Genomic DNA, 115601 nt, shown 5'->3' with positions numbered 1-115601 from the left:
TGGCTGTGGGGGTTTTGTGTGCAATCAAGAGGCCGGGCAGCTTTCACACAGCGCCTCAGATAGCCGATGAAAAGGAAACGGCGCTCGACTGATGCGGAGCGAAACCTCTGCTATCAAACTGGGGCCAACAGCAATATTTGCCCACCCTCTACATAACCACCCCCATTATGCATGCAGAGTTGGGAGGGTGGAGCGCTTGATAGCATTGGATAGCCGAGCAGCAGGGTAGATTGTTTTTGTCGGGCTGAGAGTTAGGCCCCACATTCTTTTGTCGCCAGCGGCAAGGTCAGCAGCAAAGTGTCCAACTCTGAAGAGTGAGGCGCAATGGCCAGGTCATATGCAATCCGGTTGACCAGTATAGCGCCATCCCATGACCACACCCAAGAATCCATCAAGACTGTCATTGTATCTGCATCCAGTGGGTTTTTCTACTCGTGCAGCCAACCGTGTGATCAAAATATACCGCGTGTTAAATAGCGCAGGAGCCAGAGGACGTCTCTGTCGCACCCTCAGATGAAGGAGGAATGGCTTTGACTCCCAGCCACGGACCTGAGCTTGCTCACCATCACGAAGGTCCGAATGATCATGAGCCGAGTCTAGGACCATGAAAGCTTTGTAAAAACAACCCAAAGTCCTGGCCTCTCACTGGCGTCGTAGGCCTTATCCAGGCGAGTAAAGCTGTTGAAATTCTCTCCACCTCTCTTATCGCAGCCGGACAGATAATATGGAACTCTACAGAATCACCCTTGTCTTGTTCGATCTTGTCCTGCCCTGAGTAGAGAACTCTCCACCCTCGTGATGACAGCAACTGGAAACAGTTGTATGTTTGTATGTATAACTTATTTCGCGTCGTATGTAGCTAACCGTGCTCATCGGAGGTACGGAGTGGAAGGACAACAAACTAAACACAAAAAGCAGTTCTAAAGAAATTAGTTTTCTATCTATAAAAGACCAGTTCATTGGACCTCCCATATTCCACACATGTCCAGGCACACAGCCAACAGAGCAATGGCAACCTCTCCTCTCGGACACTCTATATATGTGGCCAATCATATAATCTGAATATGTATTCATACTGGAGGAACCCGATGAGCTATAAAGCTCTTTTTCACACGTGTCCAGTAGTATCCATTTTTGAAGGGCAGGTTTCAGTCCCTTGACCCTGCCAAAAGGGATTTCCCGGACGTCAAAGATCTTGGTCCCCTCGGGGGCCTCCGGCACAAGTTCACATTGCTTCTCTTGTTGTGGTTGTCCAGTGACTTATTTTAAGGTGGAGGGCTTTAACCACCTCCTCGCAGCAAACCAGGGCCCCTTTTAGTCACCTAAGTGGATGCAAAAAAGCACAGCACGAGGGGCAATCAGCTGACGAGCATCCTCTCCCACCAGGGCATTGCTCATAACACACCACCGTTACCATCGGGCACTGCAAGGTGGTGGGGGTTGTTTTGTAATCATTCATTTGCATGCGCAAATAGTGGAGAGAGAAGAAAAAAAGCTCACATTCTTGCACACACAGAGACGCACATATGTTGACACCCATATACATGCAGAAGCGCACACACATATGATGATAAGGCTCTAATCTGAGACTTCCGCTGGGCTGATAAGCCACCGGAAGCACAATGTCGTCTATTTAAGCATGACAAGCAGCGTCCCCCATTTCCGATACTTGACAGTGCCCTGCTCAACAAAGGCAAAGATCCCCCGTATAGACTTAACAGACTCCCGGGACAAGTGCTGCAAGCGAGTAACACCGATGAGGGCCGGCATGGCACCACGCCCGGACGCCTTTATCTCTTTAGTGGCGATGTTTACACATCGCACGAGGTACTCGTTTTAGGCTGAATAGACCTAGTGGGGGGGGGGCGGACCGGTTCAGATAATCGTCAGTGGTGTTGACCGTGAGCGGGAATCGAACTGGGGTCGCCGGCAGCGTGCTAACCGCTGCACCACCGCTCCCCCACCCACACCAACTCGCGCTCTCCCGCGACGCACCTCCACTGACAGTGATTACACCATGATAGCACCATGATAGCGGGCACGTGGCGAGACTCGCAGATCGATGGGGCTGCGAGGAACACAGCGACGTCGTCAGAATGCGAGCGATGGGAGCATGGGGTCTGGACCGGTGCCACTGACTCATCTCCCTCTCTCTCTCAGGGACACCAAGAGGGAAGTGGAGTCAGCACATGCTTATGAAATGAATGATAAATGATGGGACTGCATTGCCACTCGTGTACAGGTACATATAATTACATTATCGCCATCATTAATGTTATCTTATATGCATGTATAAATATTCGTTGGGTCTTTCGGTATCGCAACACAAGCATCGAAACGTCGTGAAATTGTTATTTTTAAAAATTATTTTTCTATCTACGTGGCTTTACCGAAAGACCCAAAGAATATGGATTCCTGCAGCCACGAAAGCTTTAAGTCAAGATTTGCATGTATATAATATACGGCTAATTTTCATTTTTAACATGTAGGCTTTTGCGAACAGTATTGTTTCATAATGTATATTTGAGTCAGATAGCCAGTTTACTCTGCAAGGCCAACAGCAGTACGAACTTGTCATTTCCGTGGTCATTTCCACCATTGACTAAGGGCTGCCCATTAAGATAAACACCGCACAAATGTATTCCGAGCAGAGAAACACCGGCTCACTCGACGTCAATTCCAATGCAGCCTGCGTCGCCAGTGTCGCAATCTTACCATCCTGGCAGACCTCGCGAATGTTGGGCCCGGCGTAAATTTGATAAGTTGATGCTTTTTCTCATGTGACACTCGACAAATCTATTTTAGAAATATAACTCTCAGTGGGTCCTCAGCTGGTTATATAAGGGCCACCGACAAGGTAGTTTATTTACACCCGACGGGCAAGATCCAACATTCATTCCAAGGGACGCACTTTAGGCAGACACAAGTTTGGAACTTTGTAGATACACATAAGCAATGTAACGTTGAAGAGAATTTCAATCCGAATAGAGACTATATATAACGGGGGAGGGAAACAGATGTGGAGTGGCGAGCACGCTGCGCCGCGAACCAAAAGACCCGGGTTCAATTCTTCACCATGGCGAACGTCAGTGAGGAGTGCTGCCCCGTCCCCACCCCTGCCACCAACATGTGCCTACCCCGACCGACCATCGTGGTGAAGTATGATCAAATAACGCCCGACACAGCATGGTGATACCCTCATCCGGCAGATTACTCAGGGTGGTAAATGTATCCTTTCATTTGCGGGAACTTAATTTGTATACGACAGAACAAGTGGGGAATTACTAGTACCTATTAGAGGAAATGTCTTGAAAAAAAGAAAACAATCCCTTGCAGCTTGCTCAATTACGTAGTCTTAGCCAGGGTCCATATGAACACACACCCTCTAACTAGACGCTCATTAATTATTCGCATTGAGGATGAAAATAAGCACAATGCTGCCATGCAGTTGGTACCAATTAATGAGCAACATTTCCAACAGCTTAAACAAAATCCCGCACAAAGTCCCACTAATTGGCGAAAACCAAATTTAACACGGCGGTTGGATTTTGGTTTTAACAAGGTCTTAAAAGAATGACAATGTTAAACTTTGCTAAATCCCTCCGTAAACACTTGCCATTTTACTATTCTATCAGTTGCAGTAATTTCCATGATGATAACAATGTTGTGTTTTCATACGGCTTGACTTTTATCACTGGCCGTTTTGATAAAGAGTAGAAGAGAGCAGTAAGTAGTAGGAGTGGAACAGTGACCCCTCTCTTGAACCACCCACTAACCCTCTTCTGGGTTGTGGAGATTCAAGAAATGTGGCTCTTAGTCTTACACTGAATACATCATGGTCTTTGAATTCTAAATGTTCTCTTGCTGAAAGATCCGACAAGATGAACAATCTCACAGTTCAGCCTAACAATAAACGATGAAATATTCCATTTATACAAAGAAAATCACGCAGAGAATTCCATAACAACACAGCGTGGTACAGACCAAGATAATTACGCGAGGGGGCATGACGGCATCTTGTGTAGCTTGTGAACAGCTGTTTGTTGAACTCATAAGTAGCACTGGCAGACATTGTACACGATGGCGTATTCTATGGGTCACAAGCACGCAAACCCGAGCGCCAGCGTGTTCTCCGTTCTTTTACAGTGGTTCGTGGTTCCAAATCCAGCGGCCGCCCTGGTTATCACTGCGTGTGTATTCACCATGTATAATACACTGCACCGGCCGCTTCACAGTGGATGTTAAATACCCCCTGACGTCATTCGCAAGAGAAGGCCATTGTGTGCCAAATTCTAATATTACACCGCAAATTACTGAATTGGGATTAAACATAGCAATCATCGCCCACTCCTGGCAGACGAATGCTCCGGGTCACTCTTAAATATGAGACTTTCCTGGTCTCTTGAGATCTCACCTGGTTAAACAAATTAAACCAAACTGCCATCGCCCATTAAATATGCTATAATTTAAAGACAATTCACAGTGAATACACACAATGTCCTAATCAATCTTGATTAAATCAAGTGCTAAGAACAAAGCCCTACACAGCCAGATTAGTACCTAAGAAACGTGTTTAGGCCAGTACTAGACCAACCCAAATGTGTCCCGAGTGGTAATGTTAATGCTAGACTGCATTTGGTACTATGTATTACTTTCATTTGACCAGGCAAAGCCCACTGAGCTATATAGCTCTTTTTCAGAAGCAAATATACAACGCTGAGGTAAATTCTTCACATTGTGATGTCCTCTTCTCCCCCCCCCACCCCAATGTGTGCACTTACTACTATAGGGTCGGTAGATACTACTATTATAGCCCTTATTACTGTAGAACAGGTGGGGGGATGGTGGAGGGTTAGCAGACCAGCCCCAGCCTGCGACCTCGGCCGGCTGGGCAATCTAGTCGAGGCCGGGGGCTCTGCACGGGACTAGGCCTCAGCACGGCACTATGTGAAGTTAGTAGTTAACTGCTATATAATCCATAGATACTATTATAGAGTTGGTATATACGACTTTAGAGTCGGTAGATACTACTGTAGAGTCGGTAGATACTACTGTAAAGTCAGGAGATATTACTGCAGAGTCGGTAGATGCTACTGTAGAGTCATATATATACTGATATAGAATAAGCAGACACTGCTATAAAGTAAGCAGATACTACTATATAGTTAGTCGTTACGACTATAGTCAGATGATACTACTATAGAGTAAATACATACTACTATAGATTCAGTAGATACTACAGTAGGGTCAGTAGTTACTACTGTAGTTGGTAGATACTACTATAGAGTCGGTATATAATACTACAGTCTGTAGATAATACTATAGTCAGTATATACTGCTGCAGAGTCAGTAGATACGAATATAGAGTCAGTAAACACTGCTGTAATCAGAAGATAATGATAGAGTCAGAAGTTACTACTATAGAGTTAGTTACTACTATCGCCAGTGGATACTACTATAGAGTCAGTATATACTACTATATAGTCAGTAGATACTACAACAGTCAGTATATACTGCTGTAGAGTCGGTAGATACGACTATAGAGTTAGTAGATAGTGCCATAGTCAGCAGATACTACTGTAGTGCAGTAGAACCACGCGGAGACGAGGAATTCGATAAGTGCTGTTGCCGTTTAATAAAAAAACTGTTACACTTGACATCCTACACTCACATCAGTATAGGTGCACTCTATATCGGTCCTTTACCCCGGACACTGAATACAATTTGGGTCCTACCCTCGGCTACCCTTTGGGCTCTCTCACTCGTCTGCCCGGAGCGGGGGTTCAGCCAACACCGCTCCACGACGAGGAAGGAGAAACCCTCTGCAGCCGATCCTTACCCTGGCTACCTACGACGACCACGCCTTCGTCACGGGGCCCCCCTTAAGAACCCTTTAGGCGGCTCCTCCCCCCAGCTCGGCTCCGCCCATGTTCGAGAAGATACTCTCCAAAGCCCCTTATGTAACCCGTGACATTACGTCATTCTTGACTGTCAACCAGCTCGCAACTCCTTTTTCTCGCCCCCTCATTGGTTACTCACAATACTTTAGAATGAATAAATAAATACGACTGTAGATTCAGTAGATATTACTATAGTCATTAGATGCTACTGTAGAGTAAGTATTTACTACTATAGATTTGGTTGATATTACTATAGAGTCGGTAGATACTACTGCAGAGTTAGTAGATACTACTACGGTCAGTAAATACTTCTACAGTCAGTAGACACTACTATAGAGTCGGTAGATACTACTGTAGCATTAGTAGTTACTACTATAGTTAGTGGATACTACTATAGAGTCAGTAGTTACTACTATAGCCGGTAGATACTACTATAGACTCAGTAGCTGCTACTGCAGTCAGTAGATACCACTACAGTCAGTAAATACTGCTACAGTCAGTAGATACTACTATACAGTCAGTAGATACTACTACAGTCAGTAGCTACCACTAAAGAGTCAGTAGATACCACTGCAAAGTTAGTAGATACTACAATGGTCAGTAAATACTTCTACAGTCAGTATATACGACTATAGAGTCAGTAGATACTACTATAGAGTCCATAGCTACTACTATAGAGTCAGTAGATACTACTACTGCAGTCAGTAGATACCACTATAGTCAGTAAATACTGCTAGTCAGTAGATACTACTATATAGTCAGTAGATACTACGACGGTCAGTAGATACTACTATAGAGTCAGTAGATATTACTGTAGCGTTAATAGTTACTACTATAATCAGTGGACACTACTGTAAGGGATCTGCGAGCCATCCTCAAGCACTCGCACCACGCAGACATGAAATCTCCGCACTCGGCAAAAACACGCACGGGAATCCACGAGATGGGGGTCAAAGGTTAAAGGGCACTGATGTCACACGGACCCGGCATGCGAGACGGAGATATGGATTGGGAACGAGGGCGGAGATGGAGGGTTTAAAAGGGGCTGCGAGACGCGTGTTCAGGGTTGGTTTTAGGAACGAATGTGGCTGTGGGTTGAAGAATAAACAAGTGCGTAACCAGTCTCCGACTCCTCTTCACGAGTATAGAGTCATTAGTTACTACTATAGAGTCAGTAGATATGACTATAGAGTCAGCAGGTTCTACTATAGAGTTATTAGTTACTACTATAGTCAGCCCCTCCCAGACAGAAGATGGGAGAGGAGGGGAAGCGGATGTCGGCCGCTCCCTCCCCGTCGGATGGCTTTCCAACGGCATGATGGGCAGTTCCGTAGTCGTCAAGTGCTGAATCCCTGTGGGCAGAGGAACAGAAATCCACTGAGGCACAACCTCGGTGGTCACATGCCTGGGTTCGTTGGGCACATCAGACACCCGGCATCATGGCAGTGGGGATGAAACATCTTGAGAAGGCGGAAAATACGGTTTCAGTCACGACGGGTGCCCGTACCAACATCTGCGACCGACCTGGATCTGAATGCATTGAGGCCTCTTGACCTCTATCAGCTTTCCCACCTGATGATGGACGCTTGTGTTGCGCCTGAAACGTCGTGATTTCTTTTATTTTATACCTATGTGACTTTACCGAAAGAACCAACGAGTATGGATTCCTAGTCACGAAAGCTTCAAATCATCACTACACTACTATAGAGTCAGCAGATACTACCACGGTCAGTAAATACTGCTACAGTCAGTAGATACTACTATAAAGTCAGTAGATACTACTATACAGTCGGTAGATACTACTGTATAGTTAGTAGATACTACTACTCTCAGTAGATACTACTACGGTTAGTAAATACTACTGCAGTCAGTAGATACTACTATGGAGTTAGGAGTTACTACTATAGTCAGTGGATACTACTATTCACTACTATATTTACCAAAGAATAGCAGTGTGTAACGCGCGTGACATCACTCTACGTCCACCAGCCCCCCTCATTAATAATCATGACCAGGTTACGTCCTCTCCATGGACCTGCCCCTCATGAATAATCATGAGCGGGTGATGTCACTCCACATGGAGAACCCCCCTCATTAATAATCATGAGCAGGTGACGTCCTCCAAATAGACACCCCCCCTCCATTAATAATAATTAGCGGGTGACATCACTGCACATGGGGGGGGGGTGAGGTGCCTCCTCCCCCCTCCTCAGCATCAACTTACAACCCCTCACTACAAAGGCAGAACCCTCACGTCACACGATCTCCATAACGCTGTTGAGACATAGAAGTAAAAAGGACGTCATGATTGAACAAGGGATTATAACCTTTAAATGAAATAAGTCTGTGTCACCGCGGCTTTCCAAATTGCACACAAATGGATGCGATGAATATCACGTCAGTCTGCTTTTTGCTTGCAAGTTTCAGATTTACTGCAATACACCCGTCCTTGGATGGGCAAAATGCTAGTAGTCAATAGATACTGATTCAGTAGATACTACTGTAGTGTGGTAAAATACGCGGTGCGCACTGTTGGCCGAGGGCAACCGAGGGCAGGTAGGTACGTGTGTGCAACGTGAGGTTGCACAAGCAAACCTCAACCTCATTAAGGGGAGAATCGGTTACAGACGTGGTTAGCCCGTGATTGCACGCCGACACCGGAGGTGTGGCCAGGGCGATGTGATAAGGGGTGATTGATTGCCTGACAGGCGCCAGCCTGTCTGGCCCTCAAGAGACACAAGGGAGGAGCTGGATAATTGGGAGGAAGATATAAGGAGGCACGTGAGAGCGGAGCGGGAGTTCAGGTTGCTGGGATCAAGGTGAAGACATCTTGCCGCTGCCGCTCAAGCCAGGGATGGACCTCAACCCTCACGAGTCGCCGGGCGGATGATGGCTGATTCACCCGCCCGGATCAGACGAGTGAGTGGGTCTGAGGGAACGTAGGCGAGGGCAGCGGCGCAGAATGAGGGAAGCTGTGTGCAAGCCTCTGTGTGAGCGAAGCTGTGTGCAAGCCTCTGTGTGAGAGCTGCTGTGTACAAGCCTCTGTGTGAGCGAAGCTGTGTGTGAGCCTCTGTGTGAGCACTGATGGGTGCAAGCCTGTGTGTGAGCGCTGCTGTGTGCAAGCTGTGTGAGCGCTGCTGGGTGCGGAGCCTCGAGTGCGGAGCTACCGAGAGCGGGAGCTGCCGTGTGTGGAGCCTCGAGTGCGTAGCTGCTGAGAATGAGAGCTACCGTCTATGTGCGGAGCTGTTGAGAGGAAGCTACCGCAGGCAGGTTAGCGAGGTGTAAAGTAGATAGGGGAAGTTGGTTAACAAAAATGACCGTATAGACAGAGACAAGAGCGCCTACAACTGGTGCAAGAGTAATAAAGTGTAAGCAGGTGATCTGTAACAACATCCGACTGAGTGATTTTACAAGACACTACACTACTATTTTCATTAGATACTACTGTAGAGTCAGTATTTACTACTATAGAGTTGGTTTATACTACTATAGAGTCGGCAGATACTACGAGTCAGTAGATACTACTATAGAGTCAGTAACTACTGCTAGTCAGTCGATACTACTATACAGTCAGTTGATACTACTAGTCAGTAGATACTACTATAGAGTCAGTAGATACTAGTATAGTCAGTAGATACGACTATAGAGTTAGTAGTTACTACTAAAGTTTAACACGTAGGCTTTCGCGACCAGTATTCTTCATAATAAAGGTTTTTGGGTGAGATCGCGTTAATGTGTCGCAACCCTCCACCACCCGACACGGCCAATCATAAAAAAATGTGTCACGTTAACAAAACGCCAATTAGTTACTTCTTCAGCCCACCGGTGTGTTTGAAGAGTGAATCCACAACATTTGATCACTATGTAACACGATTTTTGTTCTTGGGTAGTAAGTCTTATTTTCTAATTGGTTATGCCTCAAAAGTATAGAAAATGGCTATTATTCCCCACAAACTTTGCTTTTGTGACCAGGACTTTACGTGAAGGAATTACACAAATGCACACCACGTTTTCTCATTGAAAATAGGTAAATTTCAAAATATCACTGTCCTGGTCACAAAAACAAAATTTGTGGGGAATAATAGCCATTTTCTGTACTTTTGAGGCATAAGCAATTAGGAAGTAACACTTACTACCCAGGAACAAAAAAAAAATGTGTCACAGTGTTAATGGAGTGAATGATTAACTTTGCTTTTGTGCCATGGTCACAAAACCAAAGTTTGTTGGGAATAGCCATTTTCTGTACTTTTGAGGCATAAGAAAAATTAGGAAATAACACTAGTCATGAACACATTTTTTTTTGTTACACAGTGCGATGTACCAAGGTCTAACATTATTAGTATTAATCTATGCATCGTTACACCCTTAATATGCAGTTATGCTGTCGTGACTCGAGACACCACCATGGCGTTATGTACAAGACCAAACTTTCTGCCAAATTGGGTATCTCCACAGCTGTTCGAAATGCAGCAGTGCGGCTATTCTCCCTTTTGAGAATAGAGCAGTTATATCTGCTGGACGTTGATAAAAAAAAATATGCTGGAAAATCGTGGAAGAATCACTTTTCTAGTTGAGGACACAAAACCTGGATAAAACATGAGTATAAACTAGTGGGCACATCAGCTGGTGCCGATTAATCTCAACTAGGGAATGCAATTGACTTTAGCAGAGTCTAATGTGTATTATATATATTTGTGACGAAGTTTGAAACAATCTTATCCTACGTTTGGGACTGGAGTCGTGTAGAGATAAACAATTGATTGACAAAGAAGTGCAATTCTCCATTAAGAAATGACACGCAGAAGCGGATATCACAAACTTGCTTCCGAGAGCCCTTAAAATGCTGCTATCATATCCTGTCGGAATGGAATAAAGATGGAATGGGCCAAGTTTCCGTCATGTGGCTCATTAAACGGAGCCACTTCTATATTACATCTTTACAGCGCCTGTTCCTCTATATAACTGGGCTCTATGCTGGTTATACTTTTACATGCGATCAAACAATTTACACGAAATTGACCGCGCAAGTTCACTCACTACTAGAGTTGTTAAATGATAACCGAGTAGCCGTTTTCAGAATCGGTTACCGGGCCAAAAAAAAAACAGGAACCGTAACCGATTCTAGCATAGTTTTATAAATTAATGAAACCAATTGGCACGCGCGACCATTTACATCACAGCCATCGCCTCGTAGCTCAAAGGCGCAGCCCCTGAAATGGCTTGCTTACGCCACTGCTAGTATGTAGACCTTTTTTCACACCATACGTGCCCAACCGTGCTAAACCGAAGGTGCGAGTGGAAGGCCCCCCACGAAAGGAAGCAGCAGAGGGTGTTTGTGGTCTCCTCTTCCATACTGGTCAGATGTCTTGGAAGAGGTGGGCAGAACCCACACTCTTTACTCCAATACACGTGACTTGCCAATCGACTGTGGTGACCCCGATGGACAGAGGCGGGGGGTGGGCATATAACAAACTTTCGCCACTGTTCCAACTACCGTGCCACGAGATGGAATCGAACCGTAGGTCCTCTACGTTGCAAGTCCAATGTGTTCACCATAACGCCACGACAGCTCCACCGCATCCCCCAACCCCCCATTTCAAAATGTACAAGTCCAAACGAAATAATGTTTACTGCTCGGCACATACGTCCCCGTACATATGCGTCAAAGCGGTTTACCGGTACATTTTTGGAAACAATTGCAAGAACCCCTACTCGCTTGAACGCACCCTCGGCACCTCTCCCCCCCCACCCCCCCTGGCAAACGCCACGTTACGAACAAAAATGAGGGCACCGCGTCCACTTGCAAAGTTTTTCGAAAGTTTATTTCTCCTGGAGATGACGAATGTCAAAGTACAAAAGTCTGCCTGCGGACCCGCAAGGGCGCAGGCATCGCTTGAGACGAGAGCGAAGGGGGCCGGTTCCCCGTCGCATCGCCTGGGCGGGTTAACATCCTACACGCTACGATGGACGTGAAAGCGCGTGGATCCAAATGGGAATAAATATACAATGAAATAAAACATTCAAAAAAAATATATGAGCCGATAACATGAAACAAATACTGAAAGGGAACCTTCGGAACAGAACCAAAAAAAAGCATCGTACGTATGTGTTAAAGGTCAGGAAGGACGTGACGAGTGTTTCAACAGCAACATGTGGTGGCTGTGACGTTGTAGAGAGCTCTTGTCCTTCCCATGTGCACGTCCCATCACGTAATAAGTGGGATGCAATAACCGCCGGTCGGCTTGACAGGAAAACATATTCTGCGACAAAAAAACACAATACTAAAAGCATCGTCCGTGACTCGATATTTATAACACTTTTTAAAATGTTTTTTTCCTTTCACTGTATCATTTAATTATCTCATATTATACACGATAGAGACGCAATACAAACAAAAATAAACAACACTGCGAAACAAAACGAAAAGAAATACGAAAAAATAAGCTAACGTTGTACTCTAAATACGCTTCGCAAAATTGTACAACTCTGCATCAAAGACTGTACAGGAACCATCATTATTCACCTAAGCTCGCCCATAACGTCTCTGCCCATATCTCCCTGCCTCCTGCATTGGCTCAGCACTCATAGCTCCGCGATCGCAATGGGGAGGGACCCACAATGGGAAGCAAACGCGACCGATTCATGGGTAAACGGGTTCCACATGCCCACCGAGGTGCGTTCCACTGAACGTTGCCACGTTAATTAAAAACAGCTACAAAGATCCTACCCCCCCCCTCCCCCGTATATAGTCCAAACAGACTGTTGGTGCAAGTGCTGGTAGCGAGCACCTACGAAGGCTGGCACGGCACAGCACCACGCCTGGCCGCCTTTGTTTCCCAAGTGACGATGTGTGCACACCGCAACAGGTACTCATTTGAGGCTGGGTAGACCTACGGGAGGCCCATGACCAGTTCAGATAATTGTCACTGGTGTTGGCCGTCGTCAGCGAGAATTGAAATCTGGTCGCCGGGTTCGTAGCGCAGCGCGCTAACCGCTAAACTACCGCTCCCCGTAAAATAGCTGCAAGTGCGTGATGTGACACGCGAGACGCATCGCGATCAACTCACAACTCGGTATGTCAAGTACTCGCGCTTGTCCAGCGCGTGACTAAAGAAGCGACACTCAAAGAGGGGGGTTTCAGCTCAGGCCCGCAAACAACCAAGTGATCATTCCACTACAAATGGATGAAGGCTCCAATGGCTGGGGGTTCCCCTGCGGTGAGACAAACGATCACAAATGGTGTCCCCCATCAGCGACGACAGTTTGATGTAGACTGTCCAATTGACTCGAAGACCCCACCGGCTCGCTGGGGGGGGGGAAAAACAATAGCAGGACAACTAAATATCTGTCGGACCTCAAATGATGATCGGTGGTGTTGTTGATGGCATCAATGGAAGAAGAGCCACGCGCGCACTGGTGCATTTCTTGCAACAAAAACGTCTTGATTGTGAATGCTTGAAATGTGAGAAAGGAGAAGAGCAAGGGGGCATGTGAAATGGGGAAGATGTTGAGCGGGTTTGGTAGGGTGCACTTGAAAGACTCCTCAAGAGGCCTTTAACAGACTGCTGGGACAAGTGCTGTTAGCAAGCACCGATGAAAGCGAGAACAGTACACAGCAGGGATGGTGTGGCTGCCCCCATCTCCCCAGTGCTGGTACTTTACACATGGCACCAGGCACCCCTATAACAGAAGGCCCAGCATGGGTTCAGATATTCGCCACCGATGTTGGCCTCGAATGAAAATTGAACACAGGTTGACAGGTTAGTTGGTGTGGTGCGCTACCACGATGCTACTGCTACAGGGGATACAAAGACAGAGTCAAACCTGAATCTCCAGAAACAACCTACCCTGCGACATTCAGCTTTACAAAATCCAAGGGTTGCTCAACAACGTACTGCAGGACGGCTGTTCTGACGTGGATTCTCAACCAAAAGCAGTTCTCGTGCACTGGGTGTGGTCATACTTGTAGCTGCCACGACTAAAAGGGCATCATTTGTGATGTCTACGTGATCGCACAGGCGTGGTGCGACAGACGTGCAGTGGTTGAGGCCAGGTTTAGGGGGGTGGAGATGGTAGAACAAAAAAGGCAAATTAACATATACAAGGGAGAGCAAAAAAAATTGTTTAGGTTTTTATCTAAAATATCATGAAATACGCATTTAACAAGATAACTAAATTACAACATGTGTGAAAGCAAAATACATTTTACATTGCAATGTAAATATTACAAGCCAAACAAAACGGAGACAGCTTCAAATTACAGCCAGCACTGGTCTGGCAATGCACGTGGCATAATGTTGAGTTTCAAAGCAATTCTTAACAGCATGTGACCAATGTTGTACATCTCATACCAATTCTATTCTGTTAAGATGGAGGCTATTTCATTAAAATAATTCAAAATGTACATGCTCGTCATAAGGATAAATCTGAAGAGGGTTTTTTTCCTGGTAAAAACACACACACACACAACACACTTTAATTTGACACGACTGCAGATTTCTCTCAAATTGTCAGTCATCTCAATGGGGTGTGGAAAAGGAGTTAATATTCATTTTATTTTTTGCATCTTGAAACCACAATTTAGGCAGTATTGTTTCTTTTTTTTACCATGTCCAGATAAACAAATGTAACACTTCATTTCAGCCTCCTTTTGGGATTTGTGAAGTGCCGATATCTGACAATTCAGACATTTGTAACGGGTTTCAGCATCACTACTAAACCCCGTGGGCATCAAAAGATCGGACGAATGATGACGGCACCAGGAGGAGACTGGAGTCGGACGATTTGAAAAAGGTGGCTCCGATTCTAGCATGACAGTATGTGGACTGAACACGCAGGTTGGGCTTTTAGGTGTCACTGCCTGAAGTCATGTTTTCGATCATTAAAAAATCGTACGGCGGGACACATTTGGATGAACAGGAGTTCTAGACCAACTGCTTGAGGAGTTAGAGGTTTTGCAAAGAAGTTAAACTGAGCATCAGCGTTTCTTGTTTTTCATTCACATATACACTAGATTCAAGACAAGCCTTGCTTGCACTGGATGCTTTCTGCAAAAACGACTCCATGTGCCCGATTGCTGGAAGGCCTGTTGCAAAAAACTGGGCACGTTATTAAATACAATCTAGCGTCGGTATGAGACCTAAATTTACGTCCACATCATACAGTCGATTGTTTTTTATGAGTGAACGCCTTTCCAATAAGAATTGTCGACACCTTTAAGCGTGTGGAATCAGTGGGGCAGACCAAGCTGTAGTACAGTATTAACGAGCACACTCGTTTGGCTTTCGCAGCACCCGATGTGCACTTCGCTTATTTTTCAAAGAGTAAAAAAAAATCATTTTTGGACCGGTGTCTTTTTCAAAAAGAGCGAAGAGCAAAAAAGGTATAACTGAGACTAAACACACTTCCGCAATCAACCGTAATGGGCAGGGAGAGTCGAGTGACTGATCGGTCAAGCCACTAGTAACAGCACAATGTATCGACTGCTTGAAAAAAAAACCACGCATACGCTAACCTATAGCACAGGACGCACGAAAAATCGCGTGTCGCGGCGCACACATTTTGATACTCGACGAAATATGTTTCCAATAGGGGCTTGGGGGCGTTGGTTGGAGGAGTGCTCATAACAAAGTGAGGTGCCTCCCTGATCCATTCGAAAGCACACACACACGCGCGCGCACAAAGGTTTGTGTGTGTGCGTGCGAGTGAAACAACTCATTTTAACAGTGGGTGCGGTTGAGTCTTCCACCAGCCGTTCTGTTTTTGTTATCCCCGTACCCCTGAAACGCATTGGGTGTCATTTTTAGAATGACACACACGCTTGTGAATCGCTGCTCTGTTTTGCACTGCCCCACAGATAGAAAGCGCAATCGCTAGCTTATTTCCGCACAAGATGGGAATGGGAGGGGATGGTGAGGAAGGGGAGGGGGTAAAGAGTTCATGTTTAGTTATTTTAAGGTGGGAAACGGGAGGTGGGGAAGGCCAATGGAGGGGAAGCCGAGAAAGATAAGGGGGACACTGTTTTTTTTATTAAAATAAAAAAATTCTACAACACACACATGACTTATGTACAGAGCTCATGGGCTAAGGTACGGTGCAGTTAAAACTACTATGGAGAGAAAAAGTCACTGCAATTAGTGACATGTTTGGAATTTAAGTTGGCTTTGGAAGTCAACTTAGCCATTTTTTTATTTTTATTTTTAAATACAAAATTCAATACAGTCACTGTAATTTTTTCTGCTACTTTCTACTTTTTTATAGCTTTTTTTTAACCCACGGCAAGGTTCCCTATTCTCGTTGCCCATCCCCATTCCAACCGCGGTCACCAGTTGGAGACCCCTCACGAGCTGCTAAAACTCCTGCCGCCATCCCACCTCATCCACCCAACATGCCTAGCATCTGAAGCGGGAGACAGCAGCACCAGGCCTGTCAAACCAAATCAGACAAACTGGCAAGCCTGTCTGCGCACATCTACTGCACGCACGGAAAGCCCGGCTTCTTTCCTTTTAAAGCCGAAATTGTGGTCGCCTGGCCCGTCTTCGTGAAGCCCCCCGTCCTGGAAAACATGAAGGCGGAAATGCGTTATTCAGTATCAATCTCAATCAGGATGCCTGGGTATCGTCATATGCTGGGATGTCCCCATCGCCATGAGGGGCTACCTCTACTTTATGAATGCCACGTCGGGACAACTGGAGGTGGCAGGTCCAGGGAAGGTTATCACTGTATTCTTGCGTGGCAGGACTTGCGTAGGCTAGTGTCTCCGCTCTTGCCGCAGGTTCATTAACAGCCGTCTCTCATTTGATTCACACCAACTCTTGAGGTGCAGTATTCCTTAGCACTGTGTTGGGACGTCAGCCAGATTATGATGCCAAGAAGCAAGTATCCCGATACTGAACATCCGATAGCAACTCACCCATGGAGACCTGACATTTCCAACACGCTAACCAATCCATTTGGTGACCAGGCCTGTCCTTGCTTAGCTTCTGGAGTCTGAGGACTTCTGGCTGCAGGGTGCGGTGGTTGGCAAAGTAGGGTACAACACAGCGACACCAAGCAATGTTCAGTTCAGAAAAGAGGAGAGGAGCTGCCCGAGCGTAAATCAAAGTAGTCCATTGAAGGGTGAAGTCACTGTGATACCCAGGAGAAACTGCTGCTGCTGGTCCTGCTGAAGTCAACACTATTTTGAGGCCGAATTACTACCCAGATGCAATTGGCTTGGTGGTCACGATCGTCTGGCTCAAAGGAGACCATTCTCTATGCCCACAGGTGCCGGTACACTGACGTAGCGTGAAGCTGGGGTAAGGAAAACAAGTGCAATCCACCGTTGGTCAGATAATGCAGGGCTTCGTTTTGCCGATCTAAAAGCTGCGTTGAGAAGCACACGGTTGATTAAAAGGAGTGTCCTTGTCTTGAGCCAGGGCAGCGATAACTAAAGTCCAGCTCTGCAGAGGAAGAGGGAAAGGGCAGCGGGCGTCGCAGGGAAGGAGGCAATCGCAGCAGGAAGAAAAAGCGCAAAGCAGGAATTCCAGATAGGAAAGTTCAAAAAGCACTGCGTGACATCTGCTCGTCACAGCTTGCCGGCACCCCAAGCCTTCACACACTCCACAATCTTCATGCCTGCCGGGGTGGTGCCTCTCTCTACCTGTTGGCCTTGAAACTTTTGAGCTTCTGCACGAAGAATGTCTCGAGGACCTCCGCGCACTTGGCGAAGGTCGATTCACCGGGGTTGTAGTAGCGGCAGTTGTCGAACATCTTGGTCATGTCGCCCACAAACTCGGCCAGCTTTGAGTAGAAGCGCGAGCTGAGCCTCTTCTCGATGGTCGACAAGTCTGTGGGCGTGTGGTGGGGAGGGGAAGAGCGAAGCGGGGGACACGAGGGTTTACTTTTAAAAAGGGACATGGTGAGGATTTAAGTTTAACACAGAGTCCGACAGCAGGATTAACCAAAATAATCCAAACTAAAATGTCTCCCGGCTCAAATGCGCAATGGGAACACCGTTCCATTTTAAGCCCCGAGCCCTCGGTGTAAATTGCACATTCCCATGGCAAGGGCCAATTTCTCACTCTACTCATAACTTGACGAATTATCACAATTGTTGTTTTACACACACATAATGTAGGTGCTCAGTCTCTTTAGCAAGGGAGGTGAAATCAAAATTATACGTCTGAAGTTTGACCAGCACAGCCCAAAGTGAGCCAGCGAGCCCTCGCTGCAATGAAGCAAGCTCACCCATGGGCTCTTTGATGACTTCGTAGTACCCAGGTGCTTCCTCTTCGTCGACTGGCTCGAGGAAAGGCCATGCCATCTTGTGTACCTGAGAAGATATGGAAAGTTGGGATTGGAGAACCATGTATTGTTAAAGCCGTCTTAAATTCCAGGTCTCGTAAAAAACATGTGCCACGTCTTTAGATGGTATATCCTTTATTCACTTGTGAAATATACAATTCATAAAAATGGTTAAAGGCCTGGACTTTTTGGCAGTGGTGCGCGGTAGTATCGAGCTCCATTCACAGTGGGAAGTTTACGAGTTCAAATTTCATTTGGTGGCCGAGTGCTTTTCGTTTATCTTGGTACCGTTACCATCGTCGCAACACACGGCTCTATAATGGCTATGTACACCGCATTTCACTGTTGCCAGATGTATAATTGAAACCCCGTTACTGACAAAAAAACCTCTGGATGCAGCGATAAAGTATTTAAGCGTCGGCAAATAAAAGAAAAAACAATCCCGAACTATGAGCCAACATTGGACTAAGTGGCACTGTGGTCACATTGCGTCACTCATAATTGCATGGTTGAATGGCAACAATTCTGATAATTATACATCTCTACAGCAGGGTGCGTGGGAAAGTTCAATGCCCTGAGTGTGAATTAGAGGTCATTTTCAGAAAGATAGTTTTCTGAAATCGCCTTTAGTGGACCGTTCCCTAAGATGGCGTGGTCCAATGAATGCTCCGCGGGTGTTCAGAATGTGGAGTGAAAAGACAACTCGGTGCGCAACTGGAATAATAAAATTGGGAGACAAAAACACACACAAGTTGTTTGGACACACACACACAACCGCTTGCATGCTCTTATGAGCCGGCCGTGCATACGCGCGCTAGCGAGCGGCGAGTGCCATGTGCATGGCCACATCAGGGGCCTCCCGTTCTTCCCTCCCTCCCCTGAGACTGCTGACGGGTGCAGAACACCGCCGCCGCCGCACCTGCATGGAGCGCAGGATCCTCTTGAGGCCGTCGTAGTCACGCTCCGTTAGCGGGCTGAGCGCCGTCATCACGTCCTCGGCCGACTGGCAGTTGGGGCACACGTACTCGTCGATGAACTCCGCCTCGCTCTGCAGCACGCCCACGCAGCGGCCGTGGAACCAGTTCTGGCAGCGGTCGCAGCCGATGTAGAATCTGTTGCGGTCGCAGTGGCAAAGCGGGGCAGGTGTAAGGACCGGCGCCAATGGTCGCCGTTCGCACTCGCAAAAATTCATTTATAGCCGTCGTAGTCAAAGGTTTTGTTCCGAGGCATTCACCACCATCGACCCTCCCCCCAAAGCACCAGAAACTCTGACAATTTGTGGTCATGATCTGGCTTGAGAAACCACATATATTGCATCGTTTTTACCACCGTGTATGCATTATATCAAGTTTTTCACGTCTCGTTTGTATTTTTACTTGCTCCATTATCCTAAATGTAACAGTAGCATATAATCTGGATAAAAGGTGCAAATATCAGAAGTAATAAATGCTCGTCATGCAAACTTTTATGCGTGTCTCGTGACAACATTGCTACGTGTGTAATTATTAACACCGCGGTCATCATCATCATCTATGATCATTATTGATAGGATTAATTTTGGTTTGAAATGATACGAAGTTTGCCGAGTTAAAAATCTGGCAAGGCCGTTAGCGGCGAGGGTAAAGGCAGTTCTCGTCGCGCGGGCGGGAGGGGGGAAAGGAGCGGGACTCACTGCGACTCGTCGTAGGGAGTCTTGCAGATACAATAAAGCTCCTCGCTGCTGCCCTCCTGTGCGTTGCGGCACTCGTCGCACACGTACTCGTCCATGGTCTCGGCGTCGCGGTCCGTCACGCCCACGCATGCGCCGTGGAACCAGTTGGTGCACAGGTCGCAGCCGATGTAGAACCTGCGGCGCAGGGGCAGAGCAGAGCGGGAGAGGCGAGTGAGCACGCGCCGGGCGTCAGCGGTCGCGAAGTTCAACATGCGTATTTACGTATTACAAAGCGTAATCATTATTGACATTCGAGGCGAGCAAAGCGCGCGGTTACAAAAAACGCGTCCCAGGGTGAACGTTCACGAAGGCCGGCGGCTCACTTGGACGAGTCGTAGGGTGTCTTGCAGACGCAGTAGAGCTTCGTGTCTCTCTTGGCGTCGCCCCGGGAGGAGGTGGTGATCATCTTCTTGCGCTTGGCCTTGGAGCTGGTAGTGTCCGAGTCGCGCTTGCGCTTGCTGGCGGAGGAGGGCGACGTGGCGGGGGAGTGGGCGGCGTGAGAGGGCCCGCTGGCCACCGGGGCGGCCACCGCTGGCCCCAAGCTGGGCGGCCTCTTCTCCTCCCGCTTCAGGCGCTTCAGGTCCTGCTTTAGCTCGTCCTGTCGTGCACGAGACATTGGTGGAGAAGGAGGACGACGTGGAAATGTGGGCAACGAGTTTTACTTATTTTGTTCCTTAGTTATGCAAATTCACCGCCCCCTTACCCCCCTTGAAAATTGATTAATTGTCTATATTAAGAGAAGATGATTGTTATACACATTATGTGATGTACCTTGAGCATAACAACCCATCTCACTCAATTAATTGATACATTTGGTACATGCGCGGTGTTTCTTTTGGAAACAGTGGAGACAAGAGCAGGAGCGGTTAAGAGCAGAAGCCACGGACAAAAATAAGACCAGAAGAAAAAGACACAAGCCACAAGTGACAAAAGAGAACAGACCCAGCACGAGGTAACGATGGGAAGGCAGCAGCAGTAAAGCTCAGCACGAAAACAAAGAATCGTCTGTGGCTTAAAAAACAAAAGCAGATCTCGCTTGTCCTCCATGTGAAACGCCATTGACAATCGCGTCTCGGTCGTATCCCCCCCCCCCCATCAGTCTCACCTGCACTTCTAGGTGCAGCTCTTTCTCCAGGAGACCGCGCTTTTTGAGGATCTCTGCACGGAGCTGCTCCTTGTGCTTGAAGAGCAGGGCCGAGAGGCGGCCGGCGCTCGCCTTGCTGCGCCGCTGCTCCACCGACTCCTCGCGCTTGCGCTTCTTCTGTTCGGTGCGCTCGTCGCGGTCGATGCGGTCGAGGATGGACTTGAGCACCTGGTTGCACACGAGCAGCCTGGCCGCATGCGCGCACACACACAGATGACAAGAACACACGCACAAATATGCTCACATTAAACAGGCCTTAACAGACTGTTGTGGAAAGTGCTGTGAGCGAGCGCCTATGAAGGCCAGCACGGTAGATGAGGGGGTTGTTGGTTAGCACCACACGCCTTTGTCTCACCAGTGGCAATGTTTACGCACCACACCAGGCACTAATTTGAGGCTGATTCGACCTACGGGAGACCCGGGACCGGTTCAAACAATCGTCACTGGTGTTGCCCGATGAACTCGGGTCGCCGAACTCAGGTCGCCGAGTTCATAGGGCAGCACGCTAACAACTGCATTATCACTCCCTACATATGCGAAGGCAAATGTACACGCATGAATGCAAGCGCCATGTACATGTATATACACACACGTGCACGAAATTTTTTACATGCACACACATGGAAAGCTTGAACATAAAGATACAGAAAACGTAGCCAAACGCATGCACACATACAGGCGCGTGCACCTGCACATACACACTTACATATAAGGATACAAAGTGGCACAAAATCACATGCTCATAAGCCACAAAGGCATACCCAAATACAAACAATGTTTAAATGGATGCATAATTTTACGAGTCTTTGGAAAAAGAACAGTGGGATTTTTGTTGCGATATAATCTCAACAGAATGATTAAATAACAAGGGGAACATTTTGTAAATAACTTAAATATGCACATTAAAACTTCAAGTGAATACAAATGTAAGGTTTGATACTTAACATTTCTAATCAGAACCAGAATCTTTACTTATTCTAGAGGAATCCGACAAGCTGTGGAACTGTTTTTCACAGACGTCCATCATGGGCGGGTTAGCAAGTTAAAAAATAAAACAGGAATGCAAAATAGAGAAAAGATCCTAATACTAAGTTATAATAAGTAATGTGCGTACCTCTGGGTGTCTTCTCGTTCGGCTGGTGACATGGTGCGGCTCTTGGCCTTCAGCTGCTCGATCACAGCACTCTGCTTCTGCACAATCTACAGACACAGTACGAGGACCAACAACCCTTACAGGAAATGCCTTGACGCAGAGCTACTGAAAAGAGCTGGTTTTAAGCAGCCTCTTGCCTACATCATAGATAACTAACATGTTGTACTTCTCAAGTGTGGACAACCGATGAGAACTGGCCCATTATGAATATGAGAAAACTGCCACTACGTGTAATTATATGACAAGAGAGTTGAAAAGCTAATCCACTTATCCAAAACGCATCGTCCTTAGCATTACATTTTAATTTAGCGAAGCAAATACATTAGATGGGTGGTCTTTATGAAATAAATACATCTGTTTTAGAACTAAGTTTCAATAGGATAAATAAATGACATGATGGGGAAGAAAACCCATGCGAATGAGGGACAAAATCAACCTCTACTACACAGACATGTCAGAAACCTACTTGTTATATAGCATCTTGCATGCAGGTGGATGAGTTACAATGCAGTTCATGTGTGCCCCATCATACCTGGTTTCATGATGTTACCATAACAATTAACTATATTAAAGAGTAATTCCCTTTCTCCATAAAAGCCCAAGTTTCAATGCTTTTTTTCCTCAGTAGAATTTCACTTAAGAGATGTTTGGCCAATTCCATGAATGTGATTCAAGTATGATACATCATTCCTGTCTACATTATGTACTAATTTCTTTTTATAGTAATATTAATGTCCTTTATTTAGGAAAGCATTACAACCTTGCAGTCTTCTTTATTACAAGAGATTTGCATTGAACTCTTTGGCCAATGCCATTAAATGATTGTTTGGCAAGGTATCATTAACTCGAGTGGAGCAGTTGACCCACATAGCAGCGGCTGGTAGCTTACAGGCCACCGCTCTTCTAATTCGATTTGTCCGAGTGGCTGCACCTGCTTGTGCAGCAAGTTGGCCTGCCCGGCCGCCTGTGCCGCCGGCGTCTCCGAGGCCTTGCGCGCCTGCTGTGCCAGCTTGCGCTGCTGCTGCTGCTGCTGCCGCTGTGCCTGCATCTGCTGGATCTTCTGCAGCTGCTCCTGTACGCTCGCCGCCTGCACGCTCACCACGGTCTGCACGAGCTGCCGCGGAGGGGACTGCGGAGAAGGCGCAGCACACGCACGCACAAAAGAAAACAAGGATTTGCCGTCAGCGTTATGGACGACACAATTTCAGAATTAAAGTATCACAAGCACAGGAACAATACACACAGACATGTGTATGAATGGTGTACAAAAATGTAACACCCTTGTGAACGCTACCGAATAAGCACCGCCGCATGAGCCTAAAGTGGCAGCAGGGTGGTGCAACGTCAAGTCACCGACTCAGTACAATCCTTTCTTTTGCCACTAAAAAGGAGTACCACTTTATGAAAACTCTCCTCAGTGGAAAACGATCCTGGCTCATGGCCGACAATTGATACGAGCGCTCCCCAATGGTGGCTGTTGCTGTTGTGTATAACTGCATGTGCTCAGACACCTGCGGCGTCGAGGTGGCGACTGGCGCGATCTGCACGGTGCCGGTCGCCGGCTGGAAGTGCAGCTGCAGTTTCGGGGGCGACTGCAGGAGCACCTGCCGCGTCGTCACCACGGCCGGCGCTTGGCCCTGCAGCTGCGTCTGCGCTTGCGGCTGCTGCGCCACAGCCACCGCCGCTGGTGTCACCGCAGCCGCCTGCACCACCGCCTGGATCTGCGTCGTCGCCTGCACGGCTGGCGTCTGCGCCTGCAGCCGCGCCTCCACCTGCGCCGGCGCTTGCACGGAGCTCGTAGTTGTCGTGCCGACGGCTGCCGTAGCGGCCGTGGCCAACGGCTGTGGCTGCAGCTGCTGCGGCGGCGGCGGTTGTGTCTGCAACGGCAGCGTCTGGGGCTGTGCTGCCAGCTGGGGCTGAGACACGTGCAGCTGAGTCTGGGGTGCAGCATGCAGGCAGCATAGACAGAGGTGCAGCCCCCCACACAATTAACAAATATTTCCCTGCTGAGATCTTGAATTTTCATCCAGGTTTTAGCCACCCATTATTAAACTGGGTTTCCAAGTTATTAAACTGGGCGGTGCACGATGAGTGTGGTGAGGCACGGTAAGAACAGCTGGAAGTGCCAGTGTGATGACAAATACGTCGTGCATTGAGATTCTGTGTTACCTGTGGCAGAGACAGTGGTGCCGGCTGCGTCGCTGGTGCTGGTACGGGCGGCTGGTGTATCTGCACATGCTGCAGCGCGGGTTTCGTGACCGCTGCTGGCGTCGCAACTTTTGCCACCAGAGCCGCAGTCACGGCTGAACCTGTAGCCGGAGCCAGGGCTGGCGCTGGGGTTTGGGATGACGCCGGGGTTGAGACCGAGGTTGGGGTCAAGGCAGAGGTCGGAGTTGGGGTTGACGCTGGGGCCGGGGATGGTGGTGGCCTCTGCTCTGGTGTGGCGGCTGCAGTCACATAACCATGGCCGTAGTTAAGGCAAAGCCTCTTAGATAGCCCCAACTGTTCTAATAATAAAATATAGTTCTATATTTCTAAAATAAATATATTTTATATTTTATTTCATGAAAAGAAAGTTCTATAAAATATAGTTCTATATTTCTCTGAATATTCTCTTCCAAGTATCTTTTCTCATTTTTAGGAGTGTCCTGATTTGGAAGTTGCACAAATGGTGAAATCATATTTTCATTCATTGTGCTTGAAGAAAATGCCACACTATGTACAAGTTGAGAGAACTTTGAAGCGGCAAACATGCTACCGCTCGGGCTTATCAGTGCCGTATGAGAATAAGAATGGACTTGATGAATTGCTACTTACGTGATTCTCAGACAAAGTCTCTACATGTATGCTAACGTGGTCCCTTATAATGTTTTCGGACACACAGACAGAGGGCTGTAACTCACCAAGATTCTGCGCGGGCGTGAAGAGAAACCTCTGGATGGAGCCATCCGGCATGGCCGCCTGCATGAGCTGCTGCCCTGGGCCTGGTATCAGCACCACCCCTCGAGGGATAAGCTGCAGCTGCCCTTGGGTCTGGCCTTGCCCCTGGACCACCACTCGCAGGCCCTGCCCACCACTCTGAAACACACATCCCACCCCAGCAATTTATCTGAATCGACTTGCTCGCACAAGCATAGTCAGCGAGAGAACCTTAGAATGCAGGTGGCCACTTTACACGTGTTGTGCGGTTTGGATGCTCATACCAATATAATTCCACTCTGCTATTTAGTTTGTAGACTGCTGGGACAAGCAATATGAACAAGTGTCTATGAATGCTGATACGGCATAACAATTATGGGGTGCAGTGGCGAACAGCCAACAATGCCTGGCTGCCTGTCTCCCATTGTTAATGATAGTACCAAATGCTTGTAATTTTGGAAGTCGAGTTAACCTAATAGCGGCCCAGAACAGGTTCACTTAACATCACTAATAGTGCATATGGCCTGGGATAAAAGATGAGTGAATGAAATTGGGAAAAGGTGGAGACTAATCAATTTGCCACCAGACATCCCAACACAAAAAATATCTATTGGCTATCCTGTAAAGGAACATTATTGCATCAACTAGCCTTATAGCCCGTCCAAGGACGGGTGTATTGCAGTAAACCTGAAAATTACAAGCCAAAGGCAGAACGCGACGTGATATTCATTGCATCCATTCGTGTGCAATTTATAAGGGCGAGGTGACACAGACCTATTTCATTTTAAGGTTATGATCCCTTGTTCATCATGACGTCCTTTTTACTTCTATGTCTCAACAGCGTGACGGAGATCGCGTGACGTGAGGGTTCTGCCTTTGTCGGGAGGGTTGTAAGTTGACGCTGAGGAGGGGGGAGGAGGTACCTCTCGCCCCCCATGTAGAGTGATGTCACCCACTAATTAGCTAATTATTTATAATGGAGGGGGGTGTCCATTTGGAGGAAGCCACCTGTTCGTGATTATTAATGAGGGGGGCTATTCAATGTGGAGTGATGTCACCTGATCATGATAATTAATGAGAGGGGGGGTCCATGTGGAGGACGAAACCTGTTCATGATTATTAATGAGGGGGGCTGGTCGACGTGGAGTGACGTCACATGCGGGACACACAGACATTCATTGGCTCATTATAGTATAGAATGAGCCTGTGTGGCTCTCAGGTCTAATTTCAATTAGGACAGCCACCTGGGATTAAACAAGTGACTGACTGTATAAAAAACTTAATTGAATATTTTTTCTTATTTAACATGTATACATATATCGGAAGCGAGGCAACACTTTCACTCAAGTTGCCTCATGCAATAAACAACAGATTCTCAAGTGGAATGCTCATTTATAATAATGCACACAATCATCAATTATGCACTATGTAGTTGTGTTTATGATAAAAAATAAATGAATATGAAAGGATATGTTTCATTGCATACGCAAACATGCTGGAAAGCATTAATTCAGAAGGCCCATTTGTATGATTGACTTGAATATGATTTTAGTTATTCAACAGACAATATACTAACTTGATTTGAATATACTGTAAACAATACACTGTTTATTGTTTATTCAAATACATGTTTAATTGTTGATGTTCAACCACAATTGAAGCCAGTTTGTCCAGGTTATTAATTATAAATGCAACCTTAAAAACCAGAAAGATTGTGGATTTTCTTTCTCCAGAACTCCCATTTTTCCAGTCTTGGTATTGAGCCATCACACATATGGCCCAATTAAAAATTCAACTCGACTCAGCCATAACGATTTAAGCAGGAGCGGGTGTGTGTGAAGTGCCAGTTGCTGGTGTCGCCTGCACAACCCCGACAATCATCCCAAGCGCCGCTCACCTGTCCCTGCGTGAGCTGCGAGATCTGAGCGGCCGTCAGCCGCACCTGGCTATGCGGCGGCCGGGCAACGGGTGTGCCCACCACTGACTGGGGCAGGCGAGGCTGGATGGCCTGCGTGGTGGTGGTGGTGGGAGAGGCTGTGGAAGAGGCCACGGGCGTGCCGGGCATGGAGGCCCCAGCTGCTGCCGCCGCCGCAGTAGACAGGACCTTGTGGAGGCCCGAGCTGCCCGGTGTGGAGATGGCAGTGGAGACTGGCTGGCCGCGGATGATCTGCGTGACGACCTGCTGGGTTTGGCCTTTAGCCACGATTGACAGAATGAGGGAACACGAGTGAATGCTTGCACCCTCACCTCGTTGGCGTCTTGCTTTTCACAGATTCAGGCATCAGTAACGGCCACCTCAAAAGCCTATGTGTCACCCAGCTCAAAAGGAGGGGGTGGCACTCTTTGCTGTTGGCAGCTCTGGGACAACCACTGTATATATTTCACAGGGTGGAAGAGGCCACGATACTTATTGTTTTGATCCTAAAAAGTTAAGCTCCATTGATGCATGACCAGCATTTGAACTTCTGATTATGCATCGAAACCTAAAATCACACTGTTGGGTAACAGAGGCACCGATATTCCAATGCTTGTGGGAAATTATATTTTGAAGTAACTGCAACACCTTACAACTTATAATGCTCATGGAGCCAGCTACTCTTTTGATGTTAACATGGCCACATGGCTAATGTCAATGAAATACAAACACACCACTCCCATTCCTCAGTGTAATCAAAGCCATTGAGAACGAATGTCAATTAAACATTTGATTTTCTTGTAAAATGTAACAACCCTGGAAATACCACGCCATTAAAAGTGTAATTACCATAGGAGTTATTTGTTTGGGATATGGTCTCCTTTTGCACGGAGCACTGTAATTCCCAGAAAGATATATCCTGGAAAAAGGTGATTACAGCATTGAGGTAGTGGCATTTGCTCTAAATCAGTCATTGTGGGTCACAAAGATGAGGCCTAATGTGGCATCCAGATTGATGACATATTAACCCTTCAAATGCTGTGACCTTTTTAAGAATAACATATACAGAAGTATGAGACCCAAGTTCAACGCCTGCAATTTTGAAAGTCAAATAACCTAGGCATCGAGGGAACACAAACTGGGAATATAGATCACCACTGCAGTTTCACACTGAAAACATTTCCGTGGCTAAAATATCCTTTGTAGAAAATAAAGGCATTAATGTCAGTGTTTCTGCTGTGGAATATGTGATGTTTCCACCCCCCACCCCACCCATTTAAACCAATAATTAAATTGAAGTTCAACTTCCGTCCCCATATAAATGCGATGCATTTGAGTCAGTAAGCTCCTCACGTCTGCAAACACTCACTGAGTAAAGAAACAAGGCACGTAAAAAAATCAGGCCGCAGGCATTAAACGGGCTTAGCCACCGCGTGTTGGGCTTCAATCCGGTCAAAGGAGTATTACTGCTGAATTTAAATTACTTAAACATGATCACACACAGTAGGAAGGGGGTGTGAGGCAAATGCCACCTGTCCAAACCTATTAAGTGAAAAGTTTGAAAAATGGTCATAACACTGATGACCCCAACAGAGCGACGATCAGACAGAGGGAGGGTAACAACTGCAAGACGGATAAAACATGACATGTACCATCAATAAAATGTCGGCTTAATTTACTGGTAAAAGTGAACAGTGAATTGCTATAATCGTATCGAAATCACTGTTGTTAAAAAGCTATATTATTAACTTGAGTAATTTACAAGAAATAATAACAATTGCAGCCTTTGATAAATCCCCTGCCGGATAACCATCTCCCCACACTAAGTAGGTTGTGGGGATTGTTTGACGATACTTCAGCACACTGGTCAATATGGGTTGCAGCGGTGTGCCTTGGGCCGGTTTAGATATCAGTCACCATTGATGTTAGCCAAGCCAGGAATAAAACTCAAGTTTTTGGAGTCATCGTCCAGTGCGTGGACCACTGCGCCAATACTCCACCCTAAGCTACAATAATTATGTTTGTTTATTGACAATTTTCAAGCAACAATCGCATTTTTTTTATTAGTCTTCCTAAGGCAGTGTGGTGAAACCACAAACACAAGATTTTCAATCCTGAGTCAGGCTGACTTGGACCACATTGCCACAAGGGTTTAGAAAATGAGTAACACTTAGTGGAAACTTAACAATGGCGATGTTATGGATAATATAGATCAGACCACAGGAATATAGCATTTACAACAATGACTCAAATTGAGGTGAGTACTGCCTTACTGCTCATCTGAGCATGAAGACAATTTATCTTTGACATGAATAAAAATATATAAATTAGGCCAATCTATTGTGCAATGGCTCTTATTGAGAGCAGACAGAATAAATGCAATTGTCTTGTAGAAAAGGTACAGAAACACATGTGCACTCCCCATCAATCAACTTGGAAATTATACAAAGTGCACTGACACACGTAAGCGTGCATGTCTGAGTTAACAAAGGCCGATGCGACCAGCAGCCAGAAAATGAAGTCGAGAGTGAGCGAGTGAGCAGGAGAGAGAGAGAGAGCGAGGTGATTGACAGTAAAAGAGCCACCTACTCAGAGGGAGTATACCTTGCTGCACAATCAGAGGTGTGCGCATCACGGTCTTGCCCAGTGTCGTGCCCGTCTGCTGCAAAGCGCCTCTAATGAGGGTCACCCCAGGTCGGATGGTGGTCGTGCCACCTGCCGACGTGATCAACTGACACCACAAAGACATGAGCACGAATGGTCAGAAAATTATAAACAGCAGTGTTTGGGTACTATACGTTTTTTTTAGATGCCAATAAAATGAGAAGGCACCCACTAAAGGATAGACAATGGCGGATGATTTACATAGCGATGCATTCATCAAACAAAGTTCCATATTTCTGCTCACAATACACACATCTAACCATGTGCATGAGAATGGAGTATTTGCAATTTGTATAAGTTGCATAATTGGTTCACGTGACCGCTGCAGCCACGAGACACAAGATTTACAACGTAAACAAACATAATTGAAATGTGACTGAATATTATTAACAAGTAATTTAATCAAGGGATGGACAAATTGTTACATCTAATGACGATCATGAGGATGATCGAGTATAACCTGAAGGGACCAGATTCACATTGACAAAACTGAAATACAAGGGTGGGGAGATTTTCCCTCTCATAATTACGAGAAAATGGGATGTGTATGCTAAAATATGAAAATGAACATTTACTACGAGTGAATCTAGCTCTAGATTTGCACAAAGTTACGTTTAATTCATTAAAGGGAAGCCCTAAAATAAGTATGCTCATCATAAAATAACCTACAGACATTCATCTCAAGTGTATATGTTGGAGGGTGGCACTCACCTCCATTCAGCTAGTAGTAGAAATTACATATTCCCATGGAAAGGACGAGTCTCCCCATAGGATGCCAACTGATGACTTGCATTCATGATCCATTGGGATTCATGCACAGAAGTGCGTAACCTCATGCATACCCCATATTCGCAGGCGAGATCACAGAACTACTTTTGAAATCCGTTTAAGTTAACCTTTATCTACACACTCGGGGGCACTCTTCCCTATATGCACTGCATGCAGATAAATATGCATCACATGGCAGTTAAACACACATTTGTAACACATACTAAATTAATCAAGCATGTTTGGTCCACTGTGTAGCCATTGTTGACCAGACTGAGACCATCTACTTGCGAGCCTTGAGAACCCAGCTGAATCACAGGTGGCTGAAACCAAAATTCTAACCCCAAATCTTAGCAGTGCCGGCTCCGTGCTCTGAGCCCTAAGCCACCTGGCCAGCTCCGTTTTAGCTACACCAGTGGGACCATGTGCTGCTCAGTGGACAGAACCATTGTTCATCCACTGTAGTGCAAAGGCTTGCATTGGCCCATGTTGGTGCAACTCCGGCTGATCTATCACCTGACTTCACCAAGTGAACTGATTAAGTCAATCTCATCTTCTATTCGGTCACCCTTCACCGTTTCCTCCAAAGCTATCGTTCGGTCATTGCCTTTAACCGCAACTTTTATGGTTATCTTATGTGTTTTTTTTAAATGCCACCAGGGAGCAGGCTTCACGGAGGAACAATTTAACCTCGCGGAAACCTCCATTTCCCAGCACTTATCCCACCTACCTTCTCGAATGGGATGGCCCCAGAGTGAGAAGACGTAAGACTCCTTCCAACACTTAAATTAACTCATTCATCAATGACAGTAGCGGTACCCATGAGCAAAGTCCAATGTAAAAAATGAGCCAGCACTAACATTGCATGCACCACCAAACCCACAAAACGTCTGCAAGCCGAGTACTACCAAGTTCAGCGTCAACGCAGCGTTATTGAAAGAGGCGCTTTACGTGCTGGAGCGATTTCAATGATGTATTCTATAACACACTTTTTAGTTTCAATTGAAACTCACGTAGTTTTGAATCAAGGTTTCAGTCTACACATTTTCCAGACGGTACTGCCTGCACTCCCACTTGCTTCTGGATAAGCCTGAATTCAGAACCTGGGAAGGCACTCATTGTGCGTTTCTGCAGTGAATGGGAAATGAGCTTGCTCGATTCGCAAAAAAAAAACAAGTGGGCTCAGCCCAGATTCCAGGGTTCAATGAGAAAGGCACACGTGCAATCCTCACAATTCTGGCCAAGGTCTACTTTCAGGCGTGTGTTTTTGTTTCAAAAGAAAAACACTGGAAGGAAAATAAAGAAAAAAAGCCTATTTTATCTTGGGATAGCATAACTTAAGGAAAGAAAATGTTGACACTTGTTAAAGATAGCGGTCATGGAAACATAGCATCACCGCAACTAAAACGAACACAGTCGCAGTTCGGTGGCACGGCAATACCTGCTGCGTGGTGCCAGACCCCGGCATGCTCTGCCGGAAGGTGATGGTGGCGGTGCGCGGCTGGTATGTTGCAAATGTCTGTTGCCCGGTCGTGCCCGAAGCGGGCAGAATGCTCAGCACCTTCTGGTGTATGACGCCTGCAAACACCCACGGACACGCTCGCGATGAGTCGTGGCTTGCAACAGTGGAAAGGGTTTGAACCGGTCGACATTTCACTGGGGAAACACAAAAAACTGGCCCAGAATATCTCTAACGCAAGATGCATGCTCCCTTTTTCTTCATACGTCATTCGGGCAATAATAAGCACTTTCTCCAATACTGACGCTTTGCCCCAGACCCCAAACGACATGGTACATGGGGCCCGAGTAGAAATCAATATAACATGAGGTGGCACAACTCTCCTGACTCCCGATTTATTTCTATGGCCAATAAAAGTGAAATATTTGGCAACTCGCTCATTTAGGAAGGTGATTGCATCACTCACATTTATTGGCAATATAAAGTGATTGGCACCATTAAGCACTGCCGCCACTGGTGGTACTGACAAGTGAAATATCTTGCGTGAACTAAGATTCTTATGGACGTGTGTGCAAGGCAATGAAAGATGGTAGCACACGCATGTAATTGAGTGGATTGGAGGCAAGACTGGCGGCTCACGTAGAATTATAAAACTCCCAACCCCTCTCCATAACAAAAATCGGTCAAGAGGTGACAGTGCAGCGAACAGGTTCCTTAAATTGCAAAGACCTCTGAGTGTTATCCTCTCATTATTTATCGGGGTACTACAAAGATAAAGACCCCCCTGTGTAGCCTCAACAGACTTTTGGGGCAAGTGCTGTCCGCAAGCACCTATGAAGGCCGGCAAGGCACACGAGGGGGTGGGTGGCCAGCGTCACATCCGACCGAATTTTTCTCCCGAGTGGCGATGTTTATACACCCCGCCAGGTACTCATTTGAGGCCGAGCCGACCTAGAAGAGGCCTAGGACCAGTTCAGATAATCGTCACTGGTGTTGGTCATGAGCAGGAATTAAACTCGGGTCATTGGGTTCATAGCGCAGTGCGCTAGCCATTGTGCAACTGCTCTGGGTACTATTCCCACATGCAATCAGCCAAACATTATAATATAGGACCATTCTGAAAGTGCCTTGAGGCTCCGTGAAGCTTTCCTGGATAATTAAGTGGCATTGCGTGTGATGGCTAACATGGGTTGGTTGCTGTTACTATCAAAGGATGATTGAAGTTGTTTTTGCTATGTGCAATACATATGTACGTGTAGGCTAATTTGGCTCTTACAGAAAAGAAAAGTGATAATCGTGGAAGGGTACGCGACCATGTGAGATCTACAATGAGCAATGTTCTCAATTTTAGTGTTGCTCTTTTCAGCATGTATGTTGAACTTATTTCGTACCATACGTAGTCACCGGTGCTAATTGGAGCATAGCGAGAGCACACGCAGTAAGTTAATCCGATTACTACCAAGGACGCAGGCACCGAAGATGACGACAGAAAGATGCACGTGAACGCAAACAGATCAACACACACGCCACTCACCGGCTTGGGACGTGGGCACATTAAGCGTGACAATCTTGCTATTCGCCGGAAGAGGCAACTTAGTCATGCCCAGAGAGGAGCTCGAGATCTGGATTGTCTGTGTGCCGCTTACAGGTGTGCCGCCCGCTGAGCTCACCACTGAACAAGCACAAGTGCACAACGGCCCATCAGGTTAGCTCTCCAAAGTGGCTTTGCGATGCACCGCGTGTTGTTCGGTTGTACGTCTGAAGTTTCTCTGCACGTGCTGGGAGCTTCCTTAGGAACGAAGAGCGAAACTTTGCACCGCATGCTGAACGACATGCGGTGCGCAGCCAGAGAACATGTCGCAGAGCTACAAAGCACAACCACGAAAAACCTATGCAGTAGCACTGTCCTCTAGTTCATGCTGTTGACCAGTGCTCATCAAAGCCGGCACGGTACCCACCACAACAATGTAAAAAGAGTGACAATGACGGACAGTATTAGTCATTGTTGTAAAAGTAAGAGGCCATGACGCTGGAACACATTATAAAACTCTTGCCATTAATGTTCCGCAGTATTTATTGTTAATTTTGCAGCAGATGGCCCTTTGGAAAATCACAAGAAAATGACCCATAGCTGCAGGAATTCAACAATCTGACCCACAGTGCCAGGCTGCAGCCACCTCATGCACATCATACTGGAATACATTCCAAAAGATACGGTCCACGCTTGAATTGAAATAAATCATCCAAAACATTCCAGACCAATGAAATTACTGAGACACAGCAATTAAATGGGCACTTTTATGTTTCATACTGTGTGGTGCAAGAACATTGGAAAGTTATAAAATGTCGTGAATATCAGGTTCTGTGGTCTATGCTTTAATTCCATTACAGGGGAAATGACCATATGCACAAAATATCACACGTATGAATTAATATTACGTCCTTGAAAACGCAAATATCTTTCTATGGAGGCTTGCACACTGGACAGGAGTACGAATAGCAAAGCAGCAATTAGGCCAAAAGTGCAGTTGTGTGACATTGTTGTACAAAAACAACCTATGAACACACTGGGGAATGGCGCACACAACTCCTGTGAACTGTGGCATTGACAAAGAAAAAGATATTCCACTCAAGCTGAATCAACCCAAAAGATGCCCTGGACCGGTTTAGATAGTCGCCATTGATGTTAGCCCTGGCCAGGAATATAACTCAGGTGGCTGGTTTCAGAGCACACTCGCGTGAATCACGAGGAGAGGCCGCTCCACCACTATCTACACAAAGATTCCCAAAAGAGCGTTAGAAAGATTGCTGGGGCAAGTGCCGTGAGCGGGCACATATTAAGGCTGGTACAGCACGTAAAGAAATGGATGGCTGACCAGCACCAAGCCTGGCCACCTTTGTCTCCCAGTACTCTTTACACACCGCACCAGGTACTCATTTGAGGCTGAGTCGACCTAGGGGAGGCCCAGGACCGGTCCAGATAATCGTCACTGGTGTTGGCCGTGAGCGGGAATCAAACTCGAGTCGCCGGGTTCGTAGCGCAGCTACGTTACCGCTCTCCATCGACCCCGACACACACTAACCCCTCTACACATACGCCCATGCGCCTCTACAATAAATAAAAAACTCGGCTGCACGCACTGTCTTTAACCTCCCTGTTCACCACTCACAGCTCCCCTCTTCTTCAACAACTTCACTGGTTTCCTATCACCGCTGCCTCTTTAAATTACTCGACTTACTTGTCAAAGATTTGCATGGACTGCCCCACCCCGCCCCCGTCTTCTCTCATTTCCTCATACGTCCAATCACGCCCGCTCTGGTCACAAGCTGCCTATCTTCTTGGTGTCCCTCCTCCACTCTGCGCCCAATCTCGCTTTCGCTCCTTCTCTCTGCTTGCACCCTTACACTGGAATAAACTCCCTCTCCAAATCCGACTCTCCGCCTCGCTTTCGTCTTTTCGCACTGCCCAAAGGTCCTATTTTTTTCTTGCCTTTTCCCTTCTCTTTTCGCAACCCCTACCACCTGAGGCACTTAATGCCTCCACCGCCGCAACCTCCACCTCGCTCTCTCTACCCTAGTTACTACGGGATCCCCATCCTTTATCTTGCCATTTGTACTGTAGTCAGCAAGCACTGTTAAGCATCTTGGTGAAAGGCATTTTATGAATACAAAATAGAATAGAGCACAGTGCTGCATTACCGGTCTGCCCCGTGCCCGCCTTGCCGATCCAGGTGGCAAAGCTCTGCTGGAAGTTCCGTCCGGTCTGGAAGGTGACGGGCGTGCTCCCTCCGCTGACTGGGGAGCCACCGACTTTGCTGATGAGCAGCTTGGTACCAGGACCGATGGTCTGGCCGCCCACAGAGCCGACGACCACCGTCTGCGTGGTCGTGCCTGGTGTGCTCGACGTGCCGCACGTCGTGAGCGTCACGGTCGTTCCCTTCAACTGCTCGCCCGCGCTGAGCCGCTTCTGTGAGAGGCGGAATTAAAACAGGCACGCATTAATGAACTCAATTGCACTGGCGTGGGTGACTTCATACGTTTAGGCACAACAGATTGCAGAACAGAAGCTCAACTTGAATTGGCAACTTTCATTTTCAAATATTCATGTCGGGAGCGAGTGCGTTTGAAGATTGTTTGTGCTTATCGTGTTAGCATAACAAGCGGGACACACTAGTTACACAGAGCTCAATGCAAAGCACAAACCATTCACTAATTTCAAAGTATCGGTGACTAAACAGACAAATTTAACGATCGGGAATGGACTCGATTTGAATATATCAGTCATAGCTACTTGAACACTTTGTTCACATTTATCATGAAAGCTAACATTTGTCACCTAGTGTCAATTTCTGGGATATCCCAAAACGAGCGTAACAAATGTCCTCGTGTATCTTGCATAACATCTTGCCGCAGGGCTGCTGCTGCTGGTTGTTGTTGTTGTTGCGCATGCTACCTGCTGTGCGGCGAGCCTCTGCTGCTTCAGCTGTACCTCCATCTGTGCTTTGAACTCTTCGTTCTTTTTGTGTTCGGCTGCCTTGGCATGCTGCTCCAGTGCAGCCGCTTTCTCCTTCTCAACCCTGTCACAGCGGGTTGGGGAGGACGAGGCAAACAAGAAAGCACACAGACACAACACACTCTCTTGTAGCCGACGTGGCATATGAGGGGATGATGAAGACAGCATTAAGCACGACTGGCCACCTATCTCTATCCAGTGCTATTCATAAAGTGACATCACGGACTCAATTTATGCCGACTTGAAAGCGGAGAGGCCCAGACCAGATTCAGTTTCCAATTGATAATGGTGCTGTATCTGGCTAGAAATCAAACCCAGTTTCTGGAATCATACTGCATTGTGCATATTATTACGCAACCACTCCTCAAGTGTAAAATGAATAGATACACGGATACAAGTAAAATGTACAAACACACACAAGTGCACACATACAGAAAAGGGTCAAGCACTCACAACACACAGGGCGACAGGTGGGTGTGTGTGTGTGTTTGGGAATGAACAGGCTACCTCTCTGAAAAGGCCCTGATCTCCCAGAGTTCAAGCTCCTCCTCGGCCAGCCACGTCTCCATGACAACTGGCTCAGTTTGCCTCGGTCCCTCAGGCTTCTTGGGCCTCAGGGCACTTGAGCGCAGTCCTTTGCGCTGGGGCGTGGGCGTCTCTGTTGTGTGCAAAGACAAGTGTGCGCACAAATACATTGCTAAAGACCCCACCTCATTGCCACCGTTATACAGTTGAGTACAGTGCTATTAGCGGGTATCTATTAAAGCTAAGAGCAGGCCCAGCACATACACAATTGAAAAAGGATTATCATGTACGCATGCACATAAAAGCACAGTCACACAAACACAATTGCACGTGGTGCCAATCAACGTCAGTTTATCCATTACAACCTAAGTTAAGCTCGGGCAAAACTCATAACTGCTTCTGATGCGGCTGTTATTTTATTGCATGGCCATGAACTAAAAACGTGTCAAGAGTTTGCAGTGTGGTCATATAATCATAGCTCTTTAATGAACACGCATGAGCAACAGAGTGCCGATTGTCAATGAGCACGCAGGTGCACACGTAAAACACGCACATGGGATGGCCACGTGCACACCCCAAGGCACTGGAGTCAGAGTACGGGGTGGCGTATAGGTGGATGAAAACGTATATATACAGCTTAGTAGAAAGCCAAGACATTGCTTCAGGTGATGTGTGGTGGATTGCTTCAATGCCTCTATTGTATTTTGGCAATTCACATGGTTTCACTATTTTCTAGTCGATGGTCAGGTCGACACTTCCGCAACCGCATGCCAGGGCTCTCTTTCAATGGTCGACTTGCGAAGGTTGTGGGTGGATGAACCGTGAGACGTGCGCGCTGGGCAAGCGATGAGTGGATGCCTCACCCTTGGTGGTCTCGGGGACATCGATGGGGCAGATGATCTTGCGGATGCAGTACTCGGAGCGAAGACCAAACATTCCCACGTCACGCCGCTTGATGATCTCCGTCGTCGTGATCTCCGTGTCGGTTGTTTCTGCAGCATTGTTTGGGCAAGGGCCGGAAGGGAGGGGGGGGGGTAAGGGTTACCAACACAAACATCTGTACCACAATAAAAACAACACGAAAAATGGAAAGCCTCCCACTCTGAGGACTGTTTAAATGCGGGCTCGTGCTGAAATGAGATGCTTGGCCAATTCTTTTTGAGTAAAGTGTTTCGTTTGTGGGAGGAAACGGGAGTACCTGGGGAAAACACTCCAGTACAAGTGAATAACACCCACAGCTCCACGCAAATAGATTTTAAAACGATTCTGATATCACTGTATATGCAGCAGGAGTTTCAGTGTGGAAGCCAAAACTTCAACTTTCAAATCTGGAACACCTGATCAGAAGGTCATGGGTAATGACCTACGTCTATTTGAATAAAGTAGAAAAATAAACAATGCAGACATGTGGGGCATTCGTAATAGGGTGGGGGAGGTATACCGGTGCGTGTGGAGGAGCCAGACGGCTTGACCAACATCTCATCCCAGCGCAGGCATGCCCACAGTAGCCGTAGCATGAGGCTGGCAGCTGCGAGAGACCGCACCGTCTGCAGCCGGTACCTGCCCAGCAAATACAACACAAAGGCAATGACCCCAGCACATCAGCACTTACTCAGTCACCAAATGGAGAATCGTGGCTGAGTAAGTGATGGATGTAAATTCAAATAAATGTTGCCAGAGGGCCAAGATGACATTTGGTACAAATGTAGCCGAGTCTATGCTTGTGAACAGAAATTTCTGAAAACCAAATTGTTGGAATTTGTGTCGACAAATATTACCGGACAAAGATGAAATGGTTTCATCCACAGAAGTAGGTCGGCAGAATGTTCTCAAATTATTTTAAGTGTCGTGTCATAATCATAACAACATAAGAAACCCGTCATCGGCGAAGCTAGAAAATTTCCTCCTGGAGAGTGTTATGTTAAAGCCAATAGAAAGCGTATGAAGCCCACTACCAGTTACTAGAGCAGTCGGTACATAGTTTACATACAGAGATTAACTTTATAATGAGACAAGAGGCCGGGCAGTGAGACCTGGGGTAGAAAGACTATCTCAGCACAGAAACTAAAAAGAAATCAATCGTAAACATAAAAAAAATAACATCTGCAAATCAAAGGTTCACCAATATCCTTTCAGAGAAACAATTTACATACAAAATATACATGGCATACATTACAATGGTTCAGTGCTCCGAGTTATTGTATAATACTGGACTTTTTAAAAACAATCTAATTATTTTATTTATTGCAATTCTTTACCCAGGAAGGCCTTAACTCTTTTGCAGGAGGGTCCTGCCCAAGTTTTTCAAAAGAAGGGGGTGATGATTGCTATGTAAAATCCCAATTGAGTAATTGGCGGGTAAAAAAAATCATTTGCCAATTTGAATCATGGCGCTGGGGAAAATTAACAAATCTTACACGCGCAATTCGATGCATGTATCTTGTGCATAAGAAACAAATTTTCGCAATATCTTAAATAGAATTACATACCTATTAATATACTTCATTTGACCACAATAGATCATGAACTTTAACCATTTCTCAGAGGGCAAGCTGTGAGAGTCGCATGGCGACAAGGCGCGCTCACCTCCAGGCGATGGCGAACGTGGGCCGGGGCGCAGGGTACGGCCAAACGTCCCAGGCGGGCTTTGCCATGTAGCTAAAGCCCAGCACCTCGCGCACGGCGGCGCGGCGCGCCAGCTTGCGCAGCTCCTCGCTGGGCAGCACGAAAACGCTCTTGCGCCCGCTGCGCGTCACGAACTTGCGGTAGGACGGCAGCGCCGTGGTGGAACGCGCCTTGCGCGGCCTCGCGAACCGCTGCAGCTTCACGCGGTCGCGCGTCGAGTGCTCGGGTGACGCCGCCACCAACGCCGTGCTCAGCACGCTCGTCGTCATAACGGACGACGAAGTAGTCGTGGTCGTCGCCACCGTAAGCGCAGCACCGGTGGTTATTTTCGCCTCGGTGGCGCTACTCAGCGTTTTCAGCGTGGACACAACGGCACTTGTGGCTGTGGAGGTGGTCACCGGTGGAGGGGACGCTCCGTTGCCGGCGGGCGCGACTGCGCCATCCACCATGGTGGTGGTGGTGGTGGTCATGCGGGACTCCATCATGACGGTGGTCGTGGTGGTAACGGTCGTCATGGTGGTGACTGCCAGCGCAGCCGTGGCATTACCATCGGCCTTCCCGACCTCCCGGATGCTCCCATCCATCAAGTCGACCTCCATCTTTCCATCATCAGAATTGGACGACACCACATCCTTACTACCGTTATTGCTGTTACATGCACTCACGTGGTTAAGAGGCGCCGATTTGTCGGTGGCAGGAGGGGCGATGGGCATCTCGGGCTGCGTTTTTCCCAACGTCACAGGCAAGTGCTTTGCCGCCCGCTTCGCCAAAGGCCCTTCCTCCCCATCGTCGCTGTCTTCCCCTGCCACGTCCCCATTCACCACCAGCTGCTGCCCATTCTCCTTGCCAGCTTTCGTAACCAGAGCACCACCCCCTGCAGGTTTCCCAGTGCCTACACCATCGCCGGTGGTCGTGATGGCATCTGCTGGTGCTTTGGTGCCGTTCATCACCTCACTCTTCTTGTCCTTCACTGCAAGCGAGGATGGCACGGCATTCACTGCCTCCATGCACTTCTCATTTTCGGCTGGCGGTGCTGCCCTCTCTGAGCTCAAGTCTCCAGCGGAGCAGGCGTCACCCGGAAGTGCGATCTCTTTGTGGTCGGCTCCGGGGGCATCTGCTTGTTTCGGAGGTGGATTGCTGCACTCAGTCCTGTCAACCAGAGAACCCGGATCCTCCTTCTGTTCCACACAAGCCTTCTCCCCTGTGTCCTTCTCCATAGCGTTTGAACTTTTCGGGAGAGCTCCCTCTCCCGACAAAGGTGGCTCATCACTTGTAGAGACCGGGGTTGGCCCCTCGGTCTGTGCCACCTGCATCGCACTGTCTTTGACCACTGTGTCATCCAACTTAAGATCAGTCCTGTGATCGTTCACGTTGACATTTGCAGCAGCAGAATTTGGGGCAGCCTGCGATGGTGCTGGCAAGGCTGGATCTTTGTTTTCATTGCTGCTGGATTGTTGCTGTGTTACTGTATTTGGTGTTGATTCTGAAGATGCCACAGCAACATCGCTGCCAGCTGACACTGTGGTGGTGGTGGTTGCTGGAGTTGTGGTAGCAGAAGTTGTAGCTGTAGTGGCAGCAGAGGAAGCCGTAGTAGCAGCCGCTGAAGTCATGATGGATGTCGGAAGAGACGCGACGGCTGCGGTGGTAACGGTGGTGGCCGGACTCGTGGTGGTTAATGCAGCTGTGGTGGTGGCCGCAGCGGTAGCAACAATGGCTGCGGTGCCCCCGACACAAGGTGTTGTTGTCACTGCTGCCGACTGCGTGGACCGCTGCCCGGTGGTCTTTATCTGCAGTCGCTGCCGCTCCTCCAACACAAACTGCTTCTGCCGCCGCTCCAGCAGCCCGTCGAGCCGCGACGGCTTAACTTTCCGCCGGTACCACGTGCGCGCCAGGAACCCTGCGCTCACGTTCACCAGGTCCACGGGGGGAAGCGGCGCATCGTCTCCTTCCCCCTCGCTGGCTCCCTCCTTGCGGCCCTCAGACAGTGCCGCAACCCGGCTCTCTGAAGAGCTTCGCTCGGAACCAAGAGACTTCTCCCCGCTGCCCTCCCGCAGCTCCACTTTGGGTTTCGAGTCACTCTCCGTGGGCACGACCGACTCCGATTTCACAGTGCCAGACTCAATCCCTGCTTTGGCACCGGTCGCTTCAGCTTTGCCCTCTTTTCCGTCTGCTTCGTTGTCCACTTTCTCTTCCGTTTTTCTGTCAGTCTCTTCATTTTTCCCATCTGCGCCGGTGTGCGTTTGTTCATCCATTTGGGTGCCCTTACCGTCTCCACTGCTGTTGCTGTGAGTACCTTCGCCTGCCTCCTGTTTGGGCACCTGCTGCTGCTGCTGCTGCTCTGGCTCATCAGTTGGAAGGCAGACATCTACATCCATTGGTTCTTCCTTGACAGGTGATGTCTCTGATCCCTTCGCATCTGCATCATCTGCCAACACAGGAGTGCCGCCACATGCACAGCATCGGTCACTATAATTCATGTTGTTTCTTGGACTCAAGATTGTTTACAAAAACATTTTTAATCATAATTTTAGTTTTTCATGTGAGGCCAGGTTATTCAATAATATATTTTTAAAAAAACTGTTTCAATAGGTCCTTTTCAACGCTTTCCAACGATGGTTGAAAGTACAAATACGTTAGCTCTGTTAGAATACAACATTTATTAAAACTTCCTGAATCAAGTAAAGTGACGTTTGGTCAACTCCATGATGTTCCAGTCGAAAGTCAAAGTGGCTCTCCCCGACCAAAAGAGCATAGGAGTCAATGGTGTAAATTCCACATTCCCATTGTGGGGTCAGGAGCTCCACCAGATGAATACTGAGGATTTCCTCCAAAATGGCATTCATTTATTGAAGCCCTGATGGATGAGCAGAGTCATCACCCAACCAGAACCTGCAATTACCAGCTTCCAAGTTTGAGTTGCATGCTCCAAGCAGTGCCAATTAACTGCATGGTTCATTCGTGAGTATTTTGTAATGATAACAAAACAAAGGGTGGCATTGTTGTGTTGTGATTTGTGAAGTACGCGACGAACAAAGCAACCAGAAACATTTCTGGCCACACTCAACTTCAACAGCGAGTGACATCTGAATCAGTCATGGGCTCTGAGCAGCGTGGTGAAGTACAAACAACTCTAAGGTCTATACATTATAATTATGAAAATAATGAAACACCTTTGTCATTGGGCTGTAGCCGTGCACTGGCGTCTGGTTTTTCCTCCGTCAGGGGAGGCTTTGAATCTTTTGTGCCGGTCTTCGCTGCCTCCTCCCCGGCCTCCACCGCCTCAACCTTGGGAGCCCCGTTGGTCGGCGTCTGTACCCTGTCCTTGGTGGATCGCGTGACCCGGCCTCCCTTCCCGGGAGCCACGGCGCTGTGCCCTGTGCCAACGTTTGTCCCAGCCGCAACCTCTGTGCGCATGGGTGTTTCCGCGGAGGCGACCGCACCTGGTGAGGGGGGCATGGTGTAATTTTTTTCTCAAAGCACGTCATGTGACATCTAGTTATTGATCTAAAGTGATGTTCATGCACAACAAGAATGTAACAATGAATTGTGAATAATAAACAAATAATATGCTCATGTCACATTCACTCTGATGGTGCGGAAAAATGATACAAACGAAATGAGAAACATCACGGCGTCACCCATGAACTTGCTTTGCGATGATGTTTTCATGGCCTCGCGACGTGTCCTGCGTTACTCACTCTCCGCTTGCAGCCGGTAGTTGGGGTTGGTGGTGCCAGGCAGACGCGGGTTGAACCGTGCCACGTGAGTGCGGCTCACCCACATCCAGCCACCATAGCCAGTCACGCGGTACTCCTCACCCTTCTGCTTCCACACCTGTGAGAGCGGCAAATGACACAATGTTTTCGAGGTGGCCACTTCCAAACATAAAGCGACTGTCTCCCCCTTCATAGAGAGTAGAGCTCCATAAAATCAATCCCTGACGCCAAAATAATTTGTAACTTTATTTAGGTGATTTCGAAAAGTTTTTTGGTTTTGCCACATTTGTTTGTTGTAGTACAGAGTTAGACTGATGGCCTTAATCTAAGTTTTTTTTTCTTGGTTCTTTCGGTAAAGTCACGTAGAAGGGAAGTAATAAAATAATAAAAATAAAACATAATAAAACAATTCTCACGACGTTTCGGCCACAACGCAAGCAGCCGTCCTCAGGCGAAGAATGAGAACATTATCAAGCTAGGAGCTTATATAGGTGTAGCGAGGAGGAGCGCCTTAACAAAAGAATGTGCATATGAAGAGGAATTTAGCATACCAATGGGCAATGCATAGGAGGTGGGCGGAGGGGTTTCAAAGTCCCATTATGCCCATGCATTATGCAGGATCAACAGCACCACGGGGGGGCGCAAGGAACAGCGTTAATAAAGGAAAGGAATGTTAGTGATATGTAGCTGCATTTGCCAAACAACCACGTAGAAAACCAAAGTGAAAACTACATAAAAAACTAAAATATAAACTGATACTTACTATACTCTACAATAAGCTGAGTTACTAACAACAAATAATAAATTACAATTCTACGTCGTAAGAAGTATATAATATACTTCCATCTAAACTTTATTCTCTTAGCATATACAGTACTATATACTGCCATAGATAAACCCAACATTAAATTATATACTGTATTGCTGTAAACCACCCTATACTTTATACATTTTAATATAACACTATGTATTATTCAACTCACCCTAATGTGTATCGAAATGGTTTATTACGTCCTTCCAATGATTGCTAAGCCTGAATCCATCTTCTCGGTTAAAATTGTCTCTGTGTTTGTATATGTGGATCGCCTCATGAACGAATCTCTCATGATAGCCAGATGGCTTGCAGAGAACCTCCGTCTTGGAGAAGTCAATGTCATGTGAGCCCACTGAGTTGTAACAGTGGTCTGCCACGGCTGAGGTGTTTGTCCTACCGTGTTTTAGATCAGCTTTATGTTCACGAATGCGGTCTGAGACGTGTCGTTTGGTTTCCCCAATGTAACTGCTACCACAGAGGCAACTTAGTTTGTAGACGCCAGGGTACTGTATGTCTGGAATCACATCTTTTACAGACGGTACCAGATCACGGATTTTATGTACTGTGTTGAATCGGACCTGGATCTTGTGTTTAATCAGGATTTTGGAGATCTTTTTTGTGACCCCAGCAATGTAGGGTAAGGTGATGGTCTTGAAAGGCTCCTCAACAGGATCTTTCTTGATGGTTGGAGTGATGGCTTTGCGGATTGTGTAGTCGGAGTAACCATTAGCTTTAAGAGCTTGGCGTACGTGTTTGAGTTCACTGGAAATGTGTTCATGGTCGGAGATGCATTGGGCTCTATGATATAGAGTCTTGATGAGGGAATTCTTCTGGGATGGATGGTGGTGGGAATCCGGTTTTAGATAAGCATCCGTGTGGGTGGCTTTCCTGTAGACAGAGTGGCTCATTGAACCATCAGGTCTCCTTTTGATTAGGACATCCAAAAAGGATAGCTTGCCATCATTTTCGACTTCCATGGTGAATCTGATGGCTGGGTGTATGGAATTGATGTGGTCGAGAAATTGGTCTAGAGCAGGCCGGCCATGTGGCCAGATGACAAAAGTGTCGTCTACGTATCTCTTCCATAAGGTCGGGCGTAGAGTGGCAGTCTGGATGGCGTCCGTCTCAAATTTCTCCATGAGATGTTGGCTACAACCGGAGATAGGGGGGAGCCCATTGGGGTGCCCTCAATTTGCTTGTAGAAGGTTCCATTCCAGGTGAAGTATGTATTGGTTAAGCAGTGTCTCACCAGGGGGGGTACCCCAGCATTTAGTCCTTGATGAACCAAGTCTTCAATGATTGCGATGGTGTCAGGCACAGGCACCTTGGTGAACAAGGAAACCACATCAAAACTGACAAGCAGGTCGTCTGGGGACAGGGCAATCCCCTTGATTGTCGATACCAGGTCAGTAGAGTTTAGTACTGCAGAGGTGGTTTTTCCAGTGAAAGGCCGTAGGATTTCGGACAAAAAACGAGCCAGTTTGTAAGTGGGGGAGTTGATAGTAGAGACAATGGGACATCGCTGCAGACGTAGCAAGATCTGAAATCTCTGTAACCCTCAAAAACGCTAAGATGCCAGCTAGCAACATCAGCAAAGATGAGCGTTTTGAATTAGCTCAATTAAAAAAGAGGGATGACATTGTCATCATCTCAGCCGACAAAGGCAATGCCACTGTCATCATGGACAAAATAGAATACAACAACAAAATTCAAGAACTACTCAACGATGGCAGCTATACAAAAATAAAAAGAGACCCCACCAACAGCCTCGTCTCCAAAACCAACAACATCATTTCTGCTTCAACCGCATTAATTGATCAGACCAAACAGTTCTCGTTGAAACCTTCTGCAGCCAGGCCACCAAAATTGTACGGCTTGCCAAAGATACATAAAGAAGATACACCTCTTCGTCCCATTGTCTCTACTATCAACTCCCCCACTTACAAACTGGCTCGTTTTTTGTCCGAAATCCTACGGCCTTTCACTGGAAAAACCACCTCTGCAGTACTAAACTCTACTGACCTGGTATCGACAATCAAGGGGATTGCCCTGTCCCCAGACGACCTGCTTGTCAGTTTTGATGTGGTTTCCTTGTTCACCACGGTGCCTGTGCCTGACACCATCGCAATCATTGAAGACTTGGTTCATCAAGGACTAAATGCTGGGGTACCCCCCCTGGTGAGACACTGCTTAACCAATACATACTTCACCTGGAATGGAACCTTCTACAAGAAAATTGAGGGCACCCCAATGGGCTCCCCCCTATCTCCGGTTGTAGCCAACATCTTCATGGAGAAATTTGAGACGGACGCCATCCAGACTGCCACTCTACGCCCGACCTTATGGAAGAGATACGTAGACGACACTTTTGTCATCTGGCCACATGGCCGGCCTGCTCTAGACCAATTTCTCGACCACATCAATTCCATACACCCAGCCATCAGATTCACCATGGAAGTCGAAAATGATGGCAAGCTACCCTTTTTGGATGTCCTAATCAAAAGGAGACCTGATGGTTCAATGAGCCACTCTGTCTACAGGAAAGCCACCCACACGGATGCTTATCTAAAACCGGATTCCCACCACCATCCATCCCAGAAGAATTCCCTCATCAAGACTCTATATCATAGAGCCCAATGCATCTCCGACCATGAACACATTTCCAGTGAACTCAAACACGTACGCCAAGCTCTTAAAGCTAATGGTTACTCCGACTACACAATCCGCAAAGCCATCACTCCAACCATCAAGAAAGATCCTGTTGAGGAGCCTTTCAAGACCATCACCTTACCCTACATTGCTGGGGTCACAAAAAAGATCTCCAAAATCCTGATTAAACACAAGATCCAGGTCCGATTCAACACAGTACATAAAATCCGTGATCTGGTACCGTCTGTAAAAGATGTGATTCCAGACATACAGTACCCTGGCGTCTACAAACTAAGTTGCCTCTGTGGTAGCAGTTACATTGGGGAAACCAAACGACACGTCTCAGACCGCATTCGTGAACATAAAGCTGATCTAAAACACGGTAGGACAAACACCTCAGCCGTGGCAGACCACTGTTACAACTCAGTGGGCTCACATGACATTGACTTCTCCAAGACGGAGGTTCTCTGCAAGCCATCTGGCTATCATGAGAGATTCGTTCATGAGGCGATCCACATATACAAACACAGAGACAATTTTAACCGAGAAGATGGATTCAGGCTTAGCAATCATTGGAAGGACGTAATAAACCATTTCGATACACATTAGGGTGAGTTGAATAATACATAGTGTTATATTAAAATGTATAAAGTATAGGGTGGTTTACAGCAATACAGTATATAATTTAATGTTGGGTTTATCTATGGCAGTATATAGTACTGTATATGCTAAGAGAATAAAGTTTAGATGGAAGTATATTATATACTTCTTACGACGTAGAATTGTAATTTATTATTTGTTGTTAGTAACTCAGCTTATTGTAGAGTATAGTAAGTATCAGTTTATATTTTAGTTTTTTATGTAGTTTTCACTTTGGTTTTCTACGTGGTTGTTTGGCAAATGCAGCTACATATCACTAACATTCCTTTATTTATTAACGCTGTTCCTTGCGCCCCCCCGTGGTGCTGTTGATCCTGCATAATGCATGGGCATAATGGGACTTTGAAACCCCTCCGCCCACCTCCTATGCATTGCCCATTGGTATGATAAATTCCTCTTCATATGCACATTCTTTTGTTAAGGCGCTCCTCCTCGCTACACCTATATAAGCTCCTAGCTTGATAATGTTCTCATTCTTCGCCTGAGGACGGCTGCTTGCGTTGTGGCCGAAACGTCGTGAGAATTGTTTTATTATGTTTTATTTTTATTATTTTATTACTTCCCTTCTACGTGACTTTACCGAAAGAACCAAGAAGATGAATCCCTGCAGTCACGAAAGCTTTAAATCGAAATTTAATCTAAGTTGTCTTGTGGTTGTTGTTGTTTGACTTGCATCCCACTGGGATTTTTGCACACAGCGTCGGTGTACGGTACTTTTTGTGGAATATTTAGCAGTCTTTTCCTGGATTTTCTGTTTGCACTTAGTGACATAGGCACTTTAACATGTTTTCTTGTTCATGTTTTTCTTTCATGTTTTTGTTTTTTGTGTTTTGCTGTTGCACCCGATTCAAGAGCCGAATGGCTCACAGGGCTATACCAAATAAATGAAACTGAAACATTTCCTAATCTTTTTGGCTGGGTGTGGTGGCATACACCTGAGGTCCAGTACTTTGAAGGCAAGGGTTGGTGGATAACATAGGTTTGTGCTAGGTGTACATTAGATGGGAGTATTGCAGAGAAGTGGTGAACCCACTATGCAGACCTTTGAGTGTTATCTTCCTGTACGCAAGGGTTTTCTCTGGGTACTCGGTTTACTTTCCTAACAAAAAACTCAAATCTAAATTTCCAATGACCCCGACAGTAGTAGCCTCCTGAATGTCATGAAACTTAGTCATATTCTCAGGTTTTTTCGGTAAAGTCACGTAGGTAAAACATTAAAAGTAATGAAAGTAAAATAAAACAAAACAAAAATAAAAATAAAATTCACGACGTTTCGGAGGCAACACAAGTCTCCGTCATCAGGTGGGACCGTCACAGCCAGATTAGCTGCATCAAGTGAAGCAATGATTCAAGATGTAATCCCTTATAAGCAAGTTGAAGGGGGGAGGAGAGGGGGGGGGAGTTCATCAGAATGTGGTAGCCAATGAATGGAACGTATCGGGAGGGGGGGGGGGGAGCCAACAAAACATTTGGCGACGGCTTGGACGCGGCTGCTGCGCACGCCAACACAATGGGCAGAAAGGGGGGAGGGGAGGTCTGATACACATGATAGAACAAAGGAACGAAAATGCCCATGTTTATACCAATGCAGGCTGAAAAAATGAAGAGAGTACTGTTAAAAATAATCTGGCTGTGACGGTCCCACCTGTTGACGGAGACTTGTGTTGCCTCCGAAACGTCGTGAATTTTATTTTTATTTTTGTTTTGTTTTATTTTACTTTCATTACTTTTAATGTTTTACCTACGTGACTTTACCGAAAAAACCTGAGAATATGAATCATTGCAGTCACGAAAGCTTCAAATCTAGAATGAAACTTAGTGTTCAATAAATATTTTGTGGGCTATAAATATTATTATCAGGAGTTTATTATCGATATTGAATGATCGTAAATAATTACTGTATAAACTTGAACTTATTTTGCACCATATGTAGCCAACCGTGATAATCAGTCAGAGATGAGCAAAGAAAGTTTGGATTGTTCGTCGACCTCCTCAATAGCTGTACAATATCTATGAATAACACTACTATCAGTATGCAGTGTTATGCGTTAGCAAAACCAACATCACTGGTGTACAAAAAAATTATTGGAAGTGCGAACATCCTGTTAAATATGCCCACCCAGATAGAGAACATGCGACACTAAATTATATTGATGTGCCCAGTTCCTGTGATCAAAACAATTCACGAAACCAACTCAAAGCCAAACCTCACAACGCCTTTCACTTTTAACACTTTCCAACTACGGTTGAAAGTGTTAATGCTTTAAACTCTGTCTGTCTGGGACGGGTGGGGGGTACAATAAACTCTTGCCAACATGATCCAATATACATTTTCACTTCATTATATAGCTGTGTTGCTATATGGGAATTATACTAAAGAAACCTGACCACATTGATTAAAGCATTACCAAAAACTTGAGATGCAAACAAAAGCACAAGAGACTATTTATAAATATGAAAATAAGTTTTGCCCTGATAGCTACCCATTGGCTTCCACACTGCTAATTAAATTCTTCCAAGAACAAACGATTGTTGGAAAGCATTACATAATCGTGATTATCTTATTACTTACTCTTTGGGTATTTCGGTAAAGTCACGTAGATAGAAACAAATATATGAATATCTTATTACTCGTTTCAGGTTAGAATATATGCACTTGGCTAGAATGGGTTGCAGGGAAGGAAATGTTGGATTTACCTGATGCTTGATAGGGATTGTATACTTGACCCATGTCGCCTGCTGCATCACTTCCTCCTCCTCTTGCCGCCTCTCTCTCTTCCGAGACTTCTCTTTTTCCTCCTTCTCGACTGCTGTCATCCGGCGCAGCCTGCACAAGGGAATGATGAACATAAAAATCTGAAATTATCTCATTTTCCATCTCATACAAATATAACGGACATGTTGCTAAAACAAGTGCTTAAGTGAGTACCTATTAAGGATAAAGATACCGTGACGTTATTCGAAAAAGAGTAGGCCGTGAGTAGACGTGAGCGTCAACATACACAAATTACTTCCATAATTATCTAATTGTGTAAAGCCACACTGCACAACGGCCCCATATTGTGAAACTACTGCAGGTGATACACGCCTGTGAAACATGACATTTTCGTGAAAGTCATTTTGCTGGAATAAACGAACGAATACCAAATGTAGGGATTTGCAATGATCTTCCTTTCTGATGGGTGACGAGGAACGAAGCTGTGAACGCAAGCAGTCATCAGTGGACAAACGCAGCCTTCACAGGTAAGAGGATGCAGGTGCGAGCAAGGGCGGCGTACCTCGTGTGTCCCAGTGACTCCTTCCACACGGGCAGCATGACCACAGGCTTGATGGCACACTCCAAGATGGCAAGCGCCAGGGCAAACTCACGCGGTTTGTTGCACATCTGCACCGCCTTGATCCAGTTGTTTCTGTACGCACGTGCACACAAAAATACAAAGATCCCCCATTTAGCCTTAATAAACAGTTGGGGCAAGAGCTGTAAGCGAGCACCTATGAAGGCCGGAACGGTACAAGAGGGGATGGGTGGTCAACATTATGCACACGTGCGCGCACACAAATACACTGGTGCACATGGGGTGTGCTATCGTCTGTATAGTGGTGACGATTGCTAATTTGCTACAATAGGCTATGGGCTTATTATATTGACATTAAAATAATCAAGACTTACAAGCATGCAATCACAACTACATTTAAAACAAATATTTTCTGGAAGTGTACCTTGAATGAGTGTGTAATGTGTTAGAATTAGCTTGTTTATAAGCAATCTCAGGCTTGTTAAGGCCTGGCAATTTAAACTAAATATTTCCATTGCTGCATACTACAAGTAATAAATTACCAACAATGCTGAATAAAAAGATAAGGATGATAAGGATGTAATTTTCTTCATGACAATGAAAATAAAATGACTCAAGAAGAAAGTACTTGAAGCACCCCAGATTAGCACAGTTGGCTACATACTGTATGAAAGAAGTTCAACAAATATGCAAATACATGGCACTCAAACGTAGAGGAAATTAACGACCACCGCAAACGACATTCAGAATGGCAGGTAACAATGTAAAACACCGGGGAAAGTGCGACATCTGCACCACGCCTGGACATCTTTGCGTCCCCAGTGCTGTTTACACATTGCACAAGACGCTCCATTACGGTGGAGTAGGAAGGCCGTGGCTGAGAATCGAACTCGAGTCGCCAGGCTCATAGCGTATTGTACCAGCAACCGCACCCCCGTTCCCGCCAAAGCACACACGCTCGCACGCACGCACACCCACACACAGACTGTCGCAGAGACGCACCTGTGTGCGGCCCAGTTTGGGTGCAGGAATGGCGCGGGAACGTTGTTCTCGAGCTGTATAATGGTGAGGCGCAGTGTGGACACGTTGAGCGTGCGCAGCCCGTGTACCGCGCCGCCCCACTTGAATTCTCCCGGCAAGGAGGTTGAAGAGTTGCTTCCTGCACACGGCAAGGGGAAGTGAGCGACACGCTTTGAACTCTAATGCTCAAAACATAAAACGCACGATGACACCGGGTGGCTCTCGGAGATAATATTGTTATCAGAGAATCTATTTAGCACTGTAGAGATCCTGGTATCAAATCTAGGCAGCCGACCGTGATTAAATTGGCCTCTCGAGTGTAGTCAGATGGTCTCAGATCACTCACCATTGCCTGCATAAAAAGCCCTATTATATTAGATTTGGTTTGTTAATGAAGCGTATTCCATATTTAAGGATAAAAATTATACTTTCATGACAATGTGAAGGACTATTTGCAGGGCATATAAAAGGTACGCCTGTGGTGTGGATAAGAGGTATATTTAAATGGCTTCAGACATAGTTCATCAATACTAACTTCCTGGGGCAGCTCTCTGATACAAGAAGACTATGTTGCATTGCTCACTGTTAAGAGTTCTGCAGGATAATTTCTGAGTCTCTTGATGCAATGCCAAAAAAGCACGATTCCAATTAAAAGCAAAACTGACAAATATGTAAGCATTTTTTAAAGATTGAATGCATACCAAGTGGGTGGTTTGGTGACTCAATGGGGATTGAGACCTCACTTCAAGATAATACTTGATAGTGCTGACAAACCTGGGTTCAACCCCCAGGTTACCGACTGGAGTAATGCACCATCGTGTATGACAGGTGTGACGTTCTAATTCGAGTTATCAATCTGTGCACAAATACCACCACGAATTAAAAATATTTAGGGCATGCGTGAATGTTATAATTGATGGACGTGTTTGATTGAAAACTACTGAAGTTTAACGTGTGTGTGTGTATATGGCCAATGCAAACGCCACCTCGGCTGTTTTGCCCTCTGTTCCGAATGGTAAATATCAAACAAAAATATTTAAAATTGAACCAAGAGGCTCTAATTAATCATTGATCGTAAAATGAAAATAAAAACATCATAATGCAACGGCCAACACAAATGCCATTTCGATGGTTTTTCCCTCTGTTGTGAATTATAAATTTCTAAGAAAAATATTTTAAATTGAACTAATAAGCTCTAATTAAATTACTGATTGTAAAATGAAAAACTACAAGTATGCATTATTATTTGGTTTGAATGAACAATACTGACACCATCCTCCTGATCAATGTAAGGCTCAAGGACTTGATTAAATGCAATAGAGCACCATTGTCTCCATCACAGATCCGCTCTCATCAAGCGCATATTCCAATCCTTTCATTAGTCCCGTTCCACTTGATTTGTCCTGCTCGTGTGTGCTTTATAAATACAAGTTGTATTCCACTACAACTAGACCACTTTATATCAGTTGATGAGCAAGGCACAAAGGCATATTAAACAACACACCCAGCAACACTGAGCACTAGCGGTAATACAGCAGACAAGATTTAACACGTTGTTTGAGTTGAGCAAGGTTATTCATCCTTGAGAAAAGAAACCATGGGAGGAAGAGGGATTTTTAACGTTAGGGAAAATAACAAACAGGGCGCCAATAGTAAAATATCTGGACAAATGGTCCCTTTGGTAGGATGAGTCCTCCACATTGTCTAACCGACTAATCATTCATTAGTCAATTTGTTTTATTAGTTCATTCGTCCATTTAATGGGCCAGTCCCAAGGGCTCACCTGTGGTGGCAATGAGTCCCGCTCCCGAGCTGGCACCGGCGAGACTGAACTTGTGCGCGAGGTGGCGCCGCTTGTCGTTTTCCTCGCGGTGCTGGTGCTTGTTGAGGGCAAGCGGGTTGCTCGTGTACTGGTTCTGGTAAACGCGGTACTTGCCCTCCTGACCCAGCTTGAAAAGCTGGCTCGGCAACGTGCCCCTCATAACCAGCTCGCGGCGCACGCTCAGCCGGGACACCTCGCCTGACGAGTTGATCACCAGCACCTGAAGAGCAGGGGGATGCATGTTTCCGCACGGCTCTTAATTACTCCGTTCTTGTCGGAACTCTGAAGCTAAAGAGGGCTGGGTCTGGTTAGTACTCGGATGGGAGAATGCCTGAGAAGACGAGGCATTGTACGTTTTTCGACTGCGAGGTGGCCATGAGATGGCAGTAATGCAATGGATTTTAGAATCTATTTGCGCAGAGCTCTGAGTGTTACCCTCGTATGAGTGGGTACTCCAGCTTCCTTTATCGTAAATGAAATTGGCCAACCATCCCATGTAGAATCCTTCGTAACAAAAGTGTTAAAAAGACTTTCTTCAGTGTAAAAAAGGGATTTTTTTATCACATACTTTGCCAATCTCACAGTATATTTAATTTCTGGGGAGCTCAAAGGAGGTCACCACCTAACATGGAGAGAACCATAACCAGTGGAATGTGTGAGCAGACCTAGCCGATCAAGGAGATGACTGTATACTTGTGGCAGGGCCTGGAATAAGTGATGTGTGGTAGCAACTATGACATTGTTTATAATGGCATCTTGAACTAGAATGTCTTCCTAGCCCAACTGAGGAGCTGACTCGGAATAGAGGGGTACTCGTGTTGATCAGATGGCACATACCCACAGCAGCACAAGCCTTGAAGCCTTTATTCAGTAAAATAAAAGCTTGTCAAAGGTGAGTAAAGCTTAATCTTTTCCCAAAAATGACTATATTGAACATCCTTTAGTCATCCGCAGATCATCTAAGCGTATATGAAATGAGCTGACCGAAAACTAAACAATACATACGGTGTATAGGCATCACCGGTACGGCAAATATTGAGATAATTCAGGTTAAGAGAGGCAGCGAGAATAAACAAGGACAGGTAGGTAAGTCTTCTTGGTTTTTTCGGTAAAGTCACGTAGAATGGAAATAATAAAATAAAACATTATAAAATAATTCTCACGACGTTTCGGCCACAACGCAAGCAGCCGTCCTCAGGTGAAGATCAGGTCTGTCGGGGAGACAGCGTCAGACGCGTCGGACGGCTGCTTGCGGTGTGGCCGAAACGTCGTGAGAATTATTTTATTATGCTTCATTTTATTATTTCCATTCTACGTGACTTTAACGAAAGAACCAAGAAGGTAGGTAAGTGTTTCAGTGCTGAATCCTTCAGATTTTTGGCATGGTAAAATGGCCTTCACTTGATAAATGGCAGCAAACAAAGAGCAATCTATCCACACTTTAGGCTGGAGCCCACAACAGGGGTAAGTGCTAGTAACAACGGCCCATTCAGAAAGCAGTCGCATACAGCAGCTGCAGTGGGATCATCGCCAATGCCCGTGGCTTGTCATTTTTGGCCAAGTTGACCGGTAGGCGAGGCCAGTGTGAAAAGCAGATTTCCAAGTGGCGTCAGTACAGAAGTAGCTGAAAATACCACGAATAAATTTTTTTACTCAAATTACAAATGGCGCTTCTGCATTATGGGATCAAAACAATATAATTCCAGAGCAATGCAATAAGTCTAATTCTTGGCACCAGGCACCAATACAATGATGTGAATAGAGGTATGAACTATGTAAAAATTAAACTACGTACTTCAACTCAGAACAGAACGTCAAGATAAAGCAGCATTATAGGGCTCCTATGCTGTTAATATAGATGAAGGTACCCCGACATACCACACGGCACTGGGGGGAATACAAATACGGTCGTGCGTCTGGAAGCCACCTGGATGCGAGTTTTCATTATTTTTCTCCAATTAGTGGAGAGTCACATCCTCTTAAGAAACAAATCTATACTCACCGTGTCTAACAGCTTGCGAGTTCAAATAGCGCGCTCAACTCTTATTAGTGAGCTATCACACGGGGAGAGGACGTAGGGTGCACGATCTCATTGGAAGGTGGAAAACCATTCAAATCACATTCGTCATCAGGGTAATTTAAAAGAGCCCAGAAAAACTCAAATAAAAATAAGGGGTCGGTTGGGAGACTGCTTGGAGAAACGAACAGGATTGGTGGAGTGGAAGGGAAAATTCCAGGAAGGATGGGGAAGAGGTTAAAAGGAATGTATAGAATGGGTTTGGAATGCCTGAATTGTACGTGCTGTTCTGAAGATGTTGTGAAGTCCGAGTTCAAGGCTTACCCGGGCTGAGACTCCTGTGCACATGTAATGATCCACCTCTCCCCCACCAGCAAGTCAATACATTTTTTTCATGCAGTGTCATGATTTTGATGAAGAATCAACTATTAATTTTACTATTGTTTTAATTTAAAGCTATTTACTATTGTTGTTCTTCATTTCTCATGTGCACAAACTGGCAACAAAAGCCTAAATGTAAAATTAGCATGCAATATGTATATAGTTTGCAGAAATAATAAGCAATTCTTACGCGTACACAATTTGATAAGTGTATCATCAGCCAAATAATATTTTACTCAACGCATTGTTATATGACGAGTAGATATACCTCGGCAAAAAAAACACATCCAACAGTGTTTTGCGTTGAATCGTTGTCATAGCCGCCGAAGGCCTCACTCACCTCCTTTCCCTCCTTGAAACTCTTGTTGGCTTCATGCACGGCGGCGGCCGCTTGCGCACTCTTCAGCTGGTTCAGCTTGCTCTCGGGGTTGCGCAATCGGGTCACCATGCGCGTGGCAGTGGGCGTGGGCCCCTTGCCCGTCTCCGAGCCTGCCATCGCCGCACGACACGACACAACACACAGCGCGGCACGTCAAGGGGCCGCAACTGTCCCGTTGGGCAGCGCCGTTGTCCTAAAAAAAGCGTGACAAAGCCTGTCGATGCTTGGTTGTTATGACGACGCTAGAGAAATTAGGGATTGTATTTCAATCCCGGCCCAGTTACAAGAGGACAGTGATTAATGCGAGTGCTTTACGAGGTTTAAGAAAATTGCACCATTTTAAATGCGTTGAAAGATTCAGTCTCCCGTGATTTAAGTTAATTGTCTACATTAAGAGTTCAAGAAAACATTATTGCCTCATTTTAACGATTTCATAAATAAATGTTTAATCCGTTTTCCTTTCTTGTATAGTTTTATACAATTGTCTAAATGTAACATTGACCTATGATTTACATATAATATTCATAAAATGTGATAAATTCTCACATGCATAATCGATTTTAATTGAATAATTGATGCATCATTACATGTCTACTGGTTTAGTTTCAACTGATCATGTTTAATAAATGTTTAGGATAACATATTTGTACATTTAATGTATTTGGTCATTTGCAAATCCCAGAAATATTTTGTATTATCCGACTTGTGTACGATAAAATATGGCGAACAACAGGGTATGCAGCATTCCTTCAAGAAGCTCATGAATGTATAACCATGCACACAACTAAATAAAAAACACAAAATGTATGAAGATAAGTGCATCCACTGCAATGCATGGAAATTAAAGGGAAATGGGGCACAGTCGATGGCAGTGTCAAGTGGTTAATTCTCAACAATAGGAAAATCAACCCTTAAAGGGAGTGGAATAATTCAGCATGTCCTGCGAAAAAATAATGCAGGTACAAAGCACACCCTGACAAAGTAAATGAAACATGCCAACAGGTTCTGCGAATGGATGAGGCACATACACAGCACATCCAAATGTCCGAATGGATTAAATGTGCCAAGACGTCCTGCTAAAACGCAACAAAGACACACAGTACAGCCACGCGGTATGAATGGAACATGCAAGGAAATTCTGTTAAAAGCGAAGGCAGACACAGCGTGCATGAACAGATGACTCCAACTGACCCCCTCCCCCTTTGTGGGAATGGAAGATGTCAGCACACATCCCTCCTAATGAACACGAAGGCAGGCAAAAAGCAGTTCCATGAGAGAGTGGGACATGCAGCATTTCTCGTTAAAAGCCAAGGCAAATAGACAATGCACATCATGTGTTAATTAAACATGCAAACCTTTCCTGCACTGTTTCGAAAAAGTAGGCATCTGTTCAAACGGCAATTCGAATATCGTGTTTACCGTTGCCACCGTTTGATGACTCCCCATCAGCTGAGGTCTTGCCAGATTTATTGCTGCTGCATACCGACTCTGGAATGAATACAGCAGGCAACCAAAACAAAACAAAAAACACACACAAAAACACCAGGCCATTAAGCCGCCGGCAACCTGTCTATGGAGAAAACACGCCTCTCTCCAAGCATTGAAATTTTTCTCCCTATTTTTAATCAAAGATTATTATCAACATGTCAACAGTGAAACAACAGTAAGCAGGTTTGAGAGAGCTGAATTTATGTTTCTCCATATGTGGCAGTGCCACGTTTGAGAGCAATTCAATGTTTTGTTTGTTGTTTGAGCAAATTGCAAATGCCCACCATTTTGGCTGGAGGTGTCAGATTTTTGCGACACATTGTCAGGGAAGTCCAGCCCAGCAAGGTCGGAAGTCGTTGATGCCGCTGCATTCTGGGAAGGCTGCTGGGCATCCAGATCTGTGTTGCCGCTGGCAATGGGACTGCATGCACGGCTTGCAGAAGAGCCTGACTTGGAGTCTCCAGATCCTGCAATGTACATATATTAGTGCAGTGTAAATAACACTCTGCCTAATTGCAGCCTGCATTAAAAAAAGTACTGCGAATGCATTCAGTCCACGAAGGCGTGTAAAATAATCACATGACTGAATTTGTGGCTGTTAAACAGAATAGCTAATAACAAGTTATAAAGATGGTTAATACATACTCTTTGGTTCTTTAGGTAAAGTCACGTAGGTAGAAAATAATAATAGACCACTCCCACCTGAAGACGGTTGCTGGTGTGTGGCGATCGAAACGCCGTGATCTATTATTATTTTTTACCTACGTGACTTTACCGAAAGAACCCAAGAGTATGGATTCCTGCGGTCACCAAAGCTTCAAATCAAGAATGATGAATACATCTTTCTTTTGATATCAATTATCCAGTTTAACACGTAGGCTTTCTCGACCAATATTGTTCATAATCAACGATTTTTGGGTTTAGATCGCGTTATTTATAAATGTGTCGTAACCCTCCACCACCCGACACGGCCAATCAGTAAAAAAAGTGTCACGTTGACAAAAGACAAATAGTTCACTGCTTTAGCCCACCGGTGTGTTGAAGCGTGAAACCACAACATTTACAATTTGAGTACGACGTTTCGCTGGTAATTGCATCCAGCATCATCGGGCAATTCGCCAGAATGGTGAGGCTCTGCTGTGTCTCCCGTTCTTATATAGAGCAGCAGCAGGGTGACGTCATCATTAACTCATTAACTCATCAGGTGCAAAGATTTGAAGGGGGGGTTATTGTAATTATATACTTGATTAGTAATAAGGCTATTGTTACGATGCGAGTTGTAGATTAGTAATCATTTGGAATGTGTTCTATTGTGATTATGCTACATTAATAATCAGTTAGTGCTTGTTTCCCTTATAAGGAATTGTAATGCATCTTATTTAATAATACGCTTCCAGGCCGCACTAAGCCTGTAGCTGTCTGAGCGATTAAAGTTATTTCTGTTTCTCTCAATCTCAATGGATTCTCTAATTAGTCTTTGCCAGTAGTAACTAGTTTTACACAACACTTCAACGTTGTCAAAATCAATTGAGTGTCCCTGTTGGCAAGCATGTTCTGCCACTGCCGACAGTTGTGTTTACAGAAAGCAAACGCACACTGATGCCTATCTGAATGCGAAATCGCATCATCACCCAGCTCAGAAATCCTCTCTAATCAAGACGCTCATACATCGGGCTAAAACAGTGTCAGATGATGAAAGTCTAGTGAGAGAGATTAAACATGTTAAAGAAGCACTAAGACAGAATGGCTACAATAATGCTCAAATTAACAGAGCACTAAATGCCAAATCACGATCGCAAAGCAACACTGCTGAAAGCGATCAGATTATTAAAACAATAAAAATACCATTTATCTCAGGAGTAACTGACAAATTAGCCCGTGTTTTGCAAAAGCAAAACATTACAGTAAGATTTGGTACAGTACACAAAATTCAACAACTAGCAACGTGCACTAAAGACGAATTACCTAAATTATCAACAGAAGGTGTATATCGGATTAATTGTGTATGTGGCAGATGCTATATTGGACAGACAGGGCGTAACGTTAGTGTAAGACTAAAAGAACACCAGAGAAATATTAAACTATCGCAAACACAACTGTCGGCAGTGGCAGAACATGCTTGCCAACAGGGACACTCAATTGATTTTGACAACGTTGAAGTGTTGTGTAAAACTAGTTACTACTGGCAAAGACTAATTAGAGAATCCATTGAGATTGAGAGAAACAGAAATAACTTTAATCGCTCAGACAGCTACAGGCTTAGTGCGGCCTGGAAGCGTATTATTAAATAAGATGCATTACAATTCCTTATAAGGGAAACAAGCACTAACTGATTATTAATGTAGCATAATCACAATAGAACACATTCCAAATGATTACTAATCTACAACTCGCATCGTAACAATAGCCTTATTACTAATCAAGTATATAATTACAATAACCCCCCCTCAAATCTTTGCACCTGATGAGTTAATGAGTTAATGATGACGTCACCCTGCTGCTGCTCTATATAAGAACGGGAGACACAGCAGAGCCTCACCATTCTGGCGAATTGCCCGATGATGCTGGATGCAATTACCAGCGAAACGTCGTACTCAAATTGTAAATGTTGTGGTTTCACGCTTCAACACACCGGTGGGCTAAAGCAGTGAACTATTTGTCTTTTGTCAACGTGACACTTTTTTTACTGATTGGCCGTGTCGGGTGGTGGAGGGTTACGACACATTTATAAATAACGCGATCTAAACCCAAAAATCGTTGATTATGATCAATTATCCATAAACAAATGTTTTCATGAATGTGAAACAAATGTCGCATTCAATCGCCAGATGATCTAGTAATTGTCAGCACATCATTTTTGGGAAGCCAAGAGTGGCTGACTCGGAGGAACTGCAAAAGGAGTGTGGACATTCTACCATTGGTGGCATTGAAGCACAGAGACGCTTTCACTTGATTGAACCAAACGAGTTATAAAAAATATTTGATAATAATCTGACCAAAACATCCCAAGCAGGAACCTCCTGAACCTGAGCCCTGATACCCAATGAGGCTATAACTGGTAATTTAAGAAATTTGAACAAATTTTGCACCATCAGCGGCAGGTGGTGGATTGGCGGCCTTTTCGTCCTCTGTGGTTTTGCTGGTCTCGTCGCCCCTGGAGGACTCCCCTGTGCTCTCCGTGCCTTCCTTGGCTCCGTCTTGATCCCCAGATGCCGCCTGCCCAATCCCAGAGGCCTCCTCGTTGTCTTTACTACCTTCCCCTGCACTTCCATTCACAGGTTCTGCGAAAAGAGATCACGTAAAAACTAAATATATTTTAAAACCAAACCGAATACTGTAACTGTGATCGGTCATTATTTCATGAACTACTGTGGAGATTTTTTTGGGGGGAGGGGAGGGGGAAAAACTAAATCGTGGCGTCTATTTTCAATTAAAGCTACTGGCTCCCAATTACTGTGAATGAAAATTTAGATGTCATTGGAAGCAAAAACACATTTACACATGTTAAGAGGCACATTTTTAAAATATATATAAATACACCAATGTCCTGCTTGTCTTGTGGCTGTTGGCAGTATTGTTCTATCCCACACGTTACCTACAACTTAACGAATTCAACTCGCATGACGAGCCGGTTCAGTTATCATTGTATTACACTGCATTTAATAAGGCACCGTGCAGCTCACAATGTAGATTAGACTGCAGAATTTCACTCATAAAATGTGTCTGGAGCTGTATAAACAAGTTAAATCTATCAGAAACAACTTTTGCTCGTTATTTAATTGTATCCTACAATAAAAGCACCATACATTTTTTTGAAATATGTTACTTTACAAATGTAATTGCTGGATTCCGCAGAAACCAGTATATTCATTCCCAATGACAATAACACATCTCTGGAGTAAATGTATTAAAGTATATTGACTTGAGGGAAATGTTTAGAATTTTTGCGGTGCTACTGCTAATATTTGCTGAGGTTAACTGCTTTCCTTCAAGACTTACATAGCACACGGCAATAGAATAAAACACACACGACCTATCCCAGTCAATTATAACCATCTTCACCTGCCTTTGTAGAGGTGCTTTAATGCTGAAAAAAATGGCATTTTTCCCTATTTGCCACTGAAATGTTTTTATTCATTAAAATGTATAACAGAGTTTTTTTTTATTTACTGTTATTGGGTGGAAAGGGTGCACAGCCAGTCTTATATGCGTTAGCTGTGCACCACAATAGAGGTAAGTTTATTCAGCCTTCCAGGCTCTATGACTCATTTAATTTTGGTAATTTAACCGACCCAATTTTGTTAATGCATTTTTTTTTTTATTAACATAGTTACAATTCACTGACACAGTTAGTTCGCTCTTGCCTAAAACAACCAGGAAATCCTGCAGCATTTAACAGGCCACTCCCTGCTGAGGAGACTTACGGAATTTGTAACCGGGCCAAGGTATTATTTGCTTATAGAAATGCTCGAAAAACGCTGGTTCAGTGGCCAATTTGTATGTCTATGTTGAACTTCTTTCGCACCATATGTAGCCAACTGTGCTAATCAGAGGTGTGGTTAATGGTTGTAAATATAATTCTGTCGTGATGAAACTCTTGGCTTAAAATAACAATTTTTTTAAGACAAACTGGACTCTCTGGCTCACCATTGCAGATCTCCTCCCCCTTCTCCTCTGCCTCCTTGCGCGCTCGCTCCGACTCCTCGGCCATCTTGCGTTTCAGCTCTTCCATCTCGACCTCTCGCTTCACCTTCTGCCTCTCCAAGATCTCCTCTGTAAAATGCAAGGCGAGTGTTTGAAATTCCACATTACTATGGCAGGAAGCAGTGTTCTCTACAGGATAATGATAATGACTTTTGGCAAAAGATACATTTATTTGATGACAGATGGATGATGATAATGATGAAAACCCAAGTCAACCCTTAAAAGACTGAACCACTTGACCTTGTGATTATGAGTGGGGTGCACTGTTAGTGTCACAAGAAAGGATTTGATGCTTTATTAGAACTGAAAATGAAATAGAATATCACGAACATTATAATTTCTGTCATAAACATGAGACAAAATAAGACATTTTTCCCTCCTAAGCAATGGTGGAGCCAGGATTTTCAGGTAGGGGGGGCAACGCCTCCAGCAATGAAAAATGATAGGAATTGTTAGTAAGTAAGAACTTGTCCCTTGATTTTTATTCAACGTGTGTGCGGCGATGACGCAGCCATCGATCGAGGGTGGAATTCGAACCGTGTGTGATCGGCATCGCGCTCGCTGAAGGTGAATGCCTTCAGGGAAGTCATGTACTGTATACGCAACTGCGCACAATTCTGCGAGTCACTTACTTATTGCCAATTATGGACTCAAGACTATTGTCCTACCATCTCATAGAGTCCCTGGCACATAATAATATGCTACACAGTGGCAATGAGGGTCGCAAAATGCCAATTTATTACTAATGAACCCCAATGATCCAATCGAAATTAGGAATTTCGATCGAATCATTGGGGGACACGTGCCCCCCCCCCTTCCCCACTGGCTCTGCCAGTGCTCCTATGTGATAAGCCAGCACCTGCAGAGGAAAACCACTTTTCACTTCCCTCAAAGGAATACACATTTTATTAATACTGTAGGAATAAAGAGCTAAGTCAGCAGTCAGCCAAGATGTTAACTTACTATAAAAGGCATGTAAAATTGCATCAAATTTAATGTAATCACTTTTATACACAAGGTATATGCATAGAATGTGTGAGAATTATTTTCAATTTAAGCAAAAAATATGCAATTTAATTGCAATTTATTTTAGACAAAAGAATATTTTACTACGTGTCAAGAAAAAGCTGAATAAAGGCCTTCTCATGCCAAGTCAGTCAAGGGGGTTGCAAGACCATTTTTCACCATGCTGGTCAATGAGGGCTGGTGGCAGTAGGGGTGGTGGGGGGTGTGGACCCAAGACCAGTTCAGATCTCACTCGCCACTGATGTTACCAATGGGCAGGAATCAAACACAGGTCTCCGGGTAAACAGAATGAACAAAACTGAACAAAATGAGAGAAAAAAAATGTAAACAGACACAATAAACACAGTGTGATGAAAATGAGAAAAGGTAACGCTTCTTGAATCCACATCTCAACTCCAAATAATAGCATTTCACCAAATTGGGAAAGTAATTGGTGCATACATACACTCCACCTTATGTCAAGCGCCTGGAGAAAAGGCACTCTATAAATCAAAAATTAGATTACAATTAGATTACAAATACGACCCATACTCTCTGACCACATCGCACAACTCATCCGATAAATACATGAAAACGACACAAGCGCAAAATGAATGGCATCAGGATGAGACTTCGGGCGTGCACCGCCGCCGTCACGCACCGTTCACGCTGGAGAGGAAGGAGCGGGCGATGCCTCGTGCCTTCTCGGTGAGCTCCGATGTGACGTCCATGTGGCGGTGGATCTCTTCTCGGGACTCCTCGAGAGCACGGCACAGCTCGGACTCCCAGCGCTCCGAGTCCAGGCTCTCGAGCAGCTCGGCAAGCTGCGCGCGGCTGCTGTAGTACCACACCGGCTTGCTCGAGCCGTCCACGTTCTCCTCCTCCTCCCTGCCGGACGCGAAATATGACAAAAAGCCGCCATCAAACCCGTCGTCAGTCAAAGATGACGGCAGACACTGACGAGGTTTATACAAATTCAATCAAAAATCACGCATTGAGGTGGCCAGGTGGCTTAGGGGTTAGAGCACTAAGCCAGCAACGCTGAGCTCTGTCTGGGGCTCAAATCTGTTTCACAAACGTGATTAAACTAGGTTCTCCAATGTAATTAGATGATGGGCTCACCCAATAGCTGCAACAATTATACACCAAAACTTATTTCTCTAAGATTTACGAAATTGGCGTTTGGGAAAGTGTGCATAAAAAAATACACGGAAAGGTATTTTACAAGCAGTTCTATGAAATCCCCTTCCATACTATTCTCTAAAACAAGGGATTCCACTGCCTCTGGCAAGTTTTCATTGGCTACTTTGTATTCACATCATGCTGATAGTGAGAATGATACAAATGTAATAAAACGAAAATCATATTTTCTGTACATTATCTTTGGTTTACTCTTAGAAGCTTTGCCAAGTCCTCAAACTGTTTCAGGAGCAGAGCATGACATATTAGTACAATTACTCTTTGAGTGATTTTGTGCAGTGATCCTAAGATATCACATTTTTCAGAAGATGCACTTTAATAATGGCCTGTGATGTTTGAACTTATAAACCACTGTGACATGCCACGAAAGCAGCAATGTCAATTAACAAGACACACTGCTCATACACACATTTTATAAGATAATTGCTAGTGTTACAAAGATGCATGCTACTATGCATCAAATTTTTTTATTGTTGTTTCATATGTAATAAAATTGGGTCATATCACCTATGCAGCAACTAGAGGTGCTGCATTCACCATAATGTTAAATAAAATACATTCTTGAATCTAACTGTGAGATCAAATCGTGACATTTCATCAAATGACAAGTAGGATGATTCATCACATTACATTCTAATATTTACATTTAGTAAGTTAGCACATTATTACTATGTGCTGGTTTTTTTCATTTAGTCCAGGATAATTCAGTCCAGGACATTTTCCACTTTCTGCAAATGACACTTTTATAATGGTCTTCAGAAAACTTCCGAACCCAAGCAATAATATGGCACCACAAAGGCAACCTTAATGATCACTACATAATGCAAATATGGTGGAGCAGTGGCACAGTGCTTCGCTATGAACCTGGTGAACTATATGAAATTCCGAGCCTTGGCGAACACCAATGGTGATATCAGAAGTGGTGCTTTCCCCACCACCTGTCCCCCACATCCACCCCTCTTCACCTGCCTTCCACAACCCGCACTCACCACCAGGGGGTGAAGTATGGTCAAACAACCCCCATGACTGGAACGGCATGGGGAGGCCCGAATCGAACAGTGGACTGTTATGAGAGTATCCTTGCTTTGTGAGAGTATTTTGCCATCACGTTTGTCACATGTGCATTGTATGTCTGTCGCTCGGCTGACTTAAGCTTAAAAACCATGACCTTCGTATACCTTAATGCATATCAGTTTAAACTTATCTTCAACCGAAACCGTAACATTTATAGAGCGTCAGCCCACAACAGCTTCAATTCAATGAAAAGGATAAAGTAAGTAAAATGCTCAATGGTTAAATGCAAATATTAAATTTGATAATCAGCTCATAAAATCAAGTAACAAGGCAGATACAAAGCTAAAATAAGTAAAAAAAAAAGAAAATGTCAAATCAGCTGGGAGCTTACAAACAAAAAGGCTGCAACTTTTGTATATGTCACTGATGAGCAGTGCTAACCTTGATGAATAAAAGCATTTTCAAAACTAGGGTAATTACAGCTAAAATGCATGAAGCATAATGACTCCCAGCCTTTGAATACATGGCACTTTCATTGCCTGAGCTGCGATAATTGCTCCCCAGAGGTCACTCTGAGATGCATCCTAGAAATGGCTTTCTTTAATGTCTGAGTCTGTGGTTCTTGTACACATGGACTGCTTGAAAAACATGCATTCAGAATGCTTTGCAGTGAAAGCTAAGTGGTCCGCTGTGTTTTTGAAAATAATCAGTACAACAAAAAACATCTGCTGTCCGACTCAAAAAAATAATATGATTTCAAGGATGATGCAACCTAAAATACAAACAGCTCGTATTTTGCAGATACATACCTTTAGTCTGTGTTAACCATATCCAGAAGAGATTGAAGCTTTCTTAATGAGAAAAGACTTCCAAAATCAGTCATATGCCTTTATAGCACTCAACTGAAGTCTCTGCATTGGTTTTAGCCAGATGGCAGGAGAGCAACAGATTATTCAATCTATTAGTGTAGATTTTTGAGCGTTAAACCCAGTCTGGGTACCCTAGTTTCCGTTAAGATGCCAAACACTCATTAATGGAATTGGATAAACATTCCATCGTAAAAAAACCCTCCTGAAATAAGTGTCTTGAGGTTCAGTGAGGCTTTCCTGAATAAATAAGGTGCACTAGTGATGAAATTAAATGCCACAGTGGAATCGCTACAGTATTTGATTATAAATATAAAGTACATTTTCTCATTACCGAGCTTCAAATGTATCTGACAGCCTGGGATACAGCCAAGGTAGGTATGTAGAAAAGAAATGAGGTGACATTATTCTTGAAATCATGTGTGCAGCAGTTTCGTTATTTGTCAGAGCTAGGCAGCAGGGGTTTCTTTGTTATGCTGATTATTACAAAAAACACAAAGAGCACTTGACATTCACAGCACAACATTCCTAAACACCTGTTTTTTCTTTTGCAAACCACACACCGATATCATTCATGCAACAGCTATTTGTCCATCAGGCCGCATCTACCTTGAATAATAATCGTGCAGGAGACGAGGTGACTGGGTGGCTCAGAGGTCAGATTCCTGAGTTGGCATCGCCAAGATCCTGGGTTCTAATCCAGATAGTCGACTGTGATTAAAACAGGTTCTAAAGTATGGTGAGTGGATGGTCTTAGCCCAGTCAATAATGAATGCTCCAAATAGCCACCACACTAGATTTTATTCTACAATTCTTTTTTCTATATTCCAGGTCTGAGAATAAGCTTTACTGCCATCCGAAAAACATTAATCTCACACATGAAGCATGTGGCAAAGTGATGACCTGAGGTCACTTGAAGAGATCTCAGACGTAGTTCTGTTAAACCCAATTCTGTGGGCAATTCTCAAAAACATAGGGTTACTTAATCTTCAAGTCATGACACCAACACGACAACCGGGATAAAATTGGGCAAAAATGACAGTGTGGGCAACAAAACACAATGGTAAGAATAAATAGGCACATTGTGCAACCAGGGGGTGCGGCGCAGGTGGGTCTTGACTCACACAATGATGCGGCGAGCGAGGAACCAGTATTTGCGGCGGTGGCGGTCGTAGCCCAGCGGCTCGTGCCGCACGTACGGCACGGCGCCCTCGGCCTCGGGCACGCAACCCGTGACGCCGGGCACGCGGTGCGCGGTGCACACCTCGCACTGCCACTCGTCCTCGGGCACCTCGGCGAGCGGCGGGCGGACGCACTCCAGGTGATAGACGGCTGGGCACGTCTCGCAGCAGAGCAGGTCGCCAAGGCGGTGGCACGCGCGGCAGTGGTCGTCGTACTGGATCGTGCCCTCGGACACGAGCTCTTCACGCGCCGGCGTCGATGTCACAAACTGGTCCGTGAGGAAGCGAAGCACGCGCAGCTTTCCTGTGGGTAGGAAGGACACGGCAGATACAGATCACACGCGGACAGACGCTCGCGCAACATGAACACGAGCACCTGCGACACCCTACGCGGATATGCACACACACACGGGACAATCAGATTAAAGTGGAGCAACTCTCACAGTTCTTGGCCTGGAATCCAATCATTTCTAGCGGGATTGTGGGATCAGAAGAATCATGGAACCATGAGGGGGGGAGGGTGTGCATGCGTTGCTTCCGGCATGGCTTTCAGGTAAAAAGACATGACCCGCGGAACCTTGCTGGCCTAGTAGCATTGCCATTAAAAGTATGGCCAATGCCTTACGTAATACGTTTTGCAATGGCACCGATACATTCCAGAATACCAATTGGCTGGTATCTGGATTGACTGCTGGGACTACCACCAGGACTACTATTAGTTACTACTGAGAACTCCTGGAATACCACTTTGATTACCGAACTAACATAACTACCAATTAGACTACCAGAACTATCACTGGGAAGACCAGGACCATCAGGATTACCTGTCAAAGCACCATGGTTACCACCAAGACCACCAGGACAACCACTAAGACTAACGGACCACCACAACTACTAGTCAACCAGAAATGTAATTCTGGAATCGGAGATGCTTAGTTATTCTTGTTTGTATAAGTTGTATGATATTGGTTTACTTAAACCTTGCAGGCACTCAAGGCTCAACAATCACCACAATACAAAGAAAAATATTCAATTCTGCAAACAAACTCAAATCGTTGAATCGCTGTAGTGAGGATGCAAAGCTTTACGTGCCTATCATACAGATTCTCAGAAGTGGTTTAAAATAAATTAATTAATATTTATGTATGACGAAAATATTATTTGGGTCTTTCGGTAAAGTCACGTAAATAGGTTCAAATGAATAAAAATATCACATTTTATTTTTTAATCTATTTACATCACCGAAAGACCCAAAGAATATGAATTCCTGCAGTCACAAAAGCTTTAAGTCAAGATATTACTCGGAAAGTTCCACTTCGCCAGCGACCAAGCTAGTTTTCAATGGAGATTTGTGGTGCAGCAGCACAGAATAAGAACATGAAAGTGATCAAAATCGAGGAACAGGCAACAACAGAAGAGAACATATCAGAGGTGCAGGCAAAAATGTATTAAAGAACAAAAATAACAATATTAACAAAATAAACAGGCACATTGCACCTGGTAGATACCTTTCACTGGTGAATCATTACACATTGCCTTCACATTTCCATCATTAATTTATTCCCATTACTCACGACCTGAGAATGGAAAACCTGACATGGACTTTGCAGCCTCATCAAACTAGAGCCACTTGTCACAGCCGACATTCCTGTACGGCCATGGCTTGGCCGAGTGGGCACCTGGTATGAGGGGGCCGTAGGGGAAGTCCTCCAGGTCGAGGGTATTCAGCGGGGCGCCCAGCTCCTTGGGGTCACTCTCGCAGTACGAGCGCGTCACCTCGGGCCACGTCATCGCGTCCAGAAGGTACAGCGTCGAGTTGATGGAATCCTTCAGATCAGCCGGGCCAAACGAGGTGCCCGTTGAGTCTTCCTCCTGGCAACACAGGCAATGGAGCAGAACCGCACTGGTAAAGATGCTGTCATCATCAAGACTTAGTATGTTTAACCATGCCTATAATGCAGCACAATCTCAAAGAGACTTGCAGCTGGCAACCCCCAGTGCCAGCTGTCCCTTTGAGGTATGAGGTCAACGCAACACGGGCCAGCAAGTGGACATTAGTCTGCCAGTACATGGCGATGTTGCAATGTGGATTTGACAGCAATTTATCAAACATGGAAAATGTAGATGATGATACTTTCACACAAGGATTACTTGTTTAAATAATGTGATGGGATATTTAACATTCACTGTGGAGCAAATGACAATTATCTTAAAGGAACTCTCTTGTGCATGGCAGGTTCCATTGATTGAACATTCCTTCTGATATCAAGAGGCTCTTTCATTAGGATTCTGCTGCAAGTATCTCAGAGCACTGAGCTGATACTAATGACATCCTGTGTTTGAATCTGATGAGCTACCTGGGATCAAAATGGGTTTTAAATTTGCCAGTTGAACATCTAAACCCAGTTATAAATAACTACACAAAATGAATATAAAATTTTAGAAAAATGCACTACATAAATCGGACTGATTTCAATCCTGAGAATTAAACATTTTTATTTCATTGAAATTAAAGAAAAACGATTTGTCAGGAATATAACAAGCATGCCCCTAATGTAGCTAGGCCTATGATAATGACATCATCTCTTGGACCGTTCTTTCAAACCTAGTGGTCTACTGCTCGCTGTGACAGTTCCAAATGGTAACGTTGTGTCGTTATGCGACACTGGTAGCACAATTGGAATATATATGGGAGGGGGGGAAAAGGACTTTGATAGAAGTAGGGCACAATCAATCAACAGTTGGTCACTCTAAAGCACAGCGGTTCTTTCATTTGGATCCTATGGAAGCACAATGCTGATTTTATCTGCCACTCCTCATTATGAAAGGAAGGACACAAGCCAAAAACAACCAGTTCTAATCTTACAGACACGTACCAAGGCTGTATAACAGTTTGGAACTTTGTTCATGATAAAAAAAAGTCAGGCATGCCATTACAAGACTCAATTGATGTCAATGCAACATTACTCCCAAACATCTTACTATACCACCAATGCAGAATAGTAATGAGAGTGGTACAGTGACAATTATGACAATAATTGAACTTTTTTTAAAGCTGCCAATTAAGGATGCATCTGCAAAAGCAAGTTGTCTTGTAGTTTGTCTTCTTCTAAAATTGCTCATCTGTCAAACATGGGAAACGATGGGAAATTACGGATTGCATTTACACTTCCGAGACTCGTGAATTTTGAGCATAAAGATAGATGTTTATTCTATTAATCATGAGATCCCTCTTCTGTCGCTTTGGGGGAAAACTTGAGGAGAGGATCACAGCTTTTTGTCAGCTCAAACCATTTTTTCTTTGTACGACAAACGGCCTATACTTGCCCCATCATCTGCAAAATATCAACGTGAAAGACAGGTGTTACACGAGGATTTCCCAGAACTCAGTTCCTCCTCATTCAGCATGGTGCATTTTTTTTCAGTTTGGAAACGTTTGAAATAAAAATGAGTTGTTACATGCTGCATGTGCCTGATTATTCCTGGAAAAAATACCATACGCAAGGCAAGATGATAATAACCAGTGCTCTCTAAAAGTGCAATGTGCTGAGAAATCATAAGATGCCTGCAGCACAAAATCACTGAATTTTAATGGATGTAAATTGGTAAAAATAATGTGACAAGTTGAGCAATGCAATCAGCTTGTGTGCAGATGCTCAGTTGATTCCTATATCACAGGACCGTGAGAGATGGCAACGGCTTTGGGAGACCTTCATCCAGCAGTGGATTGATCATGTGCCCATCACTCCTCTTGCATCTCGCTAAAGCCACCGCGCCACTTACCTTGAGGACGGCTCTTAGCAGCGCCAGGTGCGTCTCCGTGAGCAGCGCACACTGCTCCTGGGCAGCGACGGCGGCGCAAAAGTCCTCGAAGCGGAAGGGTGAGAGGCGCAATGGGTTGCGGAACCGCCGCAGGACCTCGTACACGCCCAGTGCCTCCATGATATGCTCGGAGGGTACCAGCAGGTCCTCGGAGGAGCGCGGCAGCGTGAGCGGAGGCACGTCCTTCTCCTCGCATGGTGGGCTCGGGGGCCGTGGTGCGCGGAATGGACGCTTGCGACCTGGCAACGGTAGACACACATGAGTAGAGGCTCAATATCAAACACAATATTAATGTAAAAATCATATAAAATGCAACCTTGCAAATTCTCACTCATGCCTGTGTGGGTGAAAGGGTTTCAACTAGAAGGGGCTTTATAGAGCTCCTCACCAGACATCTTGCAAGAGGTAGGAGTAGCCATACTTTACCCCACCAGACTCTACCTAACAGTCAAATAACTGTGGTGTTTCCATTTAAACTACTAAGTGGACAGGGCAATTTTAGAATTTGCCCATTGGGTCAACTGCCATGCCAGGAGATCAATCGAACTGGCTCCTTCTGAAAGGCATGTCCAGTGGGCTAACCATTAGACTATGAGGTTGCAGTATGTGGAGCAGACGATTGGGCACTGACAACACATACATGTGCGGGGATATTTCTTTAATATGAAACAAGCTAGGGGTGTCGATTAAAATCGATTCTTACGCGCGTGACACATTCAACAAATTGTGCGCATCGGAGTCCATAATGAGTGGTACAATCTCATTTAATAAAAAATAAGAAAATCCAATTTAAAGTTAAGGAAATATAAGTGGGCTTGCAGCGCCAAAAATAACACCGACCATGGAGATAGAGTGATCAGAACGGCTGGTATGCAGGTACTGAGTGAATTGTTGATTCGTTGGAGTTTGAAGTATCGTGGTGACTTGGGGAGGCCTTCATAAAGCAGTGGATTGATTAAGGCTGATGAGTGTGATATGAAATGTTATATTTAGGCTATTGCAGTGAACAGGTTTGTGTTCGTGAGAGACTAAACAAGAAACAATGCAAATACGTCAAAAAAATTACACAAAAGAAAAACTGATTCTTATTAATAAAATTGCAACCCCAAGCAGTATTAATTCATGAAATTGCTAGAAAATTCATTCATTTCATGCCTAAAAAAGCCATGTTTTGTCCCGACTACAAAGTAGTCGCCATTAAAATAATAATAAATAACTACCATACAACTGCAAAGTCCTGCTTAGGATGGCCGGCCAATGCATTGAATATTTTGATGGGTGGGAAAAATGCAGTTGCCTACCAACTGTACTGCCATCAACAGGCACTTTTCTGCCCTGCACATTCCTCAAAACATGCATCCAAAGTTCGGGGAAATAAGCGTGTGCCACCACTCATGGCCAAAATGTTGACACTGCGGCTCTTACATTGAGTGAACACAATGTAAAGTACAAATAATGTATTTTAAATGAATGTTTGAAATATAGTTGCAAATCACTGGGCATGGTTTGCCCAAGTAACCCTTGGGCTCGGTGGATGTGTATTTGCTTTGCCAATGCAAGGTCTTGACAGTCCAGTGCCAAAGAACTCTGATGCAAGAGAGACTGTGTTGTGCTTTATGTACATAAAGGAGAGCTACCTTATTGCCTCCCATGAAAAATTATGAAGTCACAAATTACACGAATCTGTTATTAATGTTACTCTGTAAAGACACATTTTAATTTGATACCACCTACCGGATGTTTTTTTGTTGCATGCAATGCGAGTGAAAAACGATTTGAAACATTTTCTTTTAAAACAAGTGATTGATATTAGTTAATGTTTTAAAAGAAACCAAAGCATGAAAGTAAGAACTAATGAAAATTATTGAGTTTAAATTGGCTCGAACAGCTTATCTCTCTGCCAGTGCACTTTTTTATGCACTGATGCTGATTCCTATTAAGTGCACCCCTGTGGCTCCGAAGCTGTGACAATCAGCAGCACACCACCATCAATTGGCTCTGCTTGTGGGGCCACAGACTCGCAGATAAGTCCGAGTCGTGGCCACAGGGGCTGATGGGCTGATCCCACTAATGTGCAACATAATGAGTTTTTGATCTTCCAAATTGTCCCAATGCCTGTCCATATGACAAAATATGACCAGGTATTCTGCAAGCAAGTGTTATTTTTATGGAGTCTTGCTGTTGAAAATAGCAAAGCCGCGCAACAAATTGCTTGTATCTCTAACCAATCTGCAAACTGTTAAGCCACAGTACAGGTGATAGCCTCCTCATCAGCAAAGTAACGTCAAAAAAAGATTCCCGGCCACATAAGCTAACAAATGTATCTAAAAACAGGGAAAACCTGGCAACTTAAACATTGCTTGATCATATATATATTTTATATATATGCAGTCTGCAGCACTGTGCAAACACAAATGCAGTCCACCGTAATTCACAAACCTTTTCTTAAATCCCCTACAATCCATCCACCAAGCAGGATAAATTTGAACACAGTACGTCAACAGGAAGGTTGCAAGTGGTGGGGTAAAGTATGGTTACGACCCACCACTAACAAAACATCTAACCAGCATAAAAGAAATAGCCAAAATATCCTCGAGAGGCTGTCTGGAACTCCTTCTAGAAAAAGTCCTTCTGCCAGCAGTGCGATTGTCAGGATGCACCTTCGCACGTTTACCTTTACACTTAGCAAAGAGGAATGTGGCTAATTTATGAAAGGTGGAAGTAAAAACATTAATAGCCCGCTTTGAAAGCACACATTTTGATTGAAATAGGTCCATCAATGCCACGTGGCAAATTAAAACCTCAGATGAACACTCGTGATTATTCTTCAACTTGACATGAGCTTTAATTATTTTCCATAATATCGCTGTGATTTCAACACATCGTGGGTGATGATGCGCACATTCACCATTCACCGCACGTGCAACAAATAGCAAACAATAAAGGTGCACGTCATTCCTCACATTTTTTTTTAAGGTTTCACCTTCGCAGGCCTAAATCTTGACTTAAAGCTTTCCTGACTGCAGCTCTTTGAACCTATCTACATGACTTTAGCGAAAGACCCAAAGAATACTTCGCAGGCCTATTCCAACTTTTAAAATCGGAGCCATTCTACAGTAACTTTTTCTTACTTAGACGTCTCTTACATCAATGCTCACGATAACAAATATGGAGAAATGTAAACAGCAATACCTCTGTGCCTTCCATTTATCTAGCTGTAATTTAATGTAGCACGGGACATAAAATTGGTCTGCCGAAACAACTGGCCAATTTCAGACACGTGGCTTACAGAAAACACAAAACTTCACTGCAAGTCAAACACGTCAACAAGCAACCATGCAGCAGCTTGACCTCACGTTCCTGATAACTGAAAAGATAATCATCAGAGCATAGGATTTTTCCATTATTCACTGCATGAAGTTATGCTGTTTATTTACTTTGTTAATAAAAAAACAAATTTCACGCATTGAAACATATAGACAATAATACAGTGGGACAGACCACGCAAATCGGCTTATGTAAACAAGTTGACCAGTTTCTATTGGTTATAACTTAAACTGTGAGCTTTTTGTATGGGTAAAAAAAGGCATCACGTAACCTCCTGCCAAAATGCATGCAACATCCATCTCCCAAATCCTCAGCAACTTAGGTCACGATCAATACATGCAGTCGAACCGTGACTCAAAGCCATTTAAAAGTAAAACTACAACATCGTTTAAAGATACTTGATTGCTCCAACTCAAGCATCTTTGCTTTACTACTACTACTATTATCATTACACTTATTTATCCAAAAAAGGCTCACCGAGTCTCAAGACGTTTTCAGGAGGGACCTACCAATGTTTCGCAATTGGGGGCAGTGTTTCTTTGTGTAATCCAAAATTAGTCAATTGCAGGTAATATTTCAACATTGGGATGTTTGGCCAATGGCTGTTAGATTGTACGTTTTAGCTATAGGAAGACACCAGAAGAAATCTATGCAGAACGGAGGGAGAAGATACAAACTCCACAAAGAGAGGCTCCCGAGACAGGGTTCAAACCCTGAATCGTCTTGCTGTGAGGCACAAGTGTTATCACTGTGCCTCCCTGCCACCCTGCATAATGTGATGTATTACTTTTTTGGCAAGAAAACATACCTGAGCATCGATGTGAAAAGACATATTTTTATCAATGGGTGGCTGTGGGACTTTGTGCAAGTTGGCTCAGCAGTGAGTGGACCATAAGGCTATGTTAGCCACCTGTAATAGCAGTCAAAAATTACAATGCCAAGAAGTGATACATATTCATAGCAACAGCTCATTGTGACGTGTTACCTTTAAACAAAATACATCGTAATTCACTGCAACACCTGAAGAGCAGCAGATGCCACGCATGTGGAGGAATGTAAATGTGTACACATCAGCGGGCCCCCTCTAAATAGGCAATGAAAAACTGTGACAACGACCACCCTCCTTCATATACATTGCAATGCACAGCCAGCTCTTCACATGAACGAATCAAGCTCAGCAACAGAAAATTACGGATGCTACAATGGCCACTTGATTCGGCTACGGCCTTGTTGTGAAGCAAGAGGCAACAGATTGAAATAGAGGATCAAACACCTTCAGGCTCAATCTGAACCCGGTTCAGTGCAGCTCCTTCCACATGACACAAAGCCCACTCGCCGTCTCTTCTAAATACATCCGCTTTACGTAGGCGAGATATTGCATATGGAAGATGAAATAGGGAAGGGGGTGAGGATAGGGACACATGAGACGGGGGGGGGCAGCAATGACACTGCATGGCCCAGGGCCAACGAGGCCAAGTACAGGCGGCCACAGCAACAAGGGCCCTAAGGGTCCCAGTTGCAGCCCCAGGTGGGGAAATAAATGGCCGATCACCTATCCCGGCAAACAGTCAGAGCAGCATCACCGAGTCCCATAAGTAGCAACCCTTGCACAGTGTGTTCTGCCTTTATAGGGACGAGTCAAAAAGAGGGTGAGTTTACAATGTTATATATATAGTTTTTAGAGGCACCCACAGACATGAGGTCTCAAAGTATCATGCAAAACTCAAATATTATATCAGTGTATAAAAACCCCAATCATAAAATTGTATGTGTTCATATTCACGACGCAGCGATGAACAGGAGAGGACTAGAAATGATGTTAATGGTTTTCATCATCACAAATGACGATGACGTGCAGGAGTCTCTGGGATGGGAGAAACATGTTTAAATAATAATTAAAGATCAATGTCGTGTCTTCTGTAGCATAGGGTCAGGGTTAATGTCTAAGTAATGGCCAAGACGAAGGTAAAAAGGATAAGGATTACGGTATATTCCTCATTTGGTAATGCTATGGTTATAGCTTATGTTAAGGCTGTGGACAATGTAGGCTTAGGACCAGGGTTAAGGTCAGAGTTATAACTGGTTAAGTTTGGGATGGACCCAGGGTTATTGATAGAGTGTAAGTCTGAGATTAGGTTTAGTGACAGGTGTATGTTTAGCGATATGGTGAGACCTAGAGTAAGCCACGCAGGAAATAACATAAGCGATAATCTGTAAACGGACAAAAGTCCGTTTCTCTGCATAAAAATGAAATCTAGTCCCGCAGCCCTTGGACCTTATGGACCACAGTTTTTTTGGAAAATTCGTTGGTTTACAAGTCTCAGACTGATGGGCAAAGAGTCTGCAAGTATTTTTTTATTTAAATAATACTAATTAATTAATGACCAATTATCGTCAAAGAGAGCAAGCACATATACGTTTGTTGTTGTAGAAATAACATGGAACCTAAGTTATAACTAGTGATGGGTTATTGTAAGCCATGATCGTGTCTATTGCTGATTCTAAAACTGCACCTGGGTGCATGGCTATGCTAAGGCCTGAGGCTAGATTTACATGAATATAATTGGTTTTGTCCATGCCTGTGGTAGTTTTAACCCCCGGACTTAAAAGATAACTAATTCTAGAGTTAAACCCAAGTTTATGACGATACGGAATTTAGGCTTAGGGGATGAGGATAATGCAATAGGAATGCAACATTTTGCTTTGAGCAATGTTTACAAACATATATATAGAGCATGTAACGCCAGAGCTAATTCTTTCGGTGAAACTTGGATTAAGTTGAGGTTTCCGTGACGAATCGACGACCCTGCACTGCCCAGCGTGTTAGGAGGCACCGTCAAACACCCATCACCGACACGGCGTGGAGAGGCTCTCGTCAAACAGTGGATTGACCGAGGATGACAAGTTTAAGTCTTGTTTAAACCTAGATTTTGGGCTAGATCGGAGTTAATTGTTAGGGCCATGTGTAGAGCGAGTGGCAGACAAAGCCACAGGACTAAAGTTAACGGGGTTTGACGGAGTTTGCACGCAGAGCGAAGTTCATTGCGGCACAAAGGTTGAATCGAGGGCCAAGTCTCCGATTGGACCGGGGGGGTTAGGTCCAGACCTAAGTTTAGGCTTTAGGCCTGGCCTATCCTCACGGTGGAGAGCCGCGGGGATGAAAATAGCCCGAACACTTGCACCTCTAGAGGCTCAGCCTCGCTCCGCATCACTCCCGACGTCACACCGCCCCGCGGGCCTGAAGAGACACGTCTCTCGTGTGTCACCTCGTCCACCTCATCAATGTCATCCACACAGCCGCAACGCCTCACCGGGGGCTCCGCTGTCGCTGCTCTTCTCCGTGCAGAAGCTCAGGTCGTCCTCGTCATCCTCTTCGAGCGCGTCCACCTCATCCTCCTCGCTGGCGCCGCGGTTGTAGTCGGAATCATCATCCATGTAGCTGTCCTCCTCCTCCTCTTCCTCCTCCTCCTCTTCTTCTTCGTCGTCTTCGCTGCTGTCGCGTCCCGCGATTACCTTGGACATGAGCTTCTTCGAGCGCAGTGCCGCCGCACGGCCTCCTCCCCTGCGCCCGGACGCCGCGGAGCCAACGCCGGCTCGGGACGCCGGCATCGCGGGCCCGAGCGGCCCGTGAGCGATGACCGCGGCCACGCCGCCGGCGCGGGCCCGGCCGCCGCGCAGTTTTCCCGCAGGGCCTCCAGGCAACCCCGAGGCTTCGCCTTGGCCTAGCACGATGGCTTTGGGCGGTCTGCCTCGCCTGCCCCTCATTGCTCTCTTGGAAAAAACGACCCGAAAACGAAGGACGACTGTCGTAGTCGCGATGGCACGACGCGAAACAAAAGGAAACGGCCTTCAAATGAGGAGCGAGACGAAGCCGCGCGCCCTATAGGCGTCCATCTCGCCCCGCGAACAAAAAAATCGCCGCCATGTTTTTTTTTAGCTCGCGCCTCTCACGCGCTGCATTTGGTAGCGCGGATAGGCACGGGGGGCTCGGTGCGGCGCTGACGGCGCGGCGACACCTATCCGCGCTACAAAATACAATCTCGCCACCAGCCGGCCCGGTCACGTGACGGCCTCTCCTGCCCAACTACTGCTGAGGAAGGGATCGTGATGGAGACACGTGGGTTTGGTGATGGGGGTAGTGGTGGTGGTAGTAATGGGAGACGTATAGATGTTGGTAGTCATGGGAAAGACGTGGGTTTGGTGATGGGGGTAGTGGTGGTGGTAGTGATGGAGACACGTGGGTTTGGTGGTGGGAGACGTGGAGATGTTGGTGGTAGGGATGGAGACACGTGGATTTGGTGATGGGGGTAGTGGTGGTGGTGGTAGTGATGGGAGACGTGGAGATGTTGGTCGTGATGGGAGAGACGTGCGTTTTGGTGATGGGAGTGGTGGTGGTGGTGGTAGTGATGGGAGACGTGAGTTTGTTGATAGAGGTAGTGGTAATGGGAGACGTGGAGATGTTGGTAGTGATGGGAGACACGTGGGTTTGGTGATGGAAGTACTGTAGTGGTGGTGGTAATGGGAGACACCGTGGGTTTGGAGGTAGTGGTAGTAGTGAGAGACCTGGAGTAGCCGGTGGTAGTGATGGGAGACACAGGTTCGGGGTTGTAGATAGTGGTAGTGTGGGAGCCACGTGGGTTTCTGTATTTCATAAAAGTGCAGTGTTGTTGTAGTTCGCTTTGTTTATTTTGATTAGTCAGTGGTCCCGGCTGGAGGAGGCCTTCATCCAGCAGTAGATTGACCATAGGTGTTGCTGATGATGCCGATTGACGACCCAAAAAAACAGTAGCCACATGGGGTCTGCCCAGTGACCTGCTTGCCAATCACTTTCACGTGGTCAGTGGATCCGGCCTGGCGCACGCGGTGGTGGCTTTTTTTGCATAGTGCTGTAGTTTTGAGTGGTGGAACCGGATTGGGGGAGCTAATCCAACAGAACATTGACCATGGCTGATGAACCGGTAACGATCTGGATCCGTCCAGTGACCTCGTACCTTGCATGGCACAAACGTTGGTGGTGACGTTACAGACGCTTAAATGATAACGGGGTGATTATTTTTAATACATACAAGTGTCGTAAATTTATTTGACGTAATCAGCATAAACCCGTAACCACTCGGGGGCTATCCATTGACCCATCAGCATGGACGTGACCACCTCTAAGCGCACCTAGCCTGGCACAAACGTCACCGCCGCTCAATGCGACGAACAGCGCCTGTCGTCGGTGACGATGGAACACAAAATGTGGTTGACAATTTTTGTATCGTTTTTACTGAAGTTTACGGTAGGAATTGTGTTTGTTTAGCTGCCCCCCCCCCATCTCTCCCTCCATCGCCCGCGTGTCGCTTGTTCCCAACATGGAGCCTCCTGCATTGCCCCCCCCCATTCCTCCTCCTCCCTCGCCGTCTTCACAGCCGCAGCGGTGATCAGAGGCGCTTCGGGAGGGGACACAGAAATCCGACGGCGCTTCCAGAACCCACCTCTCTCCAATCTTTCACTGTCCAATTAAGTTTCATTGTGTTGTTGTTGTTGTGTTCAATTAACGGGGACGATTCGGCGGTTAGATCGATTAAATCTAAAGCGACCGATTCCATTGGAAGTTGCATCAGTCGCCGATGCGACGATTCGGACCCCTAATCGTACGTTACAATCGATTCCTTAAATTGCAAGCGGAACAGACGGCCACGGAAGCAACCGACGCCCGTATAACAACAAAGACGTTTTCGTTCATTAGAGTTTATTCTGCGATTAATCAAAGGCCAAGGGGTTCAATAATCGATAATCGCGGTGAAGCGACTCTCCAAACCTCAAATCGAGCGGGAATCGAATCGCGACGTCGCGAACGGACAGTCCATTTAATAAAACTCGCGTGTCAGGTCGCGACACGTGTTGGGTCGATTTAACAAATTTATCATTTTACGATTGAATGAAATGCTTTGCCGCGGATGTTTAACTTTATAGTTTTATACCGGGAATAGAAGTGCCCCCCCACCCCCCGTCTATTCGCTTCCACAATCCTCACAATGGACTCGTCCAACACAATCGTCATCGCACGTGGGCTGTCCGAAATCGCTTTTTTACGTTCAATTCGTCTTTATAACTTCGCTGAACTAACGCGAAACACACTCGCACGAGTGCCTGCTGCGTCGGGAGAGGTTCTTTACCGACTTGAGATACACGAGATTGTATTTGTATGCGTCTTAGCCGCCACGACGCCTAGGCCGCGCCGAGGCCCCGCGCTGGACTAGCGGCTCTGCCGAGGAAAGTGCGACGGGCTCGGCGAAAGGATGGGCTCAGGGAATTAAGATGTTTACAATTTGACCACTTTTTATAGTTAGAACTTGGTACATTGACTACATATGGTTGAAGGAGTTAATGTTTTGATCCCAATGCACCTTCGAGAACTGTCATTCCCCCCCCCCCCCCACTTCATTTTCAGGAATGCACTTCACATTCATCTCTAGCTTTGCAGCTCTTTGCCATTTAGATATTTCCTACATCAGCCCTTGTTCAGTCCACTGCTGGATGAAGGCCTCGTCACACCATTCTCTGTTGGAAGTTTTGTTTAGAGGTTTGAGCAAACTACACAGATCCGTGATGGCGCAGATGACTTGAGGTTACCAGCCTCACTACCTCTCCAAACCCACCTATTGAAATCTCAATTCGGAATTACACTTTAATTAGTAAATACATGCATTTAAAAAAAAATGTTAGAAGCATTTCATTATCAATGGTGGTGTGCAAAACATTGAAATCAATAGCAACATTTATTTTCCAGCTCAAGTCCTATGATTGGCATCCATTCCCAGTGAATCAGAACCAACGTGGTCTCGAGCCACCTACACTACAGAACATGATTGAACCCCTTTAACAGGGTATTTTGGTCTACTCTTCCGCACTAGCTAGACCGTCTTGGAAGAGGTGGGAATGCCTGATGCATACCATTACATGACTCACCGATCGACTGAACCCATTTATACTGCTGGATGGAGAGGTGGGGGGGGGGATTGTAATAACTTGCCCATTTTTCTCAAAAGAACCCACCGGGAGATTGAACCAGCATCAACCGCTGGAATAAAAGTCCAGTGTGCTAACCATTGTACCACAGCAGCATCACTTTGGAGTAATGTTGAAAAGAAAAAAAGTGATGCACATAATACATATTAAAACACTAATGGATGGAAGTGCATGTCCGTGACTTTCAAAAAGATACATAGTAATTAAATTACAGTAAAATACTACATTTATTACACTTTTATTGCAGCAACAATGCTGTACATAGGGTTTACTTTTAAATATTTGCAGTGAACTTTCACAGATACAAACATTTTCTTACATTATATTCTTGGGTATTTTGGTAGTCATGTAGATAGGTTCAAAGAAAATAACCAAAAATAACAAAAAAACTACGTTTCGATCGCAACACAAGCGGTCGTCTTCAGGAAAAATGCTTACATTATGTATAACTTTTTACAACTATTGTGGGGGTGAATCAGGGATATAAATGTGCATGAATAATGAAGTGAAAACATTGTTCATATTGCCATGAAGTGGATTGAACACTTGATAGGAATTAGACATTAGCCTTTTACCAGTCCACTCCTGAACGAGGGTCTCGCCACACCATGATTTGACCATACTTCCAACTGGTCGCTGCAGGTTGAAGCAGCGGAGAGCAGATGTGCTGATCTGTTCATCCTACAGCCCGAAGGCAACCAGTTTGTGCATTATGCTAACCCATACAAGCACTAGCCAGTCTCGATATTTGCTTAGCTCGTGAGATCGGCTTCATTCCAGATGATTTGGTCATAGGCATTCGGCATGTTACGATGCATTTATTCACCAGCTTCAGAATCATAAATACGCAGTTGTACTGATATTCATGTTGTAATTGGCTCACTGAGAACCTGAAACCCAGGAATCTAATTAATCGATTTGTCTGGAGAGTGTTTAATTGTTACATGCATACTAGGCACAGTACACAATTCTATACACAACGTCATTTTAGCGAGAGCCCTGCGTTTAGTCGCAAGGTACTGCGAAGTATCTCAAAGGCAGAGGACTTCAATAGAGTACAGATCAGACAAATCTCTCGTCCCCCTCTTCTTAAAGCTCTCCAGCACGCCTGCTATCTTGTTCAGCTCCCCACAAAGTCGCACCTGTAAGCAGAAGGGTCAAAACAAGCAACATTGTTAAGTTTGCATTTCAGCTGCCACAGAAAAATGTTGCACAAGGAAATATCAGTAACATGAGGAACTATAATATATCTGACCATGCACACTGGATGTCACCATGAACATTGTTTGATAACCGAATAATAACAAAGCAGTTTTCATACCATGGGGCATGTCCCGCCCTACCCATATGTTAACTACCTCGCCTCATGTAGTACAGGAGCTCATGGGTTCGATTCCAACCCTGTATATTTGGAGTTTGCATGTTCCCTGTGGTCCCGTTGATTTTTCTCCAGGTCCTCCGGTTCACCCCCCGCCCCCCAAAATTTAGAAACATGCATTTCAATTATTTGGCTGCTATAAATTTCCATAATCCACTATGTTGAGCTATCATTTGTGGCCAGGTCGTTCAGTGGTCCTTACCTGGTAAAATAATAGTATATAAAAGGTGCTGACTGTTGTGTTAGCCGACTCTGTGTTGGATTGCATTGTATTTCTAAGTTCACTAGGTTTGTTTTCTACCCGATGACGATTGCTTGTTTCAATCGAAACGTCGTATTCTATTATTGAATTTATTTTCTTTCTACATGACTTCACCGAAAGAACCAAAAAGTAATAGTATATAGTTAAATATCTATTCTGCTCAGTGGCACAATGGCAGCATCTCTTAATTTGATTTTCTATCTCACTGTCAAAATAAAATATTGAATGTCATTGAAGTTGCATATGGTTTATGGACACAGAATTCATCAGTCAGACTGGTGAATCCACAAGGTTGGGTTAGAGAGTGAACATAGGAGCGTGAGAAGCATTAAAATGCATTCCCTCTACTACAAAACGCACATCCATTTCAACTTGATTTCTATAGTGCCTTTGCAGTGTACACAATGACTTGAGATTCTGTCTGCAATCAGCCACATGGCACATTTGACCTGGGTGACAGTGATTGCTGCTTTGAGTTGGCAGCTCGTCTACACGAGGACGTCGAATGTGGGAGCACTCCTTTAGCCGGTCTGTGTGGGTGTCACCGACGGCTACTTACTATGCTCCTCGATTCGCTGTGGGCACAGATATCTAACCACAGGCATAGACTCCCCTGTGGCTATTTTCAGGCTGTGCCAATGGGAGACGACCGGCAAAGAAAAACATTCTAGGATTGACGGTAAGGGTGTAAAATTTCCAAGTGTAATGTCTCTAAGCCTCATTATCAATAATTTTAAACTCACGCCAATTGTCAAATGTGGCTCGTTTACTGCGAGAATGTCATCTCGAAAGCTGTGTCAATCGAGAGATTGATGTTGCATATCTTAAAATAGATTCATTGGCAGTAGTTTCCCATTTTACTTGCAAACTGAATATATAATTAATATAACAATTGCTCAAAAAAATGGTCTTGTTAGATGTGCCAAGTGCTTGAAACCCAAATGTACATTTTATATAATTGCATGAGCCAAGAATGTCTGTGTGTCCCGCACATGACGTCACTCCACATGCCACACCCCCCTCCCACCATCATTAATATTCATGAGCGGGTGGATTTTTATTCACGCAGGTCGAGCGGAAATAACAATTTTTTTCGCAAATTCGCTTTAAGTTTGACGTTTCTTTATTGAAAGTGAATCTAAAAAATAATTCTACGCAGCAACAAAGTGGATTTGGTGTCTTTATTTATTTCTTCAGCTTTTGAGACAAAAGGTTAGTCTAAATTATGCTTAGACATTATGGTAAAATAGACACATCTCGGTGATTTTCCATATATTGTATCGATTTCAAATTTATTTTGACCCCAGCGACCGAAAGCAGAAGATAATAAAGTATCAGAGTAGTGAATTTTAACAAATTGAAGGTCAGTTATATACAATGCTACAGTGAACTGCAGTGAAGTGTTTGATGATGTACTTATGTGCAAGATTCACTGCCATAAATTTTACACTAGATACAATTATACACTGCTCAATTTTTTCGTAAATATTACAGCTTCCATCCTAGGAAGGGCAAAGAAGCTAGTTTTATATAATTGCATAAGATTTCAAGTATCAGTCTTAGCTCATAAGAAGTCAAAATTTTTCCATGCTAAAAATAAGCAACATGCAGCTTTTGACATTCCTGAGAAAGTAATGGAAATTACACAAGCTTTCTTATAAAGTACATTGTTAATTATAAAAGCCATCAAAAAGTGCCGGGCATGTAACATCATTCCGTAGGGTAGTTTAAAAACATAATATCGGCACAAATGACACACAAGGTAACAAAAGCAAGTATCACCACACGGCAATTGCATACGACCGGCTGCTGTGATCCTGTTTACCTGCGTGATTGCGAACTTGTGCATGGTGTAGAGGAGTGGCTTTGCTTGCGGCGTGAGCAGCAGCATGGTGAAGTGAGCGTCCAGCAGCAGTGATATCCACTGGAGGACCTGCATGCAAGAGACAGAAATGTCATCACCCCTCACTCATCCGGCCCATGTTCCAGGCAAACACTGCCGACAATCATTAATTTTGTTCACTTTAACTTGCGACAATAATATTCGTCAGTGTTCTGTTAAGTGACTTGGGAGTGACCGAAAAAAATAAAGCACAACAATGACCACGACTACCCACCAGACACCAAAAGCACGTATGACTACAACAATTTGAAATTAATGAGTCCAAATAAAGATGCAGAGTAAGATCATTTAGTAGCGTTGCTAGAGACTGCAGTGCACCAAGACTAAAATGGTATATAGTGTAACACAGATAGAGATATACTGCGTTCTGAAATGGTGCATGACTCACACCAACCTATCACTAAACATTTTACTGCTTTAGTGGACTTGATTAAGAGTAACTAAACTCAAGTGACAGGACTAATATTTAAATCGAATTCCACAAGTTGTCATTGATTACAATACGACTTGATTATAATAAATAAAAAAGCCTAACTAAACTAATACTGCTGCCGACACACATCCCAAAGAAAAACATAAAATGCAAATACTAAGCATTTCTGAGGAGGCACAAGGTAATCCAAAACTGCCAAATCTTACATGAGAAGATATACACTGACGTCCAAGGCACAATTTATACCATTCGCACTTTTATGGGCCATTAGGAGTAAAAGTATCAAATGAAAGCCCTCTTGCAAGCACATTGGGCTCACTGCCAGGCCTGGGCAGGCCAGGTTGCAAGGTGTCAAGTAAAGAATTGGTAATCTGTCCACGTAGATGCAGGTGCCAATGCATGGTGCAAAGCATTGTTTGTGTGAAAGCGTGGGTTTGGTCCTTTGTTTAATGATTCAACAGGAAGAGCTAAAGACACCCCACAAGCTCTCTGTCGCACGACTCATCCGACTCATCCAACCAGCTCACGGAAAAATTGCTGGCAGATCTACAAGCAGTGCCCATCAATGCCACATCGTTGTTGTGGTTGTCTTCTGAGACTAAGGAAAAAGTCACTTGTGCCAATACCCTAGATAGGCACTTGGAAGTCATTTTCAACCAATCCTTCAGAGCTGGGCTTTTGTAAATAAGGCTTGCAAAGCGGTATCGTTATCAGAGAAGGCAGTGTCTCTCCCAGACCCTGACCCCAATATAGGACACCTCTGGGAGTCACACAGTTAGAGCCAACGACCACATACCTGCTCCATATCTGGATCGGCATTCCCCAGCCTTCCATCCTTGGTCTGTGAGCACTGGTTGAGCAGGAACTGGAGATACTGGAGCAAGCGCTGTGGGCAGGGTAAATGGTGCACGTACAAAAACACACACGTGATCAACAACATTCATGGCCATGTGAAGGGTGCAGCCAATCAAACTTGTCAGTTTTTAAATAAAATATTAATTTTTAAATTGCAGCCTAGAACTTCGTTTTGTCTAATCAATTGACAGCCATCGCTGTAGCTATACAGAACAGCGCTGAATGTTCGTGTTGCCACCGGAACTTCAAAGCTCATTGCTTAGCAGAAGTGTGGTTCGAGTGGCAAGAGGTACTGTGATTATTAATAGGCCCATATTCTCTGCGTTGTTCACAATAGTGGTTTAAGACTTTCTACTGCAAAAAGCATTGTTACCACAGTATGAAAGGTGGTGGTTGGCCTTGAGAAGAAAATAAATTTGAGCTAGTATTGCAGTGCATAGCATTAATACTTCTATTAACTGAATAGGTATTTGCAGGACCTGAATAACCTGACAAAGGCAGGCAAGTTTTGCGTAACAGAATCACAACGGCTATTTATTTTAACTCAGCAATTTGCAATGCATGGGCGGTAGCATAGCCTCGCGGCTAGAAAATCTGCCTCTTGTTGCAGAAGTTCACGATTCGAATCCAGTGGCCGCCCTGGTCATTACTGCGGATGTATTAACCATAAAATACTATGTGGTGTACGCTTCACAGTGGACATTAAATATCCCGTGATATTTTTGAAAAGTGGCAATGTGCCAGCGTCATGATCAAAATTTGAAAAATCGAACAACTCGATTGGGATTATACAAATAATTCATAGCTCCCTACTGCGAAAATATTTGGCAGGACCCTCCTGTAAAAAGAGTCAAGAGACACAACGAGGCTTTCCTGGGAAAGTAAGCGAAAAAACACAAGTGCCTACCACAACATGCTCCGCTTGCAGATCTTTCAGGTAGGGCAGCATGAAGTTGTCGCTGAAGGCTGAGCAGAGGACGGCGTTACTGCAACATGTTGGTCAAGGCCTCGCAACGGAACGCGACTTTAATGGGGTTATTTTTTATTAAACAGATTCTAGGCAAATGACCAAATGCCCAATACATCAACCAGCTAGCAATAAACTGCACCATCAAAGTTGATTATAGACTTGACACGTTACTTGAATTTACCAAGGTTATAGGATCTTGGGATAAATGACGAGGGAATTCCAAAGTTAAGCAGTACGAAAAATGACCTGCAAATTACTCGATTGGGATTACATTTAACATCACCCATAACTAACAAATTGCCATGACCCTTCTGATAACGTTGCAATACTGAGGCTTCCCTGGGTATACAAGCAGAATAAATAATAATTAGATAAGACAGAGTAAGGCAGGAACAAGACCAGCGTCACCTGACCTACATTAGCTGGGTAGCCAAGTAATCGGCACAATACTGAACCAATCCGGTTTACAGATTGAAGGGTTTGATTTCCACAGCTGCCCTGTATATGCCGTGCTGTCTTACTGCTACGTGCTGCCTGCTGTAAAGTGGGTCTCAAGTAAAATATGGATATCATTGGCAAAGAGACCGACTAAAAGCCAGGAATTAAAAAAAAATAACATCTAACGAGAAAGATGTTACATCAGTGTTGCGGAAAGGTGGCAGAATTGCATGAATTGCCTTCCCAAATATAACTCTGAAGGTTGTTAAACAGATCATCTTCAGAGGCGTTATAATATCCCTCTTACGGACGGACAGAGCTAATGCATATACTATTAACCTTGGTTGGAAAGCCAAAAAAAACCCCACCTAATCAATAATTGCATATTTAGAGACCACAGTAACTGTGGTTTGCTTGGGTTTCATTTTTTTAAGCATAACATAGTTGAGTGTAATATTTCACTTATGTAATTGTGAATTGAAAAAAGATAATTTGCAAAATGACAATGAAAAATCACTTGTTACAAAACATTAAACCAAATGAATCACATCTTGACTTAAAGCTTTCGTGACTGCAGAATTCATATTCTTTGGGTCTTTCAGTAAAGCCACGTATATAGAAAAATAAGAAAAATATCACGACGTTTCAATCTATTTTTCACCTGATGACGATTGCTTGTGTTGCGATCGAATACAAATGAATCACATTTACCACATGTGCTGGGCAAGAAAGTAAAATCTGAAAGGGCTTCCAATGAACTAAATAAAGAACACTAATTGCACTAATGGATCCATTGCATTACACCACTGGTGTCCACAGGGAATGGGGGTCCTATGGAGACGGACCTCATCAGCTCACAAATGTGAATTCACCACTGCTTCACGGAAACCCACAGGGACGAGTGGCTGCCCCACATTCGTTTGACCAGGTGAAAACCCTCGATTAGTACAATGAAAAATAAATTCAAAATACATATGTAAACTCTGACGTTTGAGTTACCAGGACTGCAATCCTTTCTCGACTGTTTACAGCCGAGCCGGCGGTGAAAATTCCACATTCCTATTGTGGGTGAGAGGGGGGAAAATCCCTTCCAAACGAAGTGGTAATTATTTGCATGCACCCCAAAGGGATGATGGTCCAAGTCAACCCAACAGCCAGGATTTGAACTCGCAAACAGAATCTCGTGAGTGGCTCGCGTTACCGCCGAGCTAGCTGGCAGGTTAAAGACACTTTACAGATCATTCATCAGACAGGGCGGGGTATGGGGGGGGGGGCTCGAGCGCACAGGGACAGGATACACGAGGGCGGCCTGCTTGAGCGGCAGGGGGCACATGAGCGGCCGGCAGCTCCAGTCGGCCGAAAACTTGTCCCCGCCGGACTCGTAGTCAGAGTCTCCCTCATTGTCCCTCGCAGGCGTCGCCGCCGCCCCATCCGCGCCACTGTCATCGCCGCCGCCGCCATTCGCGGTGCCGTTGGTCGCCGCGTGGGGAGGCCCCGACTTGCGCCTGCAACCTGCCGCACCCTCCACCTGCGCCAGGCAGCCCGTGACCCCCGACACGTCCACCGTGCAGGCCTCCAGCTCAGAGTCTGTGAGTCTTTGGGAGGGGGGGATTTATACAGGTAGGAACAACAGTTCGTTGAGGCAGGGCTCATTCAAAAATACACAACTCCACTGTTGCATTTCTCATTGCTGCGGCTGTATTAACGATAAAGACTACGTGCCGTCTGCTTCACAATGGACGTTAAAGGATCCCCCGACGTCATTTGAAAACAGTAGGCCATTGTGGGCGCACACCATGGCCCAAATTCACATACTTAAAAGATAATGTACTCAAAATCTACGGAATTGGGATTACACATAGCAGGCCAGGTGCCAAGTGATCTTGTTCCGCAACAGGGACACACAGCTGGTACCACTGGGGGATTGCCCTTTTGAATGTTTGAGATGTGATTATAAGTCGCTTATCCCGTGTACAGAACTCCCAAGACTCTACGGCGTTAAGGGCGCTTCTTCAAAAACTAATTATTGTGCAGTATGTCGTGCTACATTCACGTGGAGACAATGTAATCAGCCGGTGTGCGTGTGGTGCAAGGTGGATCGATCGTGGCTGCGAGTACCCGAGGATGGCCTTGAGGCTGGTGATGAGCAGGGCTTCGGGGGTGTCAGGAAACGCGAAGAGACACTTCTGCACTAGGGAAAAATCCCTCCGCTCCAGCGCCAAACTCAACACCCCGGGACACGCGCTGCGGCACACCGACCCACCGGCTGTGAGTTAGTACACAGTCCGCGCAGAAAAATCTCAAGACGGCTTAATTATTTTACCATCATGTCTTTTGTTTATCGCTCTTTCTAAGTTAGTTACACTTTTGTTTGCTCCATGAGCCTAAATGCAACATTCGTGTATCATTCGTGCAAATATTTTCCATAAATCGTACAGGGTGCGTGTATCCCGAGCAGAACCAATATTAATAAAAAAATATTGATGATTCGTTACATGCGTATACACGTTATAGGGGTTATTTGACCACATAATTCATGGTGGTCAGTGCAGATTGATGAAGGCTGAGAGCATAGACGTTGGCGCATAATTATGAATGCAGCACAATGGATTTTTTATGCTGACAACATAGCCACATACCTCCTGAAGAAGTGAAATTGATCTTGCTCAAATGACTATTGAGGTGGTGGCCCATTTCCATATTGCAGCTCTGGGCCAGTGGTGGACACTCCACATTCCTATGACAGGGGCAAGTCTATCCATGCCTACTAACCACTACCATTCTCGATTTGCGACGGCCTGTGCTCTGGAGGCCGGTGAGCGGGGGGGGGGCACCTGTGTGAAAGGGCGCCCGTGCTCGCCAGACACACGAGCGAGCGCCGCGGGTGGAACGAGTCGGCGTCGCGCGACCGCGCCGTCGTCGCCGCTGCTGCCAGCTCACGTGCCAGACGACCCGCCAAGGCCGCCACGTCCGGAGCGGGGCACGAGCACAGCACAGACTCCAGCGCCGTGCAGATCTGGTCATCCGAGCCGTCCTGCCATGAGGGAAGCGCAGACCCCATGTGATGCCTCCAAGACGATCACAACAACTTAACTCTCTCAGCAACCCAGCAACTCCAAGTTTAACTCTCACGGTCTCCAGAAAAACCCAGCTACTCTCTCGTGCCGCCAGCAAAATCCAACTTAGCTCTCACAGCCCACACCAAAATACAGCTCAACTCTCGTATCTCCACAAAAATCCTATTTATCTCAGCTGGTAGTGGAAAACGGACAAAGCTTATGTGTAAATGATTAAATCCTAGTTGTAAAGCATAAAACCAAGTTTCACAAGGCTCTTTAGACAACGAGTTCCCATTTCAGGTTATGTGCACTGATTGTCCAAAAATGGTTTGTGTGAACTGAGTAGTGGTGGTGTGCATTGTCATGTAGGGGTATGGGTTTAGTCCTCAGTTTAATGAAGAAACAGAGGACTAGCTTAATATCCCGGTTCTATGTGGCACGGCTCATCAAACCAGAGCACAGAGCAGCTGTTGGCAGATGTAGGAGCCATGCCAACCAACAAAACGTGATGTGCCTGCAAATTCTGCTCACTTTAATTTCTATTAACCAAAAGATGCTGCCTTGGTTAGTAATCCAGAGGTCGCTGGTTCGATTCAATCTCCCAGCAGGGGAATTTAAGAAATGGTGAAAGTTTGTAAGAAACCCCCGCGCCTGTTAACCGAAGCGGTATAAACGGGATCACTGCAGTAAGTCGATCAGCAGGTCACGTGCGGTGGGATAAGTGTGAATACGCCCACCTCTGTCTGGTCGTCTGGCCAGCGTGGAAGAGTAGGCCAAATACCATTTAGAGGGACTCTCTAAGAGTTCCCTATCGTGGAGGCCCTTCCACCAGCAGCGGCGTGAGCAAGCCAGTGCACGGCTGCTCCTTAACCATTTATGAACTTCCGAATACAAATGTAATGTAGAGCGATCATCTCGAGACCCAAGGCAGCAGGGATTAAACACACCGACGGAAGCATTTTTAATCGGTGGAAATGTTCTCGGACCACCATGCAGTAAATAAAGTTGGTGTTTTGCGAAAACTTTTGTTTGTGCCACAATTCCAGAGCATTTCCCACCCACGGCCTTGCGAAGCACAGGTTGGGAAGCCCCGCTCAAAGGGATCTTAAATCCTACAAGCAACGAACCCAACATTGACATGCCCTCACCTGCATGAGTGACAGTACAGACTCGGCTGTGACAGGCTCCTTTTGTGCCACTGTCTGAGACTTCCTGCTTCTCTTTGGCTGCGGACACGACGAAGTACACACCATTAATAAAACAAGAGATAACATGTAAATAGATTTGCACTTGACATTCAGCAGAGTACAGTTGGCGTAGCAACAGGCTGGCAGTCGTAAAGGCAGTCAGTGAAAATCCCATCTGGTGATAAGAGGGGGCTGTGTTTTGCGGACGCAGATAGCAGAGTGGAATTTGCACCCTTTGCTCAAGTATGAACAAAAATGCCTTTGTGATATGTGCATGCTTGTATCTGGGTGAACATACATTCTCACAAAGTCAAATATCCCTTCATTACCCAACACACGCCAATGGGGCAAGTGCTCAAGGCGAGCACCTATTAAGAATGGCACGACACGTGGCGTGGTATGGCCAGCACGTGTCTGGCACCTTTGTATCCTCCCCCTACTAATGTTTCACACATTGCAACTGCCACACACTTAACGCCGGGATGATCTCCGAGACATCCAACACTGGCCACTGGTACTATCCCACCATCTGGCTCGTAGCACATTCATTGCTGAGCAGTATTTTTTTTATCACTGTTGCTGAGCAAAGTCTGTCTGGTAGATGTCACCGCGACATGCGTGCCAGGGTTGGCATACTATACGTCCGCCAACAGTGACGATTGCTTTTGCCAGCATGTGGCCGTGAGACAACGCAAGGTGAAGGAGCTGGGATCCACAACAGTTGATTCCTCTCGGATCCATCATTTTCGAAGTCCGAGCAACCAGAAAATCTGCTCATTGACACACCCCACAATGCACCGTGGCGAGATGTTAACTACCTCGCCTGGTATGCTGGAGGTCGTGGGTTCGATCCCGACTCTGGCGCCTGCTGTATATTTGGAGTTTGCGTGTTCTCCACGTGGTCATGTGGATTTCTCACCAGGTCCTCTGCTTGTTCCTTCCACATTTAGAGTGAACATGCGTTTTTGACTATCTAGCTGCAATACATTTCCACATAAGCCACTTTAATTGAGCTATCATTGGTGGCCTGGTCGCTTCTGAAAAAGAGCTAAATAGCTCAGAGTGGGCCTTATCTGGTAAAATTAAAAGTTTAGTTTACGTGGCTACACTGGGTCCCATAAGCCAACTCAAATAAAGGAGGCCCACAATTAATGCGGCAGGGTATCCCCTTGGTCATAGGGACTTAAATTACACTCATCTACTAATGAAACATCTTTTGTGTTTACGTTACCTTTGGATGCTCGTCCTTCACAGGCTGCGCGTACCAGTTGACCAGTGTCGGGCTTGGTTTTGTGTCTATCGAAAAACCAACAAAAACAACGTTAAATTTTGCACAAAAAGCACAGATTTAGGTAAATTTTATTTGTTTAACCAGAGACCATAATAGTTTGTTTTGCAAGAGTGACTTGGTTCACCAAGATGGCAAAAGAAAAATAATATAAACTTTATCAAAGCCATCAAGAAAATAACAATCAGGGCAAAATGTGTCAAAGGAGAAATCGAAGTTTGGATTTGAAATCGATCAAACACACACCAAGTGCTACACAACTTGACGTGACCTTTTAAGTGATTTTGTATCAGGTGGGCAAGAATCTGATTGGCCTTTAACTGAACTGAAATGATGGCATGCGCAACAGTCAATATTTGTTTTACTTTTTTTATAAAGAACATGACTACAATAGACATCTATGTCAATAAACAAGAAAACAGTCCATTACTAAATACAAGTACAACGCATCTGTCCCCAGAACTCACACATGGCTCATCCTAGGAACTAATTATTACTAATTAGTGCCATACAAGATGCACCGTGTTTAGCGCCGACTGGACAAATTGAATGGGACCACAAGGGGCAGGGGGGTGTGGTCACCTGTGTGGAGCAGCTGGTGCTGCTTGCCCAGGGCCAAGGCAAGGCAAGTGGGCTCACAGGTGAACGCGCTCACCAGCAGGGTTTTGCCATGCGCCAGGAACAGCTGATTAGACACACGCCACAGCTGTGGCAAAGAGAGTGGTGGGGCGGGGGGCAGAGGGGGCAACAGGAGAGGTGGACCATTATGACAGGCGACAACGGGTATGTATCTTGAATTTATTTGGCACCATAGGTAGCCAACCGCGATAATTCTATCAGGACTGCTGCACTCGCCAATATCAACCACACGTAAAAGAAGATCTGGCCTGTTTAAGTGGACAAGCTTGAATGACTTTGTGAATTTAACCCCCTAAAAACTAGATTCATTCCCTGGCTAAGTACAGCACTCGGCGACAATCATTTTTTTCCGCACATTCAGTTGCCGAGCACAGGCAGCTCATGTACACGAGGACGTTGAATGTGGGAGCACTCCTTTAGCCGGTCTGTGTGGGTGCCACCGACGGCTACTTACTATGCTCCTCGATTCGCTGTGGGCACAGATATCTAACCACAGGCATAGACTCCCCTGTGGCTATTTTCAGGCTGTGCCAATGGGAGATGACCGGCAAAGAAAAACATTCCAGGATTGACGGCAAGGGTCTAAAATGTCCAAGTGTAATGTCTCTACGCCTCATTATCAATAACTTTAAAAGTACACCACTTGTCAAATGTGGCTTATTTACTGCGAGAATGTCAACTTGAAAGCAGTGTCCATCTAGGGATTGGTGTTGCAAATCCTAAAAGATATGAATTGGCCACAGTGTTTCCCATTATTGCTGTAAACCAAATATGTACAATGAATATAGTATTGGCAAACAAAAATACCGCCAAAAAAACATTCCAGAATACACAGTAAGGGTCTAAAAAGTGTATTTTTTTTTATTTAGGCCTCATGGACATTAAGCGAAACCTAAAGGCAAAATTTTGCATGTTGCTCATTAGCTCAAGCGAAAAAGTCAACATGAAAGCAGAATGACACAAATGCACACCACGTTTTCTCATTGAAAATAAGTACATTTCAAAATATCACTGTCGTGGTCACAAAAGCAATGTTTGTGGGGAATAATATCTATTTTCTGGACTTGTGAGGCATAAGCAATCAGAAAATAACACTTACCCAAGAACAAAAACAAATATTTTTTGTTACACAACGAGACAGGCCATCGCTCTAGCTAAGAAAATCATCTCTCCTTTGTCCATCGGCCTTGTGCACAATATTTCCCAGCAATAAATAACTAACTCTGAGACCCATGATACACTAAGAACCTAATAAAAATGCCATTCATGTTCACAAGTCTTGAATAGTCTTTTTGCATACACTGCCTTTGCCGGGAAGGACCATGGCAAGTGAATATGAGCCTCCCAGAGCTCATGCCCTTCGCAGGGATTGAGTACAAAATCATTCAATGGTTCCTGATTAACACCACCGACCGAGTGGGGGAGCTGGTGGTGGCAACACTTACCCGTCCGCAGGCTGTCTCACTGCCTGGAAGACTCTTCCAGTCCTGCAAGGTGTGAAACTGTGTGTTCCACACACACAGGGCTCCTGCAAAACAAGGCAAGTGGTGACACACTTGTGTGGTGGGGGCATGTCGCAACCAGTGGTTGAAATCGCAAATGTTAACACGCGGCTGGCCGATAGACACAAGACTGTCCCTCACGAGGTGGAACAGGATAAACCGTGAAAATGAAATGGCAAAAAATTGATTTATGCTTCAATTAAAGATATATCAAAAATGTTGACAAGTCATTGAATCTTGCTTCGATGGGTTGCGTGTTAGATATATATATGGCTCAAGCTCTCTAAAAATGTGATTTACATTCTCGGGGCTTTCGGTAAAGTCACGTAGATAGAACAATAAAATAATAATAAATTAAAATGAAAATCAAGTGAATAATCTTTTTTTAAATATCACGAGATTTCGATCGCAACACAAGCAATTATCATCAGGTGAAAAAAGAGGGGGGAAAGCTGCTGAGGAAAGCTGTTTTTAAAAGACCCAAAGAATATGAATTCCTGCAGTCACGAAAGCTTTAAGTCAAGATTTAACCGGCCTCTACGGGGAGGGGGTTTCCACACAACTATTAGATCTTTTAACAAACTTCGAGACAAGAAGGCTCATCTGATCGAGTCGCTCACATTTCTGAAGAGATGCCGCGACACCATGGTAATACCGATAGCCTTTACACTCACATCTGCTGCTGTCACTTCTCCTAATGCTAAACGGATCTTGTTCAGGGCCGGCCTATCCCTGATATCAGAGAGAATAAGATTGCTCCGATTTGAACTAGACAATTTAGACAAGACTCTCTTGAAATCACACTTAACATTGACGGAAAAAAATGTCTACATCCGATTGGGACCATGTAGATAACATGACAGCCTCTTCAAGCTGCCTCAATGTCAGCTAAATGCAAAGATAACCTGATTTCCAAGTTCAACCTTTTTTCCAAGAAGAAACCAGATCCACACATTAAAAAGTTAAACGTTGACAAGATTGTTATCAATCAGAGTAACAGTCCGATTTCCGACAGCCTAAAATCGGTTCTAGCTAAAAGGCAGAATTTTGCAGTCACCCCTAAACACATCCCAGTTGATATCATTGCCCAGGTGGAAAAGGATGGCAAGTTACCATTCTTGGATGTTTTAATCGAAAAGAGACCAGATGGCTCAATGGGACAGTCTACAGGAAAGCCACCCATACAGATACCTATCTAAAACATGACTCCCACCACCATCTATCCCAGAAAAATTACCTCATCAAAACTTACACCATAGAGCTCATTGTATATCCGACCATCATCACCGAGCCAGTGAATTGGAACACGTACTCCAAGCCCTCAAGATGAATGGATATTCAGACTACACAATCCGTAAAGCTATCACCCTAACCGTTGGGAAAGAACCATCTGAGGACCCAATAAAAACCATCACCTTGCCATACATAGCAGGGATCACCAAAACGATTTCCAAAATCATGAGCAAACACAAGATCCAGGTTCGATTTAACACAGTACATGAAATTAGTGATCTGATCCCATCTGTGAAGGATGTGATCCCTGACATGCAATAGCCCAGCGTCTACAAACTAAGCTGCGTCTGCGGCAGCAGTTACATTGGGGAAACTAAGCGACATGTCTCGGACCATGTTCGTGAGCATAAAGCAGATCTGTAACATGGTAGGACCAATACCTCAGCCGTGGCTGATCATTATTTTAATGCGGTGGGGGCTCACACGAAATTGACTTCTCCAAGACGAAGATACTCTGCAAGCCCACTGGCTATCAACAAAGATTCGTTCATGAAGCCATCCAGATATATAGACAGACACAATTTCAAACGAGAAGATGGGTCCCAACTGAGCAATCATTGGAAGGACGTTATAAACCAGTTTAAGTCATAACTGGCTGTGATGTTTCCATCCTACCTTCCGATGTTAGCAGTTATTTTCGACTCTGATTTTACAGTAACAGGTTCACACTAACAAAGCCGTCGTTTACATTGACATGCTCATCTCTTACATTGACATGCTAATCTCTTACATTGACATGCTAATATCTTACATTGACATGCTAATCTCTTACATTGACATTCACATCTCTCTCACTTTTACATCACTAGCCCCGCCCACGTCGTTTATGACCCTTGGGCTACACCCATTTCAAACCTTTAAAACAGCCTGCCTCAGCCGCTTTTTCCCCTCTTTTTTCACCTGATGACGATTGCGTGTTGTGATCAAAACGTCGTGATATTTTCATTATTTTTATTCACTTTATTTTCATTTATTATTTTGTTCTTTACCGAAAGACCCTGCAGTCACGAATTAAGTCAAGATTTAATGTGGTTTACATTACACTATCATATCATCTTGATGACCACAGAATCTAAAAGGTAATTTTAACACTTTTAGAATATACCTAGATTTTAAGCTACAGCCTGAAATGGTTTATATAAAATGCACACACATGAACTTTATTACCAGGTGAGAGCTCAAGAAGACAAAAAGCCTATTTTGGGAGAAAGCCCTGGGCGGGGGGCTATATTCTAGTTAATTCAAGGCTAGAATCCAGATGTAGGAAAGTTATCACCATGTGCACTTGTTAAGAGGCAATTAACGCTTCACCACACCTCCAGAAATTGCATGGTTGTATGCAGGCAAAATACATGCATGTTATGAAAGTGGGTTTTGGGCAGGACACGTCATGAAATAAGGTCAATTAAAATTACACGAAACAAGGTCAAGTCTAGTTACAGTGGCAGCCAAGGACATACACCGAGGAAATTGAATGATGAAATCAGCTGTGTGCAGGTGCTCAGTAGCCGATTACAGCGCAGGTCTGACATATTGTGGCAGCAGATTGTGGAGGCCTTCACATGCACCAGTGGATTGAGCATGACTGATGATGACAATCATAAAATAAGTTAATCACCTTTAACGGAGAGCTCGTATGGGTGCCTCACCCCTGCCACCACCACGTGCGACTCATCCAGCATTGCCAGGGAAACGACCTCTGAAACGACCTCAAAGGCAGGCAGCTTCATCAGCAGGTCAGTGGTCATCACCCCAGTCTGACCATCATCCCCCGCGAAGCAAAGTGGAACCTCGGCCCTGTACAAGCCACCATCGCTACCTGCGCCACGCAGAACAGAGACATCCACATTTGCTCAACAATGCACCCCGTACAGTTAGGCATGGGTGATGCACGCCTGCAAGCCGCTGCTTTAGAGGCAAACATTGGTTGACCGCGTCGTTATGCGACATTGCAAGAGGACGTCTCACATAATAACGTCACGAGGAAGCGGGACATGTGCATGGTGTGTGATGTTGCTTTGGCCAAATTTTTTTTTATTTAGCATCAGTTATATATTGTCAAGTTTTCCATAACCCTTTGGCCAAGTTGGCTAATTTTACTGAACAGCAATAACAAATTTATGCTAAAGTTTCAATTGTTTGATCATCTTTACAGGAAATGTGATCTTTCCGCCACAGACAGATTAACAGAGCGGACACGTCAACACTTGTAAACGCTGGGAAAGCATTAAAAATGGGCAACACGTGTCACTCACACAGCGACGTGAGCTGCACTCTTCCCTGCTGGAGGCTGACATCGTGAGCCAATGGTCGGGCTCCAGAATGCCCCGGTCGCAGCAGGAGCTTCCGCTTGGCACTGGAGTTGTTGAGGCTGTGCACGTGGAAAGTAAAGACCTCATCCTGGGCAGAGAGACACCAACAACCAACGCTAAGGCAATGAAAAATGCTTCGACTTATCAAATATAAATGAATTTCCTATGCTCACCTTACAAGCAACAAATGGTGCCTGTAAGAATCTTTTTTTTCGTGATGAAAGTTGTGCGACTCATGTTACAATTAGGCTAACGGAACTACAACTGTACAAATGAGACAGAAAAATGTGAATATAAATAAGACAGTAAAAACAAGAAAACAATGCTCAACTCTTGTATCTAATCGTGACAAAATCATGACGTTGCATAGAATATTTTTCTTATTTTATTGCTGCCTTGTACAGCTTTGTGAGATGTAGTTTTGCAAATGTATTAGAATCACTAGGTGGCATTAACCGATACGTTATAGAATCAGAATATTTATACCTGGTTAACTAAACTTGGTTAACAAGCACAAGTAATCCTTCACCAGAACTGAGGTAAATTACAATTGTCATTCATAATGTTTAGCAAGTACAATGTTAGTGTATTTCAGCTAATTATAGTGGATCACAGGTGTGGCATTTGGAGCTACACAAGCCACTACATAAGTTTACCAAGAACGGTGGACACCTGCCATCTAAAGTTTTACCTTCCTTGCCTTTCAATGAACTGTCAAGATCCAGGTCACAATCCAACGCACGAATAAGTTGTTTCTGACATGACCCAGTGGCAGCCCATTCGTCGCTTGTTACAGACATTCGTGGTTATAATCTGGCAGGCCACCCTGGTTAATACTATGGGTGTATTAACAGTAAAAACGCACGCCGTCTGCTTTACAATGATCCCCTAACGTCATTCGAAACAGGCAGGTCACTGCGTGTCGGCATCATGGTCTAAATTCGAAAATTATCCTGAAATTACTCAATTGGGGTTAAACATATCTTTTACCACCCCCCTCCCTACTGACATAACAATGCCTGCAAGTAGGCCAAGCGCTGATTCACCTTGTGCCACACAGGGATATCTCTGCCACTGGGGGTGCTGTTTTAAATGTTTCAGATGAGATTTAGTCAAGAGTTGTGCAAAGACGATGTTCAAATACAAATTCGTCGATTTTTCCACATTATTTCAGGCATATCTTTTGAGTGCAAGAATCTACTTCGATTGAAGAATTGTCGAATTAGTACGTTTTTTTAGGCGTTTATTAATTACTGTTTAATAATCGGTTGTTCATGACCTTACCTTTTCACTTAAATACACAACAAGCTTTGTCTGTTCGTCACCAATGGGCTTGCAATACCTGCAAAGTAAAAGGAGAATAGCATGATTAACCCTCAATGGTTACATCACAAAGGCATCACCGGAGCCACATCAACATAAACTTGCAAAAGCAAACACAGCACTCCTTTATAATGACCGAGTAAGAATCATACATATACAAATCTAGTTTCAAATTGGGCAAATATGGAAGAGTAATACATATTATTGGTAGAGCAATAATTCAAGTGCTTCCATGAAAACACGAGCAATGGGGTACCAATCTCTCTTGGCTTGGATAGTGGGCAAAAACGTTTAATGGAGAGACCAGTTTGGTAACACCACTACCTGACTGCCATTTGCAAATCACAACGCCATAAGAGACTGAGCAGACAGCATGTATGAACACCCGCTGCGGCAGAACGAAAGCAACCACGGACACGGCTCAGTTATCGTAACAAAGGAAATTCCCATTAAATATCTCTGCGTGCGTTAGCGCCGCTACCTGATGACCTCGCCCTGCGGTAGCGAAGCCTCCACGGGCTGCTGGGGGGCAGAGAGCAGCACGTCGAGGGGCAGCACGGCCCCCCCCTCGAACAGAACGGCCGGCTCCCCGCCACACACGCCCGGCACAAGGCTGTGAATCTCCGCCGAAACCTGTGAATAAAACCCACAGCCAGTTGCCGATTTTGTTTGATGAGCATAAACCAACTGGAATCAAACTAAAATTTATGATGCAAAAAGTACGAAAGGCAAAATATTGCAGGATACTCACGGTGGCCTTGAAGACTTTGTCAAGATTGACATCTTCATCTTTCCAAATTCTTAGTGTCTGAAATATGATTAAAAAGACATGAAAGGGGAAATGTGCACACCATTCTCATACACAAATATTTCTCATTGCATTGGATCTTTTCTGGTTATGTCATTTAACGAACAACAAATCCATTAGACGTTGCACATACCTCATGATTGATAAACTCTACAACCTGCAAAATTAATGTTGTGGATTATTTTTTATGAATTCCCGCTTATATTACATACATTGTCATGATTACGCTTGTTTACCCAAGAAAGCCTCACCGAGTCGCAAGACTAAGTCTTAAGACTCGCTAAATCCCTCTACCCCAGTCTCAGGAGGGTCCTACCAAGATTTTGCAGGAGGGGTAAACTTTGTTGTGTTATCCTTATTGGGGAATTTTCAGGTATATTTTTACATTGAGATGTTTGGCCAATATAAGTTAGATTGTATATTCTTTTTGTACAATGGAAGGAAATCCTTGAACCCGAGGAAACCAATGCAAACCAGGGGAAGAACAAAGTCCATAATAAAAGGCGCTCGAGTTGAGAAACAAACATGGCTACTTCTTGCAGTGAGGCACGAGTGTGAGTAACCACTGTGACACCCCCCTGCCACCCATAGGGCATACATGTGGCGAGATGTTAACTCCCTCGCCTGGTATACAGGAGGTAGTGGGTTCGTCCCGACCGTGACGCCTGTATATGTTGGAGTTTGGGTCTTCTCCCCGTGGTCGCATGGATTTTTCTCCAGGTCCTCCGGTTTTACCTCCACATTTAGAAACTTGCGTTCAAGAGAATGGCTGCTATAAACTTCCACGTGATAAGCCACTTCGTTGAGCTATCATTTGTGGACGAGTCGCTTTTGAAAATAAGCTTCATAGCTCAGTAGTCCTTACCTGGTGAAATTAAAATAGTTAATAGTTTTAGTGTTCGTGTAGCAGAGAAACGAACAATGGTACCTTCTTGTCTTGCACGAGGATGTACTCTGCGGTGAGAGGGTTGTAGATGGCGGGTCCTGTGATGCTCTGGCCCTGCCGCAAGCTCCATGTGCCAAGTGGCTTCTGCTCCGATACCTGCATGTGGAAAGAAGTTAAAGTCAAAGAAAAGCCTCACAGATGCTGTTGAGCCCTGCCACTGCACTCGTACTGAACTATCAATCCGGGCGATTGGAGTGATTGTGAAAAGCCACAGCTGCTCCGCACAGTCACGGTTATGAACCCATCTTCTGTGCTGCCATCTCCTGGCCAGACGGCAGCGCAGCATATTTTTCAGATGTACAAATCTACGTGATCCACCAACAAATTAACCTCATGGCAGGACCCCGGGTCCCACATAAACGGAAGTCAAAATCGCAATTAATTAATTAATTTTTGGCGACTCAGTCCAACGGCGCACATAAACGCTGCGACCCACCTGGCGCGGATCATTCTGTTGTCGTACAAGCGCAGTGAGGACGAATGCACAGAACAGCTGAACAAGCGAATGCACTCCATGCTTGGGTATGGGCAGGATCATAAGTCTTATCCAAAGCTGCTCAAACTGCCTACACGACTTAAGTCCTTTATTTGTCATCACGGTATGCATAATACAGTGAAACTGCTCTTATCTTCATTATTATTTGTGACCTGCCAATGTCTGCAGCCAGGATCAATCGATGACAATCCTATTACCTGCAGATATTTAACAGATGAGATGCGTTGCACCGTTACTTCCTCCTGTTTGATAATACTTCTCGTCCGTATGCATCTGTGCAGATAGGCTTTTTTGCGGTTAAGCCATAGTCGCCACATACCGCTCGTATAAATGCGGATAAGAGGAGCGGCAACCAACTACTCTGAAGAGTAACATTGGTATACACGCTTGTTACAATATGAACAGCGCATTGAAAACACGTACTATTTTATGTACGGTTTACAAAGTGTGTTCACAAATCCACACTGAGAAACACGATGATTGACAGAGGGGTGTAAATTGTTTCGATGGTGTAGTTAAATAGAGGTACTGCAGGTAAGTGGATTTCAGTTTGAAAGGCATAGTTTGCCAAGACAACACTTGCCACCATCCTTCAAGCCCATTGGTGAAAAATAGCAAAGTTTTTGTTTCCATTATGTTTATGCGAGAGCCGGGGGTTTATGGGACCCCGGGCTCCCGCCATAAGCTTCAAATGCGCGTAATCACATCTCAACAAAGTGAAAGTCTCTCCCTGATAAAATTACCATTGGGCCCGAAGCAATTGGGTGGAAATTCCGTTTACCAATGGTGGGCGTGGCATTCATTCTTAAGCGAACCGCGTGGCATTCTTTCTTAAGCGAGCCACTGTTTAACTGCGTTTAGCGAGGCTGTAATTAAGCCATGTCGTAGCAGATCGGTGCGAGAAACGAGAGTACAAAACGACGGGCCCGTCCTGTCGAAAAGGTGGCCGCAAAGTGCCTCTGCCCCGGTCTCACAACCTGCCCACTGAAGGGGTGGAGGAGAGACTTCTCGCCCAGCCGATGTGACAATGGCCATCGGCCGGTAAAGTTAAGAGTCGGTGTGAATTAATGCCTGCTCAAATAAGCGGGAGGCTGTGCTCGTGTTCTGTTATCCTAATCGATCTTGATGTGAAGCTTTCGTGACTGCAGGAATCCATACTCTTTGGTTCTTTCGGTAAAGTCACGTAGGTAGCAGGTCCACTGCTGGATTATTTTTTCCGCCTGATGACGACCGCTTGTATTGCGATCCAAACGTCGTTTTTTTATATTTCTACCTACGTTACTTTACCGAAAGAACCAAAGAGTTGTGGAATCGACATCCCTATGGTTAGGACGAGTCTCATTAGAAACACGAAGGCGTGTTCATTAAGAATTAGAAAGCAAGATAAACCACTACGCGATGTTTAAATCAAGTCACCCATCCACCACAATGCATTTCCATCTTAAAGCCATACGTGCAACTTAATCTCTAATTAAACACCTAAACCAAGATAAAATACAATCGACATTTTTACGCGATTTAAACTAAGACAATTGAAACACGCTTTGCAATACTGCCTTGGTAGTAAATAACTCCCATTAGTTAATTCCACTGCCCTAAAATGAAACAATATATTAGGCGACGTTTTGGGAAACGGCCCTTCGCAGCATGTAAGAAGCTAAGCGTTAAAACGTTAAACACTTTAAATTTTGATTTAAAGCTTTCGTGACTGCAGGGATTCATATTCTTGGTTCTTTCGGTAAAGTAACGTAGACGGGAAATAATAAAATAATAAAAATATAAAACAATAAAAAAAATTATCACGGTTCGACTGCAACACAAGCAATCTTCATCAGGTGTGAAATCCACAGCAAGAAAACGTGATAATTGTATTGTTCTATATTTATATTATTTTATCATTTCCCTTCTACGTGACTTTACCGAAAGAACCAAGAATATTTAAACACTTTAGTTAATCGCGCACTTAGGCCCCTTGGCCTAGTCGGCTGAGGCCTCGCCTATACCACCCAACCATGCGGTAGTTCACGACACGATTCGGCCAACGAGCGGCCCCCCCCTTCTTCGCTTGCGATTCAAAAGGCTGCCCAACCATCGACTTAAGCTCGTTCGGTCGCACGAATGATCCCGATGGTGGCATGAGGCCCTCCCGGCTTTGCCAAACGCGGCCATGTGGCAATTACAGAGGGGGGCGAGTTTCTTAGGCTTCAACAGCCACGTGTGTACAACGCAGAGACGGAGGTGGTGGGAGGCTGGTGAGGGTGGTGGGCTCGGTACCTTGATGAGGGAGACGCTGCGGGGGGACCTCGTGAGGAGCGCGAGCTCCGGCGCGCCCGGGGTCCCGCAACTCGCGGCGCCCAGCAACTCGCGGGGTCCCAGGCGCAGCGAGGACACGACCAGCGGCTCCTGCAGCAGCGCCATCGCGGCGGGCGGCGTGTGACGTCACCGCGTCCTCGGCGTTGGTGAAGTGACGTCATCACGCGATGTGGTGACGTCACCGCGTCACCCCCGCGCCTCACCCCCTCCCCCGCGTGAACGAGGTGAGGTCATCACGCAACGTGGATGTTGGGGGCTGGTGGGAAGCATGTGCAGCAGTATTACAAAGAATACTCTTTGGTTGTTTTCGGTAAAGTCACGTAGGTGAAAAGTAAAATAAATGAAGACAACTAAATTAAATCACGACGTTTCGGGCGCAACACAAGCGTCCTTCTTCAGGTGGGGACAACGTAGCGAAAGCACAACCGCTTAAGTGTGTCTAAGAGATGGCTATGACGAGGAATTATATCGTCGCGAGGGATGGAGGGAGGGAGGGGAGGGGCCATGGTGAGTGTGGGGGCGGGGTGTGGGCTGGGAGGCAACGTTGTGAAGCACGGGGGGGCGCTGGGAGGGAACGCATGGAGTTCAAACTGAAGCTTTGTGATGCAGGGGGCATAAGTAGATAAGAAAGCTAAGCCTTTTGTTATGCTGCCGGGGGGTGGGGGGGTAAATTAGAAATGCGCATTTATTTAAAAAAAAATTCCTACGTGACTTTACTGAAAAAAACAAAGAGTATGAATCCTTGCAGTCACGAAAGCTTCAAATCTAAAATTATTACAAATAATATTTGTGATTTGTTTTATTTCGGTGATTTGTTTTGTTTTATTTTCACCTACGTGACTTTAACGAAAGAACCAAAGAGTACAAAGAATATGTGCAGAAGTATTGTTATACAATGCTGTGTCAATTCATACGGTTTGGCCGTATTCTTGTACCGGGAAATTGAGTTTTCAGGTCCATACGACGTACGGCCGTTTCAATACGGGCAAAAAACTGTGTTTTGTTTTTATTTCTCCCTTGTGATGGTACTTTGTAGGATGAACGTTGATATGTATAAGGGCACTGGGTGACCAATAAGGTCTTAAATGGTCTGTAATAAGGTAGGCACTGATAGGGGGTTGACAGCTATGTGTAAATAAATAACTCAGAAATATATACAAATAAAACAACTATTGTGTATCTAACCCAGGGAAAGCCCACTCTAATATTAGCTTATTTTTCAAAAGCGGCCTGGCCACAAATGGGCTTATCGTGTGGAAATGTAACGCAGGGGATCATTGATTCCTCCTCGCGGTGCATCCTGGTAACTTCTGGAGGGTAATTCCCCAGAAGGCCAAATCTATTAATCACTCCTAAACCATCGGAGACGCAAGAAGAAGAAGCAGCAGCAAAATAATCAAACTCATCCAAATGCAAGTTTCATGTAAGAATAATAATCGATGCGTCGTTTACATGCGCGTGGCAGCGAAAACTCTGGAAACGAGTTGGGAGGGGGAAGCCAATCCGGTTGTGTGGCGGTGACTATCCTTCATCCTGCAAACAATTGGGACGACACAAGCAGCCTTCATCTCCCCCTGCTGGCAGACTGATGCCCGCGTGAAGGCCGGTTCTGATGAGTGTTCTTGTGTCGCACAGGGACGGCTTTCCACTGGCGGTGGCCCCTTGGAAAAACAATTGTGTAAGATCAGATGCAAGTCGCTAATCGTTTAGAGGTCGGCAGTCTACCGATTAAATGGGTATGGTTGGCAAGTATGCCACACAAAGACAATGATCCCCGTGTAGCCTTTAACACAACAACAACAACATCAATTGGCATTCGCCACTAAATGCCTTGTGCCCGGATAGGTGCACTTTAACAGTTCATAAACGAAGGAAGATTAGGATCAACAGTGTTGTAACTTTCTGACCTGCCCCGAATGGACATATGTGAAAAAGAGCTTAGTAGCTAATCGGATTTCTCCAGGATAAATATAGATTCTGAATAACAGATTAATTTAAAATAAAATAAAAAAAATCCTGTCACAAAGAGAAAATGCAGAAAGTTAAACACTTTTCAGCCAACTGCTCCTTCACAGAAAGCTTTTGTTGCCCTTGGTAATTGTGGAAGTCCGCCCAATTGATGGAACGGTCTCTAACCTCTGGAACTGAAGAGTTTTGACCCAGAGACCTTAAAGGAATGTCCAAGTGCGTACGGCTTAACGAATGAATGCAGGTCACCAAGGTGCCACGAGAGCGCTTACAAAGATGGGAACGAAATGTGCTGAATGTGATGGCTTAACCACGTGCAACCCGGCAGTACAGCTCTCAGTGTTGTGGTAGCCGAGCTTAACATAACACGTTTGGGGAAATAAAAAAAATCCCTGACGGTACTTACATTTTATTTGTGGGAGTTTTTGTTTAAAGTTATATGGGACTTCTCAACCATGTTTTCATTCTTTGGTTTGATATTCTGTACATAGTTTTTTTATGGATCAAATAAAGTTGATATCAACTGGATATGTTGATGGGGGGTGAGTTAATGTAGTTGCTTTTGTTGTTTGACATGTCATTTGGTATCTGCGATGTTTTGAAATTTAGGCAAAATTTGATGTCAAATGACTCAGTAGTCGTGGTGGTTTTAGTTCGTGTACTTGTGCCTTTGATTTGATGTTATTTTGTGGCTTCAATTGCTGTGAAGTGGCTATACGGTATTGACATTGTGGTTATGATTTGCCCCATTGAACTTGCCTCTTTATGTTGCCGTTTCGTTTGGAGTCATTTTGTTTGTTTATATTGTTACGCGAGTTTCTGTTGGCTGTAAATGTTGACGTCACACTTAGCTTGGCACCATTGTCGCTTGGGTCTTCACGTTTTGATTTGTGTTCCGGTTCAATGCCGTCCTGCGGTGTTTTTAGCTTGCGGATTGAGTTACTATAAACGTTACGTGTTGATATTGTCTTGAGTTTGAAAGTGTTGATATTGTGTCTTGTGTTGCACTCATTTGAGAGCATCTTACATTACTATTATCACTGATCGAGTTTTCATACCGCCATTTGCTAGTTTGTTTCGTGTGGCTCGCTGTTGTCAGATGCCTCTTATTTTATATGTAGTGTGAGTAGCTATAATAAGATGACCACTGCAGCAACAAAATGCTGGACTGCACCTTTACCTGAAATTATTCAATCCCGTAGCCTCCCATCCGCTCCACGATTTGACTGAAAACTCAAACCTGTCTTGATTTTATTCTGATTTGTCTCGTTTATATTATTCATTGACCTTATTGTCCCATTGTAACAAGTTGATTAGGTCCAGTAGCCTGAATGTTATCGATGCGAACATTGAACAATGCCTTTTTATTTGTCATTAAATACGTGGTGAACAAAGGATTTAAACTGACTTTTGAACAACTCAAATGTGCATAAATCGGTTTTAATTTGCATGCAAGGTGATTAGGTCCAGTAGCCTGAATGTCATCGATGCGAACATTGAACAATGCCTTTTTATTTGTCATTAAATACGTGGTGAACAAAGGATTTAAACTGACTTTTGAACAACTCAAATGTGCATAAATCGGTTTTAATTTGCATGCAAGTTGATTAGGTACAGTAGCCTGAATGTCATCGATGCGAACATTGAACAATGCCTTTTTATTTGTCATTAAATACGTGGTGAACAAAGGATTTAAACTGACTTTTGAACAACTGAAATGTGCATAAATCGGTTTTAATTTGCATGCAAGGTGAAGACGAGTGCTAAGCGGACGTCTTAAACGCATCTGCTGGATTTAACTGAGGTTTAGGATGGTTCAGGATGGTTCACGGCCTGGTCAGGATTTACTGTCGCGTGCCAACCAAGCTTTCTCTGATTTCCCACTTCAATATGTGGTGGTCGCGTCTGATAGGGGTGCCACGGTGGCGAGATGTTAACTACCTCGTCTGATCCAGATCCCGACCCTGACGCCTGTATATTTGTAGTTTGCATGTTTTCCCCGTGGTCACATGGATTTATCTCTGGGTCCTCCGGGTTTTCTCAACCACATTTAGAAGCATGCGTTTTGAGTATTTGGCTGCTATAAATATTCACGTAATAAGCCACTTCGTTGAACTCTCCTTTGTGACCAGGTCGCTTCTGAAAAAGAGCTATATAGCTCAGTGGGCCTTACCTGGTAAAATAAAAACTCGTTTAGTTTATATAGACGAAATGTATTCGGTTCAGGGGCAAGCGTGATTGTTTGAGACGGGTCTAATCCAAGGGGGTACAATGGTCGTGCTGATGATGAGATATTTATAATTGGCGACGTTGCTGTTTTTGTCCAAAGCTGTCGTCATCGTTCTTTATCGTCGAACCCCAACCCCCCCACCCTTCCAATTCCCCCCCCAACCCCCCACCCCCCAACCACCCCCACCCCCCCAACCATCCCCCACCCCCCAAATGCTCACTTGTTAAATGGACAAATCGTCACGAGGGGGCACTGTTCCGTTAAAGCCACCCTGTCAAAGCCACCTGGAATGGAGCCTTACCTGCCTACAGAGGATTTGATTCATTGAACCGGCACAAACACGGCCTGTGTTCTCATCCCGCCCTCTGCCCACATTTTTTTTTTAGGAATTGCAAAGTCATCCTGCGCACTGGGAAGCGCTATTTGCGATCCTGTTTGTTTTCCCCCTGAAGACAGCGTTGTGGTAATCCGTACCCAGCGTGTGTGGATTCACCCCCCTTAACACAGGGGACTGGCATATGTTTGTAATGTTAATCGTATTGGAAACGTAAGCCTCTTTAGCTATATATTATAAAAATTTACGTTTAAAAGTTTATGCTGCATTTTATTATAATACAATTTGGACTGAAATTTATTTTTGGGTACTTTTAGCAAACAAAATAATCTTTTTCCCCACACGACAAAGTCAATTTTTATTATGTTACATAAATTGTAGCCATGAGGATAGGCTGCAAGGACAGAATGGAAGCCTTCTCAGTTCCTGACGCCGTTATCTGGTTTCACCACCTCAAAGTCCAATTAGAAGCATGAGAAGAAACTAAGGGACTGCGTGCTATTATCTTGGCGTGGGGACTGTCTTGCTGTTGTTTCTGCTGCCTTGCCCAATATTGATCAAATCGGACCTATATAATTTATTAAATATATTTTAGTGACGCAATTTTTTTCTGTTTTGCACTCCTATCTAGTTTTTGTATTGTTTGCTGTTCTAACTTGCTGACCCGCCCATACTGGATATCTGTGAAAAAGAGCTTCATAGCTTATCGGATTCCTGCTGCAGTCTAAATAAAGATGTTGATTCTGAACTGTCGCAGAGAAGTGGAGAGACACTGCAGGGGTGATGGAATTGGCCATGCCGTCAAAGGCCCGAAAGGCCAGGGGACTGGAAAATTACCAACACATGGCATTACATGACACGGTGATAGCATCAGCACCGTGATGCAGTTTGAGAGAGAGAAAATAAACCGAAGCAAAATATCCAATTAAGACTGCTGCCAAATCAAACATCAAATGAAACGCACTCACACAACTTCTGTCTTTGAAGCTTCAGCAAAGCTGCCATCTGTGCACACACGTGTGTTGGTGTATCAATGTGGTGATGCGTTTACCAGATAAATAATACATTATAATTTCAACGCTACTTCTGTGAGATTTCTAACATTGGTTCCCATCATCTTCATCTGTGCCATCCGTCAGCTCATTGGCGACGAAGGGGCCGATTTAATTTCCGCCAAGGTTATCTTTCATTCGTCAATATCACTCCTGCTTCGTTCCATCAACTTCTACCAAACCATCGTGTTGGCTGTTGATACGTTTTGTGACTATATTTTATCCATCAGCTCACCCACATCACACTGGACTTGACAAGTCAGTGCTAGCTGGGTATGTCACGCTATGAGTTCTTAAGGGAGTTAAACAAATTTGTGTATTTTAAACGACAATGCCTTAAGGCTCGTCAGGCGCGAGATGAAGCCGTCTTGTTCTCTGATGCGCATTCAGCACGATGGAACTCGCACAGTATCATTAAAGCGGTATCACCAGAGATTAAATCGTCTGTGCAGTATGGGGTTGGACAAGTCACACAAAGACAACGATCGCCCGAATAGCCTGAGAAGACTGTTGGGGCAAGTGCTGTTAGCGAGCACCTATGAAGGCCGGCATGGCACACGAGGGGGTGGGTGGCCAGCACCACGCCCCGCCGCCTTTGTCTCCCTCGTGGCGATGCCTACACGCCGCACCAGGTACTCACACCTCCAATTACCACCGTTGTCTACGTACGGAGCGAAATAATAAAAAAAATACATACGTAGTAATTTGAGGCTGAGTCGACCTAGGGGAGGCCCATAACCGGTTCAAATATTCGCCACAGTTATTGCTCGTGAGCGGGAATCGAGCTCTGGTTGGTGGCGCAGCACGCTAACCACGACACTACCGCAGCCCATGACAAGTGACACGTGACGCTGGATCACACACACTTTCCCGTCTCCACGTGCATTCCTCCCTATTGCACCACCACCCACCACTGCTATCCCCCTGGGCGTCCTCTTCGTTACTAAGCAATGACCTCCCCCTCGCGTTACCCCTCACCCCACACCGCACACCTCGCACCACGCACCCCACCCTCCATTCTCCACGAGGTCAAGGTTGACGTTAAGCATTCCTCTCTGAGAAACGGAGGGCGAGGGTGGCGGGGGGCACCCCTTAACGTGCGTGCGCGCGCGTGCGCGTGTGTGCGCATGTTTTTACGCCTTCTAGACATATATCAAGAAGTGCATTTGCTAAAATAGAAGAAAAAATAAAACTTTTTTGCGCACATAGTCAATAATTCCGTTTTCCGTTGTGCGATACATGAACACTGAAATATCAATGTAACGTTCATCTCTCTCTGTAATCGTAATCGTCATTCCACTGCTGGATGTTTGTCTCCCCACGCCATGTGGGTCACGGGGGGGGGGGGGGGGTTGTTTGGCCATAGTTTCCCAAGCTGACCAGTGCGGTTGGTGAAGGGTCTCTCCAGGACCATTTCAGACATCATCGGGGCTTATTTTCCAATGGGACAGTCTAGAACACTGTTCCGGGAATAATGTTGGCACGCCACATTCATCTATGTTGAGTTAGTCATCACATTTTGTTTATAAACCAGTTCGCATGATTATAGGAATTTAGAATACACAAATATCGGATTATATTATAAAATTAATTAACGCCTGGATTTCACCCGTGCTCGCCATGGCCAGGAATTTAACTCATGCAGCTCGTGCATTATAGTGCATTAACTACCAACGCTCCACTCCTACATGTACACGACACGATTCAATCACGAGCCATTCAGCGAGACTTGAATATGTATATGGCCTTACTAAGATGAGTTCATTTTAATTCGTGGGGATGAGATAAAAAAAAATTATGCTAAAATAATAATACATTTACAGCCCGTTGTCAATCCACTGCTGATTAAAGGGCCTCCACACACCATGTCCGGTTCCGGGGGATTTTGGCCATTCTTCACCACACTCGTACACTCGTTGGTGCGGTTTGGTGTAGGGATGGTGGGGGGGGGCATGGCTGGGAATCAAACTCAGGTGGCTGTGTTCATCGTGCAATGCACCACACCCTGCGTCACTGCTCCAACCCCACTTCACATAAACAACACAGTACGTACAGTGTGTATTGAATATGAGTCAATTATATGCTTGCCCCTGCAGTGATAACAATGAAACGATCATTGAAATATAATGTAATAATGTCCCTCTTGTTAATGCTACAGAGGTAGTAACACCGTGACATTTCTCTTTGAACAGGTACATAGTGCACGATGAACGCCTAAACGATTTGTAACAACGTCAAATTTGCAAAATATTTTCCCGTTGACCAGAAGAAATATAAATATCATCATCAGCCACGATCCATCCACTGCTGGATGAAGGCCTCCGCAAGCTGCCACGTGCTTCAAACTCCTGCGATGCAGCACTTCACACAACCACACTGATAACGACACTTCACAACAACAACAAATATTAATGCGAAACAATAACTTCATTGCAGTATTGAAAACAACGTCCCCACTATTCCTTCATGCTGTAATGCTTCACGGTACTTAGTAAACATGCGTCCTAAGAGGTACAAAAACACTCCTTAAGATGAAATTGTCCATTAATAAAGAGACCTGAGACTCAAATGTTGACTTAAAGCTTTCGTGACTGCAGGAATTAACATTCTTTGGGTCTTTTGGTAAAGTCACGTAGATAGGTTGAAAGACGATCGCTTGTGTTGTGATCGAAACGTAGTTTTATGTTATTTTCTTTCAACCTATCTACTTGACTTTACCGAAAGACCCAAAGAATAAGACCTGAGACTCATTGAAAATTATTTCCGGGTAAGTAACTAACATTATGTTTAATGTTGGATTGCATTTAGCATTAATAGATGCAAAGTAAAAGTGTCACTGTTGTAACTCTTGCTCGCCTGAACACTTATGCCCATCGGGGGTAAGGTTACAGAGACTTCCTTCTTGAACAAAAATATCTTCATTCGAAATCTTTATGAACTTAAAAAATCATCAATTACTCACCGTATGTGAAGTAACTTTTTTATATATAAATGTATCCCTTATGGAGGTGATTATATAATAGGTCAGGAATCTAATATGTTCATGTAAAGAATAATGTAAAACCAATGACATAATTTCCCCCCGTATATTTACGACTATAATGAGCCAAGAATGTCTGTGTGTCTCGCGCGTGACGTCACTCCACATGGACAGCCCCCCTCATTAATAATCATGAGCAGGTGACGTCACTCCACATCGAACATTAATAATCATGAAGAGGTGACGTCACTCCACATGGGGGGGCGAGGCGCCTCCCCCCCCTCCTCAACGTCAACTCACAACCCTTACTACAAAGGCAGAACCCTCACGTCACGCGATCTCCGTAACGCTGTTGAGACATTATTTGGGTCTTTCGGTAAAGTCACGTAGATGGTTCAAAGAAAATAACATTGACGACATAGAAGTAAAAAAGACGTCATTATGAACAAGGGATTATAACCTTTATTAATTAAATAGGTCTGTGTCACCGCGCCCTTACAAATTGCACACGAATTGATGCAATTAATATAACGTAGCGCTCTGCTTTTCGCTTGCAATTTTCAGATTTACTGCAATACACCCGTCCTTGGACGGGCAAAAGGCTAGTTGGTATATAGTATATAAGTATTAAAACCACGACCTGCTCTTTTAACGAACACGTAATGGGCCGATAGTACATCACATATGAATATATCGCGAGCTTCTTTGTCTACAGTATCTACAAATATATTGGATTTGTATCCAGCAGAAGCTCCTGACCTCTCGTTTTTACATGTTGAAATTAAAATCACTCGAACACGTTTAGTTTAAAGGAAAAAGAGATTTAGAAAATCTCATTTTGGCACAAAGCCAAAAAAAGATATTTCTGTTGCATAATGAGCCACGCTGCATCCCCATCATAGGACGAAAGACAAAGACGTCCCTTATAGCCTTAACAGACTGTTGGGGCAAATGCTGTTCGCGAAAACCTATGGAAGCCGGAACAGCACACAAGGGGTGGGTGGCCAGCACCACGGCCGGCTGGCTTTGTCACCGCAGTGGCGATGTTCACACAGCGCACCAGATACTAATTTTGAGGCTGAGTTGACCTAACGGAAGCCCAGGTCCGGTTCAGATAATCGTCACCGGTGTTGGACGTGAGCGGGAATTGAACTTGGGCCGGCGGGTTCGTAGCGCAGCGTAGCGCTAACTGCTACACTACCGCTCCCCACACACACACCACCACATCCCCTCTCACAGACATCGCGCCTCTCAGCCAAAAGTCCCGACAGACTCCACACAATTAGAGATGTTTGCCTCAGTGGTAGTAGGCATGCAATATTTATTCACTGTAAATTAGCACAATTCACGGTTGTGATTCGTTTGAAGAATACATTCCTTGTGGTCTATTTTTTTCATCTAGTTTGTTTTATTGTTTCAAAGTTGTGGTGTGTAATTTGTACCGCATTGTTCCATGTATGAGCGTCATACATTTTCAAAATAATGAATTCAGCGATTCCACATTGGCAGTAGTGCACAAAGCACAAGCAATAAAAACTAAATGAAGGGATGGAGGTAGGGATCGATAGTGAGGTAAGTGGAGGGAGGTTGATATGAATGTGATGGAGGGAGAGAGATAGCTAGAGAGAGTGAAATCTTTTGTGAAATCTTTCATTTAAAAAGAGGGGGGTTACATA

The 115601-nt window shown here is 45.0% G+C and overlaps 2 protein-coding genes and 2 non-coding genes across 12 annotated transcripts; all 4 read right to left on the bottom strand.

Annotated features, from left to right (window-relative positions):
- Positions 1-14018: 14018 nt before the first annotated feature.
- On the bottom strand, positions 14019-78914 carry BPTF (bromodomain PHD finger transcription factor). 9 transcript variants are annotated; one of them, XM_078860741.1, is made up of 38 exons: positions 78254-78914; positions 71577-71854; positions 69473-69665; positions 67737-68097; positions 64194-64420; positions 62471-62596; positions 60913-61104; positions 58108-58290; positions 57755-57823; positions 56297-56445; positions 53520-53778; positions 51719-51875; positions 50699-50830; positions 50118-50247; positions 43280-43415; positions 42752-43021; positions 39543-42006; positions 38398-38516; positions 37820-37948; positions 36939-37089; positions 36372-36495; positions 35618-35885; positions 33453-33590; positions 31901-32037; positions 29617-29758; positions 27010-27305; positions 25097-25271; positions 24363-24640; positions 23705-24130; positions 23125-23322; positions 22155-22240; positions 21002-21227; positions 20220-20494; positions 19858-20031; positions 19105-19297; positions 18129-18213; positions 17542-17728; positions 14019-16455 (listed from the first exon to the last, which is right to left on the bottom strand). In XM_078860741.1, the coding sequence occupies exons 1-38, from the start codon at positions 78705-78707 to the stop codon at positions 16371-16373; spliced, it is 9672 nt and encodes a 3223-aa protein (XP_078716867.1). In that variant the 5' UTR covers positions 78708-78914; the 3' UTR covers positions 14019-16370. The 9 variants fall into 9 exon arrangements, with proteins under 9 accessions (XP_078716867.1, XP_078716882.1, XP_078716908.1 ...); XM_078860756.1 differs by having other exon boundaries at positions 23705-24109; XM_078860782.1 differs by having other exon boundaries at positions 24363-24526.
- A 3256-nt stretch (positions 78915-82170) lies between these two features.
- On the bottom strand, positions 82171-105498 carry NOL11 (nucleolar protein 11). The gene is made up of 18 exons (XM_078860732.1): positions 105323-105498; positions 102535-102648; positions 101550-101606; positions 101280-101431; positions 100760-100817; positions 99419-99563; positions 98782-98982; positions 95814-95896; positions 94312-94435; positions 93673-93737; positions 92403-92480; positions 91030-91229; positions 90314-90439; positions 89494-89790; positions 87695-87773; positions 86729-86818; positions 85422-85529; positions 82171-83098 (listed from the first exon to the last, which is right to left on the bottom strand). Exons 1-18 carry the CDS (start codon positions 105464-105466, stop codon positions 82988-82990), a joined length of 2232 nt encoding a protein of 743 aa, XP_078716858.1. The 5' UTR covers positions 105467-105498; the 3' UTR covers positions 82171-82987.
- Positions 84100-84230, bottom strand: LOC144937086 (small nucleolar RNA ACA64). Its single transcript, XR_013637566.1, has one exon. It is a non-coding gene; the product is annotated as a small nucleolar RNA ACA64 (small nucleolar RNA).
- On the bottom strand, positions 94767-94897 carry LOC144937080 (small nucleolar RNA ACA64). Its single transcript, XR_013637565.1, has one exon. It is a non-coding gene; the product is annotated as a small nucleolar RNA ACA64 (small nucleolar RNA).
- Positions 105499-115601: the final 10103 nt, after the last annotated feature.

The sequence above is a fragment of the Lampetra fluviatilis genome, chromosome 1 (assembly GCF_964198595.1).
Source record: "Lampetra fluviatilis chromosome 1, kcLamFluv1.1, whole genome shotgun sequence".
NCBI lineage: Eukaryota > Metazoa > Chordata > Hyperoartia > Petromyzontiformes > Petromyzontidae > Lampetra > Lampetra fluviatilis.
The sequence above is the reverse complement of the archived record's forward strand: the minus strand, read 5'-3'. Positions and strand labels throughout refer to the sequence as shown.

Excerpts from the sequence above, each read along its gene's own strand:
- BPTF (XM_078860741.1), bottom strand. The coding sequence starts at position 78,707 with ATGAGGGGCAGGCGAGGCAGACCGCCCAAAGCCATCGTGCTAGGCCAA. Across the intron at positions 17,729-18,128 it reads AGTCATCAAAGAGCCCATGG|ACTTGTCGACCATCGAGAAG; the intron begins GTGAGCTTGCTT and ends ACACGCCCACAG. Across the intron at positions 16,456-17,541 it reads AAAAGTTTCAAGGCCAACAG|GACGGGGGGCTTCACGAAGA; the intron begins GTAGAGAGAGGC and ends CATGTTTTCCAG.
- NOL11 (XM_078860732.1), bottom strand. The coding sequence starts at position 105,466 with ATGGCGCTGCTGCAGGAGCCGCTGGTCGTGTCCTCGCTGCGCCTGGGA. Across the intron at positions 92,481-93,672 it reads TGAAGGACGAGCATCCAAAG|CCAAAGAGAAGCAGGAAGTC; the intron begins GTAACGTAAACA and ends TCGTGTCCGCAG. Across the intron at positions 90,440-91,029 it reads ACGGGCGCCCTTTCACACAG|CGCGTGTCCCGGGGTGTTGA; the intron begins GTGCCCCCCCCC and ends GGTGTGCCGCAG.